At 39.3% G+C, this 119741-nt stretch overlaps 8 protein-coding genes and 2 long non-coding RNA genes across 11 annotated transcripts; 5 read left to right on the forward strand and 5 right to left on the reverse strand.

The window, feature by feature from the left end:
* Positions 1 to 2634: 2634 nt before the first annotated feature.
* LOC114557305 (uncharacterized) lies at positions 2635 to 3444 on the reverse strand. The gene is made up of 3 exons (XR_003692785.1): positions 3338 to 3444; positions 2866 to 2925; positions 2635 to 2664 (listed from the first exon to the last, which is right to left on the reverse strand). It is a non-coding gene; the product is annotated as an uncharacterized LOC114557305 (long non-coding RNA).
* Positions 3445 to 15790: 12346 nt separating this feature from the next.
* Positions 15791 to 22432, forward strand: LOC114556934 (uncharacterized). Of its 2 annotated transcripts, XM_028580081.1 has the most exons (8): positions 15791 to 15889; positions 16042 to 16450; positions 17022 to 17342; positions 17537 to 17864; positions 18873 to 19408; positions 19608 to 19719; positions 19819 to 19888; positions 20845 to 22432. In XM_028580081.1, the coding sequence occupies exons 5-8, from the start codon at positions 19189 to 19191 to the stop codon at positions 21244 to 21246; spliced, it is 804 nt and encodes a 267-aa protein (XP_028435882.1). In that variant the 5' UTR covers positions 15791 to 15889; positions 16042 to 16450; positions 17022 to 17342; positions 17537 to 17864; positions 18873 to 19188; the 3' UTR covers positions 21247 to 22432. The 2 variants fall into 2 exon arrangements, with proteins under 2 accessions (XP_028435882.1, XP_028435883.1); XM_028580082.1 differs by lacking the exons at positions 15791 to 15889; positions 16042 to 16450; positions 17022 to 17342; positions 17537 to 17864 and adding an exon at positions 18246 to 18328.
* A 520-nt stretch (positions 22433 to 22952) lies between these two features.
* LOC114556936 (uncharacterized) lies at positions 22953 to 26954 on the forward strand. Its single transcript, XR_003692753.1, has 3 exons — positions 22953 to 23001; positions 23360 to 23441; positions 26807 to 26954. It is a non-coding gene; the product is annotated as an uncharacterized LOC114556936 (long non-coding RNA).
* A 10493-nt stretch (positions 26955 to 37447) lies between these two features.
* LOC114556933 (myelin-associated glycoprotein) lies at positions 37448 to 47917 on the forward strand. The gene is made up of 12 exons (XM_028580080.1): positions 37448 to 37482; positions 37831 to 37931; positions 38602 to 38922; positions 40361 to 40618; positions 40761 to 41042; positions 41234 to 41491; positions 41634 to 41915; positions 43702 to 43983; positions 45076 to 45354; positions 45489 to 45606; positions 45916 to 45985; positions 47455 to 47917. The coding sequence occupies exons 2-12, from the start codon at positions 37841 to 37843 to the stop codon at positions 47809 to 47811; spliced, it is 2598 nt and encodes an 865-aa protein (XP_028435881.1). The 5' UTR covers positions 37448 to 37482; positions 37831 to 37840; the 3' UTR covers positions 47812 to 47917.
* Positions 47918 to 50002: 2085 nt separating this feature from the next.
* irgq2 (immunity-related GTPase family, q2) lies at positions 50003 to 51142 on the forward strand. Its single transcript, XM_028579690.1, has one exon. It carries the CDS (start codon positions 50003 to 50005, stop codon positions 51140 to 51142), a length of 1140 nt encoding a protein of 379 aa, XP_028435491.1.
* A 309-nt stretch (positions 51143 to 51451) lies between these two features.
* si:dkey-24p1.1 (B-cell receptor CD22) lies at positions 51452 to 68402 on the forward strand. The gene is made up of 17 exons (XM_028580588.1): positions 51452 to 51664; positions 52384 to 52458; positions 52556 to 52963; positions 53389 to 53667; positions 54714 to 54971; positions 55203 to 55463; positions 55586 to 55876; positions 56321 to 56599; positions 57430 to 57702; positions 58404 to 58667; positions 58851 to 58929; positions 59016 to 59079; positions 59186 to 59325; positions 59526 to 59583; positions 67320 to 67414; positions 67531 to 67594; positions 67983 to 68402. The coding sequence occupies exons 2-17, from the start codon at positions 52404 to 52406 to the stop codon at positions 68196 to 68198; spliced, it is 3084 nt and encodes a 1027-aa protein (XP_028436389.1). The 5' UTR covers positions 51452 to 51664; positions 52384 to 52403; the 3' UTR covers positions 68199 to 68402.
* A 328-nt stretch (positions 68403 to 68730) lies between these two features.
* LOC114557753 (myelin-associated glycoprotein-like) lies at positions 68731 to 73408 on the reverse strand. Its single transcript, XM_028581407.1, has 6 exons — positions 73291 to 73408; positions 72036 to 72302; positions 71637 to 71933; positions 71410 to 71500; positions 71086 to 71155; positions 68731 to 69695 (listed from the first exon to the last, which is right to left on the reverse strand). The coding sequence occupies exons 1-6, from the start codon at positions 73388 to 73390 to the stop codon at positions 69423 to 69425; spliced, it is 1098 nt and encodes a 365-aa protein (XP_028437208.1). The 5' UTR covers positions 73391 to 73408; the 3' UTR covers positions 68731 to 69422.
* Positions 73397 to 76932, reverse strand: LOC114556843 (B-cell receptor CD22-like; the record flags this gene model as incomplete). Its single annotated transcript, XM_028579899.1, has 7 exons — positions 76854 to 76932; positions 76727 to 76766; positions 75924 to 75992; positions 75173 to 75538; positions 74834 to 75082; positions 73636 to 73893; positions 73397 to 73551 (listed from the first exon to the last, which is right to left on the reverse strand). Coding segments are annotated over exons 3-7 (1074 nt in total), but the record flags the coding sequence as incomplete, so codon positions are not given.
* A 4311-nt stretch (positions 76933 to 81243) lies between these two features.
* On the reverse strand, positions 81244 to 107039 carry phldb3 (pleckstrin homology-like domain, family B, member 3). Its single transcript, XM_028580179.1, has 15 exons — positions 106516 to 107039; positions 96700 to 96848; positions 96399 to 96509; positions 95627 to 95764; positions 95108 to 95236; positions 93092 to 93271; positions 90092 to 90202; positions 87800 to 87898; positions 87325 to 87409; positions 86621 to 86774; positions 85134 to 85215; positions 84587 to 84736; positions 83649 to 83868; positions 83271 to 83356; positions 81244 to 81846 (listed from the first exon to the last, which is right to left on the reverse strand). Exons 2-15 carry the CDS (start codon positions 96844 to 96846, stop codon positions 81712 to 81714), a joined length of 1827 nt encoding a protein of 608 aa, XP_028435980.1. The 5' UTR covers positions 96847 to 96848; positions 106516 to 107039; the 3' UTR covers positions 81244 to 81711.
* A 4093-nt stretch (positions 107040 to 111132) lies between these two features.
* On the reverse strand, positions 111133 to 116001 carry ethe1 (ETHE1 persulfide dioxygenase). The gene is made up of 7 exons (XM_028580825.1): positions 115445 to 116001; positions 114015 to 114159; positions 113484 to 113632; positions 113046 to 113175; positions 112773 to 112862; positions 111714 to 111830; positions 111133 to 111540 (listed from the first exon to the last, which is right to left on the reverse strand). Exons 1-7 carry the CDS (start codon positions 115652 to 115654, stop codon positions 111494 to 111496), a joined length of 888 nt encoding a protein of 295 aa, XP_028436626.1. The 5' UTR covers positions 115655 to 116001; the 3' UTR covers positions 111133 to 111493.
* Positions 116002 to 119741: the final 3740 nt, after the last annotated feature.

Genomic DNA, 119741 nt, shown 5'->3' on the forward strand with positions numbered 1-119741 from the left:
CTCTCCCTTTAGGTCTGACCCAGAAGCCCCACAGTGATTCCTCCTCCTGACAGAGGGACAACAGAGCACACTGAGCTGCACTGCTCCTGGTCCTCTATCTGGATCTGTTCCTGAAATCAGCTGGACGTGGGAGGGCAGGAGAGAAGGACTCTCACATCACAGGAAACATCACTGCTTTCAGGACTGAGAATCTGACTGCTGTCACTCAGAGACACAGCTCAACCCCTGACCTTTAACTCTTCAGCTGAACACCACGGCACCAATGTCAGCTGTAAGGTCAGCTTCACCCAACAACATCACTACAGAGGAGACTGTCACTCTGAATGTGGCCTGTGAGTAAATCATACTGTAGTGCACTCTGCACAATCTGATATCACCAAGTAATTAACAGTCCAGGATCAATGACAAAGTTGTTTGCCCTGGAATGTACTCTACTTACTGTGTTGAATTTTACAACATCAATTTTATTCTAGCAGGAAAATTTAGAAGAATTTAGAGGTGTTATAACATTGAATACAGTGGATTATTTTTTTGTCTCATAGATGTGAAAAGTTAAAATCACTGGGATACAAGTGTGAAGGAGGGTGAGCTCTGAATCCCTGAGCTGTAGTGTTGAAAGTTTCCCTCCATCTCTCATCACCTGGACTAAACCATTTTAACAGAGACCCTGAACAATGACACTGGACAGCCACACTTGTCATCTAGCGTGACAACAGAATATTTTGGACAGTACATATGTGGCAAAACATCAGAACAACACCCTGATGAAAGAAGTAAACATAACAGTGATATGTAAGTACACAGTAAAACTGTTTTTACACAGAAGATTTGCATGGTTGTATTTTTCATCATGGGGTAACTGAAACTTATACAGAACACCCTTTCCTAAATCTCCCTAAATGCATGCTGATTAATGTTCACATTTATTGTTAACTTTGCAAAATGTAGAAAATGCCTTCATAGCTCAATATAGATATCCTGAAACAAAACAAAAAATGTTGTGTCCTATATTATTAGGATCTGCAGCCTTCCCTGTGTTCTTCCTTGTTTCCCCCTCCTGTTCTGTTTTCTGTCTTCTGTGTCTGTAGCTAAGTTTCCATCCACTTTTCAATCAAATTATTTGAAGTTCTAATTAAAAAAAAAAAACTCTTGTATCTACCCGAATAAAGGTGGTGAAAGTGTGTTTCCATCAAACAGCTTTAAGCGAATAAAAACCTGTCGTAATGGCGTCATGCTGTTTTCGCGATTAAATTGGTATACCTTCGACTTGATTTGAGACATTTTAAGGTGTTTTATTTTTACTGAATCGCACAAGATTCAAGCGAACTTTGCGAACAAAGTTTTGCTAGACAGTAGTTATTTGTTGTTGTTGTTAATATTAGAAGCCAAGCTATAAGCTCCGATGGGCCTTTGGCTGAGGATCTGATCAGCTCATCAAAAGGTGGAACTTGCCTTTTATTTTCCCCTGGCACCGCTGCGAGACAACTCTCTTTTTGAGCCGTGTACTATTGCTGTTTGGCGCCTTCCATTTACTCAGCGGACGTCCCATAGCTTAATGTAAGGGACATTCTAAAGCAACTTAGCGTGAAAAAAAGCTTAACGTGGTTTAATATCTAAACAATGATCAATCATTACCAGATGTATCATGGTCATATCTTGTCATGAACACTTAAGCCTGTCAAAAACTAAATCGAAATCCAACGATTATAAGTTATCTCGTTAATGTGTCAGATAACGTCCATAATATTTGGACATTGGGTTAGATTATTTGACCGTTTTCCGTGGTTATGATGGGTAATATGAGAGAGAAATTTGGTGATGATTGATCATTGTTTTGGTACATTAAACCACGTTAAGCTTTTCCTCGCCATACGGCCACTGATGAAGAAAACAACGTGAGATAACTTCTATAATCGTTGGATTTCGATTTAGTTTTTTGACAGGCGTAATTGTTCATGACAAGATATGACCATGATAAATCTGGTGAGGATCGACGTTGTTTAGATACATTAAACCATGTTAAGCTTTTTCACGTTAAATTTTTTAGAATGTCCCTGTCGTAACCTTTGTTGGTCATTTCTCACGCGAGCTCCTGATAAAATGATGCCGTTTCTTAGATTTTTGCTATCTAAAATAGCTGTTATATTTTTCTGGTAAATTCAATTTTAAAAGTATCGTCTCCTCGTTTGTCCACTTACATCTGTTTTTTTTGTTGACACCTGTCATGTGTGCAAAAAGAGCGGAAATACTAGGCGGAAATGAACTGAAACTTTTTCTTGGTTGCAACCATAAAATGACCTAAAACTTAATCGCAATTCATTATTTATTCGCAAATAACGTTTCCATCAGCGTTTATCGATAAGCCGTATGATCGATCAGAGAAAAAAATCCGATGAGACCCGAGCGTATTTTCTTTGAGTCGATATTCATGAAATTCAATCGGATTTTACTGTTTCCATATGGCATTTTCATTCAATATCACTTAATTTGGATAAAAGCGGGTCGATGGAAACATAGCTTGTAATTTCTGTGAGAGGCTGGGCGTGGCCCATCTGCTTCCACTCACCTGCCAGTTCAATCAACCACCTGTGTAGCGGTTTCATGACACACCACAAAATCACCACGACACCACAGCTCTTTGGATCTTTGTTTTACTGAGTGAGTCTGTAATGACACAACATGTGACAGGGACTGCATCAGTTCCACACCCCTTTTCTAGGACTACTGTCTCTCTCAGTTTCCAAAACAGACTGAGCATAACAAAACATTTGCACAGTCTAAAGATAACAAAACATTTACACAGTATAGTAAAACATATTAATTGAAATGATCGTATAGTGGTTTATTTTCTTTTGACAACCATACCTGTAATGACACAACATGTGACAGGATTTCATCAGTTCCACACACCCTCTTCTCAGACTACTGTGAGGGATACATAAAATAATAAAATAAAACAAATGCAAAATAAAGTAAACATGCCCTGCCTCATGTGTAATAGATCACAGGTAAACACAGAAACATCATATGTACACACACACACTAGAACAGTAAAAATACACATCACATTTGTTCTATACAAATCCCTCAGGAAAACTACATTTCCCCATAATGCCGCGGGTCGTGAGGCGCGAGTCTGAGCATGCAGCGGCAAAGCAGCGGCACTTCAAAGGAACACAGTGCGATACAAACTTTTGCAATAACTTTGAAACACATTACAATACAGACTCAGCCATACACACCACATCTGTCCCTCGTCACTCCTCCAGAACATAGTCATGGCATAGTGCATCAACATTGGAATTACATTTATAAGCGGGATACTCCGTCAACATACCTCTCATGCGCATGTACCACAATACACAGGTGATTCGCCAATCACAATTATAAACATATCTAAACGAAAAACAATTCAACTCACAAGGCTAATCTAACATTATAAGAAGGTAGTAAATCCCCCCGTCATTGTCAACTAATGGAACATCCTGTTTCCCCTTTTGAGACAGTACCATAAGAAAATAAAGTTAGCTGGAATATACACAAAACACACTATTACACCTGAAAGCCCTCAGCACTGATTGCCATCAACTCCTGCTGCAGTATTTTACGCGGTCTCACACTCCATTCCTCGCCAGTTTGTCGTTGTACCCACAGTGGTGAACTCTCTGTCAATTTTTCCAACCTTTTCCCTCTTTACTTGCATTTCTGCTCACTGCCTTTTTTTGTTACCTGTTGTCTGACCTTGTGCTCTGTTTTGCCTCTTTAGCCCTGCCGTGCTTTACCTGCCTGTTTGGCTTGCCCAGCCTCGTTCCTGTTTTTCTCAGCCTACACTCAGCTCTCCGCTCACAAACCCAGGCTGCCAACAACCTGCTACTATGCCCAGCTTCCCCTTGAGCCCCATTTTTTTCTGTTCTCCCTTTTTGTTAATAAACCATTAGTCTATATCCATGATGTTCCACTTTCAGGAGTGCTCTGGTGCCGCCGCAAATTCTGCCCGATTGTCCTTCTTTTCGGCTGGATGTCTGTCACCTTCGGTTAATTGCTCCTCAGATCTCTGCAGGGTAAATCAGGACAGCTAGCTAGACATCTGTCCAATCTGTGTTTTCTGTTACACGACTAAAACAGCTTTTGTTCCTTCCGAGGCTGTTTTGCAGCGGGGAACGGACTCCGTTCAGTGCTTAGCACCGCCCAAGGCGGTTGTGATTGGTTTAAAGAAATGCGAATAGACCAGAGCATGTTTTCTTTTCTATCTGTATGTTTGCTGTGTTGTTGAGATTCTTCTTTTGTGTCTGTAGCTTTTCTAAGGATCCTAAACAGCTCTGGGTGTGAGGTTCAGTCAGGGGGTCCTGACCTGTTTGTGCATCAGTGAGGGGTTTCCTTTACCCACCATCACATGGCCTCTGTTGAAGAACCATGCTGAGTACTCTGTCATCACCACGGTGTCACATCACACAGTGAACATCAGCATTACTGTATCTGTCAAAGATCACAACTACACCACTGTTGAGTGTGTCAGCAGAAGTGGCGTCAGGGAAAAAAAAGAACCTTACGATAAAAAACAATGAGTCAGAGGGTAAGCCCTCCCCAACTCTAGACCACTGCTTTAAGAAATAATTTCCTCATTTAAAAACTGCTTTTAAAAGTAGGCAGCAGTGATCACAATTGTTACTTTTATTCCAGATCAGCTCAAGACATTTTTCAAATTTTTTATAAACATCTGCAAGTCATCATTGCATTTTTGATTGGGATACTTCTTACAGCTACCATCTGCTGCTTGGCCAGAAAATGCCACAGGTACATTAAAAAACAAAACAATTTTCTTTGTATAACTGTGCTTCTTTTGACATATTGATCAATCATAAAGGACCTCAGTGTTATAGCTTCATCCATTTCACAGCAAATCTTAAATATGTGAACTACTTAAAGGGGTGATAGAATGATTATATAGGGTATTTCACACTGTTCCTTAAGGTCTCCTAATGGGGTATGTAACATTGGTTTGGCTGAATATTGCTCAAATGCTATTTTATGGGTCCTTAACTACCCTGTGAATATAGCCCTATTTGTAACAAGAGCTTTTCTTCCAAATATGGTATGCTCATGCATATGTAAATGAGCTGTGCGTTGATTGGTTTGAGCGAACCACATAGAAACACATTGGAGACTAGACAGCAGGTCTCATATTTCAGACACTACAAAGTTATACATTGTTTGTCTACTATTTTGTTATTAAATTCACTTCTGAGACTTTTTTATGCGAGAAATCAACTATATAAAGCTCAAATATGGGCCGTTTTACGAAAATTGATGGCTAATTGCAAATTTGGTAAGACGTGTCGGACTTTAGGAGCTCCACACAGTCTGACGAGAAAGCGGCAACCTCCATACCCAGTGAAAGTCACCGTTTCTCAGTTACTGGACGACCGGGCTCGGGGCTCCAGCGTGAACTTCAGAGCTGCAAGCTAGGCTATGTGTCCCATTTAATCCTATGGGAAAAGATCGTTGCTACACTTTCGGCATAATTGTCATAAATTTAGTTTGAATTTCATCACGACATGTATATCACAGCTACCCTAAATTCTTAACAAGCTAAGCTTTGTCCGATTTTAATTTAATGCATTTTTGTGAATTTTAGAGGTCTTGTTAGGAGGAGGCAAGCTAGCTCTCATTGATAGAGCTCCATACAGCTCACTTGCAGGCAAGAGGTTTTTATTTCCCCAATCGTTTGTTTAAATAACTCAACACACATATCCATTATAAGATTAACTGGAACCTGTGGTAAGAGATTGCGGGCGTAACAAGCTCGCTGACCGCTCTCTCACACACCAACCATTTAGCAGGAAGAGGGGGCTGCAGGCCCTGGGCGGCGTTTGGTAGTCCACTAACCCAGAAATGGTGACTTTCTGCGCGGGTATCGAGCACCGTGGGCTGCCAGCCGTGACGGAGCTCCATCTCCCTCAGAGCAGGCCGGTTTAGCCATCAATATTCGTAAAACGGTCCATATTTGACTTCTACATAGTTGATTTCTCGCATAAAAAAGTCTCAGAAGTGAATTTAGTGGTAAAATAGCAGATGAACAATGTATACAATTTCTGAGATCTGCGCAACCTATTCAAAAAACTAAGCTGACCTCAGGTCAGTTGTGTAGCCTATGTAAATGTTTGGGCGTGACAAAGATAGAGACTAGAGCCAAATGAGGAGGAGATTTCTTTGAGATTCGTCCCGTTTTCAGAGGCAGTTTCAAATTGTGAGATTTGCAGAGGAAAGAGGTGTTAATGGGATTTTTTAGGTTCTATGTATGTACTATTTACCCACCAAACTGTCGTTATTCAACTATGACAAGGTAAAATCGCTTTGCATTCTATCACCCCTTTAAAATAACCGTTTTTCAAGGTATGCCTAGAACATTTTTAAATGTGTTCATACATGTAGTATATACATGTTGTATACAAAATAATCTCTAAACTTGAATTTGATTATCACAGTTAATACATTTGTTTTTGTTTTGTATTCATTGTTATAATAGTGAGCCAGTATGCTGCCTATTGAGCTGTCTTAAATTCAAGCAATAAATACCAATCAATTGTTACCTGATAAGTTGTAAAAATCAAATGAAAATTGTTAGCACTCAGTATTAGCTGATTAAATAAATATTATAATTATGATATATTGTTTAACTACATACTGTAACATGTTATGTAGTTAATTGTGGGCTGAAACATTCGAAATCACAGGTGCAGTCCATTAAAAAAAAATTAAAATGTGATACAATTTCTCCCCAGGAAGAGCTCTGGGAATGTGATTGAGACTCTGGAGATGGCGACGACTGAAGCGGATCCATTGGTATTTACATTAACACAACTAGTTATAATTATAAATTGTTGTGTTGCGTGATGACTGACAATATTATATGTCATTGATGGACATATTTCATGTCTAGTGTACATACAGTTGTCTGGCTTGTATCAACTGGCAAATGATATATTATTTCCGAATTGTACCTGACAGATCGATGCTGGTCGCGCAGTGGAAAATGAAGTAGCCAATGACCAAGAGGCAGCTGAAGGAGGAGCCAAGGCTGCTGACCAATCAGCCACTGGCGTTGACGTGGAACCAAAAGAGGTGGAATACGCTGACATTGACTTCCACTTGTTGAATAGGAAGAGTCCCAGAAGGGCAAATAATACACAAGAGACCACAGAGACAGAGTATGCTGAAATTAAGAACAAAGAAATGGAGGAGAGACAAGACAATGGTGGAGAGGGCGATGAAATGTTAGAGGGCAATGAGGAGGAGGTGATGATGATGATGATAGGGGAAGATAAGGAGACACAAGAGTGTATGTCTGCAGAGAAGGAGGGAGGAGGGGATGTGATAGTTTACTCCAATGTGAAAGAAATAATGGGAGAGGTTTAAAACCTGCATACAACAGTTAAAAAACGGACAGATGTTAGGCAGAGGTGGATTTAAAGGGTCTAAGCAGAAAGGAGGTGGGATGACGGAGGGGATTGATTTATGTGGGTGAGTTCTCTTATATTTTCTGATGTGATGGCTTCTCATTCGAATGTTTATTGTAAATGGCAATCCTATGTGTGGTTTTGACCACAGCACTGTGCTTTGAGCCAGAGATCAGTTGACATCAGACATACAGTATCAACACTTCCACATGTTAGGGTTTGTGCTATTTCATGTATTCAATTCAATTAAATTAAATTAAATAAAATTTTATTCATAGTATCAGATCATAACAAGATTTATCTTGAGACACTTTACAGATAGAGTAGGTCTAGACCACACTCTATAATTTACAAAGCCCCAACAATTCCAGCAATTCCAGTAATTCCCTCAAGAGCAAGCAGTGCGACAGTGGCGAAAAAACTCCCTCTTGGGAAGAAACCTCGGACAGACCCAGGCTCTTGGTAGGCGGTGTCTGACAGGCGGGTTGGGGATATGATGAACAGTGGCGATAATAGTCAAATTAATAATGGAACAGTGACTTCAAATGGTAGTCGTAGTAGTTCATGTCATATCAGTGCGCTGCAGGGCGCTGCAGGGCGTTACAGGATGTGGCGTGGCCCAGCGGGGCATGGATGGACATAGCAGGAAGCAGCAGGGTTCAGCAGGACACAGCATGACATTGCAGGGCACCGCTGAGCTCAGCAGGGAGTGCAGCAGGACCACGGCGACAGCTGCAACCAGGATCTTGGTGCCAACGTTCTCCAAGGAAATATGCTGGGTGAAAAACATAAGGACTCCGCTAAGGATTAGTGACAAGCATTTCTGGGACGGGATTCACACAAATGGTAATAGAAAGGGGAGAGGAGAGCAGCTCAGTGTGTCAAAGGAAGGAAGGAAGAAATTCAGCGAGCATTATTCCATTCTAACCACAGTATCAGGTGACAACTATTTTATGTACAAAGTATTTAATCCACACACATCACAGCTTCACATGGCCAATATCCCATCACACCACCAAAACTCAAAACATAAGCCCAGTAAAAAAATAGAAAGCTTTTGTGTGCAAACAAACTTTGGCGTCTTACACAGCATTTATTAACACTGTATCAGCTAGAATTAACAGCTTCATGTACTAGTTTAGCTTTTCATTATTTGTAGACAATATGTGATTATTTAAGAAATAAATACAGCTAAAATTGCATTTAAATAAACTAAGATCTGATGTGTCATCTTTTTTCACCTTTTATTTTTTACAGGCATGTCATTAAGAACAAGTTGTTATTTACAATGGTGGCCTAAGGAGACAAAAGGGAAGGAAGGCTAAGAGATCAAATACATTAGACATGCATACAGTTTAAAATGGCGTACAATACAATTTAAAGTAACTGCTAAAATTGGCATTACTGTGAAGACATCCTGTTCTAATATACAGGATTTCCTTGTGTCCTTTTTTTATACTGTCATCAGATTGAGTTGTTCCAAATAAGTTTCCATTCACTGGTTGTTTCTGAAGATGACCAGAAGTTTTTTTTCATTGTTTGTGCAATTGCCTCTTTGCAATTGCAATCTTTGCTAAAGGTTTTGTATCAGTTCACAGTCATGAAAGTGGTGCAAAAACAACAAAAATTCTTTACTTTTCTTTCAATATTCAGTGCAGAAGGTAAACATTCCCCAAATGATATGTGATGCATATGTGATTAAAATTGAATTAAATTGTGGTATTCAGACGAGAGGAGCAACAATAATTTGCGTTTGATGTCTTTTTTTTGCACAAAGAGGGAAGAGGTAGAGAAGTGCTAAGAGGAAGAGTCGGTTTAGAGCAGATTCACACAGCTGAGAACACTGGAGTGAAGAGAGCAGGACAACAAGACGACAGGTAAAACACAACATATACCTCATCTGATTTTGTGTGTATCTCTACATTAAATCTATTGAAGTGAATAATTATGCCACGTTTAATCCATTACTTTTTACATTATTATCTTTGGCCTATACATCGCAGAAACCACTGATATGTTCAGAGCTGTTGTCAGAGGTGTAAAATGAGGCCCTGGGGAAAGTAGTAGTCAAATTTATTATTATCAGCACAGAATAGTGAACACGCAACATCCTGTATTAACATCTGTGCTGTCAGCTGTGGAGATGTTTCTGGTCCAGCCAAACTTCCTGTATGTTTATTGCACTTTTTGTATGAAGTCTTTGTGCTTTTATAAGAGTTTGTCCCATGGAGGAGTGTCTCACTCATTGAATCGGAATGTTTTTTCTCATCTGGGCTTCTTTGCTCTTCGCTGTGAGAAGCAACAATGCTAATGTAGGTATAGTGTGCAGCTTTATTGCAATCTTGTTTTGACACATAGAAGTATAATGTCAATCTTTATTTTTTGTAGCTGCTGAAGGTATCTTTAATATTAAATTATTCTTACTGATAATAAATGTCCTTATACATGTTTCCTTTTATGTTCCAGAATTGCAGATACAGTTACAGGTATTCAGCAGCTTCTAAAAGCTCTTTACTGTTTGGCGTAAATAATTACCTTTTGAATTATTTAATGATTTGTTTACCAAAGATAAATCCATGAAAATATTTAAAAAACCTAAGAAATAATTATTTTGCATGCTTAATTTACTCTACTTAGTTTTTATCTGCATCCTGCATCAGGAAACATATATTGGTCACACGCTGCTACAAATAGCATTGTTTGGCCTTTCACAGGTTCAGCTGCACTTCTGTAAAAGTCTCTCTTCATTAGTAGTAGATGTATTATCAACATCTACATACTCTGTTCCTAATTGTGTCCGTGTGTGTATTTACAGTTGCATCTCCAGAAGGAAGAGAGTGCTTTCAAAATGGATTCTGGTCTTAATGAAGCAAAAATAATAGCAGAGGCTGGACTCTGTGTTGTGATACCATGTTCTTTCTACACTGATGCTGGCTTCACTTGGAAAATGCAGTTTGGTACAAATGTGATCCTTCTAAACATAACTGTACCGATTTAGACATAACACTCCGCTTGAACAACACTAACCTAAATGCTCAGCCTGAGTCTAGAGGACATGTGTCAAGGTTGGAGCCTGATCTGAGTCAGAATAACTGTTCATGTCATCAGTTTTAATGATCACTTAACCGTGGACTGAAATAAATTACTGAGACGATAGAATAAAGTCAACACTTCTTTAGAAACAGCATTTTAAAAGATATACAAATACACATGCAGGCCTACAACTGACACCTCCCAGTTATGCGCAAATGCTGAACAGTTAAGTCCATATTTATTTCCCTATGGGTGTTGTCCTCCTCTGCGTCTTCAGAATGGGTGGAGGTTTGCTCCATGAACCCCAGAAGAGCAGGAAGGTCTGTCTTTACTCCAGTAAGAGCGAAACAGGAACCCCTGTATCATGTCTTCCTTCTCTCCTCCACTGTCTTTGTAACTTTGCATAAGCACATACACATTCCCATGGGCTATTTCCTGACTAGATAATCAATGATGCTCTGCAATATGTGTGTAAACTGGATTAGATCATTACACTTACTGTTAACACATGATGAGCTGGTAGTGACAGGTTACATCAGTATGGGACAGTGGAAAAGTACAAAATACCGACACAATGAGAGACATCGGTTGTGAAACAACTGTTATGAGTGGGGTCATGTTACATGAGTTCTAGATACGCTCCAAGTCGAAGTAATATCCCTAAAGGTGTGTTAGACCTGTGTGTGAGTGTTCAAACATCAGTCAGTTTTCATCAATTCAAGACTGAAAGATGAAAGATTTTCCTCACTTCACAGGAGAGAAGGACTCTCACAGGAAACATCACTGCTTTCAGGACTGAGAATCTGACTGCTGTCACTCAGAGACACATCTCAACCCTGACCTTTAACTCTTCAGCTGAACACCACGGCACCAATGTCAGCTGTAAGGTCAGCTTCACCAACAACATCACTACAGAGGAGACTGTGACTGAATCTGACCTGTGAGTAAAACATACTGTCATGTACTCTACTTCAAGGTTCATGGTCACTTTATTATCCACGAGGGGCAATTTGGATTACAGTCAGCAGTAAAAAATATATATACCAAACAGCAACAAATAAACACCACAGTACAACATAATTTAAATTTGAATTCACAGGATAGTATTAACAATGGGGATAACAGCCGGGATGTATGACCTTTTAAATCTATCTACGTCCGAGGGTAGCAACATAAATTCACCCCACAAGGGATGACTCGAATCAGCCAGGATGGCTCTTGCCTTCTTCAAGGCCTAGTGGGTTCAGTCCTGGTTCTGTGTAAGCTTAAAATACATTTCAAATGCTGTAGTTTAGCTTGTCTAGTTTTTTTCTTACATATTGAGTTCTATTCAACATAATCCTTTTTATTAGAAAAGGTTTCAAGCTTAATATGGTATTTTAAGGTTTTCAGATTGTTTTCAGCCTGAGCTTGGAGCCACATAACAAATATTGTCAAAAATGTTATCTTAAAGATATGAAGAAACCTTTGATCACTGGAATGACAACCATTAAAGAAGGTGATGCTCTAAATCTGACCTGCGGTGTTGAAAGTTTTCCTCCATCTGTTATCACGTGGACTAAAGGTGGTTCCAACAACAACCTGCAAAAAGAAACTGGAATCATCCTGCAGAACGACACGGGATCAGCGACTCTTGTCATCCTTAATGTGACAGCAGAATACTCTGGACAGTACGTCTGTACAGCAGAACACCAGGGGTCTCATTTATAAACGTGGCGTACACACAAAACGGGGCTGAAAATGTGCGTACGCCACTTACCACGCAAAGGTTGTGATTTATAAAAAACAAACTTGACGGGAGAATGTGCAGTCCTCCACGCAAACTCTGAACCTTGCGTACGCACATTTTGGAGACCAAATAGGAATTGGCGACGCAGATGGTGATTTGGTGAACTGAAGTCAGACTGCAGAAAGTAAATTATTTTTAAGATTACTCGTAATATTTTCTAGTATTGATGCCTCACGCACATTCTTTCACTCCATCATCCACGTTAACATGAAGATGAAATCTAGCAGTGTTATTTGTACTTGTACTGAGTGATAACTGTTCCATAAACACCTCTAACTCAAATCTTAAATAAAAATGTGTTCTTAATATTTAATCGGCGCTGTCTCGCCATCACATTGTCCGCTACGGAGCGCAGGAGGAGGAGATGGCCCGACTGCAGGGAATACAGGATAGCATTAATACCCTACCATTAGATAACTGCAGAACACAGTGTAAATAACTAAATATATTACTTCCCATCTCTGGTGTTTGCCTATTACACTTTATTTTGTCTTCAAATTGTATCTCGGGGTGGGGATACCACTAGTTGATGCTGTGATTTTAGCAAGGTGTTAACAATCACAAATTGTTGTAAACAAACAAATACTGCGGTGAACCCGTGCGTAATGCTGCATGATGGCACTGCTGGCCCTGCAGGAGGACTGGAAAGGAAGAATCAGGAGAGAGAGACTTCAGGGACCATGACGATGACTGGCTAATATGCCGATTTAGATTTTCTAAAGCTGAGCTCATGGATCTATGTACTGAATTGGGTCCAGTTCTGCGGGGAAACCGGCTGTTTCCAGAGGGAAATGTCAGACCGATAAGTGTTTTTTTTTTAATAAATATTATGTATAATCTTCAACTTTATCACTAAGGCTTGTTTGGATATAATCTATAGTTCTGTTATCATATACGTCGTGATATATCGAAGCTGTCCCCGAGTGCCGTAATGCCTGCTGTTTTGGAAGATTTTATTAATAAAGGTAGTCTATAGATCCGGTTTCCCTACAATGTGCAAGAACAGGCCGAAATTATAATTCAATTTGCAGCAATTCCTGAACGTCTGAGAAGTTTTTTGCTTTTTCTCCGCCAGTCGTCATGATTCGGCATGATTCGGTGTAACGAAAGAACAACTGCCAGGGTCATTAACGTACTGATCAGCATTCACGAGATGCTTTGCATTGACTATTTATGGTTAAAAATGGGCGTTTACAGGGCGGGATAAGAGGCTGATCCAAGTACGCACACTTGTGGTCAATCTGTGATTTATAAAGGGAACATTGCTTACAGTTGTGCGTACACACGGTTTTATAAATCTGACTTTTTTCAGTGTACGCCATTGTGGGCTTTTGGGCGTACGTACACTTTTAGTAAGGATCCTACGCACAGTTTTAAAAATGAGACCCCAGATCGCTACCCTGACTTGCCAGTTATTTCATGGATCCAGGATACTATGCATCGTGATAAAGTTCCTTTGGCCTTTGGAATTAAAATAGCCCCACATCATCACATGCACTTCACCATAGCTAGAGACTGGCATGGGGTACTTTCCATAAAATCATCTCTCAATGCAAATCAAAAGAGCTATTAGGCTAACCAACATAAAACCATGCCAATGGTTGACGCTGGCACACTAACCTGGTAATCGTCCGTTGGACAGTCTGGGGAGGTCCGTGACTCTGACTGATCAGTCCGACTGTCTTTTCTGCCGACGGTTGGCCGTCTGGTTGGTGTGTAACCGCCTTACAGACAGGACAGGGAAACAGACACAGACCCATAACACACATCTTCAGCAATTGTGTGATTTCAGATAGTTTGTAGCCAGGTAGTTGGTAGCTACTGATTTTACTGCAATCCTTTGCATTTTCGTGCTTTTCACCACTCAAATTACTTAGGCGTGTAAGTTATGTATTTAATATATGATGATAAATGTCATGTTGACAAGTCTGATAGCCTATGGTTTGACAACCACACAGACATGTCTGACTTCTCCATATTCTTTTCCACATAAATCCTACATGGTATAAATACTGTATAATGTTATAGACTATACATAGCCTATACTGTACATATCTACCCACTCCATGTTTATCTATTTAATATTTTTTCTTTGTACTATTTATATATTGTTTACACTTACATAAACACTTGTTGATATAGGCTAGACATACATTTGTAGATTTTATTTTGTTGTTGGTCATTGGTGCTTTTGACATATTTTTATATGTATATTTATAAATACACCTATTTTTCACATACATGTGTACATAATAGTCCTAACCCTAATAAATGTGGAATGAATGAAAAGCACTGCCTACAATCTTTGTCTGTGTGCTAAATGGCGTACTTTTCTCTGCCTGACAGCGTTATATGTGTAATATGTTTTTGGGTACAGCACATTTTATGAAACTAAAACTATAAGGGTACCTCTGTGCCGCTGATACGTCTGACTTTGCCATGCAACCGGCACAGAGCACAGAGCTCACAGATCACAGCGCTCCAGAGGAAGGTCTGGCTAGTCCACACAACATTGAAAAAGGTGCTCTGGTTCATTGGCATTTCTTTAAACCAATCACAATCGTCTTGGGTGGGGCTGTACTTCATCTGTCACAAGTGATCATTTTAATGCATGACAAAAGCAATGCTAATTTGACTGCCATCACTCAACTCTCTGCACATATTAGCTTGTAAAACAGACCATTACAGCTGTAGGCTATGTGTTATGCATATAACATACGTTGTTCATTACTTCCCTTATTCAAAAACTTTCACATTACTTCACAGTCATGGATAGGATCAAAAAACCTAAACCAGCGAACAAACAAACTCTTTTCATCATTCAATGTTACTGTAAAGGCGCAACCTTGAAATTTGACACACACTGTGATATTATGAGTTTATAAATTCATAAAAGCCTGTCAATCTCAGGAGAGGAGAAATGAGCGATGTGTGGGAATGTCCTGAAACCTTATTGTTGCACAAAAAGGGAAGAAATAGAAAAGTGAGGAGAGGAAGAGGCAGTTCAGAGCAGGAACACTCAGCCGAAACCACTGTGGAGAAAAGAGAGCTGGAGTGCGAGACAGAGGTAAAATGCAACATTTATATTTATGTTTAAAATGTCTTTTTGGACTGTAATTAGAAGTTGATTTTTATTTTTTAAAACATTGACTTTTCTGGATTTTCTGGAAGTAAAGGTGGATTGTGTTGGAATAAGAGTGATGATTAATTTGTTTGTATTTGTCGCAGTTGGTGCATTCAGTAAATGATTCTGGGTGCCCAAAGCTGCAGTTAACAGTAAAGATTATCATAGGAAAAGTTCACTTGCAGTATATAGGACCTTTTGAGAACAATTATTGTCACAAAAAGCTTTACCGTAACAAATGTCAGGACAGTCACACTACCGGGGTAAACAAGTTTAATCTCGCAAATACGGAATAACTGAACTTGCAAGATCCTGTTTTAAGATCTGTGATGTCAGCAGTGGAGCTTCCTGTGCTTCAGTCTCTGTGTTTACTGCATTTTCAGTGTATGATTTGTCCTGTGGAGGGAGACACTGACTGACTCAATCATCAAATCAGGATGTTTGTTCTCATCTGGGCGACTCTGCTCTTCTCTGTCAGAGAAACATGTATGCATCTTTATTATAATCTTGGTATGATGGCAACATTAAAGATTTGAACAAATCAGATAAAAATATTTAGCCATGATAATATCCTTTTTATATATATTATGGTGCAATGTCAAAATCTAAATATCCCCTGTCACTTTTTTTATGAACAGGTGCATCAGTGGGGGAAACAGAATTCTGTGATAAAGGATTCTGTTTCACTCTTAGTGAAGGAGAAATAAGAGCAGAGGCTGGACTCTGTTGTGATACCCTGTTCTTTCACCACCAGTTATTACTTTACACCCCAACATCTAGTTTGGTACAAATATGAACCATCCAAACCAAACTGTGGTGATTCAGACATCATATTCCACACTAACAAGAACAACAACAAAACTCAGTCTGGGTTCAAAGGACGAGTGTCACTGTTGGAGCCTGATGTGAGTCGGAGGAACTGCAGCATCATCGTCAATGACCTCACTGAGTCAGACTCTGGATCATATCAGCTCAGAGTTAATGGTTTACTGTATTGGAATACAGATGGATTTACATTCTCTCCAAGAACAACTGTCTCTGTTAAAGGTATGAAGAGCTACAACAACTATAAACATTGATGATGTTCATTTTTGTGCTTATGAACTGCACCATAATGATTGGTGTATTTACAGTCTTAATGGAGCATAAAGTAATGCTTGGCGTGTCGACCTCTTAGGGCAACCAGTAGGAAGTGCAGCAGTTCTTGATTTAACTGTTACTTATTGCTCCATTAAAATGTTTAACAAATATTCTGCGTGGTGCTTCCCAGTGTACTGTAAACATAAAATAATAAAAAAACGCACTAATATAACAAAACCTTATTCAATTCCTTCCTAGTAACTGGAGAAGTTCTGTTAATCATTTCCCCTGTCAGTGGTGGAAGAAGTATTCAGATCCTTTACTTAAGTAAATGTACTAATACCACACTGTTAAAAATACTCTGTTACAAGTAAAGGTCCTGCATTGAAAATGTTACTTCAGTAAAAGTATGTAAGTATTATCAGGAAAATGTACTTAAAGTATTAAAAGTAAAAGTACTCAATTAAAAATTTGTTTTAGAATGTTGAAACGATCAAAACTGTTATATCAATCAACTAAGTGTTTAATCGTCTAATAGATCTGACCCAGAAGCCCACAGTGATGATTCCTCCTCTGACAGAGGGACAGCAGAGCACACTGAGCTGCATTGCTCCTGGTCTCTGCTCTGGATCTGTTCCTGAAATCAGCTGGACGTGGAGAGGAGCAGGAGAGAAGGACTCTCACATCACAGGAAACATCACTGCTTTCAGGACTGAGAATCTGACTGCTGTCACTCAGAGACACAGCTCAACCCTGACCTTTAACTCTTCAGCTGAACACCACGGCACCAATGTCAGCTGTAAGGTCAGCTTCACCAACAACATCACTACAGAGGAGACTGTCACTCTGAATGTGGCCTGTAAGTAAAACATACTGTACTTTATTCTCACTTCATCTAAAATGTTTGTTTGGAGAAATGTGTGCTCTCATGCAATTTTGGATGCTTTTTTCTAAACTGTGTAGGATTTAACAGCATGTGCTTGCAGGAAGGTTTGGAATTTAGGGACGCTAAACTCTAATGTATATAATACAGTCTTTGATTTTGTCTCATAGATGTAAAGGAAGTTACAGTCACTGGGAAGACAAGTGTGAAGGAGGGTGAGACTCTGATTCCGAGCTGCAGTGTTGAAAGTTTCCCTCCATCTCTCATCAAGTGGTATACATCTTCTGACAGAAACATGCAAAACGGAACAGAAACAAATCTGCAAAAACGACATTTTAACTGACCTGCAGAAAGAAACTGAGACCTTCCTGCAGGAAAACAATAAAATGGAGACTTTGGTCATCTCTAACATGACAACTACAAATTCTGGAACGTACTTCTGCATTGCAAATCATCTGAACAACACCCTGGTGAAAAAAGTTGATGTAACAGTGATATGTAAGTACATTGAAACAACAACAACTTTCTTCTAACTAGGGAACTGAACCTCTTAACTCTGTTTAGAGCAGAGAACAACCTTAAATAGCTGTCCAAATTCATACTGAATAACTTTCACAGCTCTGCACCAGGGGCGTTTCTAGGACTTGAGGAGTTTCAGGGCTTAGCCCGGACCCATTTAAATAAACTGAATGCAGTGCAAAACTGCAATTGGCTTGCCCAGCTTGTTAATAGCCAGTGTATGTTCATTTTAGCTGGCCAGTTTGTAGATGTAATTTAGATGACGCCAAAATTTGGCCTAATCATAACTGGCCTGCCATCCCAAAGGCCAAGTTTTTTTTTTTTCAGGTTTGTGTGGTGACAAATACAGCATGGTCAGACCCCGCACGTAGCTGCCCGTTCTATTCGCCTCAGAAAAATAAACTGGACAAAGTCACAGTTCTACCATGAGTTCTACAAACAATGTAAGAACTGCGAATGCGTTGGAAAATAATTTCCTTCTTAATTTAGATGTGCCATTCTGGGGCTTTTTTTTATTATATTATACTTATTTTTGTAAAAAAAAAAAAAAAAAAAAAAAAAAGGAGAGCGAGAGGCTATTCATAAAACATTCGGGGCTGTAGCCCCGGCAAAATCGGCCAACACCACCTCTGCTCTGCACCTTTTTAGTTAATAATGGAAATACATTTTAACAAGTCCTTGGACCTATAGAGGCATTGGGAAGGTGTGCAGGTAGTTCTTAACCTCACTAGAAGCACATGTTTTAAATAATTAAAGAATTTTGCGCTACACTAACCTGCATGCATGTATATATTGACAGATATTCCCACACTTTATGTATATGGTCTAAAATATTGTATAATGTATGTAAGGACTTGGTCTTCCAAATTTTCTAAATTACTTAAATGTATTCTGTCATACATATAATTTGAAAAAAAACTTTTATTGGTTTCTGAACCCTTTAAGGTATTTTAACTTCAAATAACTTGTTTAAAATGTTCTTCACAGATAAGAGGAGATGTGTAATCACTGGGGACACAACTGTTAAGGAGGGAGATGCTCTGAATCTGACCTGCAGTGTTGAAAGTTTCCCTCCGTCTCACATCACATGGACTGTACTGGGTTCCAACACAAACCTACACATTGGACCTGATACTCACTTGCAGAACAACACTGGCTCAGCCACACTCGTCATCCCTAACGTGACGGCGGAACATTCTGGACAGTACATCTGTACAGCACAACACCTGAACACAACTGTGGCTACATTTGCTGACGTAACTGTGACTTGTAAGTAGATTCTACTAATCTTTCTGAAACTAAAATGTACGTTCACATTCCTTTACCCACTATCACATGGCCGCTGTTGAAGAACCATGCTGAGTACTCTGTCATCACCGCGGTGTCACACCACACAGTCAACAGCACCGTCACCCTAACTGTAAAAGACCACAGCAACACTTCTGTTGAGTGTGTCAGCAGCAATCAAAATGGAGAAGTAAAAGCAAACCTCATCATCCAATTAGAGATGTCAGAACAACCGGGTACGTGATTATAACCACAGCACTTGAGCTACTGTAGACCTCTAGTTTATATCATCTTTAGTTCCTCATTTCTTCTTGTTGACGTTTTGTATTTGAACAACCATTGAGCAAGATGTTGAAGAAATGAACTATAGCATGTATGTTAGCGTTCAGAACAACATAGTCAAACATTTTTTTCTTTTGTTTCTCTGGTTTGCAGCTAAATCCAAAGAGGTATTAAACATTGTTTCATGGCTGGAGGTCATCATTGCCTTTTTGATTGGGGTATTTCTTTCAACGGTCCTTTGCTGTTTGGCAAAAAAATGCCACAGGTACACCATTAAATTCAATAATTAATTCCTGGTTTTGTTTGTGGATTAACTTCATAAATAAATGTAAATAAGTTGTCACTGTTTTATTTTTTTCTCCAGAAAAACACAAAAGAGCTTTGGAAATCTGGATGAGACTCTGGAGATGGTGACCAGTCAAGAGGATCCACTGGTATAGACATTTTTATTCAGCTATGTATATATATATATATATATATATATATATATATATATATATATATATATATATATATATATATATATATATATATATATATACACACACACACACACACACACACACACACACACACACACACACACACACACACACACACACATTAGTTTTCTTCTGAATTGTCCCCAATATTAAATGTAATATTTTAGATGGATGAGTGTGGCTTTCTTTGTTTAAAATGTTAAACAACAAATTTCTTGGAGATATAATCCCCCTCTCAACAAATGCATATATGGACATTACATTTTAGTTGATTCAACAATACAAAAAACCAGCACATACAGTAAGGAGGAGGTTGGGTTAGTCAAGGGAGCAGCAGCCTTCTAGATAGAAGTGTCAGATTTTAAAGGCTGCCTAATCCACCTGCATGAATGTGATTGGACGTTACTAGTCAGCTCGTAGCCAAGCAGCTGATGAATATGAGCCACTGATGATGAAGCATGAATGAAGTAGCCATTGCCAGTCAACGCAAGCAAACACAACTGTGCAGTTCCTAAAATAACTCGATACTTGTCGAAAGTTGAGACTTGCAGACTTGAGATGCTGTATGTTCTATCAAAGTCAACACCGTGCCTGCTCTAATAGTCAGGCCCATTTTTGTCGCTTTGCAGTGCAGTTGTATGTACAGACTGATCTGTAAAACAGTAATCTTACAATGATGAAAGGAAACGCACAATGTGATGGATTACAGTATCTCCAACAAGTTTTAAGTTTTTTCTATCAGTACAGAAAAGGATACCAAAAGAGTAAAATGTGAAAGATTATGGTATGATTTAAAAACAAAAATGATTGGCATTAATGTGTATATATTCCAGATATAGATTTTACACACATTTTGATGCATGTTGTAGCTGCAGAATGAGTGGTATAATTTACACTTTACCTGACAGATAGCTGCTGGTCAAGCAGTGGAAGATGATCAGACCTACTACCAAGAGGCATCTGAAGGAGAAGAAGAAGCTGTGGCAGAAGAGCAAGCAGCCCCTGATCTCAATGGTGGACCACAAGATGTGGAGTACGCCAGCATTGATTTCTCCTTGTTGAAAACAAAGAATCCCAGGACGGCAGCAAAGAACCAAGAGAGCACGGAGACAGAGTACGCTGAAATTAAGAAAGAAGTAAAAGAGGAAATAGAAGACAATGGCGGAGAGGAAGGCGATGTGTTGGAAGGCAAAGATGAAGATCCAACGATTGGGGATGATGAGGAGATAGAACAGTTTGTTCCTGAAGAGGAGGAAGGGGAGGACATGGCTGTGTACTCCAATGTGAAGGATATTATGGGTGAGATTTGAAGACACTTGCATCAAGTCTCTTTGCTCTCATCAGTTGTGATGGATTGATCTAATGGACTGATGATGGATTGTTATTGCGACAAATCAAGGTCCTGTAAGCGGTTTCTACCACAGAGGTGTGATATTCAAACGCCAAATTCAGCTGGTGGTAACCGGAAGTGACCAAGACACTTCACTCCTCTACCTGTTAGGGGCTGTGCAAATTCATTCATTCACCAGTCACCAGTCACCAGTCACCAGGCTTGGATGTGTTTTTAAGTGAAATGTCTAAGCAACTATTGGATGGATTGCCTTGACATGTGTGTGGCTGTAGTCTCTTAGTCTTGTTTCATTTCCATTGAGAGTGTCTGCAGCAAAGAAACTCAAAGGATATATTGAGATTTGTTCAAGTCTATCTCAATACAGTACTCACATGCACATATGTATATTGAAAGAGTTAGATCCCTTCATGAAGCAATTCCAATGTGAAAGGACATCTACAGCCCAAAATGCATTCCAAATATCAACCATCGCTAATTTGAGGCTTTAGTAGAACTGAGTTACACAAATAAAGTGTGTGTCTTCTTAATTGCAGACATTTTGATCTACATATGGGGATGTTAGTATTGTTCCAAGACAGACTCAAAAAAATATGGTCTCCTTAAAGCTGGGGTGATGTGCATATTTTTATGTAAAATCTTGTTTGTTAAATTACAAATTACAGGTCGGAATGCCATCTTTAGTTTTTTATTTGATCTGCTTTTTTAAACCGATAAAACGCTTGGCGTAAAAACGCTTCTTGTTAAAAAAGTAATAGATTACTTCCCTTTTTTAATGTGTTACAGGAATTAACTTGACTCACAGTACTAAGAATGAGCGTTATCTGGCACATCTTTTTAACCGGAAGCCCACTTGCTTATATTTAGGATGAAATCACTGAATTGTCAGTTAGAACAAAACCTTTCATACTTTTAGTACACATTGCAATGTTTTCATGTTCTATATTAAGTGTTCAATATGCAGGCATACAGTAACTGATAAGGACAAAATTGTTGCCAGTTATACTATTGCACCTAAAGTGTCAACGGGAAGTTATTAGAGAATACAGTGATGCCTTATAAGGCTATATTTTAATGAATAATGACTTCTGCTAATCTTTTCTGAGAACACAATTTAAAGATGTTGCACAAAAAACCATTAAACCAAAAAAAACACTTAATACACTTAAACAATTACTGGAGTTGTCTTTTTTTCATACATGAATAAACTAATGATTAAAATGACTTCATCAACTGGCCAGATATTAACCAATTATACAGACACTATACACTCACATGCACACACATTTCACTATGCACATCATGTATTATGCATTACAATGTAGAAGGATAGTTGCTAGATAGGATTGTTGGTTTGTTAAGTTGACAACATTTTCTAAATTCACACATACAGTATATGGTACTTCCCCCTTCTTAAAGTGTCTCCCTTCACAGTCGTGAAGATGGTCAAAAAAAAAAAAAAAAAAAAAAAAGACTTCAGTATCAAAGTTGCACATTAACAACGTGATATATTTCATATACCTGTACATATATTTTAGAAATGTTAGCTCTTACTGTGGCAGTCTAAGGAGAGCCAGCAGTGCGTAGAGAAACTTCCTGGAAACTTGCTGTCGTGCAAAAAGGGAAGAAGTACAAAAGGAAGAGGAAGAGTCAGAGCAGAGACATTCAGCAGAGACCACTGTGGAGAGAAGAGAGCAGCAGAACAAGACAAAAAGAGGTAATAAAACATTTACCTGTTTTGAAAAAATATCTTTTTAGATGTATAATGTAAACGGGAGTGAATGTAATTTTTTTGTTTGCCTTGCTTGTAAATTAAGGTGTGCATTTAACTTGGATTTTGGGGGATTGCAGATAGAAGTGCTACAGATAAAATGTATTTAGCAGTTTTATAGAAAAGATATTACAAAGTTCTTGGAAATAAAACTTTCTCGAGCCACATTTTTTAGTTTGACTACAGAAAAGGTGATCGTGAAACATCCTGTATTTAAATCTGTGCTGTCAACTGTAGGGATGTTTCTTGTCCAATTTCATAACCTGAAACATTTAAATGTTTATAATGTTTGTGCCTCTAAAAGGAATAGACGGACTGTGCCAATCATTGAATCAGGATGCTTGTTCTCATCTGGGCAACTCTACTCTTCTCTGTGACAGACACAGGTATGCATCTTTATTATAATCTTGTCATGATGCCAACATTAAACATACAGTATAAATAAAATTGTTAGCAATAATTTGCCATAATCAATGTCCTCATTATCAGGGGCGTCGGACTGGGGGTCAGACCCGTCGCCAGACCTCAGTCTTAAGGGGGGCATATGAAATACATGGGAGGGCACAATTATTATTAGCGTACAGTACGTATATTTATAATAATCATATACTCTTGTTATACTATTCGTACGTAATCATCACGTTAAACATAACCAACAGCAATATGACCAGGTAGCCTATATAGCCTACAACACATTACATAGAAGCAATGTTATGAATATCCATAAAACACTTGACTATACAACATATTAGATGTAACACCAGAAGCATCTCTCAAACATTGCATTTTAAAGCAGTCAATAGAAGGATATGCATTGCTATGCATGTGCCATGAGACATGCACGCACGCACACACACACACACACACACACACACACACACACACACACACACACACACACACACACATACACACGCACGCACAGAGACTTTGAACCTACCGGTACTTTGAGTGGAGGCAGCCTGTCCTCTCTCCAGTCCCTCCTGTCATTTGAAGCTGCATGCTTATTTACGCCCTTGTCTGTAAATCTTAAACCCCTTAATGAAGAAGGTGGCGTCCGATGATACAGATGTGAATTTCCTGCAGGCATAACAAAATGCGGAGTCCTTTTCCACCGAGTATCCTACGCAAGCCAGTCCCTGTTCAAATACCAGCTAGAGGAAAATTATTTATTTATTATTTTTTTTAACCAAACATTTTGACTGGATATTTCCTCAACACAACCTGTTTGGGTTTGTCCGTCACACCCCCTGATTCAACAGTTAGTTGTGGCCCAAATGCTGCCCCAGTCGCAGTTGCACTTGACCTGCAGGTCCTGCCAGGCCCAGGGTCGGGCTCCATGGAGCTACTAGCATCAGGCTCAGACTGTCGTCCAGGGGCTCCTTCTCCAACGACAACATCAGGAGGCGTCGGTGTCGTATCCAATTTGGCAGAGGAGAATGTTGGTGGGCTTTTCAACCACTTACGGATATCCGTGACTAACTGAAGCGAGTAAGCCGGCAAAAACTCATCCAGCTTTCAAAAATGTGCGCTAACTGTTGAGCGGCTACACTGACGTAGGCTACGTCACGTCGTACCCTAAATAGATAACCTAATAGATAGATAGGATAGGCTGTTGCAGTGTAGATTTGCATCAATCAAACAAAAATCACACCATTATTTATATTTTTTATGTTTTAATGATAAAGAATGCAACATTAATGCAACACAAAATTAGCAACTATGATAATATAAAATAAAAGTCATTTTTTAGAAGAGAGAGAGGGGCACAAGCATTTTTGGGGGCGGGGCCGGCCCCCTACGGCCCGCCCATAGCGACGGGTGTGCTGGGGGTAAAACCAATACTGATTACAAGGGCCCAAGGGGAGAGAGGGCCCTTGAAAAGTCTGGAACATATTTTATTTTACCTGGATATTTTCATTTCCTAATTTAATTTCATAATGCATGTCAGAGGTATAAATGTAAAGTTAGTGTATTGGCTGAATAACTTTGTTGATTGACTGACTACATTATATACAAAAAAAGACTACGAAACGGCGGCAGAGTCATTAGGTTTCCATTAGAGTCAATGTGTGTATTTCCACTGACTTCAGAACGGCTGCGCTGACTGCGTCCCAGCTCCAGCGGTCCGCAGAGCTTCTATTTTTGCCAGACGCCGGAGAGCTCCGCACAAAGAATTTCGCTCCGCAGCAATTCAGCACACGGCAGATAGTGCGGGACAGGAAGTCGAGCACAGAAACAAAATAAATGAGAGAGCCGGTCCGCAGCCGTTAGGCATCTGGTGGAAATACCCACCCCTTGCTAATGCGTCAAATGGTTTAGTCCATCTGCACGCATTTTGTTACAATAGACTCGTTCGAGATGAGCCAGATCTGCGCAGAATCGATCACCGGCGATCGCCGCCCAATGCATGCGGGTTAGATTCTTGTCCGAGTTGATGCCGACTTGCTCTGACGTCATGCACACGTGGGCAACGATAATCTCACGAGACCAAGGCGGCCGCAGTTTTGAGCCGCAGGTAGCGCAGTTGCTTTTCACCAACTGCAAGAGCCAGGCGGACGCAGGCGGACCCAGGGCATGCTGGGAAACGCCGGCCTCTCAGCTGATCGAACAGCTGATTGGTTCAGAATCGACTTAACATGACGACGTTTTATATAAACGTTTTATTGATTTTGAATCGGAGGAATTTTAACTGCTATTTGTCTCATTTCAAGGCTTATTCTGTACAGAACACCTGTTGGGAGGCTGATAGTTACGTTTAGAAGTCAGAGAGACTAAATCTCTTCAGATTACGGATCATCTACAGTCTGTTGTTAATTAAAATCAGCAACAGATCACATGTAGAGAATTTTGACAGCTACTCTGTCATAATAAAATCAACTGGAGACTGTGTAGGAGCTGATATATGGGTCTGATAACATTTTATTAAATCGGAATCGGACCACAGTGTTTGTGTCCCTTCCTGTTCAGCCAGAATGCTGCTGGAATCAGCTGGAAAACTGTCCAACTTGAGAGCGGACTTCTGTCACCGCCCCCCGCTGCTGCCGCCTGCTCTCGTCTACTTTACAGGCGAGGCGCAGTTCATCTCGAACGAGCCTATTAGTTCAGTTGAGCGTCTGGTGGAGCGCAAACTTCTGCTGTAGAAATGTCTTTCTCAAAGAAAGTCAAATCATGCTACCAAAAAAAGAAAGGAAAGACAGGAGAAGGAGAGAAAACAAAATGAGGGGAAACAATTGGTAACTTACTTATTTTCAAAGAAAGGAGAGCACAAACTAAAAAACGAAATCCATGGTGCTAAACTGCTTGAATATCTCCGCGACCGTTAGTGCTAAAAAGGGACTGAGACAACCCATATAAAGAGCAGAACATACACTTTCAAATGATAATTTGGTCATGTAATCAGAGGTAAAGGCTAAATAAATAAACTACACTAACAATGCTGTTTGCGCATATAATAGCCTAATTTGAAACATGTTTAATTTAAAATGAATAGGATATATGTCTATAATTATTAATAATAGACTAATCAGTGTCATAGGTAGCTTGGTAGCTCATCGGTAGATACATATCATGTCAACATTCCACATGGCCCTCTGTTTCAGAAAATGTCCCACTTCCGTTGTATGTTTACGCTGCTGACAACAGCAGAGATATAAAAAAAGACAGTAGTAGCCCTTCTTCCTTTTTTAATTAAATACCATGGTGTATTGTCAAAATGTAAATATCCCTTTCTTTCACTGTTTACATTCAGCAGGTGCACCAGAGGGAAAAAACACAGAGGGTGGACCCAAGAGCACTACAGAGAGCTGTGAGTAAAACATACCCTACATACCATACCATACTTTATTGTCACTTCATCCAAAATGTTTGTGAAGAGACCTTGTGTAATATATGATGATTTTCTGAGCTGTATTAAATTATATAACATCAACTGTATTCTAGCAGGAACATTTAGGGGTGTTATAACATTGAATGAAACACTCAACACCACTGTTGAGTGTGTCAGCAGAAGTGGCGTCAGGGAAGAAAAAAAGAACCTTACGATAAACAATGGGTCAGAGGGTAAGTGTTAACAACTGAAATACCTTCCCAACTCTAGACCACTGCTTTTAAGACATCATTTCCTCATTTAAAAAAAAAAAAAAATGCTTTTAATAGTAGGCAGCAGTGATCACAATTGTTACTTTTTTTAACTATTTGTTTCTCATTCTTTGATTCCAGATACAGTCATTACATTTTTCAAATTTTTTTATAAACATCCGCAAGTCCTCATTGCATTTTTGATTGGGATACTTCTTACAGCAACCATCTGCTGCTTGGCCAGAAAATGCCACAGGTACATTTAAAAACAAACAACTTTTCTTTATATAACTGTGCTTCTTTTTGCCATGTATATTGATAAATCATAAAGGACCACACCAATGTTATAGTATGCTTTATCCACTTCACAGAAAATCTTAAATACTTGAAATACTTAAAATAACCGTTTTTCAAGGTATGCCTCAAACATTTTTAAATGTGTTCTTACATGTAGTATATACATGTCGTATACAAAATAATCACTAAAGGGACTGTACACTTGACTTTGATTATCACAGTTAATACATTTGTTTTTGTTTAGTATTCATTGTTATAATAGTGAACCAGTATGCTGCCTATTGAGCTGTCTTAAATTCAAGCAATAAATACCAATCAATTGTTACCTGATAAGTTGTAAAAATCAAAAGAAAATGGTTAGCTGTCAGTATTAGCTGATTAAATAAAGGTTACATAATGTAACACGTTATGTAGTTAAGTAATTGTGGGCTGAAACATTCAAAATCACAGGTGCAGTCTATTACATTTAAAAAAACTGATAAAATTTCTCCCCAGGAAAAAACCAAAGAGCTCTGGGAATGTGATTGAGACTCTGGAGATGGCGACGACTGAAGCGGATCTATTGGTATTTAGATTAACACAGCTGGTTATAATTATAAATTGTTGTCACTGATGCACATAGTTAATGCCTAGTGAACATACAGTTGTCTGGCTTGTATCAGCTGGCAAATAATATATTATTTCTGAATTGTACCTGACAGATCAAAGCTGGTCACGCAGTGGAAAATGAAGTAGCCAATGACCAAGAGGCAGCTGAAGGAGGAGCCAAGGCTGCTGACCAATCAGCCACTGGCGTTGACGTGGAACCAAAAGAGGTGGAATACTCTAACATTGACTTCCACTTGTTGAATAGGAAGAGTCCCAGAGGGGCAAATAATACACAAGAGACCACAGAGACAGAGTATGCTGAAATTAAGAACAAAGAAATGGAGGAGAGACAAGACAATGGTGGAGAGGGCGATGAAATGTTAGAGGGCAATGAGGAGGAGGTGATGATGATAGGGGAAGATAAGGAGACACAAGAGTGTATGTCTGCAGAGAAGGAGGGAGGAGGGGATGTGATAGTTTACTCCAATGTGAAAGAAATAATGGGAGAGGTTTAAAACCTGCATACAACAGTTAAAGAAACGGACAGATGTTAGGCAGAGGTGGATTTAAAGGGGTCTAGCAGAAAGGAAGTGGGATGACGGAGGGGATTGATTTATGTGGGTGAGTTCTCTTATATTTTCTGATGTGATGGCTTCTCATTTGAATGTTTATTGTAAATGACAATCCTATGTGTGGTTTTTACCACAGTACTGTGCTTTGAGCCAGAGATCAGCTGACGTCAGACATACAGTATTAACACCTCCACATGTTAGGGTTTGTGCTATTTCATGTATTCAACTACCATTATTCCATTCTAACCACAGTATCAGGTGACAACTATTTTATGTACAAAGTATTTAATCCACACACATCGCAGCTTCACATGGCCAATCCCCATCAAGCCACTCAAAACTCAAAACATAAGCCCAGTAAAAAAATAGAAAGCTTTTGTGTGCAAACAAACTTTGGCTTCTTACACAGCATTTATTAACACTGTATCAGCTAGAATGAACAGCTTCATGTACTAGTTTAGCTTTGCATTACTTGTAGACAATATATTGTAATTATTATTTTGGAAATAAAGACAGCTGAAATTGCATTTAAATAAACTAAGATCTAATGTGTCATGTTTTTTCACCTTTTATTTTTTTACAGGCAAGTCATTAAGAACAAGTTGTTATTTACAATGGCGGCCTACGTAGACAAAAGGGAAGGAAGGCTAAGAGATCAAATACATTAGACATGCATACAGTTTGAAATGGCGTACAATACAATTTAAAGTAACTGCTAAAATTGGCATTACTGTGAAGACATCTTGTTGTAGTATACAGGATTTCGTTATGTCTTTGTTTTTTTAACTGTAATCCGATTGAGTTGTTCCAAAAAGTATAATTTAAGTAATAAGTTTCTGCTATGATCAATCAAGCACACAAACAAAACGAAACAGAAAATCAAACAAAATACTCTCCAGATCAGTGCTTGCATTTTTTCTATTAGGAAACAGATTACTTGCCCTTAAAAAACATGTGTAACAGGAATCAACCTGACTCTCAGTGCTAAGAGTGTATGATAGAAGGTGTAAATATGGGTTAATAGGTGTGGCAGCAATCGCTTCAGGGTGTCGGGTCAGGACACTATTCCAATGTTCAGGTGAGAGTGTGGGGAGAAAGGAGATGCAGAGTCCAGGGTTGCAGTTTAGATGGTTTATATAAACAAATAGGCTTGTGTTTCTGTGCGTGTGTGGTTCTGTAACAACAAAGCACAGCAATACAGACTGTTTAGAAAGAATAGTTACAGACCAATAGCAAAGGCAAACCTAAGCTAAAACATAGCCAGCTACAAATAGCATGCACAGAGCAATGTTAATGGCTAACAATAGTAACTGGACTGCAATGAGCTATCAATTAAAGATTAGCAAGCACATGGCATTCATGTAACCTATATAAATGACAGTCATAAGAATTATAACAAGCATTTAAACTAAATAAACAACCGAAATATTCAGTGCACAGCATAGAAAACAATAGCTATTAAAATGTAGAACAGTTAAACAGACTATTACAAGCTAGCGGCTAGCTCTGAATCCTGTTGTAAGCTAACAGAAACCTAAATACATTCACGGCTAATAAACACTTACGGTGTGTTACTTAACACAACAATTAAACTCACATTTCCATGGACGCACACACGGAAAAGAAACTGTCCGTCAAAAATCGCCGCAGTCTAAACTCAAGTCCAGCTGATGTCTGCTCCTCCGTGCTTCTCATTCGCTGCTGCGTTCAGGGGCCGTTGTCAGGGTGGGAACAGAGAGTGCACATGCAGAGCGTGTGATCAGACACAGTGGATACATAATGGGAATGCATACTCAGGGCATGGCCTTTTTTACAGCCGCCCCCAAATTTGGTATGCAAATTTGTTTTCAAGGTCCATTATGGCTCGGCAGCATCTCGGGGGAAAGCAGGCAGTCTGATGAGCCGAGCAACTGGGCGAGTGTAGGTACGATCCTTCACTTGGACAACTGCAGTCCTCACACGGCCGTCTGCTCCAGGTATGACAGTCTTTACGGTTCCTACTTGCCACAGAGCCCTTGGAGCCTGCTGATCTACAATGAGAACTACCGTCCCAATGGTGATGTCCTCTTCATCAATATTCCATTTCTGTCGTGCTTGCAAGGTGGGCAAGAAATGCTGTATGAAGTGCCTCCAGAAATGATCGGCTAGGACTTGAGTATGTCTCCACCTTTTGCGACTAAGCAGTTCTGTCTCTGGGTAAACGACTTGTGGCAGGGAGGAGTCCGGCCGCCCCATCAACAAGGAGTTGGGTGTAACAGGATCCGGGTCTGCAATGTCCGTGGAGACATAGCCCAGGGGCCTAGAGTTGAGGATGCTCTCCACCTCAATCAAGACAGTCATCAACACTTCCTCGGGCACAGTTTGAGCTCCTAGTGTGGTTCGGAGGGCTGTCTTCACCGATCGCACCTCTCTTTCCCACGACCCACCAAAGTGTGGAGCTCCAGGTGGATTGAGGCGGAACCGGATCTGTTCTGCTGCTAGCAGATCTCTGAGGGCAGGCTCCAGGGTATTGAATGCTTCATGCAGCTCTCTACTTCCTCCTTTGAAGTTGGTGTCTTGATCGGATAAAAGCTCAAAGGGCTTTCCCCTACGAGCAATGAAGCGTCTGAGGGACATTAGAAAGGAATTAGAGTCCATATTCGCCAGCAGGTCGAGGTGGACTGCCCTCGTGGTAAGACACTTGTACAGGATGCCCCATCTTTTTTCAGTTCGTCTGCCTATTTTGACGAGCATAGGGCCGAAGCAATCCACCCCTGTTGAAAAGAAGGCAGGTCGAAAAAGCCTTAAACTTGAGGGGGGCAAATCTGCCATTCTCGGGACCACTGGTTGGCCTCTCCACTTCCTGCACTCAGGACAGTTATGTTGATGCCTCCTCACTGCTTCTCTACCTCTCAATATCCAGTACCTCCTGCGCAGCTCGGCGAAGACACGTTCAGCTCCAGGGTGATGCAACTGCTTATCACAGTGCTGGATTAGGAGCTTTGTGACTGGGTGAGTGGGGGCTAGAAGGCGGGGTGCAGAACATCCTGGCTCAGGCTGTTACACCTACGGAGTCTACCTCCAACTCGGATCAGGTCAGAAGACTCATCGTATTCGGGAGCAAGGGTAAGCAATCTGCAGCTTGTCGGGATGGTCTTTCCTGACTTGATAAGTGTAAACTCTTCAGGAAAGCTCTCCATCTGAGCATGTCTCAGGAGGGCCAACTCGGCTTTAGAGTAGTCATCGGCGGCAGGCTGAGTGGTGCTATCGGCCGCCCGTGGAGCAACTGTGCAGTAGCTTCCAGGAGTTCCTGATATGTGCTGAACTGCTGAACATCAGGTATTGTAGGACTTGTTGTTCCTGTGAGCAGACCGCTGAACGTTGTCTTCCTCAGCTCTTCTACCTCTTCTGTAGTGTCTCCCTCTGGTGCCTTCGGCCAATGCTTGGCCGACAACTGAAGGAAAGGTGGCCCTTTACTCCAGCGATTCTCTCCAGCAAGCTGAGTCAGTGTTTTCCCTCTTGTAATATCATCAGCAGGATTGGTTGCTGAATCAATATAGCGCCAGGCTGTAGGGTCAGACAGCTCATGTATTTCTGCAACTCTGGTTCCCACAAACACTTTATATCGGCATGAATCTGACTGAAGCCAGTTAAGTACTGTGGTTGAGTCTGTCCAGTACACCACCTCCTGGATGTCAAGGGTGAGCTCTCTCTTAAGAACTGAAGCTAACTGCGCTCCTGTGAGGGCTCCACACAGTTCCAGCCTGGGGATTGAAAGCTGCTTCTTAGGCGCGACTCTTGATCTTGCAGCCAAGAAGACAACATGGACTTCTCCTCTGTCCCCTTCGGTACGCAGGTACGCCACAGACCCATACGCTTGCGCTCAGGCGTCACAGAACATGTGAATGCTGCGACTGCTGTTGCTGCAATTCCAACTGTGGTCAGTGTAACATCTTGGCAGAGTGATCTGTGCCAGCTGGGGAAGCTCACTTTCCCACAACTGCCAGGCTTGGAGAAGGTCTTCTGGTAGGTGAGGATCGTCCCATCCTCTTTTCTTGTCCCAGAGACGTTGCACGATGACCTTGGCTCTCGTGGTGTATGGAATGATAAATCCGAGAGGGTCGTACTGTTGAGCGAGCAGTCGATAGATGTTGCGCATGGAAGGCTCTGGACTTTCACTCTGGTGATGCTTGTAATGCAGTGTATCAGACTTGCAATGCCATACGAGTCCGAGAGTACGCTCTTGGGGGTCAGCCATCTCCTGGTTGAACCAGAGGATGCTGCTCTCTGACCTAGACTCTTCAGGTATGTTGTCAATGACTGTGGGCACATTGCTAGCCCATTGCGAAGTTCAAATCCACCCGCCATGAGGAGGGAATGCAGTCTGTTGACCAACTTTTTAGCTTGCTCTCGGAGGGAAGACTCTGCAAACAGTTGTCAACATAAAAACAGCGTTCTATTGACAGACGGGCATCTTCTCCTGGCTCAGTGTGTCTCTGGACATGTGCTTGGAGTGCAAAGATAGCACAACATGGGCTGCATGTGGTCCCGAATGGAAGCACTTGCCACTCGTAGACCGTCGGTTCTTCATCTACCTTCATGTCGCGCCACAGGAAACGTAGGAATGGTCTGTCTTCTTCCAGCAGACGAACCTGGTGGAACATCCCTTTAACGTCACTGCTGATGGCGATTGGGTGTTCCCTGAATCGAAGGAGGACTCCCAAAAGGCTAGCTCCCAATGTGGGGCCCGGCAGGAGGTGGTCATTCAGGTTCTGGCCCTTGTATGTGAAGGAGCAATTGAAGACTATCCTGTCCTTCCCGTTGTGGTGCACCATGTGGTGCGGGATGAACCACACAGTGGCTGCTCCCTTTAGCCTCTGTCGGTGACATGGGTGTGACATAGCCAGCCTCAAGCAACTTGTGGATCTCCTTGGAGTAGGTCGCCGCCCTTTCCGGTTCTCTGGCCAGTCGTCTTTCTGTCCCACGCAGCTGAGTCAACACTGCCTCCTTTGGTGCATGGAGAAGGGGGAGATTTTTCTTCCACAGTAACGGGGTGGCATACCTTCTGACTCCGTTTACCTCAATCCTGTTTGTCTTCTCCTCAAGCTGTCGGACTGCCTCTGTGTCTTGCTTCGACCTAGTGATGAGCCGCTCACTCCGATACGGCAAGGTATCCAGCTGCCACAGTTTCTCCACATGGCTGAAGAGCTCAGCTTCTGGATGAGCACAGGATGTAAAAAGACACTGCTGCGGGAGTGAGCCGGTGGCGCAGGAATTTTGATGGGCCTTGTAGAACCCACCCAAGTCTGGTGTGTACGGCTGCAGGTCCACCAGGAGGGCCGAGGCGCACGGTTCCACAGGAGTGATGAGATGAGGGTAATCTGACCCGATGAGCAGCAACGGTTGTGCCTCCTTGATGCTTGGCAGTGGCAGGTCCTTAAGGTGACGGTACCTTTCCTGCAGAGCTTTGACTGGGCACGTATGGCGGGCGAGGCCAAGTTCCTTTGCAGTGAAAGCTCTGTGGATCTGGAATGAAGAGCCAGGCTGTGATGCGGAAGACACAGAGAATGACACTGTAGCTCCGTGGATGGTACGAACCTCTTGTCGGACAGTGCGGAGCGCCAGGTCTTCAGATTCCCTGTGCAAGCCTAAGTAATCAGCAGCTTCATGCAAAAGTATGGTGCGTTCTGAACCATCATCCAATATAGCATAGGTCTCAAGTACCTTGTCGCCGCTCTGGAGGATAACACGACTCAACTTGAGTAATACCTGGTTGCTGCATGTCGGCCGATCTAGGTACAGGGTCTCTGAGATAGAACTCACCAAGCAAGTGCTTTCTCCAGTAACCTTGGGTTTATCCGACGCTGCAGCGTTTTGGCTGATATTGACCTCATGAAGAACCTCAAGGTGCTTTCTTTCGCACTGTTTGCACTTGGCCTTGAGTGTACACTTTGCTGCTTGGTGATCACGGCCACATCTCCAGCATCTCTGGTTCCCCTTTATCCACTCTGTCTTCTGCTCAATCGACAAGAGTTTAAAGTTGCTGCACTGGTTAAGATAGTGCTGCACCGAGTCACAGAAGGGACAGTACTTCTTTGGCTTATCCTGTGTCGTCTCCGATACAGATACAGTTGTAGCTTTCTCTGGTCTCTCCTGCTGACTACCATGGAGAATAGTAGTGGTCTTCTGGGACTTGTACTCTGTACGCCTGTCTCGGCGTGGGGCTTGCTTTTCTTGACCTGAATTGCTACAGTACTGACCTCCATCTACCTGTACACGAACCTCATATTCAAGCCAATCAGCTAGGTCAAGCAGCGTTGGGATTGGAATGCGGATGGGGTTCACAAATCTCTGGAAGTTGGCTCTTAGGTCGTGGTGGCAACTTAGCTAAGAGGCGAGATACGTGTGAGCCACATCTTAACTCTGTCCAGCCCTGGCCTCCCAACTGGTGCAACATGCCCACTAATGCACGGACTTGGAGGGCAAATGACTTGAAGGCTTTAATGTCACCACTCTTGATGTTTGGTCCATCCATCAAATTAGAGATTCGCTTCAAGGCCAGCAGTTGAGGTTGACCGTACATTTCGGTGAGTGCCCTCATGGTATCGCTGAATGGGAACAGGCCGTTACTGTATGAATCAGCAATTAGCAGTGCTTCTTCACACTTCAGGTGGTCAGTCAGTATCTGGAACTTAAAGCGTTCTGAAGCATCAGGTGGGAGGATGTTGTCCAACGCGAGCTTCAATCTTGCGAACTCACGTGGGTCCTCGTGTTTGAGGTCGGGGATTGTCGGCTTAGGTCCGCTATATGTCTCCACATGTGGGTGTCTGCCAAAGGGGGTCGAGCCTGAGGGCGCTCCGCTGGGTGCAGGTAGTCATAATATCGATCATCTGGGAAACGCTCATTCCAATGCTGGTACTGATCATCAAGGCCATAATAGGTGTCATAGCCATTAGCAGAACGATAGCGATCCTCAGGATAGCCTCTCCGATCTGAAGGGTGATTCCTGCCACCTTCCCAATAGGGGGGTCATTACGTTGGGCTTGCAGACTACTGGGTTGTCGATATGACTCAGCAGGGTAAATGTGGCTGTTGTCATAGCGACGATAAGTATCAACAGGAAGTGGGCGGAACTTGTCATCACGCCCGATGGTACGTAGCCTCATAGAGAGGGCTGTAGCTGTCATCAGGGCAACGATAGGCATCATTAGGCAAAGAACGAGTCCTAACATCAGGTGTACTGGATGTAGCGCCACTATGAGGATGATAGCTGATAGCGGACTGACGCTGAACAGCACCAGTTGGAGAGCAGTGTGTGTCTTCTTGGTGTTGCGGCGGCGGCAGTGGGTCTACTGTCGTCAAACCTCGAGGCATGGGGGACGATCTGGCTTCTGGTGTTTGCTGAAAGGCGTCTTTGTAGCAAGGGGTTGACTCACCAGAAGCTAATGGAGAAGATACTGCATGCTGATGACTGGACAGACCTGCTCCCTTTAGACTGTCACTAAGCTCTGTAATTGGGTCATGTTGGCGGTATTGTGGGGAAGAAGAGTCATCACTGAATTGCACCTGTAGAGCATTTTCACTCTGACGTGGGTCCTGATGACCACTATGTGCCGTCAGTTTACTAATGGGTGCAGGTGTGTATGATGTCCCATGATCCTCAAGTTGTCTGGGCCGTGACATGACATATGAAGGAGCTAGTGCAGGAGAGCTGGCGATCATGTCTGTAAGGCGTTGCACATCTTTACGCAGTTTGTCATTGTCCTCTTTCATGCTACGAATACATCCTAAAACATCCGCAGTGATAGCATGTCTGGCCTGCTCATCTACTGGACTGCGATGCCTGATAGGGTAACTGACCTCATAGTCCTGAAGGTATGATGGCAGGTGGCTCTGTCTGCGTGGGCGGTCCACATCTCTTTCTGAGTCTCTTTCATCTGGCCTGAACATCTTGGACTGACGCAGTTGCTGGATCCGGCTCGAAGGACCAAAATTGTATGATAGAAGGTGTAAGGCATGGCCTTTTTTACAAAGAGTGAGCAGGAAGTTTCTTGCACCTAAAACACTTTTTGTAGGATTAGGTACAAACTTTGAGCTTTCACTGAATACAAAAGTGTCTCAACCTCTATAACACTCTCTTGTACCAGTTCTGTAGTGCATGCAAAAATCAAAATGCAGACATGTATAGCAACTGGCATTAGCTCCTTAGCTGAATATAGGTATAGTCATGTAGCACAACATGAGAACAGGAAGTTATCAGACTGAAAATACAAAAAAATAAAGAGGCTTAAAGTTCAAATGGAGGAAGAAACCATTTTTTTCCCACACATGAATATTCTTTGTCTGTTATTTCTCAGCTGGCCGTGCAAATATTACCCAGTAATATTGACCTTTGACCGTCATGTACATCACTTTTTGCACAGTACAGTATGCATTGTGCATTATACTGTGCAACATTGAAATAAGTTATATTGGACCAACAAATATTCAGTTCAAACTTAATGAGTCTATATAACATCTGCACAAAGAAAAGATACCAATCATTGGTTGTTTCTCAAGATGACCAGAATTTTTTTTGCTCATTGTGCAATTGCCACAAACTTCCTCTTTGCTAAAGGTTTTGTATCAGTTTGCAGTCATGAAAGTGGTGCAAAAACAACAAAAATAGTTTCCTTTTCTTTCAATATTCAGTGCAGAAGGTAAAAATTCCCCAAATTATATGTGATGCATAAGTGATTAAGATTGCATTAAATTGTGGTATTCGGACGAGAGGCACAACAATAATTTGCGTTTGATGTCTTTTGCACAAAGAGGGAAGAGGTAGAGAAGTGCTAAGAGGAAGAGTCGGTTTAGAGCAGATTCACACAGCTGAGAACACTGGAGTGAAGAGAGCAGGACAACAAGACGACAGGTAAAACACAACATATACCTCATCTGATTTTGTGTGTATCTCTACATTAAATCTATTGAAGTGAATAATTATGCCACGTTTAATACATTCCTTATTTACATTATTATCTTTGGCCTATACATTGCAGAAACCACTGATATGTTCAGAGCTGTTGTCAGAGGCGTAAAATGAGGCCCTGGGGAAAGTAGTAGTCAAATTTATTATTATCAGCACAGAATATGTGAACACGCAACATCCTGTATTAACATCTGTGCTGTCAGCTGTGGAGATGTTTCTGGTCCAGTTTGATCAACCAAACTTCCTGTATGTTTATTGCACTTTTGTATGAAATCTTTGTGCTTTTATAAGAGTTTGTCCCATGGAGGAGTGTCTCACTCATCGAATCGGGATGTTTGTTCTCATCTGGGCTTCTTTGCTCTTCGCTGTGAGAAGCAACAATGCTAATGCAGGTATGGTGTGCAGCTTTATTGCAATCTTGTTCTGACACATAAAAATCGAATGTCAATATTTATTTTTTGAAGCTGCCTACAATATATATATTGTGTTGTAGTATGTTGTGTGGACAAACCGGGTCTGGCAATGCGAGACTATACTTGAAGTGAATAATAACATTCATATCTGCTCACTTGATCCTACTAATGGACAATGATGGGCAGTAACGCATTAGAAGTAACGCTTTACTGTTATCCGATTACTTTTTTTCAAGTAACGAGTAAAGTAAGGGATTACAATTGCACATACAGTAATTAGATTACTGTTACTTCTCCGTAAGCAGGCTCCGTTACTGCGTTACTTAACCGTGATTTTGTTTCGTGAGACTGTCTCGTGAGTGACAATGACGTTTGAGCGCTGCGACGTCAGCGGTAAACACCGACATGTGTAGTGTTGAACAAGAGACAACATGGAGCGCGGAAGAGAGCAGGACCATTACCAATTCAAATTCCACCTCAAATATGAGCAAGCACCAAGCCGGCACAGGAATGTGAAACTCTAATTACTTTTGAAAATAAGTAATCAGCAATCAGTAACTAATTACTATTTCCAAGTAACTTGACCAACACTGCTAATGGATTACATCACCCTGATTTTCTTTTTATTGTATATTTTGTGCCACTTTAGATCTGACCCAGAAGCCCACAGTGATGATTCCTCCCCTGACAGAGGGACAGCAGAGCACACTGAGCTGCATTGCTCCTGGTCTCTGCTCTGGATCTGTTCCAGAAATCAGCTGGACGTGGAGAGGAGCAGGAGAGAAGGACTCTCACATCACAGGAAACATCACTGCTTTCAGGACTGAGAATCTGACTGCTGTCACTCAGAGACACAGCTCAACCCTGACCTTTAACTCTTCAGCTGAACACCACGGCACCAATGTCAGCTGTAAGGTCAGCTTCACCAACAACATCACTACAGAGGAGACTGTCACTCTGAATGTGGCCTGTGAGTAAAACATACCATAGCGTACTTTATTTTCATTATTATTTTGAACAGATATGCTGTCATTTAATTTCTATGGTTTTCTCAACTCTGTTGAATTTTACAACATCAATTGTATTCTTGGTGGAAAATTGGGAATTCAGGAATGTTGTAAATATTGTTTAGAATCAGTGATGGGAATAACGGCGTTATAAATAACGGCGTTACTTTTTTTCAGTAACGAGTAATCTAATTGATTACTTAATAACTCTTAATAATGCCGTTACCGTTACCTACTGCCAAAAAATGCGGCGCGTTACTATATTTGAAGCTGTTTTTTTCATCAGACCAACTAGATCTCTGAGTCTGAGCAAATACTTTTTTTTACTGTTCTTCCTTGGCATAAATGCTGACGATTGGCTGAGGTTGAGTAAAATGTCATTAAGCCAATCAGAGGTAGAGTTGGGCGGGTGTTCGAAAGCACGCATAGTCAACACACAAGAACAACACAAGCGAGTCAGTCAACGAGAGAGAGACAGGTATGGTGTTATGAGATCAAGGAGAGGGTTAACTTTTCCTGCTACAGATTTTCCACCGTGGTCAGAAAGAACAGTAGCCTGACAAGCCAGACCCACATCCCCCTGGCTGCAAAATAAATTTGCTGCCACTAGGGTGCGTCTAGATTTCTAGGCTAAAAGAACAGGGGAGACACTTTGTTTCTCTTACTATATGACTCTAGAGTCGGTACTCAGTCGAAAGCTAATCGCCTTTACTCTCTCACTTCTCCCTCGCTCTATCACCTACTCCACACACACACACACACACACACACACACACACACACACACACACACACACACACACACACACACACACACACACACACACACACACAATACACAAGTTTATACACAAGTATAAACATCAGGCCACTTATGTTATTTGCACTACAAAGAGTGTATATATTTGTTATTTATTTTTTCTATAGTGCTTAACAAGCATAATTACATTTTGCCCAGTTGTGGCCTGTTGAGGTGGTGTGTTATTTGTATCGATCCACTATATCTACATACATGGCATTTGATTGGAGGCTAGTCTCACTTTGTCCCACAGCAACAATAAAATAGTTTAGATTTGTGTACATTGTTTCTGTTAATAATGTATTGTATTAAGTGTCCATTTCATTATAATATTCAGATTTATCATAAATAATTGAACATGCACATGTATTTTAAGTTCCATTAAAGAGGGGTGGAGGAGGGGACACAATTGAGCATTTAAAAATGTACTTGAAAGTAACGCAATAGTTACTTTCTGAAGTAACTAGTTACTTTCATAATTTGTAACTGAATAACTAATTTAGTTACTTTTTGGAAGAAGTAACTAGTAACTGTAACTAATTACTTTTTAAAAGTAACTTGCCCAACACTGTATATAATACAGTATATCCTTTTTTGTCCTAGATGTGAAGGAAGTTAAAATCACTGCGAATACAAGTGTGAAGGAGGTTGAGACTCTGAATCTGAGCTGTAGTGTTGAAAGTTTCCCTCCATCTCTCATCACCTGGACTAAACTCGGCTTGAAGAGAATCCTGAAAAACGACACTGGAACAGCCACACTTGTCATCCCTAACGTGACAGCAGAATATTTTGGACAGTACATATGCACAGCAAAACATCAGAACAACACCCTGACGGAAGAAGTAAACATAACAGTGATATGTAAGTACACAGTAAAACTGTTCTTTCACACGCTTATTATGGTATTTTAAGGTTTCCAGGTGGTTTCCAGCCTGAGTTTGGAACCACATAACAATTTGTGTGAGGTAGATTTTAAAAGTCTATTTAAAATGTTGTCTTGAAGATGCAAAGAAACCTGTGATCACTGGAATGACAACCATTAAAGAAGGTGATGCTCTGAATCTGACCTGCGGTGTTGAAAGTTTTCCTTCATCTGTTATCACGTGGACTAAACGTGGTTCCAGCAACAACCTGCAAAAAGAAACTGGAATCATACTGCAGAATGACACGGGATCAGCCACTCTTGTCATCCTTAATGTGACAGCAGAATACTCTGGACAGTACATCTGTACAGCAGAACACCAGATCACTACCCTGACTACACATGCTGATGTAATTGTTACATGTAAGTATGGCTGTATAGTCTCCCTTGATATATGTTTATATCGCCTTACTGTTTGTTTGCTGTGTTGTTGAGATTCATCTTTTCTGATGGTTCTATGAACTGTGTTGGATTTTAACAACATCAACTGTGTTCTTGCAGGAAAGTGTGAAATTTAGGGGCACTGTAATACAGTAAATCATTTTTTGTCCTAGATGTGAAGGAAGTTAAAATCACTGGGGATACAAGTGTGAAGGAGGGTGAGACTGTGAATCTGAGCTGTAGTGTTGAAAGTTTCCCTCCATCTCTCATCACCTGGACTAAACTCGGCTTGAATGGAATCCTGAACAATGACACTGGAACAGCCACACTTGTCATTCCTAACGTGACAGCAGAATATTTTGGACAGTACATATGCACAGCAAAACATCAGAACAACACCCTGACGAAAGAAGTAAACATAACAATGATATGTAAGTACACAGTAAAACTGTTCTTTCACACGCTTATTATGGTATTTTAAGGTTTCCAGGTGGTTTTCAGCCTGAGTTTGGAACCATGTAACAATTTGTGTGAGGTAGATTATAAAAGTCTGTTTGAAATGTTGTCTCGAAGATGCAAAGAAACCTGTGATCACTGGAATGACGACCATTAAAGAAGGTGATGCTCTAAATCTGACCTGCGGTGTTGAAAGTTTTCCCCCATCTGTTATCACGTGGACTAAACGTGGTTCCAACAACAACCTGCAAAAAGAAACTGGAATCATACTGCAGAATGACACGGGATCAGCCACTCTTGTCATCCTTAATGTGACAGCAGAATATTCTGGACAGTACATATGCACAGCAACACATGAGGACAACCCCCTGACGGAAGACGTAAACATAACCGTGATATGTAAGTACACAGTAAAACTGTTTTTACACTGAAGATTTGCAGTTGTATTACCAGGTAACTGAAATTTGGAAAGCTATTGAATTCAAGAGCAGAGAAGCACCTTTTCCTAATCTACCTAAATACATGCTGATTAACTTTCACAGCACCATGTCTTTAAATGTACAGTGAAGTCTAAAAGTGCTAATGTTAAATGTGGGTTAAAGGTGCAATATGTAATATTGTATGTAATACTGGCGGCTAGCAGTTAAAATAGTTACTGCACTACCAATTCAAAATACTGGAGAGTCGTCTCCCCCGCCCCCTCCTGCCCAGACTCAAAGTTCACGGGGGTTGCCAGGCTGGGACCGCAGCATTCACAATGTTGCTAGACGCTTTTCTCACATAGCCAGACATTACTCCACAGCACAGCGGAGTAGCTAACGGTAGATGCTAATCTCACATAGCCAGACATTACTCCACAGCACAGCAGAGTAGCTAATGGTAGATGCTAGTCTCACATAGCCAGACATTACTCCACAGCACAGCGGAGTAGCTAACGGTAGATGCTGGCTATATTGACAGTCATAAAAGCCCGTGCTCACGCGGAGCTCTGTAACCAACTGACAGATCACACTTTTTCAGCTTAAAATTACAGTATGAACCGCTAAAAACACAACAACCTCACTGTCCTCTCCACACGCCAGTCAGGCACGCTTCCTCGGCTTAGAATTACAATACGAAACGCTAAAAATACCACTACCTTGCCGACGGAACACACTTCATTGGCTTAGCTAGAATTACGGCAACAATTGCTAAACACACAGTCCTCTCTTTCCGATTTACAGCCCCCCTCTCGTGGCTTAAAATAACTCACCGTTGTCGGCTCCAGCCGCTGATGAGGCTACACGCTGTAAACAGCCATGGGCTGCTTGCCTGGTCCTCCCGGTAACGTTAACAGTTAGCAGGGTTAGCATGGTGGCGTTAGCCAGGACCAGTCGCGATCACTTTACTGGCTGTCTTAATTGTTTTTGCGAGTAACCAACTCGGGTACTCTAGCTATATAATTCAATGTGAGTACACAAATGTTGAAATGACAAAAAATGCCCATCCCTAGTAGCTGTGATAAATTAGCCTGAAGCTAATGCTTACCTGTTCAGGAGAAAATAAGCCAACTCTGCATCCTTTTGGGCTCTAAGCTGTCTCCATCTTTCAAATACATCTCCAATATTTACCAGGGGGTTGTTACGTCTCTGGTCACGCAACTGTTAGAAACATGCTGTTTTCTTTTTTTTTATGTCATGTAGAATCTATCTCCGTTGATCCTGTTCGTTTGTTTGCTGCTTTCATGGCTGTACTACCGTTACAGCTGTAGGTGCTGGGTTTACGTTTTTACAGGTATATCTGGCAACCCGGCCTGCCTGTCAAACTGGGCCGTTGATAACAACACACAGACCAAAACATAAACATAAATTCCGTCACGGAATGTAAATTTCAAAAAGAAAAAATACTGACATTAGCATTGTTGTCAGAAAAGATAGTTAATATCTGATGAGGCATTGGTGTCATTTTTGGATTTATTACAGTACAAATATTACATATTGGACCTTTAATGTCATGGTGGGCTACTGTACACTGAATTTAGAAATTAATTTAGAGAATAATTAAGTTGTAAGATATTGTGCTCTGCAAAATCAACTTTACCTGTTTAACTTTTGTTTTCAGCCTCAGACTATAGCTATAGGTCCTGAATAACTACATAATTGCTACATGATCAATTCAAATCTCTTCAAATTTCTTTGTTTCAAAGATGTGAAGAAATCTGAAATAACTGGAAATACGACTGTAAAGGAGGGTGATGCTTTGAATCTGACCTGCAATGTTGAAAGTGTCCCTCCGTCTCTTGTCATCTGGACTAAAGTCCCGTCCAACCAAAACCTGAACAATGGAGCCGATACTCACCTGCAAAGCAACCCTGGATCAGCCACTCTTTTCATCCCTAATGTGACAGCTGAACATACTGGACAATACATCTGTACAACGAAATACCTGAACACAACTCTGACTATGCATGCCAAAGTCACTGTGACTAGTAAGTACACTTCTAAGTAAATCACCTTATAAAGAAAAATTATCACTTGGTTGGGTACCGAATTCAAGACTTTTAGGCACCGACCGAATTGTCTCTAAAGTATTGAGTATCGAAAAATGACTCTTCATCATGGGTGATTTTAGACCCTTTTTAGGTGGGCTTAAGCCCCCTTAAATTTCATCTCAGCCCCTCTAAACATTATGATAATAAAAAACATATATATATATATATATATATATATATATATTTTTAAATAAATTTTGATGCTTTAAAGTGAGAATTTGCAAACTTGTCTGTTGTAGTGACATAGGACAAACAATTACAGGTTGAAAGGGCTTGAAACAGGTTTAATATCCTGTGTTCCTGAAAGTGTGAATTATACTGGCTGTTCCCAACCTGGCGCGGAAACAGGAAGCACGAACGAGTTCCTGGGCAACCGGATCATGAACCGGATGCCAGGACTCTCAGAGTGACTGCAAGTCTCTCTTGTAAACTTACTGGGTTAAGATGAGTTATTTTTTGGCGAATGAAACGCTCGATCCGTCCATGTAGGTCATTGAATCAAAGCGAAGCATTGATGTCCATTCTGCTGCCAGTTCTGCCGTTGTTTATCTTTTTCTTCTTCTTCTAGTCTGTAGAAAAAGAGCAAAGTCGCTGGCCTTTCCTCATTAGCACTACCTCTGTTCAGGAGAAGACTGCAACTAGTGTTGCGACCACCAGCGTGGGTATAAATAGTTTAGCGAGCCGCCCTAAAGGTCTGATCCTAGAATCGCCCCTGCTCTTCGTTCAATACCCAATTTAAATACCTAAGGAGTAAATGTCATCAGCGTCAGCGGGCCTAGATGCAGCAGGCTTCTACCAAGATCTAATAATGCTGGTGATTGGCTGTCTAACATTACACATCGTAGAGGCAGGCAGGCAGGAAAAAGTCTACGTTACTAACAGAGAAGCCATTAGAGAGAGTCATTACGGATAAAATTGGTATTGAAAAAAGTGTTGTTTAGGAACCGGTATCGAGGTCATTTGAACAATTCTCAGCCCTACTCATGTCAGCTTACTGTTTGCTTTATTTGATGTTGTTATTTTTTGCAGTTTATCCAAAGATCCTAAACAGTTCTAGATGCATAAATCAGTCGGAGGTTCTGACCTGTGTGTGCATCAGTGTGGGGTTGCCTTTACCCATCATCACATGGCCACTCTTGGAAAACCACACTAGGTACTCTGTCATCACCACGGTGTCACACCACACAGTCAACAGCTCCGTCACCCTAACTGTAAAAGACCACAGCAACACTTCTATTGAGTGTGTCAGCAGCAATCAAAATGGAGAAGTAAAAAGAAACCTTATTCTGAACAAAGTACAAAAAGAAGGTACCTGCTCAGTCTTTAAATGTTTTCTTTAATCTTCTTTTGTATTTGGACAACCAAGAAGCAGCAGTGGCCTTCATTTTGAATATCTTTTTCTTTTCTTTTTTTATTTAACAATTTGTTCCTCTGTATTCCAGCTCAAAACATGATTGTCAACGTGTTAACAATGATTACACGGCTGGAAATTATCATTGCCTTTTTGATTGGCGCTCTTCTTTCTGCAATCATTTGCTGTTTGGTGAGAAAATGTCACAGGTACATTCTGAAGTTCTAATTCATGTCTTGTTATTTTTACTTTCTTTGCTGACAATGTTGACTATTCCAGGCTTTGTTTGATGTATAATGTTGATTCATAATTCATAAAAAATGAACAGAACATATCAGAAATTTTGACAGGATGCTTTGGAAATGGTCAATGGAAAATAATTGTTATTGAAGCAGGCAGGCCAAAACATGCTAAACTACTGGAATGGTCCTTTAAAGTTTGTTCTAATGCGGCATTAATAAGCTTTGCACATTATTTGTATGTTAATGTTTCTGCTCTTTTAAAACATTTCTCCTCAGAAGAAAACAGAGGGTCTATGGAGATATGGCTGAGACTCTGGAGATGATGACACTAAACGGGGATCCTCTGGTATTTATATTCACAGTTGGTTATATACTGTATTTTGGGTAACACTATTATAATGGTACATTATACACCAGTGAAGTTTGGTTGCCGTAGATACTGTATATATGGGGCACCGCTGATCCAAGCCGGCTCCGGTGCTCCAGAGCCCGGGCGCAGCGCCGCTGACCCTCGGTAATATAGCCTCCGGTAAAAGTGAAAATGAAAACGTTTGTTTTTTTATTATTCCCGTTTTTAAATCAAAGTTGCTGTATCTATTTCTCTCCACAGCGTCGTTTACTCCTCCGCCAGGCTGCGTAAGACGCGTTCATATCTTATTTATTTGGCTGGACCTCTTCACATCTCCCCATTCGCGCTGCTTCACACACTTTATTTGCTTACTTGCATGGTTAAAGAAAATGAAATACATCCATGAATAAAACCAACCGCATTCCGATTCTAACATATTTCCGTTTCATGGTTAGGATAGGAACTTTTCTTAAAAGCCAGGCCTTGTTTGTGGTTATGGACACCTTCTACTTTTACCAAAGTAAATATATCTCTAGTTATTTGTACTTTTATTTAAGTACTGAGATTCAGTACTTCCTCCACCGCGGCTCCAACAAGCTCCGACAACCTGTCTCCCAGGAGGTGCACAGGAAGTGTCATGTCCTTATACGGGAATTTTTGGGGCGTTTTCTTATGCTAATTAGGAACAACTGGCACGCGCTTTCAGTTACGAAGAACACAGGTGCGAACAAATCTGCTGATTAAGAACACGTCATGAATCCGGCGTAAACTTTTCTTAGAAACCTTCTTAAGAACATATTTAAGTGAAAACTTAGGAAGATATTGGTGAATGAGGCCCGATGTTTCCCCAAATAGGATATTTATGAATTTTACTTTTTACTCACTTCTAAGTGTCTGAAAACCAGAAATGTCTTGACATTTTTTATTTATTTGAGGGATCACAAAGATGATTGCTGCATATGCCACCATTAGTAAGTAATGTTTAGTTTATCATGATTACAACACTACAATTCAGTTTATTTAACTACAATTCAGTTTTAACTACAGATTTACCTATGAAGAGGACATGCACATCATTAATAAATCAGAAATCATAATGATTTAAAATACCTTAATTGATGACGTAATTAACGTATTCCTGCAAAAAAAGTCATGCATTAGATACTATTAATCCTTGTACATTACCGATAGTTCATGAAGTACTACATGAATGAATTCATGCTTTTTCATGCATGAAGTCGTGCATGAATTCATGATAATTTATGCACCATTATTATAAAGTGTTACCGTATTGTACATTAAAGCCCCAATGTGTAGGATTTGAATCAGATGTTTGTAACACCTAGTTGAATCGAGTAGCTTCAGTAGCTTCTTCATGTTCTTGTTGTTATTTTGAGGATTGCCAATTTGTTGGTGTAATAGAAGCTGACAAATGACTTCTACCATTTCTGTGTTGCTCCTGACAGATAGATGGTGGTGAAGCAGCGGAAGATTATCAGGCCATTGACCAAGTGGCAGCTGAAGAGGGCGGAGCTGAGGTGGCGGACAAATCGGATATGGAGTACTCCAAGATTGATTTCTCCAAGATTAAAAGAAAGACCCCAACAGTGGCAGGGACGGCACAAGGGACCACAGAGACAGAGTATGCTGAAATTAAAGAATCAAAGAAAATGAAAGAAGAAGCAGATGAGACACAAGAGGAAGAGGGTGGAGCGGAAATGATAAGGGAGGGTGAAGAGACAAAACACTGTGTATCAGAGGATAAGGAATGTGAGGATGTGGTACTGTATTCAAATGTGCAGGATATAATGAGTCAGATTTAAGGATAGTGTTGCTTAGTTGTTTGATGACAAAGTTACTAATGTAATTTGCTCTGATGAAATAGCTTCTTGCTGTGTATTATTTTCCTGCTATGGCACTGTGATTTAAAAAAAAAAAAAAAAAAAAGGCCAAACTAAGCATGCGATGCACCTCAAATGACTGAAGACATTGTGTCATAATCAAGTTCAAGTTATATGGTGAGTCAGCTCTGTATAGCAGCGCTGACCACTGCAGAGCAGTTTATAAAAGGTGGTATTAGTATAGAAACGATTTTTATTATTCTTTATTCAAGAGTGGCAGTCATTCAAAAGACATTGCTACCACAACATCAGATGACATATAAATACATATTACGTGTACAAGAGCTCACAAATTAAAACTCCGTAAAAACAAACAAACAGAAATGTGAAAAGTACAGTTAGTTGTTTCCAGACAGTTGCTGTACTGTGGTGTAACCATAGATATATCTATGGGTGTAACTCTGTGCATCTAGCTGGTTGCCTGGCAACCTCAGGGAGTCACTGCAGTCAGCTTTTACAGTTACAGTTGAGAGAGTCTGAAATAATATGATAATATGTATGGGTGTTGAGTGAAGGAAATACCTTTTACATTTATTTTGTTTAAAGCATTTATTTGAGCATTGATGTGAGCAGTTAAAACAGTTTGTAGCTGAGTGTGTGTATATATATATATATAAGCATTACTACTTTCTTGACACTAGCTAACAGAGGACCTGTGCACACCTTTGACTTAGTTATTATCAGCCAGACAAGACCAACAAATCTAACGATTACTTTTGTATTTCAAATAAACTCATGTATATTGGTGTAAAAAAAAAATCCCCAGCACTTCATGTTGCTGTCACAAAAACAGGAAATCATTGTGTGAGAGGATGTGAGCCTAAAATAGCATCTGAAACCAGGTGTTGGGTGTTTTGCATAATGGGTTCCTCTTTATTAAAAGACAAGAAAGCAAGATTCTGCAGCTTGGCTCCTAGGTCACATACTGTACAGTATACACTCATCCTTCAACTTTATTATTATTACTCTGTTCCTCTTTATTAATGCTTTTACAAGGCATATGTGGAGAAATCGAAAATTCATAATACAAATGCAATAATACAGGAAAAGAAAATGAAACATACCGTATAGGCATATTTCTGTTTTTGTGTGTATTAACGTTGAAGAAGGGATATACCCACATTCAGTAAACAACCTCTTTGCAGGTTCTGTGTATCAACATTACCCAACAAGTGTTACATACCTAAATTACAAAATAGGTGGTCTGTCCTTTAATTCACACATAGAGTTTATACTAAAATCAAATGTAAAAATTAAGTAAAAATACTTGCTTATACTTGCTGTCTTTGAGTTCTTGACCTTTGAAAGTGTAGAGGAACATGAGTTTTTGTAATCCTTTCTTGGATAACAAGTTATTAGTGAATATTTGCTGTGTAATGAGAATAATGTAAGCTGTAAAAATAAATGTTGACGTTACAAATGATTTGATTTTATGTCTTTATTTAAACGTGTTTGCATCTTTATGTATGTGCTTGTGCATGAAAGTACGGGGTATGCATGAAAGAAGATAGCTTTACATACACACACGGTGTGCATGAATGTGCTTAAAGTGATTTTGGATTAAGACTGAGCTAACAGGATTAGATGTTCCACTAGCTAGACGGTCAGACACTTTAAATAGATCAACCTGACGCTGCTGGTCCTTCAGAGCTGCAGAAGAATCAACATTTGACAACTTGGAACGCATTTTTCAACCACAGGGCTGCTTCTCTTCCAGATCTGTAGGTGAGTGTGTGCAGGATTTTGTTGAATTGAAACATTGCCTTGCCAGAAAATCAATATTTCATTGGTTTAAAATGGACAACGTAAACCTTCAGCTCAAGTTTAAACATGATGTACACCAGTGGTGAATGAGCAGGTTTCTTGTGACACCAGATATATAATTTGCTTTTGGGTTTCTTCTCGGATTATGTTACAAGTTTACTATTGAAAAGCTGGCAATTTTGTTTGTTTTTATCAATGCGTTAGATGCCATCATGTATATTGTTACAATTACCAGTATGATAAAGTAGATTGTTTTTAATGCTTTGTCTTTTATTAATCCTCAACTATTTATAGGGTCTTTCTGGCCTTTGCTATAATAAAGTATTGCAATCTTTATCTTTTTACAGAAATGGCTGATGTTTTCAGAAGCCTGAACCTCCTAGAGACCATCAAAGAGTCCATAGAGCTCAATAAGTTATCAGATGTCAAGGATGCAGTGGAAGATCTCCTGATCAGCAGGATCAACTTAGCTGTGATGGGGGCCCGTGGGGATGAAAAATTTGCCTTTATAAACTCCCTCCTTGGCCTCGGTCCTGGGGACGACGGAGCAGCTCCGTCTCCATCATCTGTTGCCCCAGAGGAATTGGCAGTTTACCCAAACCCTAAACACCCTGACTTTCGCCTGTGGGATCTGCCACCTGTCCCATCCGCCTCTCCATTTGAACCCGAGGGATACATGGATAGAGTTAAATTCCCCCGCTATAATGCCGTCTTAATGACATTCACACAGACGCCCCAACCCAACAGTGTGGACGTGTTCTTGGAGGCCCGGTCACAGCAGCGGCAAACAGTGTATTTTATTCTCTTAGCTTCAGCAAAAGACACAGAAAAAAGCCTAGAAGAAAAGAGGAAAGCCAGTCTGGAAGTGCTGACATCTCAGGGTGTGACGCTGCCTAAAGTCTACCTGGTGAGACCCTCCACCCTGGAGAACTTTGACTTCCCCGGCCTGTTGGAGGACATGGGAGGAGACCTTCCAGAGATCCGAGCCCACGCCCTTCTCTTGGCTCTCCCGACCCTTACCTCCACTCTGGTCACTCAGAAAAAGGAAGCATTCAAAGCCCTAGTATGGGCAGCTGCCTCGTTATCTGGTGGGGTGTCGGCTATTCCTGTTCCCTTTGTGGCCTCCATGGTGGACTCGAGTGTCGCAGTGCGGATTCTAACCAAAGCACAATTATCTCTGTGCCTGGACGATGATTCGGTCGAGCGACTGGCCCGACAGCGGGGCATGGAACCAACAAGACTTAAAGGGCTGCGGACTTGTGTGTTGTCAGTGGAGGTTACTAAAGGTGAAGTGAAAAAGCGGCTGGCAGCGACAGAAAAAGACTTGGCCACGGTTTCATCTAAACTGGTGGAGATGGCGATGCCCGTTCATGCCCGTTCTGCCAGCCGCTCCTTCTCTGCCATGCTGCAAGCATTAAACAGCGCCATGGATGAAATGGCAGCTGATGCTGAGAAGATAGTGGCTGTTGCTCTTGGGGAGGGGAAGTAAAATCAAATGTTTTTTTCTTTGTGTAAGGTTTCCTGTTTATGTGTGATTTACCTTTACGTTTTGGGATATAAGAAACACACAATTTATACAATACTTCAGAAATCTTTTGATAGCCTACGTTTTCACACTTTTTAATGAGCTAGAAGTAAATCATGTAAATACTGTGTAAGCATACATTCTGCAAATAGATGTCAAATACTGTAAGCTGCTCAGTGCCAAAAACCCACCCTGAACAGATTTTGATGAAGAACACTTTCACTTTCCCTATTAGCAAAACCAATGAACAGAGGAAGTAAGAGGAATGTTGTTATGCCTATTGTAGCGAGCAAGTTGAAGGAGAAAATCCTATCACCTTCATCAGTACAATTATAAAAGATTATGTTCTCTGGCTTGCATGATTGGCCATGCAAATTTTACAAGATTTTAGTTGAACTGTGACAACTTCCTTTTTTTTAAAAAATCTTACTCTTACTTAATGAAGGATGGTGTGTGCTACGGGCTGCTTTAAGTGAATCTTCTGAGGTAAGAACAAGCTTATTTTTTTAAATCTTTCAGTCTTAAATAGTTCCTCTATTTGACTGCCTAATTTAACTAAAAAAGTAATCTCTGTCCGTGAAGATTCCGTGTCAATCATTGATGAGGTACAATGTCTGTGTCTAGAGAAATTTTATGTTTCTAAATAAGTATACAGTGGCATTTGTAAGTGAAGTATGCTGTATATTGAGCTTTTAAAAACACTATTATTTTTGACAAGCAGAGCAAAGTGATTTAAACAAACAGTTGATGTAAAATAAAGACAATGACCTCCACGTAATATTTTAGGTACTGTAAGGAAATAGAAAATGAACCTGTAATTGGAAGCCTAAAAATGTCATGTTTGGGCTCTGCTGTATCAAGACACAATAATTACAACTACACTGCAACAAAACATTTAATCTCAACATTTTGTCTTAGTCTTTTTCTTTCAATCTTTTTCTACTGAAACACTATTTGTTTCAGAAAAGATATATTTTGCAATGCTGGAGAATTTCCAACAAGCTTGAAATGAGAAAGACAAAGCAGACTACTCAAACAACTCCGGAAAAGAAAAAAAAAAAGACGAAGAATTTTGTATCTGCATTTGCATCGAATACAATACATAAAAGCCTTCCTACTGACATTGCTAGTTTATAGTAAATGAAAAGAATATTATACGACGTCCAATATTGAACACACACATTTTATTCATCTCTTTGTTTCAGATATCGAGCTTTAGTGCCACATGAAAATGAATTCTCTGGCAGTCTGTTGGTTGGTATGTCTGGCCCTAATAAAAAGTAGGAATTTTTATATTCCACTATGATAACAATGTTTGCTTTTAACAACATTTGCATTCAAGTCCTGACTTTTACATCTGTGTTTTCGTCACCACAGATGTTTCTTTTGCCACAAACACCTTCACACTAAAAGACCGTCTCCTGACAGCCACAGAGGGGTCCTGCATTGAAATCAAATGCGAGGTCACACTCACAAATTATGATGATGCATACTGGTTTTGGATAAAGAATCCAAGTTGGCATGAAAATGATTGGATTGGCACTGTCATTTACAGCACAAATGAAACAGTGCGTCCTGTCAGTTCAGATTTTGCAGATAGAGTTACCGGCTCTCCATCTTTAAATTGGAACAATCCTTCTGGATCTCCACCAAAGATGATCAGTATTTTAATCTGCAACCTAAACAAAAGTGACAGTGGAAACTATGCTTTCAGATTTGTAGGAAAAAAGCCTAAGGATAGATGGATAACTGACCCAGATCAGCTGACTAAGCTCACAGTTACAGGTAAGTAAATCAAGAGTGCTGAAAGATATTTTCATAAAATATAGACCAATAAAATTAGTTATGCAAACATTAAGCAATAAGCTCATCTGGAGGCAGAAATGATCAGATTTGTTGAGTTAAAATTCAACATGATTATTATAAGAAACACATTTTAAGAATTATTCAAGAAAAAGTTGTAGGGTTATGATCATACCCATAATACATTTGTCAAGGACTAGCTAAGTCTTTCATATTATCACAGTAAGTAGTAGCCTACTATATTTATACAGGCATGTTTAAGGTAGAAAAAGTAAGAATTAATATTGAAAATATGTATTTGTGACATACTGTATTACTGATAAAATATTATTACTGATTTACTATCAATAGCTATTCATTATATTCATTTTATTTCTCTTAAAATCATCTAATTTTCACAATGGCAGAAAATCCATGCCCAATCACTTTTGAGAAACCAGCAGCTGTAAACGGACCTGGCATGATAACACTCACATGCTCCACTTCAAGTTCATGTACTTCAACGCTACAAATTGGAGGTTTGACACAACTGTCCCCAACGCCTCAGCAAAGGAACGAGGAAAAAACGAAAAGCACCACCGTCAATCTGACAGTCGACTGGAATGACGATGGGAAGGAGTTTTCATGCAAAACACAAGATAATGAAGACAAATATTTGATTAAAAATATCAGTGTAACTGTTGAATGTAAGTTCATAATGTTGATATCATGTCTTAAATGGGTCATATTTAGCCTTCTACTGATATGAAATCAAACAATCTGTAATCCAAATGTAAATTAAGGGTTGCACCTGCACCATATTAACCCTTAACCCCTCCCCCAATTGATGTATAGGTATAAAACAGCTAAAACTAGGAATCTAGCTGTACCTTTAATCTTTTGACATCAGTAAGATGTATTATCACAGCAGTAGAAAGAGGCCTATATATTTTGATGTTGATCAGTTGAGAATTGCACATTAATATTTTTTCTCTGTTTATAACTCAAACTATATGTATGCCTCTAATGTATACGTCAACAACACAGATTGAAATAAAAAACAAAGGTTTTCCACATAGAAGTCCTCATTCACCAAGATGAGGAGTTGAACCTAAGTGTTCATGACATGTAATGTTTTGCAAAATAATATTTAAGTTATCAATGCCTGCAGGTGCTGCTCCTACGTTTAAATCATTCTTCTTTGTCGTGTGTTTTAAGTAGTAATGAAAAAAAGAGAAAATTACAAAAAAAATTACAAATACAAACAAACAAACGTGTGTGTCTTTTAGAGGTAACTTATCCGGTAATTCCAAAAAACTAATCAAACAAACCAAGAAGCAAACAACAGTGTTAAAACAAACAGACAAAACAATAACAACAAGAAAAAAAGAAAGGGAAAGAGAAATAAATAGGGGGTTGGTTTAGTCTCTACTGGTCTTAAGCTTGCTACTATGCTGTAGCAAGTGGGGATGTACATTAGTGTAACTTCATGTTCCATTGAAAAATAACACTTTAATTTGTTAACTACACGTCTGTTGTCTGTTGTATTAAATTATACTCATCTAGCTTATATTCATGTAGATTACTTTTGCTAAACTCATACTTTGGCTATTTGTTAAATCACTTAAGGTTCCACTTTAAATAAAATGGGACTATAATCAAATACAGTATGCATAATTGTTTGCCGTAAATAATCCATCTATTGCTGTGAGTTGACTGATTTCCCCCGACTTTATTTAATTTGTTGACACAGATGCTCCCAAATACACCTCGGCTGAAATAAGCTCTCAGAACATTGTGGATGGACAATCTGTAACTCTCACTTGCTCCGCCAAAGGAAGTCCTGCCCCCACCTTTACCTGGTTTAAAGATAAACAAGAGGCTGCAGTGGAGACAGGGGCAGTATGGGAGATCACATCAATTATGGAGTCACAGAATGGAGAATACCATTGTAAAGCTACAAACAAACATGGGACAACACAATCAAGCCCAGTCTCTATTAAAGTTCAGTGTGAGTACTTCCTATGTTTTTACTTGAATTCTTTAATTTGGTGTGTTTGTGATTCTCTGTAGTTAACTCCTGTAATACTGCTGTACATGTTTACATTTTGATGTGGTATTAGCAAAACAAAAACCTTTGTAAGATTTTAAACAATGTGTTTTCATTTAATAAATATACTTTAGCATTCTTAGTGGATACTAATTATGAATCAGCCTAAAAAAAGAATATCTTCTGTTTCAGATTGGCCCGAAGTTGAGGTGGAGTCCTCTGCTTCTGTAGTTAAACAATTGGAAAAAATGACTTTGACATGTAACGTGAAGAGAAGCAACCCACCACCTAGCACCTACTCTTGGTTTAAAGATGGGAAAGCTGTTCATCAGAAACAAACACAACAATATGTTTTTGAAAGAATCCAGCCTGAGAACGGTGGCTCGTACACATGTAGTGCCACCAACACTCTGGGTACTGGAACATCACAGCCACTTCTAATTACAGTTGAATGTAAGTTCCTGGTGCTGCATGTTTGTCAGAGAGTTGATGATGATGATGAAAAGTAAATAAATTATTAGACCGCATCAACATTGAAAGCATATTAATAATATTTAATTATTTCTTCCTTCCAGATGGCCCGAGGAAGACATCCATCAGTTATGTTGATAAAAAAGTGAAAGTTGGTAGCGTCCTTACATTGCATTGTACCACTGATGCCAACCCTGCCCCAAACTATTACTCCTGGTACCGCTACGACATGAAGAAACCGATTGACTCCTCAAAGTGGACGTCCAAGAATTCTGTAGATAATGTGCTATATGTCTACAAAGTAGAGAGAGCAGATGAAGCATGTTACATGTGCAATGCAACCAACACAATCAATACAGGAGACAATAGTGCGCCGGTGTGCATAGAAGTACTCTGTAAGTAATTGTGGTATGCTGAAAATGTTCTGTGATATTTGAGTTCCTCTCAACTTTTACATGAAGTTTGAGTACTACAAAAATTTACATCTGATTGACTCAATCAAAAAAAAAAATCTATTCTTTTTTAGACTTCAGTTTCTATACGGATTAAACAAATGAGATATGTGTAAATTAATGAAGTTTAGAGATGCTAGTTGACAAACTAAGCTACCTTTGGACAGAACCAGGCTAGCAGCTCCATCTGTTTTATGCTAAGCTAACATGCTGCTGGTTGTAGCCCTGTATTCAACAGACATACATGAGAGTGTCAAACTCTGAAGTGTTTAAGCTTTCAGGACAGAAGTTGACTTCCTGTTCATAGACTACTCCTGAATTATCATGCAACATGTTGGAAAATGAATGAATTCTCCTGAAAATCACACAGCTGCTTCCTCTCTACAGATCCTCCAACTGAACCCATGCTGACTATGGTTACTGAGCTCACAGAAGATCAGCTCATCACCATCAACTGCACTGTTGAAAGCTTCCCACCGTCAACGCTCACCTTGACAAGGACTTCCAAATCAAAACCTCAGTCCTCAGAAGTGCTTTTTTATTGGCGTTCTAACACTCTCCTCCACAAATTCAATGTAACGTCAACTCACACAGGAGTTTACACCTGCGGCGCCACAAACAGCGAAGGTTCAAACACAAGCAAACCAAAAACATTGATGGTTAAATGTGAGTGATTCAGCAGTGCATTGGCTTTTTCCAAACAAATCATCAAAACCAAAACTTTCCATAAAGTAGATCTTCAGCTATCATTTACATGTGAAATCATTTTGATTACATCTCTAGTTTTTGGTACAATAGTTTAGTTAAAGTACAATTTTGAGGTACTTATGCTTTACTTCCATTTTTTGCCACTTTATACTTCAATTCCACTACCTTTATTTGACACACAGTATTGTTACTAACTTACTAAATTCAGTTACTTTGAAGAGCTAGATTTGTACATACAAAACAACTTCAAAAAATATGATGCAGTATTATAGATAAACTACTGAACAGTATAAAGTAATAAAGTAGTTCAAACTACACATTAGACAATAAAATATGCTACTGCTTACAAAGTAATGCATCTGTAGTAATGACAGTAATATAATATAACACCTACTGAATACTTATACTTTTAATTCTTTTTACTTTTAAGTGCATTTTGCTGCTTAAACTATTCTGCCTAAAATTGTGAATGCATGACTTACTTGGAATGGTTCATTTATATTGTGTAGTATTCTACTTTTACTTCAATCTCTGTCATAACTTTAAGTTGTACATGTTTATTTTTTATTATATTTTACAGGTGTGCATGTGTTGTTCTCATGTTTATAAAGTACACCACCTACATAGATAAAGACTTACCTGGAATGGCCCTCCTCTAAATTTAAATGTATGCTGATATATATATATATATATATATATATATATATATATATATATATATATATATATATATATATAAAATAACTCACTAGGTTTAGATCTGACTCTTCTCTTTTTGATAAATGCAGATCGTCCCAAAGACGTGACTGTAAAAGCTGAGCCTGCTTTGCTCGTGAATGAAAACAAGTCATTGAAGTTAAATTGCAGTGCCCAGTCCCACCCACCAGTGACCTCCGTCACCTGGATGAAGATGATTAATGGGAAGAATGAAATCATCCAGAAAGGCCAGACATTTCTTTTTTTGAAGTCGGTCAGTCCTTCAGACAGCGGAGAGTACAGCTGTGCAGCCAGTAATGGTATTGGAACTGGAAACTCACAGAAGGCTGAGGTCAAAGTCAAGTGTGAGTAGACTGATGCACTCAGGGTGCTGTACACATTAACTAGGAGATATTACATACAAATACAGATTGGGCTGTCCGAGAGCAGTGAGGTTTTCTTGCATAAAATTGTTTGTGTTTCTCACCAAAACACTTGTGTATCCACAAGTCAACGTGTTGAATGTTGAATCCTTCGTCATTTGCAACGTTGGTTTTTGGAATAATGTAAATCTAATGAAACGCTTTATTTCATGGTGCGTTACTCTTACTAACTGGCAATAACTAAAGTCAGGATGTGCATTGCAAAAACATTGTTTCAGTGCTAGTAGATGTCAAAAACTTCCAAGGTTACCTTTAAATGTGATGTAGACAAATCCCTTATACAGAAGCATGACAGAAATGTCTGAATCACATTTCTGCTAATAATTTTGAAAACATTAAAATATCCAAAGTCACTGTCACTGAATTTTAATATGATTATAGCATCTTTCAGTTGTTCTTGTGGCATATGGTGGGCAAGGGTGTGAGCAGTGCATGGCTTTGCCACGGTGTCTTTTATAAAACGACCACTGGCGGATGCCAAAAGGAAAACTTAAAATTCTACACACAGTGGCTTTTAAGTATAGTTTCATTTGTGCTGTCATTCCTGTATGATCTTTGTACACTAATATGTCAAAGTACATAATTTTGTCTTGCTTTACTTTATTTCAAATGACCCTGTTTAGATGCTCCAAAACACACCAGTATCACGACAGCAGCAGAGCAGCGGCAGCCTGACGGAACGAGATCTGTCAAGCTGAGCTGCAGCAGTCAGAGCTATCCCCCAGTCACACACTATTCATGGTACAAGATAAACGCTGAGGAAGGGGATGTAAAAGTGTTTAACGATCAGACCTACACAGTGTCTTCAAACGAGCCGGGAAGCTACTACTGCATCGCAAGAAATGAAATAAATCAAAGAAAGTCTGACCCAGTCCATCTGTTTGACCGTGAGTGGATTTCAAGGCCTCGTTTGCTTTCATTTATTTTCGAAAGGGAGACATGTTAGAGGTATTGTGCAATCAGAATTGACAAAACACTTTTCCTCTGATAAAATCACAGCAGTTTGAAACTGTGCTACTTGTTTACACATTTGTGTCTGTATACTGATGTTCTGTCTCTTTTAACCACAGAAACATTGATGAAGTTCCTGTACATCTTTCTTTTTCTTTTTATCCTGTTCATAATCATTGTGATTGTCTTTGTCTACAGGTAAAGTAAAACAAATATATTTCACATACCATTTGGCGTGTGTAATTGGCATGCATAACCACTGTTATGTCCCTGTCATGTTTCAGACACAGGAGGAAGAAATCAATTCAACAAGGAGCTATGAACACAGCGACCGGTTTTGGTTTTCTGGTGATGACTCACTTGTGCAACTCTTTCTGCTTTTTTATTGAACATATTTAGACAAAAATGACTATTTTATGTGTGTGTGCATGTATGTCTGTGTAAACCATATCAGGGCTTGTGGAATGACGCCAGGAGGAGAAATCGGATGAGCGACCCCGGTATGGCCGGACCTTTCAGGAGCAGAGATGACCTCTTGTCAGACCCGCCGCGGCGTCCAAATGGCCAACGATGCCAGCCCCGTCCAGACAACACGTAAGACAGCAGCCACACACACTGTCCCCACCCAGGACAAGGCACACTCTGTAGGACAGAGAGCTGGATGCTGCTCCTCATGCTGGAGTCAAAGCATCCATTTAAGATCCTTCAGACACGAATGGCACAATGAGTCTTCCCTGTCATTTATTAGTCAATCACTGACTATGCATGGTTCTGTTGTTGTTGTCATTCCACAGCCCTGCATCCAACGTCACCAGCGTTTACTGTACTGTGAATCCGCCCTCCGGAAAACAAGTGGGTCAAGCAATTTTTTTCCAACTTTTTTATTTCTTTTTTCTTTCTTTTCAACATACTATACTCTGACTTTTATTTTTTTTTACTTTTTTTGAAACACAATACTATGACTTTATCCCAACACTTTTTCAACATTCTATACTATAGACTTTTTGTTTACTTTTTTCGACAAACTATACTGTGACTTTTTTGACAATTTTTTGTTATATATCATTTTTTGACATACTATATTATACTTTTTTTCCGACATATTATTCTATGACTTTTTAACTTTTTTCGACATACTGCACTATACTATGACTTTTCTGACAAACTATACTATGAATTTTTTGGGAAATAGGCCTACTATACTATAACTTTTTTTTTTAACATATGAATTAGTTTTTACTTTTTTCTGCAATAATAACTTTTTTCCATTTTTTTTCGACATACTATACTATGGCTACTACACTATGACTTTTTTTGACACTTTTTCAACATACTATACTATGAATTTTTTTACTTTTTTTCGACATACTATAATGTCGTGGAAGTTTCCTTTGCAGCAGGGGGGTACGTTTTCAGAGTTTAGTAAATTGAAACAAATGAGACAGACTGAGACTAGAACCAAGTTGGGTTTTTGTATTTTATTAAAAACATTTGCAACTATTGCAAATAGGAGCAACATGATTTTACAAAAGGCCGCAGCCCAGTGTGGAGTCAGTTTTCTCAAATGAGTGAACAGAAACACTAGGCTTATATGCATCTTCAGAGTGACAGCACACATGCACTTGGATTATTATGACGCTACAATTCTTACAGGCAATCTGATACACATGCAGACATCTCGGAGCCATTTCGCCTCCTCCTCCCTGTACGACTTTCACCCCCCCAGTTACATCTTAACTGGCATGGGAAAACTAGAGATAGTTTTAGGGTGACCTCGTACCTTTATCTGTTCAGACAAACAGCTCACATTATGTTCCAGACTGGACACCTCAGCAGTTAAGCAGAAACTGAGATAAACTGTCTTTCAATAATGTGAGAGAATTAAAGTAGAAATAAAACATAAAAATATAAGGAATTATGCTTAAATGTAATTTTTCCCATTACATTCCACCCTTTTGATTACAACCTAATCACAATGCACAAATTACTTTAATGATTATATCTATTTTTGCCAATAGCATCTTCCATGTTCTTCAATTGTCAGAGGTTCGTCCTAGCACTTGACAAATCGTTGGAAACAATCTTTACCATTGTTTCGGGTGTGTGTGTGTGTGTGTGTGTCAGCACTACCTTCCTCATCAGTTTTTTGGACTCCGTCAAACAGAGGGACAGGTGTTGTTCTTTGTCTGAGGTGTTTTTTGCTTTTTCTTCGGGCAGTTACATACCCAATGTCCAAAGTCCTTGCAGTACCAACACTGGTCTGGTTTGTTGGGCTGATAATTTTGCCCACGCTACCCGCCTCGGCCTCTTCTGGCTCGACCACGTCCTTCGCGGGAAGGACGGCCTTTTTTGGGTCCGCGCTCCATATGTTGCCATATGTTGTAACATGCAGACAAACGCTTGGTTTTCTTACATACTTGTTGGTCTTTCCACCCGATGCAGGTGTGACTGATGCTGTCGGTCCTGTCCAAGAGTTCTTCGTCCCTCCGTTTCTCCAGCTTGTCTTTCTGGTTTTTAGAGAAAGCTCAGAACATGGGCTTTGGTTAGAACTGATGAGGAGGTTATTGGTGCATGTGTGTTTTTGCATTCTTTGCCTGCCTCTGTCTTAATTTAGTCTTTTTTCATTAGTTTTACCTCTTGTTCTTCTAATCCCTGTTTCAACATTTTCAATTTGCCCGAATTTAAAGGAAACCAAAAAAAAATTAAAATATTTTGACCAATACGGCAGACACTCTCGTCCTCGATCCGCTCGATCCGTTACCCATCCTACTTACAATCATCACTGTAAGGCCAGGTTTCTATCTTATTTCGGAAAAACCCACGCACGAAAAAACCTAACAGTTTCTGAAAAAACGTTTATTAGATTTACTTCAAAATCTAATTAGATTTGTCCCCTGAAAATCTATAAAAAAAAAAACGTCACACCCGTGTGGATAGAGATCTGTGGCTCAGAATTACTGCTAGAATGATCACAAATGTAATCACCCAAATTTAAAGGACCACCCAAAATGTATACAAATAACCCCAAAATGGTTGTCCTATTTCAGTTTCCAATGTCAGTATTTGTTTCTGGAAGTTTACAACAGCCAATTCAAATTACTCTTAATTCAATTTAAATTAGAGTTTGATCTTACCCTGCTGCTTGAAATTGCTTTCGTCTTAATAGATCAGTGTTGGGTCAGTAGAGCCCTCCGTGGTTTCTGATCCTCTCTCTCTGAATGCTTTTTGGGCGAGGTAGAGGCAAAGATCGTTTGATCTCGGATCGCAAGTCCACATGATCCCCCATCTCGTCGCCAGGTTTGTTGTGGAAGTTTCCTTTGCAACAGGGGGTAGAGTTTGAGAGTTTAGTAAAGTGAAACAAATAAGACAGACTAAGACTAAAACCAAGTTGGGTTTTTGTATTTTATTAAAAGATATACAGTACAGGCCAAAAGTTTGGACACACTTCCTCATTCAATGTGTTTCTTTATTTTCATGACTATTTACATTGTAGATTCTCACTGAAGTCATCAAAACTATGAATGAACACATATGGAATTATGTACTTAACAAAAAAGTGTGAAATAACTGAAAACATGTCTTATATTTTAGAATCTTCAAAGTAGCCACCCTTTGGTTTTTTTGATAACTCTGCAAACCCTTGGTGTTCGCTCAATGAGATTCATGAGGTAGTCACCTGAAATGGTTTTCACTTCACAGGTGTGCTTTGTCAGGGTTAATTAGTGGAAGTTTTTCCCTTATTAATAAAAAAGCAAAGGGTGAGAAGGTGTGTCCAAACTTTTGGCCGGTACTGTATTTTGCAAAACAGGAGGAATACAAGTTCACAAGAAGCACGTAGCTCGTGTGTAAAAGATTCTTCAAATGAGTGGAAGGAACAGTGAGCTTAAATGCACATTTGGGAAAAGGGGAGTGACATTTGAACACAATCAATTGTATACATGACTTGCACATTCTTACAAACAATAAAGATAGCAGCCTTCTAGACCAGGGGTGGCGAACCTGTGGCTCTTGAGCCACATGCGGCTCTTTGCCTGCTCCTTTGAGGCTCTTACTGTGTGGCTGGGGGCTGTGTTATTGGTAGATTTTTTTTTTACTTTTTGAAACAACTCAGATAAGTTTAAAAATAAAAAATTATGCAGCAGAGTTTTTATTTATGGACAGATTCTGCAACCTGAGGAAAAAAAGCAGCCACAGATCACCTTCCTCATTAACCCTTTTACTGCTGATTGTTTGAAAGCCCCTCTAGTGACAAATGAGTGAAAGAGTGGCCACAACAGAGTACAACCAGACCTAAAAAGGATTGTGGATAACAAAAACTGTCAGGTTTCCCACTGAGTCAATCTAAGTAAGAAAAAAAAAACTATGAAAACTGCTATGTATTATGACTTTCATTAGATCTGGAAGTCACTGTTGCTGTTGTAATATGGACGTGCATGTGTTGTGTGGCTTTTTGCTATGGTGCGTGTTTTTTTGTGGCTCTTTATGCTGAACTGGTTGGCCACCCCTGTTCTAGACGTTTCTTTCTGACGACAGTAAAGATATAGATCCAGTACTGGCATTTATCAGGGAAACACAGGCATACGTCATAAAATCACTTTCATCTAATCCTTTGCCCCTTTTCTGACATACATCCTAAAATCACTTTCATCTAATCCTCTGTCCTTTCCTGACGTACCTCATAAACTACTTCATCTAATCCTTAGCCCCTTTCTGCCCCAGCTGGGGTCACGCTCGTACATCTAAACAGACAAGGAGGGGAACGGATCTGGGAGAGGAGAATGTTAGATTTTGTGGCCTTGTGGGTTATCAGTTCACACTCTCTCAGACTCTCTGTCTATGAAGTATAAACAAACTCCAATCCACATGCAGGAATGCAAATTAACTGTTCTTTTCTTTGGTGTATGAAAATGCAATGTGCTGAATAAAACCATAAGGATTATGAAGAATAAATGCTTAAATGTGATTTTCGACACTATTTCATAATACTATACAGAGACTTTTTAAAACTTTTTTCGAGTTTTTAAAAACTTTTTTTCGACAATTTTTTTCCACATTCTATACCATGACTTTTTTTTTTTTATGGTTTTATGATTTTTCTACATACTATAGATGCTATGAATTTTTTTCGACATACTATACTATGACTGTCTTAAAACGTTTTTTCGACATACTATACTATGACTTTTAAAAAAAAATTTCGACACACTATAGTGACTATACTATGAATTTTTTAAAACTTTTTTTGACCCACTATACTATGACTTTTTTTTAAACGTTTTTTTCGACATACTATACTATGACTTTCAACTTTTTTTTGACATACATACCCAGACTTTTAAAACTTTTTTCGACATACTAAACTATGACTTTTTTCGACACTTTTTCGACATACTATACTATGACTTTTTTTGACATACTATACTATGACTTTTTTTTAAACTTTTGTCGAAATACTTTACCAAGACTTTTTAAAACTTTTTTTGACACACTGTAATATGAATTTTAAGTTTTTTCGACATACATACCAAGAGACTTTTTTAAACCATACTATGATTTTTATTTTACTTTTTTCGACATACTATACTATGACTTTTTAAAACTTTTTTCGACATACTATACTATGACTTTTTTTGACATGCTAGACTATGAATTTTTTTAAACTTTTTTCAACATACTATACTATGACTTTTTAAAACTTTTTTCGACATACTATACTATGACTTTTTTTGACATGCTAGACTATGAATTTTTTTTAACTTTTTTCGACATACTATACTATGACTTTTATCTTTTTTTCGACTTATAGCAAGACTTTTTTCGACATACATACCAAAACTTTTTTTCGACATACTATACTATGAATTTTTTTCAACATTTTTTCGACACACTATACTATGAATTTAATAAAAAACTTTTCGACATACTATACTATGACTTTTTTTTTAAAGACTTTTTCAAACTTTTTTCGACACACTATACTATGACTTCTTTTCAACATACTATATTATGACTTTTTTAAACTTTTTTTCGATATACTATACTATGACTTTCTTTCGACATACTATACTATGACTTTCAACTTTTTTTGACATACATACCCAGACTTTTAAAACTTTTTTCGACATACTAAACTATGAATTTTTTTTGACACTTTTTCGACATACTATACTATGACTTTTTTTGACATACTATACTATGACTTTTTTTTAAACTTTTGTCGAAATACTTTACCAAGACTTTTTAAAACTTTTTTCGACACACTGTAATATGAATTTTAAGTTTTTTCGACATACATACCAAGAGACTTTTTTAAACCATACTATGATTTTTTTTTTACTTTTTTCGACATACTATACTATGACTTTTTAAAACTTTTTTCGACATACTATACTATGACTTTTTTTGACATGCTAGACTATGAATTTTTTAAAACTTTTTTCGACATACTATACTATGACTTTTATCTTTTTTTCGACTTATAGCAAGACTTTTTTCGACATACATACCAAAACTTTTTTTCGACATACTATACTATGAATTTTTTTCAACACTTTTTCGACACACTATACTATGAATTTAAAAAAAAAATTTCGACATACTATACTATGACTTTTTTTTAAAAGACTTTTTCAAACTTTTTTCGACACACTATACTATGACTTCTTTTCAACATACTATATTATGACTTTTTTAAACCTTTTTTCGATATACTATACTATGACTTATTTTCGACATACTATACTATGACTTTTGTAACTGTTTTTGACATACTTGCTATGATTTTTTTTAACTTTTTTTGACACACTATACTATGACTTTTTATCGACACGTTCGATTACTATGACTTTTTTAAAAGGTGGAAATGTCCCCAAAAAATCTAAGAAAATAAATACTTTTTTCGACATACTATAATATGACTTTTTTTGACATACTATACTATGACTTTCTTTCTACGTTTTTTCGACATACTATAAACTATGACTTTTTAAAACGTATTTTCGACATACTATACTACTTTTTTTATTACTTTTTCAACATACAGTACAGGCCAAAAGTTTGGACACACCTTCTCATTCAATGCGTTTTCTTTATTTTCATGACTATTTACATTGTAGATTCTCACTGAAGGCATCAAAACTATGAATGAACACATGGAATTATGTACTTAACAAAAAAGTGTGAAATAACTGAAAACATGTCTTATATTTTAGATTCCTCAAAGTAGCCACCCTTTGCTTTTTTGATAGCGCTGCAAACCCTTGGTGTTCTCTCAATGAACTTCATGAGGTAGTCACTTGAAATTTCTCAGGGTTAATTAGTGGAATTTTTTCCCTTATTAATGGGGTTGGGACCATCAGTTGTGTTGTGCAGAAGTCACGTTGATACACAGCCGACAGCCCTATTGAACAACCATTAGAATTCCTATTATGGCAAGAACCAATCAGCTAAGTAAAGAGAAACAAGTGGCCATCATTACTTTAACAAATGAAGGTCAGTCAGTCTGGAAAATTGCGAAAACTTTGAATGTGTCCCCAAGTGCAGTCGCAAAAACCATCAAGCGCTACATCATGGCTCACATAAGGACCGCCCCAGGAAAGGAAGACCAAGAGTCACCTCTGCTGCTGAGGATAAGTTCATCCGAGTCACCAGCTTCAGAAATCACAAGTTCACAGCAGATCAGATTAGAGACCAGATGAATGCACACCTCCAGGCTGTGTAAGGGCTTTTTGACCAAGAAGGAGAGTGATGGAGTGCTGTGCCAGATGACCTGGCCTCCACAGTCACCGGACATGAACCCAATCGAGATGATTTGGGGTGAGCAGGACCGCAGAGTAAAGGCAAAAGGGCCAACAAGTGCTAAGCATCTCTGGGAACTCCTTCAAGACTGTTGGAAAAACCATTTCAGGTGACTACCTCTTCAAGCTCATCAAGAGAATGCCAAGAGTGTGCAAAGCAGTAATCAGAGCAAAGGGTGGCTACTTTGAAGAAACTAGAATATAAGATATGTTCTCAGTTATTTCACACTTTTTTGTTAAGTACATAATTCCACGTGTTCATTCATAGTTTTGATGCCTTCAGTGAGAATCTACAATTTAAATAGTCAAGAAAATAATGGAAACACATTGAATGAGAAGGTGTGTCCAAACGTTTGGCCTGTACTGTACTATATTCTATGACTTTTTTTAACTTTTTCCACATACTATAATTTATTTCGACAATTTTTTCCACATACTATACTATGACTTTTATAATTTTTCCACATACTATGACTTTTTCCACCTATTATACTATGACTTTTTATGGCATCCATACAATTTCAGTTTAACACATTAGTGTTAAAATCCACTATTCAAACATCTGCGTTGACTCAGTTATTTATGTAGCTCCTCTTTAGACAGATGTGTCTTTTGATGATCAAGCTTTTGCTTTGCCCACTGTACTGTAGCTCTGTCCTCACTGTCTGGCAGAACAGTAATCATTATTGTGGAGCAATGAATGACGGCTTACAGCTTGCATTTAAAGGCATGAATAACCTGATTCAGTTGCTACTATATATTCACTGATGTCTTCTGTCTGCATCTGCTCAGGGTCCTTCTGCACAAAAGCCAATCACACAGCAAGGTGGACACACACAGGATGATTCTCTCAACTACGCTTCTTTACACTTTGGAAATAAGCAAAAGTGAGAATATATATATACATATATATATATATGTTTTTTCATGTTACTGTATATTATAACAAGAAAAGTTTTATTACATGGCAAATTTATGATGGTATATGTTATTTATTTTCTAGGCACAATCCTACAAAAGCGGAAGATGTGTATTCTATGGTGTCCAAGCAAAAGCCAATTAAAAAGGTCAGAAACCTATAAACAAGATTTTTTTTTTTTTAGATGTGTCATTTTCAGTTTATTACCTTATAGCATTAAAGGCAATTTTGTTTGTCAAAGTAACTTTAGTGGATGATCTATATTGTGTTTGTGGTTACAGTAAAGCTACTAATCAAACATAGAACAGAAGTATGTTTTGTATAGCACTTCTGTGTGCTGACAATACAGTAGCAAAGAGGACGTTTTCTCTTTAGAAATAGATTCCCTGTAACAAATAATTGAATCAGGGAAAACATAATCTTCAAGTCCGCACAAGCACCAAATGTCTGTTAATATGAATTTCTCTGTGCATAAAATCCAGATACTGTCAGAAGTAATGACACACTTTATCTGACCATCCCTGTTGTGCTCTTAGAAGGATGACAGGCTGGAGGACTACGAGAACGTCAGCGCAGCACACACAGCCAAATCTCAAAATGCCTTAAACTATGACACAGACACCAGTGAGGAGGAAACAGAGATCAATTATTCACAGGTGAGCTTCAAGGCAAATCCTGGACTTCAGAGACCCGGCAGAGACTCCAGCAGCTCTGATGAAGAGGTGACACAGTACACTGAGGTTAAAATCTGAGTTTAGATACTCTTACTCTTACAGGTATAGCCAATTGTTCAATAGGGGTTTCATTGCTATATTGTTTACTTCAATGTTAACATTTATTTTTCCTTAGTGCCTATGCTTTTCACAGTGTGCAGTAACAAGTACTAGAGATGGCCCGATACCACTTTTTTGGTTTCTGATACTGATACCGATACCTGAACTTGTGTATCGGCCCATACTGAGTACCGATCCGATACCAGTGTGTCATATATTTTATTATGTTTAAACAACTGTATACTACTATCCCTGTATGGATGTGATATGATTTCTATTTTTGTTGTCTGTCTGGCTCAGGTTAAACTCTTTGTGAAACATAAACAAACACAAACAATGAATGCCAAAGATCTTTCTTTTGTTATGCAGTTTATGTCAGTTAGAACGGAAAATTAACAAAAATAAACTACTTTAATGTAGATTTTCTTTAGGGCTTTATTACGTCGTATCTGATCGGTGCATAAACCAGTACTTCTCGATACTGGTCTCTAACAAGTACTAAACAGAAGGAACAAAAGTGACCAAACCCATGCCACCTAACATATAAAGAAATACTAATTTTGTTAAGGAAAGTATTCGTGGGCAAATGTACATATTTGTAAAATGTATTGACATTACTTTGACAGTTGTGAATAGTACAATGTGCCATATGCACAATGCTTAATTTCATAACATGCGTTGATTTCAATTCTTGTATAGGATGATAAGAATGTCTCTTTGTTTTGTTTTCTTAACAATCACAAACATATGTATGCATTTTAACAAAAAAACAAATACAAAATGATCAATAAAAATGTGTGACAAACTGTGTAATTGTTTATTTCCCTATGAACAAAGGTTTCAAACAATAAAATTAACAAAAGTGTAAGACAAACGTTGCATTGAAATATTAAATGTAAGTGCGACAGCATCCATCTATAGTAGTGAAGCACATAGAAGAAAAAAGTTCATCAGTTTAAAGGGAATGTTTACTGTTATGGTCTATTGTGGTGTAAGTACCTAGTATATGTATTCAAAATCATTTTTTTTTTATATGCACTTTTCAATAAAGACACACAAGAACATGTTACATTGACAAATGTGCTGCAGAATTTTCTTAGCTCAGCTGAGTGTGGAAAACTGAAGTTGGATATGGTAAAGTCCTGTGGCCGTTTGAAGCCCAGAATCCTGTTTCATTTCCTCCAAAGTTGAGACGTAAACTTTTCATTGTCCTATGAGACCATGAGTGTCAGCAACTGTCTCTTCTTCCTTCACGTCCTCTCCATTGCCTTCTCTGGAGTGCAGACAGATCTTAGTATACTCAGTTGTCTTGGAGTCCAGGCCTCTGATCTCCCCTTCAACAAGCGTACCCTCTGATTTGGCCTGGAGTTTAGCAAAGTCCACATTGTCGTAGTTAAGAGAGTCTTCCTTAACTTCTCCTTCCTCTTCCAGAATATTTTTATTGGCGTAAATCACATCCACTTTGGAAGAGTGAGTCTACAGGAAAACAAAAGATTTGCTTTAGTCATGGAAAAGAGATAGTATTTCTTGTTACACATTAAGGCCCAATTAGATGACATCCATTTCATTGTTAAAAAAAAAAAGCCTTCATGCAGACTTTATGACATACTATACTATCACTTTTTTTTCGATATTTTTATGAAATACTATATTATGACTTTTTTCCTCAATTTTGTTTCTACATACTATACTTTTTTTTTTTACTTTTTTCGACATACTATACTATGACTTTTTTTTATTACTTTTTTCGACATACTATACTATGACTTTTTTATAAATTTATTTCAACATACTATGAGATTTCTTTCAACATACTATAACTTTTTTAAACTTTTTTTCACCTAATGTACTATAACTTTTTTTAAACTTTTTTTCGACATACTATACTGTGACTTTAAAAAAACATTTCAACAAAATACTATAACTTTTTTAAACTTTTCAACATACTCTACAGATTTGTTTCGACATACTATACTAGAACTTTTTTTTTACTTTTTCGACATACTATGCTATGACTTTTATTCAACAATTTTTTTTTTGACATACTATGCTATGACTTTTTTTTCGACATTTTATTTCAACCTACTACTATACTATGACTTTTTTTCTACATATTTCGACATAATATACTATAACTTTTTCGACATACTATACTATGACTTTTTTAACTTTTTTTTCCACATAATATGACTTTTATTTTGACATTCTATACTATTACTTTTTTTTGGCATTTTTTTCGACATACTATACTATGACTTTTCTCTAATTTTTTATGACATACTGTATAATGTTTTTTTAAAACATTCTTATGACATACTATACAATGAAGTTTTTACTTTTTTTCCCCGACAAACTATATTGACTATGACTTTTTTCAATTTTTTTCCACCTACTTTTTTTTGTACTTTTTCGACATACTATGACTTTTTTATTACTTTTTTTCAACATACATATGACTTTTTAAAAGCTTTTTTCGACATACGCTATGAAAGTTTCCCGAGTTTTTATATCTATACTATATTATGTTAATTTAAACATTCTTATGACATACTATGACATTTTTAAGGCATAATATACTATGACATTTTTGACATTTTTATGACATACTATACTATGACTGACATTTTTATGACATACTATATTATGACTTTTTGACATTTTTAAGACACATTTTTACATTTTACTATACTATAACTTTTTTTTAAACATTTCTTTTCAAAATTGTAATGACATTTTCTTCTCCAGAAATGTTTGACTTGTACTTTATATGCAATGCTTGCTTGTAGGATGTTTGAAGGTCCCTGTTTTTGATCTGTAAGTTTTCCCCTACATGCATGCATAGATGTGTGCAGGGACATAAACTCACCCCATTAGTAACTAAAAAGTCAGAAGAGTCCACCAATCCCTTGTTAAGTGTAAGACTGCCTTTCCTTTTCCTATAACCAACACAGAAAAGCAATTGTTATATGTACAGTAATTCATTATTTTTTCATGGTCATATTTAGCAATGTTCTGGGCCAGCCATGGTTGCCCACTGAAACTGACTGCCAGTATTGTCATCATCCAAGTCACTTAGACCACAACCTCAGAATGTGTTTCTGTCTTGCTTTGAAACCAGTTCCCAAAATGTCCTGTCAACAGTACAGTGTGTTAGCTGCTGTCATTTCAGCTGTGTTTTCATGTTTCTCACCTGCAAAACAAAAGCAGCAGCGGGACACACACCAGCAGCATCCCCAGTGCGCCTACTGCAGAGCCAATCAAAAGAGAAAAAGTGTGGAGGCCTGAAAAGTCCCCACAAACCATATCAGTTAGTAAAATCAGAGAGAGGCAGATTATGCAAAAGAAAAGCCAAATAAAAATGCAGATTATGCAAAAGAAAAGCCAAATAAAAATGCGGCAGTCTGCAGATTCCTCTACCTAGCTGAGTTTCGCTTGAGGACACGTTGAATGCGAAACTATCAGAGCCCAGCAAGTTGATGCTGAGGCAGACTACAGAGGGCATGTCATCATCCAAATGGTACAGGGTGATGAGGCTCCTCATGCTCACGCTCCCCAGGGGAACTTCCCTGATCGGGATGGCAGCAGAGTGATTGACAGGCTCCCCGGCCAATTCCCAAACCAGGGAGGGACGCGGGTTCCCCTGGCTGTTGCAGGAACATCGGATCAGGGATAAAATCTTGACGCAGCGGGAAGAAGGAAGGATCTCTGGAGCAACTGAGACAGAGAAGGTAATTGACTATTTGTACGTGCTTGATCAAACTTGTTGGGAAAAAAAAAAGGCTTACAATTAATATAAAAAAGATAAATAAATCTCACATGTGACATCAATACTGGCAGGCTCTGAGTATTCAGCTCCGTGGACATTCAGAGCTTCACAGTAATACTGATCCTCTGAGAGTTTGGTCACATTGAAGGTGAAGTCTTTCTCAGAGCCCATCACCTCCTTTTGTCCTCCAGCCGCTCTGATCCAGGTGACGTTTATCGCAGCTGGATTGGCGATGCTTGAGCAGGTCAGAGTGACAGAGCTGCCGTCCAGCACCGGACCAGAAGGGTCAACTGACACTGTTGTGTTCTGAGGGGGATCTGAAAGATATAGTGTTTCTGTTAGTCGTGGTCCAAGGTTATTGCTTATTTGTTGGGAATGCACAATGAATTTTCCCAACGAATGATTTTTAGGTTGATTCAGGGCAGGTTGTTTCTGTCTGTAGCGATTTTTTAACTTCACGGTTTGATTTGGTACTTTAAATTGGTGTCAGTCACACATTGTGATACCTTACAAAAAAAGAGGGTTGGATCAGAATATGCCTTAGATTTTCATCCTGAGATAATGACAAATAGTCACTTTTTTTTTTACAGTACATGAGTTTGATTTTCTCAATTTCTATTCTAAGGTCACAAAATAACTTAATAAGCCAAGACGGATAAGAAGGCCCTAAAGTGCTCAGAAATAATGAAAATTTAAAAACAGCTATAATCCTGGAACAACTGTTTTTGCTGATGAATATCATGTGATATAATTAAATATACTAGTGGTGAATGATTTATGGAGGTAACAGTACATTACAGTTTAAAGGAGGAAAAAAATAAGGTATGTAAATCAGCAAGTATGCAGAGAAAACTACAGGTTTGTGCATACAGTAGATACTGTGAAGGATTATAATTACTTTCATGGTCTATATAAATTAAACTTTTGAGATGCCTTTTCAGTAAACTGAGACAACCTCATCACTTTCTGTGACTGGAAAAGTCTTAATAAAGACAGAAACCAAACAAAACATCTACAGAATAATTAACACACTGGCACACATGTGAACGTACAACAGAGATCAGTCATGACGGACCACTGACATAGAAAGGATTTTGAGGTTGTCACGCAACACGACAATGCGTTACTGTGCACAGTCCAGCCACTGTGGTGTTGCCTGTGACTGAGTCTTGGCTTCAGATCCTGTTTGGGTGACCACAGCTGGATATACAGTAAAGCCATATTCAGCATACACACTGGAAAGATACAGTTGGGTTGTTTGCTGTCAGTGTAAATCAGAGTCTTTACTGTGGAAAATGAACTTACACTGAATGTCCAGCTGAATCTGCCCTGAAACGTCCTCTCCCAGCTCACTTTTTGCTGCACAGTGGTAGTCACCGCTGTGGCTTGGGTCGACACCGATCATAAGCAAGCTCGATCCAGGCTCCATAACCTCTTTGTCATCTTTGTACCAGGTGTAGTTGGTCACAGGTGGGTTGGCACGGCTCTTACAGAGCAGAGAAACAGAGGTGCCCTCCAGTATTGGACCACTAGGGTCGATGATTACTGTGGTTTCCTTGGGAGGAACTGGAAAAAAATACACAAGTATTGTTTGAGTCCATGTCGCTAGTAAATATTAGTCATCTGTGTGTCTGTTTCACTCAGACTTACACTGTACGTCTATCTGAGTGATGGATGAGTTCTGGGTTCCATATCCATTACTGACTTTACAGTAAAATCTGCTGTCCACTTCTGAGACCGTAGTCGAAAGTCGGTTTTTCGAACCCACTGCGGTCGCCTGATCTCCATCCACTTTGTACCAGGTGTAGCTGTCCACAGCTGGATTTGCGTTGGCGTTGCAGGTCAGAGTCACCCAACCGCCCTCTTTTACAGGACCAGAATAGCTGACTGATGTGTTATTTGGAGGGTCTGGAAGAGAATTTTGAAAATCTATTGAGGTTTAGAGGTGCTGGTAGGCAGATCTTGCTACAGAGCCAAGCTAGCTTTTCCCCTGGTTGTCAGTCTTTGTGCTAAGCTAAGCTAACCATCTGCTGGCTGTAGCTTCATATTAAATTGATATCTTCATGCTAAATTTTATTTAGCTATAGCTAGCATTGTATAGCACAAACATTGTAAACAAGGAAACAGCTAGCCTGGCTCTTCCCAATCAAAAAAAAAAAACTCCTAACCCTGCTTCCAGTCTTTATGCTAAGCTATGCTTTGCTAAGCTAATTGGTTACTGGTTTGCAGCTTTATCTGATGGACAAATATGAGATCAATCTTCTCATCCAACTCTCTGCAATGTCAAACTATCCCTTTAAGACATGTAATGTCAATATAACAACACAACCTATTAAGGAACATGCTAACCACGTTGTAATAATGCATGATTTATAGTCACAAAGTGGTTGGGAAATGAATGCTAATAAATTATTTATTAAGGCTTCATAAATCAGTAGTAAGCCTTACTTAAGAACCACTTTTGGGTCAGATTGTTAAAAATCAGCAAGTTTACGGTTATAAATGTTAGTGAGTGATTAATAATGGGTTTGCATGTCAACTACTTTTTAATAAGCAATCAAGTATGCAGTTGTTAAGTTATTAATAAATACATTTTGATCCAAATACTCTGCAGAGATTCCCTAGAGGGATAGGTGTCTTTCTGATAATGGCAGAAGCTATCCTGAAGGAGGATAGACATCCACAAAAAGTTCTTCACAACATGTTACAATATCACATTATATAAAATGAGATGACATGATGTGTTGTGATCTGAAACAACACCCAACAACAAAACAGAAATAGCCACAAACGTACTCACAAAGAACACGGAGGGTCAAACTTTTTTCATACAGAAGGTCACTGTTACCAGCTTGTCGGTTGTAGAGAGCGGCGCACGAGAACTTCTGTCCGTTGTGGAGGTAAGAAGCGGTGAAGTTTAACACAGAGGTCATGAATTTAGTTTCTATGTTTTCCTCAATGTCACCGATACTAGGTGTCCAAGTCAGTGCTGGAGGGAGAATGGGACAGGGAGCTACTGCCGTGCACTTCAACCTCACTGGAGTCCCTTCTTCTACCTCCAGCCTGGATGGAGTTATGGTGGGTTTGGGCAGGGAATCTGAGGAGTACAAACAACGAGAAAATAGCAAGAGAGGTAACAAAAAGATGTGGGATTACATGTGTAAGAGTAACAGGACATAACACAAACTTCGAGTGGTGATAAGGACGCCCGTTGGAAAGTTGAACTTCAGATCATTGTCACACTGCAGTCTGAAGTAATAGCTGTCGTAATGGTCCGATGGCAGGTTGTTGAAAATGATGGTGCAGTCCTTCTCACGCAGGATCCCCGTGAGGTTTCCTTGCAGGATGTTTGAGCTTGCATGTTCCCCAGTGAGGCTGGAATCAAACACCTGCGTTCGACTCCATCCTCTCTTCCAAATGGCTTTACATGAATCATCCAGGTGGTTATCCCAGGCGGAGAGCAAGCTGAACGTGCAGGGGACCATCACACAGGATCCACTTAGTCCCTCGACCGTCTGAGGCATCAAGGCTGCCCACTGTTGGCATAAGCTACCTGGTGAAACAATAGCAACAAATATATATCAGCCAAGATTAACACAGAAATAATTACTCCAACAAGAAGTAAAATATCATTATATTACTTTTTTACTTTTCAATATCATTGCCAATATCACTTCAGTGTACTTATTTTACTACATGAATCTTACCTTTTGCTATTCTGTTAGGCACTGTTGTATGCATTACTCCTTTTACACTTTACATGTATCACTCTATTACTTGTATTCTTATGTTGTTGTAATATTTGAGCAATCTCTGACAAGAATTTCCTTCGTGATTAAGCATCCACTAAAGGTTGAGGTTGTGGTTAACATCCACTAAAAGTTCATTTTGCAATATTGTAAAACATCCAAATAGCATTTAAATGTGGAAATGCCTACCTTGAAGTAGACAGCATATGAAGAAAACCTTAACAGCTCCTGTCATTCTTTTCTGTGAGGTTGTTGATCCTACAGAGGACAGACACACAGACACACACACAATCTATTGATTTTATTACCTGGTTAACTGTTATGAAAACATAGGAGGATAAATCAAGTTTTTTTTAAAGGAAATTATATTTAGTCGATTTGACACAAAGTAAAAGATTGTACATCTTTATTATTGTTATTCAATGTTATTCAACATTCAGACTTGTATTCTAGTTAAATGCTTTGGAGTAAAACAGAATCTTTGTTCTTGTAACATTATTCATTATTGCATGTAGTGCAGTATTATATTACTGTAGATGGAAGTAATGTGCTTTTTTCTCTCTACTGATAATTTGTCAAATAAGGAAGCAAACATATTTGAGAACGCAAACATGAAGACATTAGCCGCTGATTCTGTAAACTATGAATAACCATATGAAATGGTTTGCATATGTTTTGCAAAAGAAATGTATTCTGGGAAGTAACAAACAGCTACAACTGTCAGAACAATGTAGCAGAGATGAAGAATAACGTGACTAGAATAGATGAAATTTACCACAGTAGAAGTAAGCAAGTGAAATACAGTGATTCAAATGATAAAGACTTAACTAATGTACCAGTATTTGTAAACTTCTAAGTAGATGTACTTAAGTGAGTTGTGACAAGAAAAATAAGAATTTATTTCTTTGCCAAACTACTGCATGAACTAACAAGATAAGTCACACATTTTACAGCCTGCAATCAGTTGAATTTTTTTAGAAATTCAGCCTTACCTTAAGAGCCAACAATGTTCAGCATTCAATGTCCTTTTTTCTGAGAAAATAGAACATATTGGAGATTTAAATACACAAGTCCTTAATTGATTTTGATATTTTGACAACGTATAAACGATACTGTTACCTGATTCAATGTTTTAGAAATTGATAAAGAAGCAAATAAAGGTTTAACCAGCATTGAAGGCACAGTGGTTATAATCCAGTAACTGAATCATGTCAGACTGGTGGCCTATCTGGGTGGCACACTCAGCTCTATAAAGGTTTGTCTGGGGAGTGGCGTCCAGCACAACAGGGTTACTACAGTACTGCAAGTCTCCTCTGTGGTTTTCTGAGGGGCTCACACAACATGTGTAAATGTAAAATATTCTCTAATCAGAATTGTATAACAAAATATGAATGTGATTTCAAAAGTGAGCGGTTGATTTACCCATTTGAAAAAACAGTCTAAGATGCCAAATGTTACCACACACAAGTACAGCACTCATAGAGTCTCATCACAACATTTGTTTTTTGGGAAATCACAATGATATTATATCGTATATTCGTTATTTGAGAATCAAAGTGAATGTTAATACTGCAGGAGGAAAGACACACACAAACATGTGACTACGGTATTTGCATATAGAAGTAATCTAATAAAAAAGAAATAGACAGTCAAGTTGAGGCTATATAGAAGCAATACCATAGGCGGCGCTAGGCTATTTTTAGGCGTGCTGAAGCACCCCTAAATATCATCTCAGCACCCCTGAAAATAAAGTCCTTATTGTGATAATGTGAGATCGTTTAGTGCTCAAAGTAGTGGCGGTTTTTGGCACGGGCGAACCGGGCAGCCACTTAACTTAAAAAAATATATAAATAATCCTCTGTGCTGTGAAGCGTTTTTCTGTTTTCTATCATTTCACTGTGTGGGGAATTGGCAGATCAGCGCCCCCAGCAGCTGCAGGCGCCCTGCTTGCTGAGAGAGGTCAGCACCCCCTACTTTCACAATGAAATGGACTAGTCCGTCCCACAGTGCGCCGCCAAAGATAAACGGTGACAGTAGAAATGGGAAGTACACAGAGACGGAGAAAGACGAGTCTAAACGGTCTAAACCTTTCTGTTATGTCAATGGTCTAAAGGCCAAAATGAAAAAAAGTTACCCAAGCGGCTCAACTAAAAGAAAAAAGCGAAAAGACATGTTTTCGGGAGTAGCAGGACCTTCATCAGCTCTACTTTGGTAGCCTACACAATGCATTCTCTATTGATTAGTTGATTACATTTGCCTTCTGGTTGACAGCACAAAGGTGCGAGGAGAATAGAGAGGGAGAAGGGCAGAGAGAGCAAGATGAACAAGGTGAGAAAATGGCTAGGTAGCCTAAAAGACATGTACATGGTAGGACTACCGTGTTTTATTTTCTCTTTTATTTGAAGATTATTTTCTAGTTGATTACAAAATGTTTTGTATGTGATTGTCAGTGATAGGACGGAGGGAAGGAGATAGAGGGAGAGAGGAGGATGGGGAGAGAGAGAGAAGGATGGAGAGAGAGTGGACAAAGAGAGGGACCTGGAAGAACCAGGAGAGAAAGTGGACATATATTATACGGGCAAAAACACTTAAAACATTCCATTCACATTATATTTACATATGCATTTCATGGAGGACTAGGCTCTTAAGAAAAAGAGGTGTTGTGTTTTCCCCATCTGGTTCAGAGGCATTATTAGATTAGATGAAAAAGTTGAAAATCAACAGCAGAAAAAAACATGAATAATCTTTTCTAAAAATATGTTAAGGCTTATTTTACCATTCAAGGTATGTGCAGGGGTGTAGCTCCAAATTCTGGGCCCTGTGAAAGGCATTTTCTATGGGCCCCTCCCTGCAGCCAAAGCTATGAATTCTAGCATATTTTTGGGCCCTCCTCACATGAGGGCCCTGGGCACTCAGTCCCCTTCCCCCCCCCAGTCCAACACCCCTGGGTATGTGTGCTGCAATAATCATGCTTTGTAGTTTCCATTTTTTTTCACAGCAGATGCCTTGAATCTGTTGATAGTTTGTCATAATTGCATATCTCAATCTGTCTATTTCTTTCCCCAAAACTCGCAAGAAGTCATGATTTAAGGGTTTAAAAAAAAAATAATCTTACGGGAGCATGCCCCCAAACCCCCCTAGCTTAACTGCTATCAACTTTTCATTAGGGGCTGAGCACCCCCAAAGGTCAGATCCTAGAATCGCCCCTGAGCAGTACTAATATTCAATTCAAATCAATTGAAAAATAAATACTGTAGTATAAATGCTTTAACCAGAATAGTGGGCATTCTGTGTAGCATTTTTGAACAAGCTGGATTTCTGAACACTCTTCAACCACCACATTCATGAGCTATGTTGAGTCAATGGACACATGTAAGCAAACATGAACATTATGAAGAAGATCATCTGGGTGCTTCTTATAATCAAAAAAAGATTAGTGTTTGACAGCTATGCAAGTTTCTATGGTTGGATTTTTTTCACACGCACTTAAGTGCACCAAGCAGGACATGTTTCAATTATGGTTCCAACACTGTAAGCTGACTTTCAAACAGCACTGACAGGAGTTGAAATGTCTGTATACTTTGAGTTAAGTGTCTAAGGCCTGAGGTTAAAGCCTAATACAGACAGATTTTCAGTTAGCGTCTCAAAAGAGCAGGAAATTAGCCCACAGGCACGATGGGTGCAGCTAAATCCATTCCAATCCAATCCACTTTATTTCTATAGCACATTTTACAAACACAAAGTTCCCAAAGTGCTGCACAGAAGACTCAGAACATACAAACAATTCATAAATATATATATAAAATATAGAAAGAATAAAAGAAAGAATAAACACCACAATGGACCACATAACTCACACAGAGTGTGTCTTTAGACCTGCCTTAAAACACTCAACTGTAGGGGCAGTTCGGACATGGAGGGACAGGGCATTCCAGAGTTTAGGTCCAACCACAGAAAAGGCCCTGTCCCCCCGAGTCTTAAGTCTTGACTTAGGGACCACAAGCTGGTGGTGGCCCTCTGATCTCAGTGTCCGCGCTGGTGTATAAATTTGGATGAGGTCCAAAATATATGTTGGGGCCAGTCCATTCACAGCTTTAAAAACAAACAATAACATCTTGAAATCAATCCTAAAACTAACAGGGAGCCAATGCAATGAGGCAAGAATTGGAGTTATATGCGCACGCTTTTTGGTTCCTGTTAAAAGTCGGGCTGCAGAGTTTTGGACTAACTGTTAGCGTGAGAGTGCGTTTTGATTTATACCAATATAAAGTGCATTACAATAGTCCAAACGAGAAGAAATAAAAGCATGTATAGCTTGTTCAAAACTGCTAAAAGACAAAAACGGTTTAACTTTGGCTAAAAGGCGAAGATGATAGAAAACTAGATTTCACTATTGCATTTATTTGTTTATTAATTTTAAAATCACTGTCTATTTTTACCCCAAGGTTAGTTACCACAGGTTGCACAGAGACATTTAGGGGGCCCAAATCTATCATTGGACTAGTGGGGCCAAACTGCATAATCTCAGTTTTACTCTCATTTAGTTTTAAAAAATTTTGGGCCAACCACTCTTTGACGTCATTTAAACAGTCAAGTAGGGATGTCAGGGGGCTGCCCTCATTGGCATTAAATTATATAAATATAAATGTACAGTATATTACCACTTACTACAAAATGACATTGCATTTGGTGTCGGTTTTATCATGTTAAAAAAAACACGATCTTTCAAGTAAATAACAGATCAACAAACCTCAACTTTCTGGCCGGAAGAAATCTTTGTTGTGTGTTGATAAAAAAATCTTTCCACCAGCTGGTGTTGCAACGGCCACACTGCCCTGCAAGGAAGTGTGTTAAGCTACTTAAAATAAGTAAACATGTCAGGTATGTTGGATCGTAAGGTTGATAATTGTGCACGTTTTTTGGAAATAAGTAAATAGAGCTAATAATAGTGTTTTGGGAAATACTCCCATAGGAATTAAGGTCCCTATAAATTGTATGTAAATTCTGTAATTTCTCTAAAGAAAGTGTATTAAAATATTTTGTTAAAACACTATTAAAAAGCAATTACAAAGAAGAATAGGGCCCTTGACACAGATCAAACTAATATTAACTACAAGAAGCACAACTGGAAGAAAATTGGAAAAAAGGACATTATACAAGACTCAAAACGACTGCATGAATGATGGAAAAAAATTTAAGTATATTTCCCAATCACTTTTTTTTGCTATTATTATTTAATAAAGATTTAAGTTTAAAAAAAAGGCAAATTAGAGCAAACTTTTTATGAATAAACATTTAATAGTGCATTCATAACAGTGTATTATGCCATCATTCATTTGCATATCAAACCCATACAAATTTCCAAATAATAACTTAATTCATGAAAATGTAATTTTTCAAAACAAAGATACAGGAGATGGACAAATTAGTGGAAACACCTAAAACAAATATAAAACAATCCAACACAAAATAAAAAAAAAAGATCACAGCCCAAATCTTGAACAGCCAATAAGGTATACAGGTTATATTTATTGCTGGGTTGTTATTTTGGATTGCATTATATTGTGCAGGTGTTGCTATTATTGTGCCCACCCCCTGTTTGTAGTGTGGGTTGTGGTGTAGTACCAGTCCTGTAATGCTGGACTCTGACCAGCTGGGGGAGGTCAGGCTCAAAGAGTGAAACCTCCCAGTAACAGACTGCTGTGTAAGGCTGCTCGTGGTTTGCAGCGTGTTCAGCGCTGAACCTCCGCCGCCACTGAAGCATCAAGTAACAGTCTCCTCCGCTGTGTTGGAGCACCTGGAGCCACTGCACCTCTGCATCTCACGCACTTTGTCCACAGATTCATGAGTCCAGGTACAGAATCAGCCCCAGAGGTGGATCGCAGCCAAACCAGCCCCTCAGACAGGGGGAAATGACTGACTGCATTGTCCGCTCAGGAGCTTTACTCAAGGGTTGCACAGTCACGTATGCAAGAGGTCAGTAACGGCTGTGCTCGTCTGTTGCCGTGACGATGACATCCATCCAAATCCGCATTGATACTGGATTGGTAGCCACCAGAAAGAAGAGACGGTCGTATGTCTTCACGCAGAACGTCAGACTGGGCCGCGGAGACTGGAAGGAAGGGACACACAGGGATAATGTGATAGGTCATGATGAAGAGGCTGTAGGACAGGACCTTGCATTCTTCCAGGTGAAACCCAAAAGCTATAACAAAATTACATAACTTTGATCAGATAGATAAGACAAGTCATTTGCTACAATAGTTCATTTGAAGCTTTCTAGCACTGCTCTCACAGTTCCGTCTTGACTTTTCTCAGGAGCAGAAGAACAGGTTGTTGTTTCTTTAGTTTGAATGCATTCTTTGTTTTTAACATTGGATAATGTTACCTCTTTAAGCCTCAAACTGTTATTTAAATGAAACCAGCTGATGAAAGAGTGGAAATATAGGTGTGTAGAAGTAGAAAGGAGCATAACATTGAAATACTCAGTAAAATTACCTCAAAGTTAGTCCATAGTACAGCACTTCAGTAAATGTACTTCTTAGTTGTCTGTTGATTTCTCATTTGCACAGGTTGCTGAGATTGTTTACTTGTATTTAAACCTGGATGCTGACCTCCTACTGAACAACTCTGTAAACTATGTCCTGTAGTTGTCTTTTGCATGAATCATATCTGCAAACCAATTTCCCTGTAAGATACCTTGAACTTTTGAACTAACTTTGAGTCCTTGAAAAGTGCTACAAACTAAATGTATTATTATTATTATTATTATTAATTACTTTTCACAACTGCAATTGTCCTTCGGGCAAATTGTGTTGTTGTTTTACTTAAGCAGTTCTAAAAGATGTGAAAATATAAATCTCAGGTTTTCCAATAATTGTTATGTGACACTTTTTCCCAAGACCCTAGACTTGCAGCAGCATAAAAAGGCTTTACTCAGCAGTCCTACTGTTACCGGACACCCGGCTTTGATTTCTAATACAGTAATTGCAGAGATCGTCTGTGTCTTTATTCCCATGCAAATCTGCCACGTCTATAATTTAACGCCCCATTTGGAGAAGAAGAAACCTCAAATTATTAAAAACAAAACTCAAACAAACTGTCATGTGAATACACCACAGTGAACACAGTAAATTTCCAAATAACACGAGATCCCAAGGTTCTTCTATTTCAGTTGATACAGTGCTTTAACTAACATAACATTAAAAAGATTAAAGTGGTGACCTCGGTCCGAATACGTGCCCGGAGTTATAAAAATATCTTTAACAATATGTCTTCTGATGGCCATGCATGTTAAATCTGAAACACATTGTGCAAAAAAAAAAAGGCACCAATCAATTACAATTTTTTATAGATGTTGGGGATTTATGACTCAGCTAAACTGGCCTGCATATCATACAGTATATGAGACTCCAGAAATCCATTTCCTGCATTTATCAAATAGTTCCCGTGCAGATTCAAAGTCCAGAGATTTGGCACAGACGCTTTGATAGATTTCTTTAGAGTCAGTTGGTGTGTTGGTGTATGAGAACTCACAGAAGTAGCTGTTCGTAGATGGTCAAGGTAAACTTCTTCGATGGCCTGGAAGTAGATGACTCCCTTTAGCTTCCTCTCATCACAGTCTGCAGCAAAGAGAGAAGAAAAAAATGATAGATATTTGCTGAATTTGACAAAATGTGTAGAATGTCGGACTCCACCTTTAATGCAAACCATTTTTTTGGTGGAAACACAAATGAATGTACAGAAGAATAAGTGGAGAATAAAGCCTGGGAAATAATATTAATTGATGAATATTCTTTTACAACATGTTTGACTTCCTTTTAGTGAGCTAGTGTGACACACAGAAGGCTTTCATTCATGCAAACAAGCAGCCAGTATGTGCACAGCACACATCACTCTCCCAGCCTGTCTAACCTGTATAGTAGGCTAGTCGTCTGTGGTCCATGTCAAACAGGAACCATCTCTTCTTCCAGGTTTTCACCCTCCCCCCTCGTTTGGTCAGGAAGCCTGCGCAGCGTCGCGGCGTCAGACGCAGGTCCGTGCAGCTGGTCACGCCGTGACCCAGGGACTCCACGTGGGCTCGGAGGTCAAAGTTGGGAGAGAGGAAGAGGGGCAGGCTGCGTTGCTGGAGGGCCTTTTGTGATTAGATGATTGATTGTATAGGATCATGATACTGGGCATGTCTTTTGGTCCGAAAAGATTTGTTGTGCTTTTCTTTCTTTCTACATGTTCAACCTTTATTTATCCTCGAGAGATCATTGAGGGACGACCCTCATTTTCAGATTACAAAGACAAATACAGAACAACACAGAAAGTACAATCACAAGAAATACAGACAATAACACATTCAGAATTGGAATTTTTTTAAATAAATACATTAGGATAATATGGATCAGATGTAAAACAATTACAAGTAGAAGTTTGCAGGTTTAAAACCAGATTACTAAATAGTCCGAACAGCACAATTAAGTTGGTTTTTATATGTAAATGTGTGTCTGATTAACTTGTTCCTCCAGAGGGAGCTACGTGAAGTCTGATAAATTGCCTTAGGTGATTTCACTCGAGTGTGCGTTGGTTGGGTTTGAAGACTACAAGTTTGAAAATGAAAAAAAAAAAACATTTGGAGTTGAAAAGGAGTGAGCTTAACGGACCTCTGCTGCTCGCTACTCATCTCTGCCTGAGGCTCTTGGCTCAAGGCTGCATTAGCTGCTACTTGCATAACTCTGCTTCTGCTGAATCAGTTATTATCTTTTCTCTTTTTACCTGGCCATCGCTCAGAGTAAGAAGATGACTGAAAAAATATGTTTTTCAGGGCCTTTAACGCTACCTTCTGGTTGTCTTTTCATTCTTACCTCTGGGGTGTTTGGAGGAGAGCTGGTGTTTGGTTGCTCATTTGGCTCTGCCTCTGGCCTTTGTGGGGTCTCAGGCTCCGGAGGTTCTGTTTTGGGAGAGTTTAGCTCTCTCTGCCTTCTCTCCTCCAACAACAACTGCTGTCGCTCTTCCTGGGTGCACACATGTTTCATTGAAAATTATAAGCCATCTTTTAAATAATATGAATTCTCCAATTTAGAAAGGCAATGATGATACTTTAGAGTTGTATTTACAATGCATTCCTTGATATGTGCTTCCAAAAAAAGGCAAGCTGACATCGAAAAACATACCACTGAACGTTCCCCATTAAGGTTTTAAACTCACAATCATATAGATACACATTTTTCAGTCTTGGCATTCGCCAATGCTACAAACATGCATAACAAACATCCACACATCTGCTAGCTGTTTTCTTGGACCACGATGTGCGAGCTGAGTGGGTGTCAGGGATCAGACAGCCGTGTCTAATGCAGTGTGTCGCGGGAGATTAGAGGTGTCAGCAAGTGTTTCCCACGACAGGTGACTCACCCTTTCTCTGAGCAGCCTCTCTCTCTCTGCCTTGGCTTCCCTCAGTTTCTTCTCGATCTCCACGAGATCCAACAGAGACGGGCTGTGAAGGGAAGAGGAGTTATATATTCATTCATCGGCCAAATACACTCAAAGCTAAGATACAAACAACCCTGGTATGTGTAGAAGGGTGTAAAATCTTTAAAAACAAAAAGCAAAAACCAGGAGCGGCACTGCAATTATACCTAGTGATGTAATTGGAGTGCCATCCGGCTCCTGAGATGCAAACATGCCATTGAGATCAGTCCAAAATTCCAAATAAAGCTGGTATTACAGTAAACAGAGTATTATTAATCAGACAAAGTACAATGTAGGCAAACTATCAAAACAAAGTAAATGTTTGAATTATGTTAAATCCCCATTCAGGCTTATCGATATGCAAGTTTTCAAAGCAACATGAGACAACTAACACTGCTCCAAGGAGACCAAAGCATGTGTCCAAGATCATAAAATCCTGCAAAAACATATTCTGACAGTATCACATGACACTGTAATGCTAACTATACAGTACTTAAAAGCCAACGTTCTGGTTCATGTTGCAAGACATGTACAGCTTTACGTATGATCGCTTGTTTTATTTGTTTACGTTTTTTGCAAAGATATTTATTTACGCTTTATTTGCACTGAACTTATATTGCTTTCATTATATTGCTTTCATTCCTCTGGATGGATGATTATATAGAACTTGAGTTGTGTTTTTTTAAGGTGGCCTTTTTTATGGCAGATTTAGTTTGTAAAGCCCTGGGACAGTAGACACAGTTCTTTGTTTGCAATGTAATGTTCATGTCTGACAAATGTCCAGTATTTCTTGGTGTGCATAACACCCGTATACCCCTATTAACACAAGACAGTACATTACTAACTGTTGCTACTGCCGTATGCTAGTTATGAATATATATTGTATAGTATAATTCGTTCATGCACTTAACATTGGAAAATTCCTAAAAGGATTATTCTGGTTAGTCTGTTTCTGTAGTTTAGGCCCTCATTCTTATGTGTAATTATATCATTTTACTTACAGAGATAAGATCTGGGAATGTGTAAATCCTGCTGAAAGGACATCCGATGGGGCGAGGACCATGACCAGTCAAAAAAAAAAAAAATAGTTTTTTTTTTAAACTATTTTAACTAAAAACAATATTTGGAAAGGATAATGAAAGTGAACAATAAATCAAACGTGGCCAAAACTACGAAAACAAGACCCAATATTGAATTAACTGCAATGATCTCTTATGGTAACCGCTCCTTAAATAATATGTTGTTATAAAACCCTTCACACACTCCAGATTTCTCCCTCCTGTGAGCAAAGGTGTGGATTATAAAAATGCCCCTACTGTTTCATGTAAATGCTAAAGAAGTACATCAACTTCTAAAAGCACATTAAAAAGCCACTCTTCATTTCTCTCTTTGAAGGAAATGCTCATCAAACGAGCAGCGGAGTAGCTGACCTGGCAGCGCGGGAACTTGTTGCACTGTTGCACGGAGTAAGCAGCCCACCGCCGTTGCTGGTCCCATTTCTGTGCCCGTTGCTGAGCCTGTGGGAGGGAAGGGGGGAAGTGAAAGCCTCTGGGCTCTGGCTGTCTGGAAGCGTCCTCACCAACACTGAAAAAGGAAGGAGATAGAGAAAGACACACGAGAACAACATGCATGAGTCAGCGCACATTGCTTTATGTAAGATGTGGCTTGTGAGAGAATTTGCGCAAGTGGTGGCCGTGTATCAAGATAGTGAATCATATACTGTAGAAATTACAGTTACGGCTTTCAGGAACAGACAAAGCAAGGAGAAGGACACCTGGCAAGACTTGACATGACCTTGTAGATCAGGCTGCTGGGATGTTTGGTGACAGATAGATGTAGGTGTGTGAAAAATAGATAGATGTGGGTGTGTGAAAAATAGATACTATCGAAGAGAATAAGTATAAAGGCTGTCAGTACAGGAAAATCCTGCTTTCTGCCGGCGTAATAACAACCTGCTGACTCAATTGACACACCTTTGATTTGACTAAAAGGGAGGGAACTGAACAAACAATTTGACAAAATGAGGACCTGAGCGCAAAGAGAGAGTGCTTATTGTACTATAGCATGGTGCTCTCAGCTTAAGCAATCAAACGCAGAATAGAAAACAGAAAAATGAGGGCTGGTAATAGCTCACCCTGTGCTGACAGCGGCCTGTCATTGACTCGACTGCGATGTGAGCTTCGTCTTCTGGGCAAACTGGTAGATTCTTTGCATGGGTCCTACAAAATAAAAGACAACAGTGTAAGCATGAGCTGTGTGACAAACATAGTTGAAACAATTAGGTGACAAAACAACTGGTCTTTCGTCAGAAATTTAACCTGCAATTATTTAGATTATTGATTAATCACGATCAAGTCTTTTTTAAGCACCAATACCAAAAATGCACAGCTTCCAGCCTCTAAAATGTGGTTATATATTTGCTTGGCCTTCTTTGACATTAAACGGGGTATCTTTAAAGTTTGGACTGCTCTGACTACACAAAACATTTCAAAAAAGGCCTCTGGGAAATTGACATTTTGGAAGGATCGATAGCTTCGTCGAAAAAATCCACAAGGAAAATTACTGATAGTTGTGAACACATGCTGTATCCATGGCGACATGATGTGTACCTGAGGAGGCTTGTGAAGGGGAGGGGAGAGTGACATCATGCAGGGGGCCGAGCCGGTGATGTCCGACCAATCGTTGAGAGGCTTCTTCTCTTTGAGAACCTGTAGGACCAGATTAAAGTTCATTTGAAATTCAGTAACGTATCCGTGATGAAGAACTGGCTGCAAGGCACAGTTTAAATGAACGGAAGCGGCAGGGAATAGGGCAAACAGTAACAGATGAATGCTGCTGCCTTCGACATACCACATCTGACTGAGAATGAAAACTCCTCTTCCAAGAGGGATTGTAATGAGTTAAAAAATTATCATTGCCTCTCTATCTTTCCCTCTAGCCCTCCCTTCCTGCTTGACTCACCAACACATGAGCGATTCAGTCGCCACATGCAGTCCACTGTTTTAACCCTTATCTGTCTCAATCATTACTCTACACCAGTACATGCCCACAGGGAATGTGTGCAGAGTAAAGATTGCAACAGCAGTTACTGATCCTTGGGTATTGTTTCCTTCTACCTCTGCGTTCTCCATCCCTTGTTACAACAATGAGATTGAATCAGAAAGTAATACACAAGTAATTTTCTCTCAGACACAACAAGCTCTCACCGCTAAAGTTCACTACACGTGTCAGAAGTAAACCCCATCCTGCATGCGGTCGTATTTTAGTCATACACACTTGGTCATGTTGTCTGACACCGTCTTGTCCCTCTCTCCTCTTCTGTACTGCCACTCCCTTCTTCCCTCCCTCCCGCTGTTCCCATTTTCTCATTTAGAAGAGCAGATAAATTAAATAGTTTTCTGAAAAACACCATTTTTAACGCGCAGATTCATTCAAGGGCATTTTTTTTGGCTTACCGCTTGTTGAAAGGATATGGAACTTCTCCAAGCTTGCCTTCTCTCCCCTCTCACACATCCACATACACTCACATGTCCACACAAATTCACAGAAGCAGCACCCTCCCTCACATTGCTTACTCCTCCCTCTATCCCTTTCCTTCCCTCCCCTCTCTCTCTCTCTCAATCACTCTCGCTCCCTGTCTCCCTCTCCCTTTCCATATCTGATTTGCTTTTTCCTCTTCCACATCTTGTCTTCTCCTCACTTAACCGGTGCCTTCATGAGTGTGATCAAAGGCCAAGCACTGGCTGTGTGATAAAGTCACAGCTCAGTTTAATTAGGGACTGAGTAAATCACATACTTTGGAGCAGCAAGAATTCCTAATAATCACAGATAACACATGGCAGCGTGGGTTGTCCAACGTTACATTGTGATTTAAAGCTTAGCAGCCTGAGGCTGAGTCTGAAATCAATAATAAACTAATCACTTATTGCCAACTGATGCTCAAAACTTTTGGTCATTCCTCTCATCCAGGAGGCGTACAGATGTACCCTTTTTTTATTGTGTCTGCACATTGCATCACAGTAAATATGTATATCTCGCGTAGGGGTAATTGATTGGACGCTAACTTTTTATAAAACAATGTAAAACAGGACCCTATTCAGAACAACAGGATACATCTCAAAAGGCTTATTCTGTAAACAGTGAACATTTTCAAGTGGGCCTAATAATTCCCATGAGACATTTGGACAAGGTTACAAAATGGAAAACAGAACAGTGAACAATTTCACAAGGCCTGAGGTTCTAACAATGCAATATTTGCAGCTTTAACACAGCTGGTTATAGGAAAGCTAATTAGCCGATCGTGTGACCAAACTGCACCAGAATAACTTGGGCATAGGTAAAAGAAAATCTGCACTCTTAAAAATGGGTTCTTAAACGTCCCCTAACTCAACCAATAAGATGATTTACACCTTTAGAAATGTTTAGGTCTGTCAAAAATGTAACTCCCTCTTTCACACATTCAATACTTCTATATAACACAGAACTAGTTTACTTTACAGTTACTACACTAAACCTACCTCGAGCCCATTCACTTTTGACACTATATGGTGGACATTTCAAACTCAGATTTTAGACATTCAAATAAAATGGCAGTAATGAAATAAGCAAATAGAGAGTGATTCTAAACACTGCATTTGAAAATCTAATTATTTTATACTTTGAATTTCAGACATTTAAATAAACAATGGGCAAACTAGGAAGACAATATGAGTCAATTTCTCACACATTCGCCATCTTCAGTAATATGTACTGGTTCCCTTCTTTTATCAAAATTAAAATGCTGTTTCCAATCAAATATCAAAGACAGACTAATGAATGAACCACCAGAATGAAATATTGCTCTTCATTATTAAGCAGCAGTAGTTACAGCGATAGTCCACAATATCATAAATTCCTCTTACAGTTTGACTTGTGAGGACCAGGTCTCTCCTCTCTTTCCTCAAGGCGTTCAGCTCCCTCTCCTTCTCCCTCTCCATTTCCCTCAGCTGTCTCTCCAACTGCTGGACTCGATCCTGAAAATTCACAACATAATTCCATTCAGCGTGGACGGACATATGCTTTCTTCTCCTCAAAAGAAATGGCATGTGCTGTATCCTTTTCATCTGGCTGGCCCGAGTTGACTAAATCTTTTCATTATGTTGTGTTGTAATGTTGGGTAAACATCATGTTGATCAAGTGTGAGCAAATGTGGGGCCCCGAGCCGAGCTGATCTGCTCAGCCCGAGACAATGCAAATCAAACATCCATTTTGCAAGTTAATGAGAGGCACGAGAGGAACAGGTGACAGTAGGGCTGAGTGTGACTCAAAAGAAATGATGGACTGATATTAAATCAGCACCTTAGGACAGCAAATGTGACACAGTGAAAGACAGACAGACAGACAGTATAGAGATGAGCTGTCATTTGGTCACACTGCAGCTGAGTCAACTACCATCCCTCTCACACAATCCCCCTCTTCTTCTCTCACTCCTCCTCTTACATACTCCAGCTAATTGAGGAACAATTCAATATTATTTTCACCATCTAATCTATAAAAATACCTGCAAAACTAATAACATTCCTATCAGCATATGTACTTTGTGTTTTGTGCTAATTAGCAAATATTAGCATGCCAACACTGCAAGTTAAGATGGGAAGCATAGTGAACACTATACGACGTGTATGTTAGCATTCAGCTCAAAGCACCACCGTGTTTACGCACAGCCCTACCAAGCCGTTACCGTGGCTGCAGACTCAGAGTCCTTTTTATACTGCAAAAGATTGATAAAGCCGTCAAAGAAATATTCCGCAAAACAAACAACTTGTGCATCTTCTCGCTTCCTCAAAATTTCAGAATCAGAAGCATCTGACTGTGGCGGCTTTGTATATATAAGCTGACAACACAGAGACTGTTGGGACGAGCATGTGAACGTCTCTACACACGTTTCTAAATCGTATTCACTTAATTAGATATTTTAAAAAACATGTTCAATAAATCACCCACTTAATAAGATATTTTAAAAAAACATGTTCAATAAATCACTATCTAAACAAAGTACACACCCAGGTACCAAAGTCTCAAACAGTTGGCGCCTCACTACAGTTATACATTTAGGATTTATCACACAAGTGCCAACATGTTCCAGGCCTCTTCAAATTACCATGTGAATCTGACGAGTTTTACTGTCTTTCAGTTTGTTCTATTTCTTGACTCTTTTCATCACAAAGCTGCACAATGAATTGTTTAACAATGCCAATCATTATCTTGGCTTCCACAGTAAATCTGAATAATTGGGTACTATATTGTCTCTCTGCATTTAGAGTGCCTGGTCTGGTGCGTCCAATCAAGCCCACTCTATTCAAAAGTGTCTGGCTAATCACAGACCTTATTCATGAATGCTGCGTTCACCAAAAACAGGTTTTAAGCTTAAGGTGAATGCCTTGGATAAATCCTTTTTATTTGGTTGCATTATATGACAGAATCATTTTGAAATGATGCTGTAAATAATCAGGACAGTTTCTGCCAATTATTTCTCAAGTGCAGTACATATATTGCATTCTTAACATAAATAAATAATCATGTTCTCAATGTTGAACAAAACTGATCCTGATTATCATTTTAGCCATGACATTGTAGCATTGTTCCAAAATCTTCCAAATCCCCTCATGAGTTTTATCTTTCCATCGTCTCCACTGTCGTCGCTGCTCTGTTTTCCTTCTGTCTTGCTCTTTTGATTTCTCTCTCATGGTGGCCTCTGATGTAATTAAGCTTGCTGTACAGACTCATGTAACAGTGTCAGGGTGATGCTGGTGAGAGTGAGGTAAAGAGTTTATCCTCGTGTCACAATTTAACGGAGGTAGGGGAGAGGAAGGAGGGCAAGTCTTAACCTGCAATGACAACCTTGGACAGTGAGAGGGGTGTGTGTGTGTGTGTGTGTGTGTGTGTGTGTGTGTGTGTGTGTGTGTGTGTGTGTGTGTGTGTGTGTGTGTGTGTGTGTGTGTGTTGTAATTCCAAAAAAGCCCTCTTATGTGGAAGTGAGTCCTTCAGGGCAAATAAGCCAATAATGATATTTTTCACTGTTTTTTACAGTGCGAAAATAGAATCTAGATTTATAGCTTTGTTGATCAATGCCAACAACTCTGTGATTATTGTAGGACAAGCTCAGATTTGTGGCTCTAAAGTTCACTTTTTGGTCTGCACTTGGCTTATTTTAACTCTGAAAAGAAGAAGAGTAACCTCACAACTCGGTGATGGTGCAAAACCTTTCAGCAAGAAAACATAGTTTTTTTTCTTCACAAGTCACAAAGGAAAAAGTAAAAAAGCCATTTCAGACATGTGCTCTGATGTTCTTACTTTTCACAGTCGTTAATATACTTTAGGTCACAAATAACAGAAAAGGAGGAGATGGGTGGCTGTGGGTTATTGATGCTACAGTATTATTAGTTATTACGCAAAAAAAAGAGAACTTTCACGAGGGAGTTTTAGATGAGGTAAACATTTACACTACAATTCAAACAGAATAAAATATGTTATAGCATTGCATGTATACAGAGGAGGATTGGGGCCACATGTGAAAAAAATGTATTAATGTTCTGACTTTAAAGTCAGGATTCTGAGAATAAAGAAAACAAACACACCACATGTCTTCGACATGAGAACAACTTTTTAACAAGTTACAAACTTTATGTATGTAGAGCTTGATGGGACTATTAGATTGTGGGGTGTACTGCTATTTTGTCCACTTGTTCCATGCACAAGCCTGACGTCACAAGTCTGTGTGAAGGTTTATCCCATGTTAGCCGGCGGGGGTAAACAGTGACATGAAGCACATGACACGCAGATAAGCTGCGAACCCGTATAACACGTCTGGAGCAGCTGTGAATTTCTGGGAAGAATTCCTCTTTGTTCCTCCGGTTGTTTACCTGCGCAATGTTGATCCCATGCTGCTGACGCAAAATTTCCTTCTCCATGTGTCCTGCACTCTCTCCCTCCTTCTCTTCTTCCATCGAGCTCTCGTCCTCATCAATGCCGCTCTCTTGCTCCAGAACCCGAAACTCCCAGTCCTCAAAGGCCCGAACTGCCGTTTCCATCATTTCTTTCTCCTGCATTCAAGACAGAGCAATTAGGCTAATATAACCAGTTTGTAACAGCCTTTGTTTTCATTTTTTAAATGCTGGATAACAAATTAAAACGAACTGTAATAAACTGTGCTCAGATTTGAATGAGCAACACTTGTTACTACTTTGTTATTTAACCTTTTTCCTAACTAATCTGTGAATATATTGTTTTCTCAAAGCGAGACTTCAGTTAAAGCTATGAAAATCATTTTATAAAGAATAAAGTTCTTTCAATGGTAGGCAATTTAGTACAAAAATAGCACTTATTTCAATACCCTACACCTCCATTTGAGGAGCTGGTTCCTTCATCTACCAATATTGTAACAACAAAGTGAATGCTTTCCAAAAATGATATTATATTCATATTAAGATAGCTAATAATTTAAAGAAAATCCCCAGATTTTGTTTTACTTTACCAGATGAGTTTGTGTGCAGCAATATGCACATCAGTACAGAGATAGAGAACATCAAATTTAACATCACAATTGTGATTATTCAGAAAACAACTTGTGGTGATTTGTATTTCTTGATACTTTGTCAGTATAAGCACTGGTGGTGGACCTAAAGAACATTTTTAAACAGAGTCAAAACATGTTCAGTATATAAAAGCGCAAGCGCGGGTGAAAGTAAAAACTCATACAACCTCATTGTCTCATAACCGAAATACCTGCCCTCTTGTTCTTGTGCAGTGTGTACTTAAGTTGTTTGTGTTTGTGTGCATGCGTGAGGTTTTCTCTGTGTCGCAATTTGTGTCAAACCAGTTTCTAAAAAGTCTTTCCTAATAAATCTGACATTTCACAACATAAACTAACAACCTGCTGCAGGACTGCACTAAACCTGTCATTAAACACTGCTTTAAAACAAGGTCTCCCATCTTGTTCGGCCACATTCACAAAGAAAATTACACATCCTGTGTACTGTGTGTGTGTGTGTGTGTGTCTGTAACACTGACACATCAGGTTGCACAGGTACTGAACAATCACACTTTGTGCAATCCAAAAACAACATTTATATCGGAGTCAGCATCGTTTCTAACACACCTGGTATCTGAGACACAGACTGTCAGTTTTAGATTTCTTTTGGATTGCTGCCAACAACATAATTTATTACATTTCTTTCTCAATAAACACGTTCAACAATATTAGATACTGATAGATAGATAGATAGATAGATAGATAGATAGATAGATAGATAGATAGATAGATAGATATTCTTCAATATAAGAATCACAACCTAAACTCCCTCAAAAGCAGTAAATAGACACTTTTTTTTAGCATCACCTCCGTTGAGGTTCCAATAGCGCCAATAGACTCATCTGATGTGAGAAGAATCTCCTCAACAACTTACTTCAACACAGTTTCATAGTTAAATTGAATTAAATTTTATCTGCGCGAAAGAGATTAAGCTGTTTACAGCAAGACCTGCCTCTCTCTCTCTCTCTCTTTTTCTCTTTTTCTCTTTTTCTCTTTTTCTCTTTTTCTCTTTTTCTCTTTTTCTCTTTTTCTCTTTCTCTCTCTCTCTCTCTCTCTCTATACCATGTGCTGCTGCGGCCATTACATTGATTCAATTCAGACTTTTGTCGGGTTGAAAGTGATAGAGAAATGTTACTTGGTCCTATTAAGATTATTAGGACGTATAATCTTGCTAACATGTTAAACTGCATTTACATTAACACAACAGTGTGGATGTTGTGGATGTTTTGTTAAGCTGAAAAAGAAAGAGCTAAACTTTTGGATGTGTTTAAGACATCATCAAGTTATCGGAAAATGTATTTTCCGTTGCTTCATTCATGAAGAGGCTGTGTGCCGCTCAGCCACTCGCCTGCTGCAGCTGCACTGTTAGCTGTTCTCTCTGGCTCTCTGGCTGACTGGGGATCAGTTTCTCCTTCGCCTCACACCTCTCCTTCAGTTCTTCCACCCTGCGTCTTTCCTCCTCCAGACTCTCTCGCTCCTGCAGTTACAAAAAGTGAAGCAAGAGCACAGTCATCACCTAACTTTTAAATAGAGAAGAAAATAACACAATAACAAGTCCATTTCTCAACCATGTTTACACAGTTTGTTCTGACATCGAACTTTAAACCAGCTCTACTCCAACAATCATTGCATGGGAATCAGCTTATCTTTGACATGAACTTGTGTGATGTTAGTGGAGCATTACAGAGCCCACACGTTTCTACCTATAAAAACTCCTCAAGCCAACTTTTTTTCAAGTATTTCTAAATGTTTCAATCAACACTATTAGTCTGTTGGTCATGAATCATGTTAGAAAGACATAATCACAAATGCAACATATGTCTGTGACCAATAAAAAAACCATGATGTTAATTGTATAACATGGTACCTTTTGTCTGTCGGTGTGTCTGTGCTTCTTCTTCTGTCTTGCCTCCTGCTGTAGAGCCTGCAGCTTCTGTGTGTGTCTGTGCAGCTGGCTCTTCTCCGTCTGCAGCTCTCCCTGCAGCAGGGCGATCTCCAGCTGCAGCTGAGAGAACAGGAGCTGAATCATATTGACCTGAGCTCGACCATGTCACAGATAAGCATTCCTTTACCGTGACTGTGTGGATGTTTGGAGACGGCTTGGAGATATAAATGTGCAGACCTCAGCAGAGACACAATCAAACTCTCTGTCTGGGTTGTTAATTTGTTGCAGCCATGCAGTCATAGTGAGTTAAAAGAACCCTTGCGTATTCTTTAATTCATTCTAAGACTGCAATTTTACAATTATTTCATATTGATTCACCTGATTATTTTCTCAGTTAATCCTTGAATGTATGAAATTTTAAAAAACTGTCACTTTCTCAGAGCCCAAGATAAAATCTTTATACAGCTTGTTTTGCCCAACCAACTGCCCAAATCACACAGATATTTGATTAACTATCATGTATGTAAAAAACAGCCAACAACTTGCATTTGAGAAGCTGGAAACTGCAAATGTTTGGCATTTTTGGACTATTTAAATCGATTTTGAAAATATTTGCCAATTAATTTTCTCTCAATCAGCTTTCCATCGATTAATCGCTTTAAATTTAAAATAAATCAGTTATTTTCCATACATGTGATGATGAGACAATTAGATGTTTTTGTATGATTGGGCCACAATGGTCCAATACACTCACTTCAATCTTCAGTTCCTCCTTCTGTTGGTCGATCTCTGTGATTCGCTGTCGGAGCATGGAGGGTGACGACACGACCCTCAGTGAGCCCATCTCCAGCATTTTAATGCAGGACTGACAGAAAGGGGTAAAAAAAAAAAAAAAGTAGACAATGATGATTGGTTTAACTGCATGGAGCGAGATGTTTCTTTTTTCTCATGCCGGAGCTACAGAGGAAGATTTCATGGGCCACCACCATGTTGTTTGGCATGAATGAGCCCCATGAAAGATTACTGTATCACCATTATCAACAGCTTCATCTTACCCTCTCACTCTCCGTGCTGCTGCTCTCTGTATCCGACTCCGCCCCCGAGGAGGCGGGGCTCTGGCCTCCAGTCACTCTGGTGATCCACGGCGGACGCAGCCCCTGCTGCCACGGGCTCCTGGGGCTCTCCATGTTATGTTGGGGCATTTCTATAGACAGAGACAAGGGAGGCCGGTAATGAGAGCTGCTCACTTTGTTAAATATTGTGGAAATCTAATCTGCTGCACAGTTGAAGGTGTGTCAGGGATCAGGTGACAGTTCACAGAGGGGATTTCACAGCTGAGTGGTGCTGCATAAGCACTGTTAAATACAGAAATCCCCCCCTGGCTTCCAGAAACTTTCTCGGATGGAGAAAACACCTCACAGTGAAGAGGAAGCAATAGTGAAAGAGAGTGGAGAGTTCAGGATGTGGGCGATAGTGTGTGGTTGTGTTTCAGCGACTCTCTGCTAGTGAAGTAGTCTAGTCTATTCTAGTACCTGTAGTAGTTTACTTCCATTCTGGAACAAAAATAAAGTACAGAGCAATCAGCCTCAGTGGGCCTATATAGAAAAATGGCCTAAATACTTCTTCAGGTTTGGCTCCAGTCCTTCATAACCATTCATGTATTCCTTCTTGCTCAGACCCAGCTTTCCAGATCTGGTCAAACAAGGGCCTGCTAACTATCAACCACCTCTATGCTTATGGCATTTTCTATTCTTTCTAGGATTTATCAGCAAAGTTTAACCTTGCAAATAGCCATCTATTCCGCTACTTTCAAATTCAACACTATTTACAATCTCAATCACCTAACTTTCCTAACCAACCTCCAGGTTTTACGATTGATAAATTCCTATCACAAAACTCAAGCCAACGGGGCCTCGTATCAACAGTTTATAATCTCTCAAAATTAAAGTCAAACTGTTTGGACGCCCTAAGGACTACTTGGAGCCAGGATCTCGGTGTCACTGGGAATGGGAACAGATATTAGACACTGTGTGCACTCCTCTTCGATATGTGCAGGACAAAGCCTTATACAGTTCAAGATTCTACATAGAGCCCACCTTACAAACGCAAGATTAGCTAGAATATACCCCGATAGAACTGATAAGTGCAACAGGTGTAATCGCCGGCTGACTACATGCACATATTTCTGCTCTGTCCCAAGTTATCAGCTTTCTGGTCTGCAGTATTTGGTACAATTAGCACAGTCCTAGACAAACCTGTACACCTCGACCCCCTCTCTGCCCTCTTCGGAATCTCTCCCACACTCATCACGTCCAAAACCGCAAAGCAGATTGCATTTACCACAGTCCTTGCTAGGAGGCTCATTCTTCTTAAATGGACTCACTCCACCCCAAATGGATTGTTGAGGTACTGCAATGTGTAAGGCTTGAAAAGATCAGGAATTCTTTAAGAGGCTCCGCAAAATCTGGCATTCCTTTTTAGCCCAGGTCAACACATGAAACACAAGAAACTGACCAGTCTTAAGTAAGCCCTAAGCTGATCCCCTCCCTCCCTTCTTGCATGTATTTTTTTTTTGGAGGGGGGGGGGGGATTTGTCTATTCTGTCTCCTCTGTCCTGGTGTGTGTGTGTGTGTGTGTGTGTGTGTGTGTGTGTGTGTGTGTGTATGAGTGCTGGGTTTTTGTTTGTTTTTTATGGGTGGGCTATAGGGACCTGAAGACAGGTGTGTGGAAGGTCCAGTATATAGGTTTGTTTGCACTTATCTGTACAATACTTTGTTTATGCGAATGTCACAAACTTGGAAAAAACAATAAAGAGATTGGGGGGGGGAAAATGACTTTGAAGTACTCTTACGTTGTAGTTTTATTTGTTGTCTGTCACATTCATGTGCATTTACCTGAACAAATATCATTGTATATAGTGTTTACACTGTTCTACATCAAAGTGCTTCCCAACATTTGGGAATATGTCAACCTAAAGACCTTTATTATCCTGGTCTCTTTATTCTATTTTGCCCTTTAGTCCTCTACTGTGTGGTCTCTCTTTACACAAAAACACGCACAGACCAGGCACAACCAATTTGTGGGAAAATACTTTTGATTCCTATTGTCCAACCTTTTCCCACCATCTTTTCCTTGCCCTCTTATATCCAGACCTTATTAGGCTGCAGGCGGAGTGGAAGCACAGAGATAAATATACAGCTGAGATATGAGTAAGGGCTTCCAAACAACGACTGGCACACTGACATGAAGTGAGAGACTGGAGAGGGGGGGAGAGAGGGAGGAAGGAAGGACAGACAGACAGACAGACAGGAGAAAGAGAACGGCAGGAAGTGAAGTGTAAATTGTCAAAGTTCAGCGTCTTGTTTCTAGTGATGCACCAAATGTGCAACATGCCTCTTTACAGAGGTGTCCATGGATATATTGTAGTTTACAATAATGTTCACAGAGGAAAAATATAAATATTACTCATCATGAGGATATTTCTATGGGTGTAATTCCTACTCGAACAGTCTGTAATCACTGGTGAAGAATCGTGTTTACTTGTTGATCAATTATATATCCATAAACCTGGGTTCAGGTGAAGAAAAGAAAAATCTGTACTTAAATGAGCACAAGACAATTGTGAAATATCTTCCTTCATAATGACATAATAGCCTGTCTGGTGGGACAATAAGAATAAACAGTTTATCTGATCTTTTCCGTTCGTAATGAGGCTATTATAAAGATTATTTCCACTCTATGACTGATGAAACAAACCAAGACAAAGTGACAAAGAAAATATTAAAACTGAAATTGCACTTTCACTTTCAGGACTGACATGGCGATCACCTAATAAATGTCACTGATGTGACATGAAAGGTTGGGAAAAAGTAATTAATGATCCATGACTTTGTTCCATGGTCTATGCAGTAAGAGTAAATGACATTGATACACATGGTCTCATGACTTGGAAGCAAATAATAGTGGCTTCTTCCATGGAAAATAAAAAATACATCTTAATGGGAAAAACACTAAAACAGTATATAAAGAGACGTGCCTGATGTGGCCAACATATTTGTTAACACTGACACTCATCATTTCTGGTTTTACAGTTTTCCACAAAAAATACCCAGACTACAGTATAAAGGAGCAGTTCAGTTTAAACTGAATAAAAATGTAGATCTTCACATACACAAGCTGCATTTTCTGTAGCAGGTTAGACATAGACTACTGTAGTTTACAGTCCAATTTCACAGCTCAGCAAATGCTTCCAGTAAGAGAAAAAATATAATATGATTTCAAAAGACATGCAGCCATTCAATAACATTATTTTAAAGTGCTCATATTATGCTTTTTGGCTTTTCCCCTTTCCTTTATTGTTGTTTACTGTTGTTGTTATATATCTTTTTGTGCACGTTGTAGGTTTACAAAGTGAAAAAGCCCAAAGTCCACCTCAAAGGGCCTTACCATCTCCAACAGAAAACACTGTTCACCAACTGCTCCAAACAGCTCTGTTGTAGTCCAGCTTTTACTTCCATGACGAATGTGTGTCACTTTGTAACACACGTTATAATGCTCGCCTAGCTGCTAACATGGCACTCCCTCATACTCTGCAACTGACTAGCTAGCAGTGCTTACTGCGCATGTGCGACTCCCAACAAAGATGGTACAGAAGTGAGATGCCTCACTCTGTAGCTAAAACAGAGAGCTCAACACACAGGGTGAAAAGAGGAGCTGCAGCAATGTTCAGTACAACAAATATGGTGTTTTCTGAAAATTAAACCACGTAAACCTATTCTGGTACAACCTCTAAATACAATTATGAACCTGAAAATGAGCTTTAAATAAGTATTTTTTCTTTATAAAGGGGTAATTTCATATTTGCTGGCAGGTTGTCATGTTTGTGTTATAATCATGTTGTTCTTACATAGACGTAAAAGGCCCATGGTAACAATGGCATCATAATACAAATGATTCCACAATAATTCTACTATTTATTGCAAGACAGTAATCAATGATACATCATATATCAGTGTCACTGTAAGAGAAAACACAATCCTAAAGTTTAAAAACAAAACTGCACAAAAAGCAATCATTTGATAATGCTTATTATTTTACTTCATAACTAAGTTCTTTAAGTTTATATTGAAGAATATATTACTGTATTGATCATTTGTCCCACTACTAATAATTTCTACTAGGGCAGCATGATATGAGGAAAATATGCGATATGAGATAACATTGTTGAATATCGCGATAACGATATTACTCTCCATGAATAAACAGATATTAAGGGGTACTCAGTTTTGCATTTCTGCTGCTTTCAGTATTCTGCTGAAATACAATAAAGTGCTTGTTGAATTGAAAGCAAAGGAAAATAACTAATGTCCAACATTCTTTTATTTTAACAAATTGAACATTGAAATTGATAATAAAAGGCACCGCTAAAAAAAGAATGAAAGTTAAATTGCAAAGTGTAGTTTTCTACTGATATTTTCTTTCAACTAACACAAACAATCTCGGAGTGTCTTCCGCGCTTATGTTGCAGCCTTTCGCAATGTGTTTATTGCATCAGTCACGATGACGATAAAAAAAAAAGGATATATTGTGCAGCCCTAATTTCCACTGTGGTCGCCAACCTTCCGCTGCCCAGTAAAAGAAAACGAGGCAGAGAGAGCTTCACACCGACTCGCATTATTATCCAAACAAACATCAGTGCAAGCATTCACTATCAGACCTCCAGCTAAAGTCCACTCAGATACACTGTGGAGCCGAGAGAGAGAGAGAGAGAGAGAGAGAGAGAGAGAAAGAGAGAGAGAGTAAAGTCCATGCTTTCATGTTTCATGTTAACACAGTGGTTTGTCAAATGCAACAAACAAAAGGCTAAAACTGAGACAGTAGGAGAGAGTAAGAAAGGCCCTAGTTATGGACACAAAATAAGCACATGCAGAAAAAAAGAGGACAAAGTTTAGCCTGAGAGTTAGATCAAAGAACAGAACACAGATTTGTGCCCAAAATAATTGGGACTTGATTGCTGGTATTGCCTCTGGAGAATAAGATAGAAGAGAGGGAGTGAACAGTGTGTGTGTGTCTGAGTGTGTTTCTGTGTATGAGTTATGTAAGGACTTCCCAGATGTAGCACAATACATAGCCCTCAACTCTTAAACTGAAACCTCGAAGAGTTCAGGACTCTTATGTATCAGTCTGCAATGCTAATTATCAACCAAAGATCAGCAGTAACTGGCAACAGCTGACTCACCATAACACACACACACACACACAACCAACGTGAGAGTTCAACAACACAGCTGAGTGCTTCCGTTGTCATATTGTCTCACCATGGGCTCAAATCAGCAAAGTCTTATAACTCTCTTTCATTCAGAGGCTCCACTGAAGGCATCTCCATTCATATGATGGGGGAGTGGTGGCCTAAAGGTTAGAGATGCAAGCTTGCAACCAGGAGGTTGTCGGTTCAACTCTGGGTGGGGAAAGTGAAAGAGCAGCGCTTGTATAAATAAAGGTTAAATAAAAAAATATCACCTGTGTGTTTGATCTCAAACAATCCAGGGGGAAGTCAGCCAATAAAAAGAGAAAGTGACTAAATCCAGTAAATATAACACTTTGTGGATAGCAAAGATAGATATCCCACTTTACAGAGAGAGTGGTCACATGCAGACACACTGATGGATTTGATCCAGAACATTTCATTATCTGCCATGTTGTTTATTACATGAGGGGCATTAGACTAAACATATTAACTCTGGAAGTACATACATTAAAGTATGACACGATCAAAAACAAGATGATCGCATTTGTTATCAAGAAATGTTCTAGCGAGAAAATGTCACCATCATTTCCAATGTGACATATGCCAGTGAGGTCAGTTGGCATATCATAAAAACATGGCATAAGGGTAAAAATATGTCCAATATGAAAATATCTTTAAAGAGAGAATCGTGAAACATTTTCTTCAGCAGGAAAGCAATATATTTTAGGGTTGTAAGTTTAGGTATCGGAATTAGGATCAGGAAGGAAAAAAATGGTATTGGAACATCTCTATGTGAATATGTTTTGTAGTGTCCCTCTGTACAACTGTACTACCGTCTTTGCAACAAGTTAGTACGTTAGCACTAAGACCTAGTCCTAAGCATATATAAAAGTATGACTAATCTGATACTGTAGCTCCCAAATAAGGAAAATAACACACAGTTACACTCTGAAATGACCCTGACCCTGTCAGGAACCCTCGTTGATGAGTGGCTGAAAGGAAAAGTGGGGCTAAGCATTGTGTACACAAAACCATAAAGTCAACACTGACAACAACAGCTATATTCCACCAGCAACACACAGGACAAAAGAGCTCTGACTGTGGCATGCTAGGTGTGGGTGTGAAGGCCGATTACGGCCCGTCACTATGCGTTCAGTGCTAGGGCAGCATAGGGAAAACATGTCACACATGGAGCATGTGAGCAAAATTGACCTGTAAAGAGGGGGGGGGGTCAAGCCGCTCTCAGTTCACTTAAATCAAATGACTAAACTTATAAATTATTACATATTACTGGGAATTTTTGTAGAAATTTCTAGAATATAATATTATGCAGTGTGAACAGTAGAAAGGTGAGCTCTGGGGGCAGAAGCAACATTTCCAATTTGGGACAATATGAGAAAGATTGATTTTGCCACAAACTCAAATGGCACATATTGTTTTCCATTAAATCCTGCACACTGTGCTCGCTTTATTTTAGGGATGCACCAATCCGATGCCTGATGCCGATACCTTGTCTTTAGGTATCGGCCGATACAGAGTACCGATTCTATACCAGTGTTTAAATATTAAGCTGTGTGGAAGTGACCGGGATCATTCTTTGATGTGTAACATCAGGCTTGAATATAAAAAACATTGTTTTCCTAACTTTGTCAAGCAAAATGTATAAATACATAGATACAAATTTAAATTGGTATTAATCATTACAATAATAATTTGTGCATAAATCTTCCAACTAACTGGAATAACAATTCATGTGTCAACCTTTTAAATGTAGCAACAAATTGGTCAAAACAGGAATTAAAAGTTCCAGTATATAATGTATGTATAAACATAGAATTGAATAGATCTGCCCCATTGTCACGGATACCCGCTCCAGCTACTTGAGTCATCTACTTGACCTGTCTGTCATGTTATGTTTAGAGACTGAAATATTTTCATGCACTGCATTGTACTGTACGAGTGCTGCAATGCCTTTAACACAGTGACATGACACAGACCAGAGAGCCATCTACAATCCAGATGATAAACTGCTTCATGAGTTACTGTAAGTGGCAGCCTCTCATCTGTAGAAGGCATAAGACCAAACCAGCTATTACGCCTTGTGAACTACTAGGAAGTCACATTTTCTTTTTATTGGCCACAATTACAGACTGTGGCTTCAGTCAAACAGACCAAATCTCCATTCTTTAAAACTCTCTGTTCAATAGCAGGCCTGACATCATCACATTAGTATATTGTGCACAAAATGTTTCCAGAGGGCATAAGTAATTTTCCTATTTTTATTGTCAAAATGGAGACACAGAAGGCCCTTTTTTTTGCCAAGTTCCTTGCTCTGGTCCAGAGGCTCAAACCAAAGACAAAAAAAAAACCTGGAAAGCCTTGTGCTTTGTGTTACAGCACACTACTTGGTGTCTGCTAGATTGCAGGAAAGGGTAAAAATAATGTACGTCAACCTGTTTCAATGTTGTACTATTTCGGTTTCCTTAAACAGATAAAAACTGTCATTTTATGGACCTGTTCTTACATGCGGGCAAAGAGCATGTTATCATTTGACAGATTAAATGCTGTGGGCTACGCAGCAGTGACCTCTGGACCTGCTGCATGTGGCTCCTGCTGGCTCGGCGCCAAGGACCAGGAAGCTGTCGTCACAGTACAAGTTTGTGAGCAGGAAAAGCAGGTGAGAGGAGCAAGTTTTGGCTGTCACCCAGCTGACACTCTGAGAAAAAGGGAGAAACCCTGTCTGACACCTTGGTGGCAACGCATATGACAAAAAGCACTGATGCAGCTAGTTAAGTTGTCACGGGTAGAAAAATAAATAAATAAATACCGACCACACTAGTAAGCATTCTGAATCAAGCAATTTACTTACTGAAAATAAGCTTCAGCGCTGTAAAAAAATAAATAAAATGATGATAGGATTGGACATTGCATTTCTGGGCTCATGCCGTTGTGGTTGTGGTGTATTTTTTTACATTCCTGTGTAAAATTGGCTGACGAGCTGATGTCAGCATGAAATGTTTTGCCGTGACAATGGATGATTAATGTGCAGAAGATTTTTCATCAATTTCAATCATCAGTACACATCAGGATAAATCGGCTCTGGCTCCAGCACCACAAGTAGAACGGCCTGGGCATTGTTTGAAAATGTTAAAAACAGAGCCAACGTGAAACCCAAGTTTTGTTACAATACCAAGCTAAACAATACATAAACAAATTTTATTATTTAAAAAGAAGCCAACTTTTTCAAATGTGAGGATTTGCTGCTGCCCTCTGTTTATATCATTGGAAATAACTTGGACTGTTGGTTGGACTAAAAATAACTAATCACAAAAATCATTGATAAAACTTACATTAGGCTAATCAATAATGAAAAGCAGTTTTAGGGCCCTGTTATTGTGCATGCTGGCTCACTGCTTACTGGAAGACTTGAATATAACAGAGACATTGCTTAAGTTATTAGTAAGACTTGTGGTTTTCTCACTATGACAAGGGGAAATATCTGCTGTGAAAAAGACCCAGAATTTGTTGCAGCTCTACTGAAATGCATTGAATGTCACAGAAAGATGTTGCTTTATGCCTTGCATACATCTACCTGTAGGCTTTAGGCCTTCACATTAGAACATCTCATTGATGAAAATAAATGCAGATATTAAGGTAGCCTAAAGTGTGGTAAAATCTCTTAGGGCACTTATCAAATCTCTAGCTTGATACTACATGCAACTCCTTGCATCAGTACTGGTTCAACTGCAGTGACAGATTCCTTTGGCGTGAGTAAATCTCTGGGAATTGTGATGCAATAAAAGAGTGATCCAGTAATGACAGCCTAGGACGCTGGGTTCAGACACAGATTTGTCCAAAGCCGGTCAAAACAAGGTATGTGTGCGTTAGTGAGGGAGTGAGACGGACAATAACTAAAGGCAGAACTGCCCAGACAGCGAAACCCTCCTAATCCAAGGCAATCTCTCCTCACAACCCTCCCTGAAACTACAGTAGCCTACACTCCCACACACTCTGTTTATCCTGTGCATGCTGATGGAGGGATAAAAGGCGAGATACCTCAGGGTCATTGTAAACCAAAGGGGAATTTGTGTAAACTGGAGTTATTGTCATGGGACAAGGTTTGACAGAGAAAAAGCAGTTTAGGTCAGAGAAAGTTACTGTATTTTCACAGATAAGGAATGAAAACTGTTAACTATTCAGGATTGTATTTAGGCCAAAGGGCAGGAAAAAATAAACATTATGAAGTATGAATCAATGAACTGTTTTACAAGCACAGCCAAATAATTAGATCCATGCAAGAAGGCTTTACTTTGTGAATGCTTTCAACATCAGGAAGCTGTATTAATTCCTTTTTTGTCATGGGTGCAGACTAGAGGGATTAAAAAGTAGATGTGACAAAAGAGGGACTACTAATTTTCCCACGTCAGGAACACATTATTGTCAGGGCTATTATATCATAGCCTATCGTAGCCTCATTAACATTTTCTCTGGTGTGGAAAGTATTATTTACAACAGGAGCTGCGCGAGCTTTGTAAGTTGTTTGGAGGTGTAAGAAGCATTTTCCGTTGACTTTTTCTGCTAAAAAAAAGAAAGAACAAGATTTAAAGGAAATAGCAGCTCTTACCTGGGAAACGTGCTCCAACCCAAACGACGAGAGTGGTGGTTCATCCAATTCATAACATAGTGGCAAAGCCTTGGCGAAATCAAAGAGAGGAAACGCGGAGAAAAACCTGTAGCGAAACGTCACTTCAGCACTGTTAAAGCGCTTTCACTTTCAGACACACAAGTCAGGCTTCGTGTTCAGTTACCTCCAGCTCAGCGACCGTTTGCAGTGGGGCCGAAAGCCACGTTATCTCAGTGTTTCTGCTTTCTTTAATCTTCACCTGGTTTGATTCAATCACTCCCAGGGGGAAAAAAAAGTGACAGTAGGCGGTGTTGAGCTGCTGCCGGCGTCAACAGGTGAGATTGAACTGAACGTAAAAGCGGAGGAGGGCGACGACAGAGGCGGGGGACGACTAATAAAAGTGTTATGTGTCAAAGGCATACATGAAAAGATCCATATCCCCGTTCAGTTGGAGCAAACTTCACCCGCCGGCGGTGTCTGCGCTCAGACAAACAGTGAGAGTCCCGTTCAAGTCCTGCACCCGAAATGGGATTTCTATTCTGGGAACTGACAGGGCTTTCTCATTGTGGAGTGGCTCAACTAAAGAGTCATCCAGGCATATTGCCAATGCGCTGTGAAGTAAACGGCCACTTACATACTTTTCATGACAAGGTCCCTTGGGAATGTTTTAATAATATAGTAATATAGTGGGAGTTTAAGCTTATAAGGTCATAATAGAGAAAAAGGGCTTGGGGTCAGTTGCAAATTTTTATTTTTATATTTCACATTTGTTAGAGAACAAAAGTCATTTGGTCAAATCCTGGGCTAAAAAAGTGACCACACATGAAGTCGGAAGGCCCATATTACATGGTTTAGTGGAAGTACTCCAATCTTTTACATAAGTAAATGCAGCAATAGATCAATACAACAGTGAACAAATATGTGAGAAATATACAACCCCTCTACACAGAGGTTCTGGCTAAGGACCTGTGCTGGATGAGGATGGATGGATAAATCCATGTTTTTATAAATGGTACAACTAGTTGCAATGTAACACTTCACACAGGCACATGGGGTGAAATATAGTTTGGCCTGGGGATCAACTGTGATCATTTGTAACCCTGTAAATACCATTGAGCTTAAGTTCACAGCTTCTAAGGAAGTCTTAACACTTTTACTATAATGCACCACTACATGAGGTGTCTTTTGACCTTGTTCTCTCAGGCTGTCTCCCAAAATGTGTTTGGAAAACAATAAGAGTTTGGGTGAGTTAAAACTTAATTAACGACTATTGACAAGATTATGGATTTGAATAATTGTAGCTCAATTCTGCATGTTTTTGATACTACCGTTGGGTAGCGCCAACATTGGAATTTTCCAAATTCTACACACGCCTTACAAGTGTGTTCAGGAACAGGATATTAGAGTGGTTATATAAATATTGTAAAATATACTATTAGAAATCCCTTAACCATCAAGGCAGTGTGACTTACTACCATTTGAAATCCCATGACCTGGATAACTGAAAGTATGTACACATACTGTATGAATAACAGCGTAAGTCCCTAAAGCAGTCTTATATTGATCCCAGTAGAGATTACAATAACTTAAAGTATTACACAGTCACTGTAAACTTACTATTGAGCACCAGAGCAACGTAAATTCCTGTAGCAAATGTTAGTGATAATTCGAGATATTAAAAATAACCAAAAACTCTATATTTGTTAGTGACACTGTAGAAGATAAAACATTTTCAACAAGTATAAGACCATTCTAAACTCAATGCTAAGTATAGAGGTACACTAAGTCCCTTTAGGAGTATTTTCTTTAGGGTCTGTTGGGCAGAATCTGCTCTTCACTCTGAGTGCTTTATCACCCCAACTGGCCTCTTCACAGCTCTTTCTGAATGAGCTGATAGTGTAATAGATTCTCCCCAGTGACATGTGAACGGTGTGAGAGAGAATGGGCAGCAGGTTCATGGTGGCACAGTGTAAGTGGGCTGAGGGACAGGCTGAAAGAGGGCTGGCAGATGGGTGACACAGACTGGGTGAAAGAACAGCTGGCACCTTAGCTTCCCAGCAGCAAAACAGGATCAAGACAAAAGGACCATTTAACATGAAAACCGCTGTGTCTCTAAAGCAACATATCTTCAGCATGACGGCAACAACAGTCACACACACCTCCTGATTTGAATAGAAAAAATAATGCAGGTGTCTCTCGGCGAGGACACTAGGTGAGGCAGAGGCTGTCTAAATCATGCTGTTTGTTTCAAGTGCTGACAGAGACAGCTGGTAGATGGTGTGTGTGTGTTTACAGTATTAACTTGCATGTGATCAGCCAACACACACTTTTCTCCAGCCTACATTATGTTGTATTCTTACCAAGTCTTCTTTATAACAAAGTGTCTGTACATCTTTTGAAGAGCTTAAAGGCCCTGACACACCAAGGCGACTGGCGGCCGTCGGTCCAGGTTCTTGGCCGTCGGCTTGGTGCGTCAAGGCCTTAAAACCTTGCAGGCATTTCACGACCAAAACATCAAAGAAATAAAGATATATGTAATGACCCACCAAAATAACAACAAGTGCAGCTATAAGGAACTGAATCGTTTTCAATACAGCACACCAGTCCTGTATACTGTTTATTAGATGAATATTGGCATTCCATTAATAGGGAAACACCAATCCAACCATTTTTCTCCTGAAACCAATACCATCATCTGCAGATAACAAATATTGATCTGATAACAGTGTGCTCTTTTTCCCAAATTTTAAATCTCTACCTCACTGTCTAAAACTCATCTATGTAAGGTATCAAGATGTTTGAGATTGCTGTTCTAAAGACTGTGACTGCAACGTGATATCGTGACTTCGCTAAAACCACTTTCTGAAGCCAAGTGGCGTGTTATCTGTAAGCATTTTGAGCTATCCGCGCGTATGTATACGCTGTATACAGATCCGCGTGTATGTAGACACTGTATACAGCGGACGTAAACATACACGCCATCGTGTTATTGCAAATGTGTTTAGGAAACGTTGACATGCACGCCAAAAAACAAGTATGCGTCTTTATAACACGGCAATAATGGCATACGAATTGGCGTGTCATACACGCCATTTCATGAGATCAGTCTGGTGATTGAATGAATGTAATTGATGATTGGCTGAAGACAGAGTGACTTCTTTTATGACATTGACAAAGTAACTAATGAGGATTGGTCACATCATGGCCAATACCAGATCAGTGCGATTCAGCGTGTCAGATCGGCGCACGTCTGTTTATTTTAGACATTTCAAGTCCACTGCTATGATGAAATATTCGGCCTAACATGCATGGTAGGTTATAGATAGATAAGACAGATTTTTGTTGATCCCAAAAATTGGAAATTACATTGTTACAGCAGCAAAATATCAAACACACAGCACGCATACAGAATATACATGAAATAATAGGATACAATATACATGAAATAATAAATAGGATAGAATACAACAACAAATATTTAAAATATATACAAGTTAGGAATAAAAATGTACAACTACTTAAATAATATTAATAAATATGTAATTTTAATTTGTTTAATTAGTTAATTGTAACTTGTGGAGCTGTGGAGCATTTTAGTTTCCTGCAACGGTCTGAAAGTGCACTTCCATAAAGGTGGAGGAGGAGTTGCATGAGACTGCAAGAACAAGAATGGTCAAAATCTACAATAGTAGAGGCAGAAATATCCTGACTTTTAGTCCCTCATAGGAGTGAAGATATTGTTGGAACCTACATTTCACATAATGAAACTCAAAGTTCAAACTCCACACCTCCAGTTTTCCAACTGTTTTCACATTGGTATTCTCGAAGATGAGGAAAGTGAACTATGTACAATCAGTGAGATGCTCCTTTAACTCCTGGCAAGGAGAAATATTTTGATTTAATAGAAACATTTTGATACTGGCCCTTAAAAGCTCATAATAAGACCAGTACGGTCATACAGCATACTATCACATTAGCATGTTTCTCTGGCAGAGGCATGTGGCTGAGTCAGAAATCGACACTCCCAGACAAACCTGTCTTACTGGCGGATGAGCCATTAAACGCAGGCTGAGAGCAGCACGTACAGAACATCTGGAAACCCAGGAGCAGACTTCAATGTGTTGATCATATCTCAGTAAGATATGTGTTTCATATCTTACTGAGATATTGATACACATTTCAATAGACAACCTTGTCTATGAGACGTCTAGAGGAACAGATGAGAGCACACAAACACATAGCACTGACATATTGTCAATTGAAACTTGACCCTCAGAAATTCTGAATGCAAATAGCAGTTTCATTTTCCTGCTATGCAAAAAGGCCATGGCTGGCAGCAGTCAGTGGTGTGTGTGTGTGTGTGTGTGTGTGTGTGTGTGTGTGTGTGTGTGTGTGTGTGTGTGTGTGTGTGTGTGTGTGTGTGTGTGTGTGTGTGTGTGTGTGTGTGTGTGTGACCATGGCTAAAAGAGTCCAGAATCACTGGAAAGTCCATGTGGAAGAACTCAATTGTCCCAGTTAAGAATTCATTAATACTAAACCAAACCTTGAATGGAACATTTCTATTTGAGCTTTCCTTCTCGTAACATTTCCTCCCCAATTCATAACGACACAGCTGAATAGAGTAAGTCACATTTAAATTTAATCAACATACATTTATTTAATTAATAGTGGTTTTTCCTCATGTACAGATCTTAAGCACTCATTTCTAATGGTTAAACTAGAACTGATTGCATTTTTATTTTAAGCATTATCACATTAACGCCAGTGGCAGCTATTCAATTATATATCTTTACATTTACATACATAAACACAATAAAGCACTTAATGGTAAGCCCATTTTGGTAAATCCTGCTCAGATACAAACATGGAAATGTTAATCACAAAACTCTATGTATGTGTACACATACCTGGCCAATAAAGCTGATTCTGATTCTATGATGTAGTTGATTTGATTAAAAGTCTCTCTTTTGCAGGACATTCAGACATTGTGTACTCCACAAACCAGATTAGCAGGCACTGCAATATCTGGAATGAGAAATATAAAGAAATATAAATATGGTGACAAGCAAGATATTTCAATTATGAGTGTGCACTGAGGCGTTACAAACTTGAAAATGTAGTTTTGTTTTAGCGCAGGAATTATTTTAACTAACAGAGAATGGGGGGAGGTTAGACTATAGAAAAATAGTTTTTGATACCTATTTGCTTAGGCTTGGGGAGATTCAGGTTACTCATGATGTGTTCAAACTCTTCCAGGCTCTTGGTCAAGCGCGGGTTAAACTTGCGCTCCTCACCAACCGTAGACACCGTCTGACCTGATAAACAAAGACAGATAAAGCCCAATATGTCATCTGTGGCCCTAATGTTTACCAGATGTTGAACCCCACTGATCAATCAGAAGAAAATATTATATTTGGTAAATGCAGAGAAACCACATAGTGCTGGCAGACTGTAAATACTTATTGGCAGATATACACAGATACATTGGCACACTCAATTGTATCAGATAGTTTAAAAATCAGAGTGCATCAAATATAAACTTCTTACTGATATTTAACAGATTGTGGAATGGCATTTGATTTTTCTCATCTATTTTCACGATATGGGTATCCAATAAGCAACAAAATAAAACTAGTAAAAGGCAGTGGTGGGAAGTAACTAAGTACATTAATTCAAGTATTATACTTAAGTCCAATTTTAGGGTTCTTCTACTTTACTTGAACATTTCCATGTAATGCTACTTTATACTTCTACTAAACTGCATTTCACTCTCACCTTTACCAGCTGCACCATTAAAATGATGTACATATTAATGCATAAATACGTTTAATCCAATAATATATATTAATTTAAAAATGGGCCATTTTGCATAATAAGTACTTTTGGTACTTTAAGTGACGCTTGATGCTTAATACTTTTGCACTTTTACGTAAGAAAGGTTTTTTTAAACTGTAGAATTTCTATTTTTACTGAAATAAAAGATCAGAATACTTCTAACACTGTTAAAAGGCATGACGTATTATTAAGAGAGGCATGTCTGAAAAGCTTGACCTACTTGCACTTGCATATGTACAAACACTCGTGTAAGAACATGTGTATCACATCAGTATTGGTTGCTATTGGTGGGAATATACTGGCATAATGGCTTTTTTACACTATGCTGGTGCTTAAAATCTGTCTATTTGCATAACCAGTTTTCACACAATGACTCCATGAGATATGAAATAAACATTCAGATGTGTGGGTTTTCAGCCAACCTAAGTAGTCATGTGCTGGGTAGACAAGGCACTGGTCTGGCAGAGTAAAGATCTTCTGATGAACTGACTCATAAAGCTTCTTGGCGCAACCTGGATAAGAAACATTTTGCAAAAATTAGACCAATTCCAAAAGAAAACAGATGCAATATTGCCCTCTTGTGTTCTTCTAGCAGCATTACAAAAACAAATGCTTTCTCTTTCAGCCAGTGTGTTAGGGGAAAACCACTGCATTTGATATGAGATTATTAGGAAAAAGTAAAAGAGTATGTCTACCCTGCTGGAAGTCTGTCCTGCCACAGCCCCTGATGAGCAGAGCGTCCCCAGTAAAAGCCATGCTCTGATCCCCTGTCACCAGCACCATGCACCCATCAGTGTGTCCCGGTGTCTCTCTCACTGTCAGATACTACAGGGGAGAAGGGACAAAGGCATGTAAAAATTGTTTCATCAAGAAATTTCAACTGAAAAGTTCCAGTTATTTACAGAGCAACACATGATACAGATCCAAGATAAAATATCTAGAATACTGATGCGGATTCAAAATTAAAAACATGTATGGGTGTGTCCATATCCATTTCTGAGGTGAAAAACGGTCAAATCAAGATACAAGACTTCTAATACTACTTTGCAGTTAACCCTCAATTTAGTTATTTCTAAAATGAGGGGTGTGTGGATACTTTTTCTGCAATTAAATAAGTAATATGTTCTTCTTACATGTTTTCCAAAGTAGATCTTGTCTCCCTCTGACAGGAGAATGTCTGCAGAGGCACCGCTGAATTTGGAGATTGCACTCTTCAGCCCAACCAATCTTTTCTTCATCAGCCCAGTACTTGTTATGTGGTCCGCATGGCAATGAGTGTTTACTATCAGAAAATAGTATGGTTCACCAAAGGGTTTGGCAATAATTCAATATTATCATAAATACGTTGTAGGACTAGTTCACAAATTCTGTTTTAAGGAGTCCAAGCTAATTTAATAAGAATTCTAATAAAAAACTAGCTTAAGTTTTTAATAAGCACCCAGAATATAGGTGACTTTATTCCAGGGCTATAATACCCCTTTAATTTGCGGAAGCTAAGGGCAAAATTATCCTAACCTACACATTATGGTTCATAGGATAATGTGTGGTGGACATGTACATAAATAAAAAAACAGAGGTTTGTATTGGACAATGACAAAAATGAGTTTTCTAAATCTATGGAATACTATTATATCTCTTAGCCCAGCCATAGGAAGTTAAGATACCTGCCACTTTTAGATTGAGCCCCAGTTCACGTATGAGCTTCAGGTCCCGTTCAATGGTTTCCAGTACAGGATCGATAAGGATCGCCTCCTTGGTCTCTGTGTCTCCCAGCAGGTAGGTGTAGGTGCTGCTCTCTGACTCAAACAGCTGAAAAGAAAAAAATAGGTGAGGGCACAGGAGTGACTCAGCAATAAATTGGATGGGTGGTTGTGTTGTGGTTGTTCTTGTTGTACTTGTGATAGTGTGTGTTTGTGTACATGTGTGAGATAGCGCATGAGAAAGAAACAAAAAAAAGAAAGAACAGAGTATGATGTTGATCTACATCTCGTCAATGCAAAATGGGTGCTAATATTTGAAAAGTTTGCGGTATTAGAGATAAATATACATTTTGTGTTTATAACCGTTACACCTACTTTAGAGTAAACCTTAAACAAAAAAAAACAAAAAAACAAAAAAACATGACAGGAGGCGAGAGAAGAGAAGGTACTGCTCAGGGATCTCTAGACAACTAAACACACAGGACAAAATCAAGAGCAATCGATCTATGTTTGAGCATGCATTTGTTCTTCATGATCTGTGGATATTTGAAGAAAAATGTAATAATGTAGGCCTATGCATGCCTGGATATGAATTGGTGATCTTTCCAAGAATATGATTATATCTGTACATTTGTGAGAATAGTATGCACATTGCAAGATATCTAAATTATTGAATGACATGATAAAAAAACAACCTCAAGCTGAAAAAGCCATGTTTACCTGTACGCATTTCGTCCACCATTGTTAGTCAAATTTGGATGGTTTCTTTTAGATCTGTATGTGCTGTTGTTTGATAAAGGGCATCAGGCAAACATGTATAATGATCTGACAAAACAATCTCAACTCAAGGTCCTCTTCGCTTAATTGAGTTTACTTAACCGTTAGTTGCCATAAAAAATAGTAAACTTTTTATGATAAGAACCCTGTGATACGGTTGAATTGGACCTTGAGTTAAGATGCATAATGTTACCTTCATGTCCAGTGTCATCATGATACAGCTATTACATTACATTACAGTACATTACAGTACAGTACACGTACAGTAGGCTAACTTATAACGTTAAAGTCATCAGGTTTGCAACGTTATTGCAAAAACATTGAGCAGATTGAGCCAGGCACGGCCAACTAAACACTAACTTTACCACAATCCACAGAGATCCATCCAATAACTTAGTTTGGCTTAATTTAAATAATTTACAACTCTGAGCTAATTTAACAGCAATATAATTAAGCTAAAGTTAGCTTAACGTTACGCCTCCTAGCTCACTTCCTACTAGTGTTAGCTAGCTAGAAGCAAAACATAGCTAGTTCCAAACATTGCATTAAAAACATTTTTCAAAACTGACAACATAAATTCAACCGAAGCAACACAACGTGTATTAATATGAACCTACTTGTCTGAAGAGCAGTCCATCGGTCAGCGCCATCCTGGAGGAATACGATCTGCTGGTAGCTCGTAGCGGGTAAATCCTAGTACTCACACCGGGACAGAAGCGCCTGCTCTCGGCTAATGCATAACTGGAGCCCTCGGTGTTTGCTCTGAGCAGAAGCGTCAGAGCCCGTTGAACTGGTTTCGTTCTGCTTAGTACCGAGCACATTGTCATTCGCCTGCTGCTATTTCCTGGCTGCGGTACCAGATAAGTATCTCAAGTGTGGCAAATGTCTTGTGGCACCAGAGAAGCGGCGGCTGGTAACGGTATGTAGCCGCGTATCGCTATCCCTCAAGCTTATTGGAAATCAGTCGTTTGAAAGCTCTCACCTTGGATGAACCCAGCGACAATAGTTGTGTCACAGTATCAAACACTTTTACAGCGGTTGTAACTGCCATAACCAGTGTTTGTGTTATTGAGCAATCAAATGTGGGTTATCAGTTACATTCTACGGTTACAACACAGTCATGGATGATTGCCATCCATCTCTATGGATCATTACTGTCTGTCGACTGCACGAGCCTCACTCGTGCGCGCTTATAAACGCATGCACACACATAAACAAGGCTGCTTCAGGTTACGTGACTGTTGACATGTAGCCACTTTCATCAGAAGTCGCCGATAATGCGGGTAACTTCCTTATATACTGTCTATGGTAACTTCCAGGGCTGAAGTAAAGCCAATGCGCAAGTGCCTGGCATTCTGTATAATTTCCAGTTCTCTTAATACATTCGTGTTTTCACTAGGGGCGACTCTACTGGCTCCAAAGAGAAGAACATGACCCTACTACTTATCACTTGATTTATTACCTCAGTCAGTAAACATTTTCCTAACGAGTTCTCAATCGCTTTAGTTTCAAGTCTTCCTAAATACAGCCTGATGTTTATTTTATAAACACATGACATAGACAGACATTTTGAACCAATAATCAGTTAGAGGGGGCCTGGTGGTGGGGGGTCATTTTATCAGAATACAGATTTGAAATTCTGGATAGGATAGAACAACACAATGTAATTCTTCTAAATAAAACACATAACATTCATCATTAATTTCACTTCATCTGAATACATTATACATTTTTTTATAGGCTCAGTCTGCCTTTTAAAATAAAAACAATTCCAGTGCTGGTTCCATGATATCAGAATTTTGGATAGTCATCATGGAAACGTGTGGTCTGTTCTGGGAAATTGGCAGAACAGACAGTACTCTGATCCAATGGAAATCACAATTGTCAGATTGACAGCACTCTAGCCCAATGGATGGGTGGGGACAAATCCAATCCAAGCCTTTTATAATTAGAAAAATGTATTTCATAACAAACAAGCAGATACAGGTGATTTGCTTCTTTATTGTCAGTTGTCTCAGTCATAAATCTCCGGTTCTTGTGAGGTGTCGTTCATGGCTGCCGTGGTCTCCTCCAATTCCTTTGGTTTGTCCTGTGGCAAAATATAGAAAAGTGAAAATGTCTGCATCAATCTAAAATATAGTTTTATATATTTCAACAAGGAAAATGTATTAAATATAAATGTATTTCGTACCATCTACCAACAAAAAATCCAGCAAGGCATAAAAAGTAGCCTCCATCTGTATAACACATGGCATTTAATGCTCTCATCCAGCATGTCTTAGTGACCCAATACAGTAAGTGTATATAATGTCCCTTCTGTTTATTAATTTGTATCCCCATTATTTGTTACTAAGGAACCTGTTTTCTGCCTCCATCTACATTTATCAAATTTAATCTGGGTTGAAAAGTGGATATTGTTGAAGGACGAGCACACAAAAGATAGTGCTTTATGTTTCTATGACAGTCCCAAAGGTTATGAGGTGATCCAGTTTTATCCCTATAACCTGCTTTATGGGAGAACAATACATAGTCAAATTGCTCTCCCTCCCGAGTCCATGGTTCAAAATAACAACAATACATTTTGGGCACAGGTGGCCAATCGTTGTTTCCCAGGCTGGTATCATTTCCATTTAAAATTTAAGAGCACCGCATGTATTTGACACAGCTATAACTAAACTATTAAATCACCTAACAAAGCTTGACTGACTGTGGTGATTCATGAAACATTTATATAATGATAGACAGAGAAGGACATCACTTTATACAGTACCTCAATATATCTTATCACCCAGGGGATCAGTTGGGCTACTCGGCTGTAGACGCCTGGTTTATTGCGCCGTCCACAGCCCTCTCCCCAGCTCACCACCCCTGCCAGCCTCCAGTCCCCTCTGGCTGTCTCACACACCAGGGGTCCACCACTGTCTCCCTGAACACAGGACCAACTCATATATCAAACATGTTTTCAACACTCTTTGCACACTTAATGGTGACGGAAGTGATACAAGTTTGTGTTATGCTATCTATTGTAATGTTAAAAGATATTTTTCATGAACCCATATCAGGTTTATATGGAGATTTTTATATCACCGGGTGTGTATACCTGGCAGGAGTCCACTCCTCCGTCAATGGCGCCAGCACAAATCATTCGAGGAGTCAGGTACATGCCGTAGACACTTGGCTGGGAGCAGACCGGTTGAGCTATTACCTTGATCTGAGCCTGCCTTAGGTTATCTGACACAAAGCCTGACAGAGAGCAGAAAGAAGAGAAATGAGTAAAAGAAAAGAAAAGACAAGGCACTAATTGTGATATGAGTGTAAAGTATTACTCAAAGGGAGGTAAAAAAAAGGAAGAAAAGAAACCTTTTAATTTGTGAAAAGTCACTCAGACAGACTGCAGCCAACAAGCCTTACAGCACCCCTTATAAACAAAACAGCTGCCTCAGGCCTTGTAAGCTGTAAGCAAGTAAATTACAAGGATGGAGTCTGCTTTTCAATTTGTGTCATTTAAATTATGTTTCTTCTCAGGCATCTTTGTATCAGAACTTCTCAAATGCAAAAAGGAAATTGTATTAAAATATATATGTGCTTTTTTATGTCCCCTTTACTTATTTACATTTTAGTTGCCTGTTGCTTGTAATGTTTGCAAGTTGTAAAGTGTTATATATATATTTTTTATTTTTTTTCTGGGGGGCAATGACAATAACTTGATGGTCAGTGTGAAATGATTTGATGAGTTCCAGCTTAAATTGTTAAGGGTGACTGGTGGGGTCAAATTATTTTTTAGTTCCCAAAGGGTTTAGGTCAGCCATGAGATCCATAGGATGTACGGTCAGTTGAAAACTTGCTTTTACGCTCATAATTTAATGATAGGAGTAAATGATTACAGTAAAATCAGAGAGTTTGTGTCAGTGTAACAAACCTCCTTCATTAATATATCCCCAGCCTGTGATCCAACAGGCCGCTCCAGGAAGAAAGGACTCGCTTGGACTGGGTAAACAGACCGGTCGCACCCCACCTACAAAACACACAGCTATCAGATATACATAATCGTCAGACATAATCTAAGCAAAGCAATAAAGACATACATGTTATAACATGTATCATGGTTGTGAGACCACAAAGTCCAGTTCCAGCTAAGTTTCTGTCGATGTATAAATGTCACTTATCTTGCTTTACTTACAAGCGTGTAACATTTTTACAGCACATTTAATAAATACAAAAAAAAAGTATTGCTAGTTGGACTGTATACATGGACATACGTATACATGTAAAACAGAAATGGTGTTGCAAAGAAATGAATAATCAACACAGATCAGCAGTATTTAACCAGATGTATTTGAAAGGCAAATGTATTTAAAACTACATACACTAGTATCTGTATGAAGATAGTTTACAGACGTTTACATTTATTTTGCATCTAGGTACTAGATATAGGTATAATCCAAAATATCAAAATAATTCATGATGTGTCAAATTTCTTGGATATCAGCGGTAATGGTATTTGCTATTTCAGATCAGCGAGGCCTATTTTGGAATCTGTACACGTAAATCTGTACACGTTAAGGGCAATTAGCCTACACTATTTACAAAGTGTAACCAGGAACATGATGTGTTTTACCCGGCCCTGCCGACAGATGGGGCCCCCTCATCTTACCCTTCATGTCCATGTCAGTGATGGTGCGCAGCAGGCCCAGGTCATAGTCGTTGTTGTCTCTGTTGTAGAGAGGGTGGTAGAGGACCTGCAGTGCTCTGTAACGTTTCCCCAGAGAGCTGTCTGCGATGCTGACTGTGTCCACCACCACCAGCCAGTCAGCCACTTCAAGCATGTTGTTTCTGCAGAAACCACAGTGAGAGTCAGACATTTGTGGTCTGAGATCAAGTTAAGTAGCCCCATTGTAAACGGCTCAATGCTTG

The sequence above is a fragment of the Perca flavescens genome, chromosome 6, assembly GCF_004354835.1.
Source record: "Perca flavescens isolate YP-PL-M2 chromosome 6, PFLA_1.0, whole genome shotgun sequence".
NCBI lineage: Eukaryota > Metazoa > Chordata > Actinopteri > Perciformes > Percidae > Perca > Perca flavescens.

Coding starts and splice junctions, on each gene's coding strand:
- irgq2 (XM_028579690.1), top strand. CDS start 50,003: ATGGCTGATGTTTTCAGAAGCCTGAACCTCCTAGAGACCATCAAAGAG.
- LOC114557753 (XM_028581407.1), bottom strand. CDS start 73,390: ATGATCGGTGTCGACCCAAGCCACAGCGGTGACTACCACTGTGCAGCA. Junction 71,934..72,035: donor TGCCAGTATTGATGTCACAT/GTGAGATTTATT, acceptor TCTCTGTCTCAG/TTGCTCCAGAGATCCTTCCT. Junction 69,696..71,085: donor ACTTTTTAGTTACTAATGGG/GTGAGTTTATGT, acceptor GTTTTCCTGTAG/ACTCACTCTTCCAAAGTGGA.
- si:dkey-24p1.1 (XM_028580588.1), top strand. CDS start 52,404: ATGAAAATGAATTCTCTGGCAGTCTGTTGGTTGGTATGTCTGGCCCTA. Junction 52,964..53,388: donor GACTAAGCTCACAGTTACAG/GTAAGTAAATCA, acceptor TCACAATGGCAG/AAAATCCATGCCCAATCACT. Junction 54,972..55,202: donor AGTCTCTATTAAAGTTCAGT/GTGAGTACTTCC, acceptor CTTCTGTTTCAG/ATTGGCCCGAAGTTGAGGTG.
- ethe1 (XM_028580825.1), bottom strand. CDS start 115,654: ATGACAATGTGCTCGGTACTAAGCAGAACGAAACCAGTTCAACGGGCT. Junction 113,633..114,014: donor GCTCAATCTAAAAGTGGCAG/GTATCTTAACTT, acceptor ATTTTCTGATAG/TAAACACTCATTGCCATGCG. Junction 112,863..113,045: donor CAGGACAGACTTCCAGCAGG/GTAGACATACTC, acceptor TTTCTTATCCAG/GTTGCGCCAAGAAGCTTTAT.
- LOC114556933 (XM_028580080.1), top strand. CDS start 37,841: ATGGAGGAGTGTCTCACTCATCGAATCGGGATGTTTGTTCTCATCTGG. Junction 40,619..40,760: donor AGTAAACATAACAGTGATAT/GTAAGTACACAG, acceptor GTTGTCTTGAAG/ATGCAAAGAAACCTGTGATC. Junction 45,607..45,915: donor TTGGTGAGAAAATGTCACAG/GTACATTCTGAA, acceptor ATTTCTCCTCAG/AAGAAAACAGAGGGTCTATG.
- LOC114556934 (XM_028580081.1), top strand. CDS start 19,189: ATGTACGTTCACATTCCTTTACCCACTATCACATGGCCGCTGTTGAAG. Junction 19,720..19,818: donor TTGGCAAAAAAATGCCACAG/GTACACCATTAA, acceptor TTTTTTCTCCAG/AAAAACACAAAAGAGCTTTG. Junction 19,889..20,844: donor CCAGTCAAGAGGATCCACTG/GTATAGACATTT, acceptor TTTACCTGACAG/ATAGCTGCTGGTCAAGCAGT.
- phldb3 (XM_028580179.1), bottom strand. CDS start 96,846: ATGCCCCAACATAACATGGAGAGCCCCAGGAGCCCGTGGCAGCAGGGG. Junction 95,765..96,398: donor AGGAGGAACTGAAGATTGAA/GTGAGTGTATTG, acceptor CTGTTCTCTCAG/CTGCAGCTGGAGATCGCCCT. Junction 84,737..85,133: donor AGAGGCTGCTCAGAGAAAGG/GTGAGTCACCTG, acceptor GTGTGCACCCAG/GAAGAGCGACAGCAGTTGTT.